The sequence below is a fragment of the Bos javanicus genome, chromosome 6 (genome assembly GCF_032452875.1).
Source record: "Bos javanicus breed banteng chromosome 6, ARS-OSU_banteng_1.0, whole genome shotgun sequence".
NCBI lineage: Eukaryota > Metazoa > Chordata > Mammalia > Artiodactyla > Bovidae > Bos > Bos javanicus.
The window spans coordinates 106,145,329-106,289,507 of NC_083873.1; the positions used below are offsets into that span (position 1 = coordinate 106,145,329).

The window sequence follows — 144,179 nt, forward strand, 5'->3', positions numbered from 1 at the left end:
CTGGAGCCTATTATACAGAGTGAAGTAAGCCAGAAAGAAAAACACCAATACAGTATACTAACGCATATATATGGAATTTAGAAAGATGGTAACAATAACCGTGTATACGAGACAGCAAAAGAGACACTGATGTATAGAACAGTCTTTTGGACTCTGTGGGAGAGGGAGGGGGGGATGATTTGGGAGAATGGCATTAAAACATATATAATATCATATAAGAAACGAATCACCAGTCCAGGTTCAATGCAGGATACAGGAAGCTTGGGGCTGGTGCACTGGGATGACCCAGAGGGATGGTATCGGGAGGGAGGTGGGAGGAGGGTTCAGGATGGGGAACACGTGTACACCCATGGTGGATGCATGTTGATGTATGGCAAAACCAATAAAATATTGTAAAGTAAAATAATAATAATAATAATAAAATTAAAAAAAAATGCAACGGAAGGGATTTCCTGGGTGGTCCAGTGGTTAAGACTCCAGGCTCCCAATGTAGGGGACATGGATTCAACCCCTGGCTGGGGAACTAAGATCGTGCATGCCACATGGCAGAGACAAAATTTTTTTTAAATTAGATAAATAAATAAAATGCAATGGGAGGAAAAGTAGGATGACTTTAGGCTGCTGAACAAGAGATACAATGGGCAGAAATGAGTTAATCAATAGCGAGGTAGGCTAGAACCAGGCACTATAAAACACGCAAAGTGTAAGACATATTGAAGCTTGGCTTATGCTAGTTCATTACTTTGGAGTGATTTAACTAAATAACCCATTAAAAAATCTTAAAACATTTTTAATTAGTTTCAAAAGGCACAGTGAATGCACTCCCATATTCCCCATCCAAATATTAATCCTCACTCATTGTTGTTAAGTCTCAAAATAAATATAGATACTTTAAATCCTGGATTGCTGAAGTTCACATTCTTTCCTAGAAGAAGAAGGAAAAAAAAAACCAACATAAAAATCTCAACACTATTAAATCCTACCTCTAATTAAAATTAGGAGTGGATTTAAATTAGTATCCAGAAATAAGCCACCAGCTCAAAGAAATGAATACAAATGTTAGAAAATGCTTATATTTTCTAGCAAATATCACTAACACTTTCTAAACACCTGTGCTTCAGACTGGAGTAGATGAAGAAAGAAGTGACTTCTATAGTGACTTAGGAAGGAGACTGAAAAAGATATTTGAATTCTTGGGACTTTATTTCAAAATTTCTTTTCCAAGCTCCCCCAAATGAAGATAGATTAAATACTTGACCCCAGAAGTACCCCTGAAATTCCTCTTTATGTATGCAAAAGATCTTTTAAAAAGCATTCAAGATATTCATCAACCTGGCAGGAATCCCAGGGGCAATTTATGCTTTCTGACATTAAGTCCTGCCTCATTTGCAAATTTTGAATCCACAAGATGCCTGGATTGACAAATTGTAATTTGTGACCAAGATGATCTGATACCACCCCTAGGGTAAGACATTTCTTAGTTTTAGTCCTTCCATCTGTAAACTGGAAATAGATTTGTCATGAACATTTCTTGATGTACCATCTATGTTGCACCTTATAAACTGGGGCTCCATCTCTCTTTTGATGACCAGGAGAGAATCTTCATTGGTCCCTCCCAGTTCCCTTGAAAATGAAGTGAAAGTGAAAGTCACCCAGTCATCTCTGACTCTTTGTGACCCCATGGACTATACTGTCCATGGAATTCTCTAGGCCAGAATACTGGAGTGGGTAGCCTAGCCCTTCTCCAGTGGATCTCCCCAACCCAGGAATTGAACCAAGGTCTCCTGCATTGCAGGAGGATTCTTTACCAACTGAGCTACCAGGGAAGCCCCCTAGTTCCCTTGCTGCTGCATCACTTCAGTCGTGGCCGACTCTGTGTGACCCCAGAGATGGCAGCCCACCAGTCTCCCCCATCCCTGGGATTCTCCAGGCAAGAACACTGGAGTGGGTTGCCATTTCCTTCTCCAAGAGTCTCACATTACTTCCTTAAGCTCATCTATTTTTCACTCCCATGCAACTCCACTCTGGGTCCTTCTATACCTCGCTGAACTATTAGCTTCAATAAACATCTTAATACATCCTCAGTTCAGTTCAGTTCAGTTCATTTCAGTTGCTCAGTCGTGTCCGACTCTTTGTGACCCCATGCATCGCAGCACGCCAGGCCTCCCTGTCCATCACCATCTTCTGGAGTTCACTCAAACTCATGTCCATCGAGTCAGTGATGCCATCCAGCCATCTCATCCTCTGTTGTCCCCTTTTCCTCCTGCCCCCAATCCCTCCCAGCATCAGAGTCTTTTCCAATGAATCAACTCTTCACATGAGGTAGCCAAAGTACTGGAGTTTCAGCTTTAGCATCATTCCTTCCAAAGAACACCCAGGGCTGATCTTTAGAATGGACTGGTTGGATCTCCTTGCAGTCCAAGGGACTCTCAAGAGTCTTCTCCAACATCACAGTTCAAAAGCATCAATTCTTCGGTGCTCAGCCTTCTACAGTTCAACTCTCACATCCATACATGACCACAGGAAAAACCATAGCCTTGATTAGATGGACCTTTGTTGGCAAAGTAATGTCTCTGCTTTTGAATATGCTCTCTAGGTTGGTCATAACTTTTCTTCCAAGGAGTAAGCGTCTTTTAATTTTATGGCTGCAGTCACCATCTGCAGTGATTTTGGAGCCCCCCAAAATAAAGTCTGACACTGTTTCCACTGTTTCCCCATCTATTTGCATGAAGTGATGGGACCAGATGCCATGATCTTAGTTTTCTGAATGTTGAGTTTTAAGCCAACTTTTTCACTCTCCTCTTTCACTTTCATCAAGAGGCTATTTAGTTCCTCTTCACTTTCTGCCATAAGGGTGGTGTCATCTGCATATCTGAGGTTATTGATATTTCTCCCAGCAATCTTGATTCCAGCTCGTGCTTCTTCCAGCCCAGCGTTTTTCATGATGTACTCTGCACCCTTGGTCAAAATCCTTCACTGACTCCCTATTGACCAAGAATAAACTTGCATCCTTTAGCTCTGAATCCATGATGGAACATAGCATGTCTCTCCAAAAATGGGTTTCCAGCCACCAAGCCATGCCAGGCTACATCTCTCCTGTGTGCCTTTGGGCAGCCTCACCACCCCCTGGCCTGAGGTTTCATTCTGCTCTTTCTCGCTCACTCAAACAAGCACACAACAAGCAAACACCTCTGCAGAGACACTCCTCAAGATTCTCAGGCAGTTGGGGTCCCCTCTCTTTCCTCCTATCTGTGACACCCCCAACTCACTTTGAAACCCTTGAGAAAGGACCCCTGCTGTAGCATTCTTCATGTTCAGAAGCACACGTAGAGCTGCTGTGAAGTTTTCATTTGGTAAATGATTGCTGGATTGGATTTTCTGCCCAGGCCAGCCATCAGCAGCTCTGAGTTATGTGTTTCTGGCCTCTCCTGGCCCCTCCTGGCAACTCTGAGCAGCTTAACCGAGCTCAGCAAGGGGTGGATCCAGTTAATTTTGCTTCAGAATCTGCAGGCCTGCGATAGGCGATGGCAGGACCACAGCTGTTCAGACTCAGAGTGCCTTGGACTCACAGCAGGAAGCAGAGACACTTAGAGGGGCTGCTCCATGGTCAATGCCACGGCCCTGGGGATTTTCTCCTCAAGAGCTGTGAGTCGCTGTGGCAACCACATTTCCCAAAGCTCCTCTCAAGGCAGAGAGACTATTTGAGGTAAGTAGACATTGGTTATGCTCCAAACATCCCATTCTAAGGGGGAATAATAATCAGAGGCCTTCTCTTTAATGACTTCCACATTCTTCTCTCTCTGCACTCAATCCAGGGCTTCTCCCGCTAAAAAATCTGCAGGGATCAAGGAACGTTGCTTTCTAATTACTGCAGTGCTCTCAATCGCCTGTGGTCTATGGAGTATAGTGAAAACTTCCTCACTTTACACCCAAAGCCGGCTACTTTTTGGCTATGGGTTACATAGCCCTTTTCCCTCCAAGCTAAGTCAAAATTTGCCACAAACTGCGGTGCACATTGGTGACCCTAATATTCTTCCTAGTATCTAGCAATGGCACTATCATAATAAGTGAAGAATGCACAAGCACTATATTAATACACCTTCAGCCAGAAATTGTCTTAAAACATTTTGAATTCTGTAAGGCAGGTTCACTGTAAAAGATTTTATAAATCTTTTGTGGCTCAAAAGATAAGTAACTTGCTCATTTCTCCTGAGTCCATGAATGCACAGGCCAGATTTGAACATGATGGGCTTCCCAGGTAGCTCAGCTAGTAAAGAATCTGCCTGTAATGTGGGAGACCTTGGTTCAATTCCTAGGTTGGGAAGTTCCCCTGGAGAAGGGCTAGGCTACCCACTCCAGTATTCTGGGGCTTCCCTGGTGGCTCAGCTGGTAAAGAATCCACCTGTACTGGGGGAAACCTGGGCTCAATCCCTGGGTTGGGAAGATCCCCTGGAGGGGGGCATGGTAACCCACTCCAGTATTCTTGCTTGGAGAATCCCATGGACAGAGGAGCCTGATGAGCTAGTCCATGGGCTCACACAGAGTAGGACATGAATGAATGACTAAGCACAGCTCTTTTCCCCACCATTTTACAACACCTTTTGTCTTTAAGTGATCCCCATATGTACCTGCTTCAGGAAGAGGCAACCAATTAACAAATGTAAGTCAAAGCCCAGAAAAAAGAATCTGTGGTTAAAAAAAAGCAATTTAAGGCTCGGTGACAAGCTGTTTCTCTGCCATTCCAATTTATCACGCTTTCAGCTTTTCTTGGGTTATTTCTGCTTAGTGAAACATCAATATCTTTATGCTCCACTATTTTATTAAGTATATTAAACAGGGGAATTGAATTCACAAAATGTACTTTGAAAAGTACAAATGCTCTGCAAACAGAGGCAGTATTAGAATTATTATCATTGTTATGAGCTTTTCTCTTGCTGTCGTTTGTGGTTTTGTTGCTTCATCTAATCTGACTGTTTTATTGTGTGCATAGATTTGGTGGGGACTGCTAATTGCTTTCCAATATCCATTTTCCCTTCCTTCCTTATTAATGAAACTTTGTGTGCTTGTTCTGTGGCAATGTTCCCAACTAAAAACTACATTTTCCATTTTCCCTTGTGACTGGGGATGATCCCATGAGATAATTTAGGACAGCTTTTATGTAAGCAGAAATCACTGGATGGACTTTTATGAATGATTCTTAAAAAGTGGACTTGGCTGGCCAGTATCTATTTTTCCACCTTCTGTTACTTATTGCTTATCTGGAATGAAGAGATGATGGTTGAAATTGGAGTACCCTGTGACCTTGGGGACAATAGCAAGATACCTACAGAGACTTTATCCCTAACATCCTTGAGCCAATAAAGCAAAGCCCAAAACACTTACTCTTGAATTTCTTGTTGTGAAAGAAAAAATCAGTCCGCAACTTGAGTCACTATTTTACAAATTATCTGTTGTGTGTTGCTAAGCTAAATCCCTAAGTGACATAGTCAGCAAAAGGAAGCAGAGTGTACTGTGAAAGCCCTCGACCAGAAGTCTAAGATCTCTGAACTGGTCTTTTGGCTGCAATCTTTCCTTGTAAGGTGGCCATGTTTTAGCCTGAGTGGTCTTTCCATCACCTTGCTTAATATCCTTCAACAAATTTTCATTGCCCTGAGGATAAAGTCACAAGTCTTTCTTGCAATTAAAAGTCCCTTTTGGATCTGGCCTCTGCCCACCTCTCCACCCTCATCACTCATCTCATTGCTACTCTCCCATCTCTGCAGACACATTAATCTTCTCACTGCTCCAATGCACCACGTGGTCCTTTGGTTTTACCTTCTCATGTTCTTCCCTCATGGCTCAAGCTGTAAAGAAAATGCCTATGGTGTGGGAGAACTGGGTTTGATCCCTGAGTCAGGAAGATCCCCTGGAGAAGGGAATGACAACCCACTCCAGTATTCTTGCCTGGAGAAGTCCATGGACAGAGGAGTCTGGTGGGCTACAGTCCATGGGATGGCAAAGAGTCAGACACGACTGAGCGACTAACACTTTCACAATTTCACTCGCATGTGCTTACAGCATTTACTTCTCCCGCTTACAACATTCTCCCGCATCGTGACTCCCTCTTTAAAGATAAAAATGAATGAAACATGAATCTCTTCTAGACTGGCTTTTTTCATGCCGCTGTGCTAGAGGGCTCAGTGGGTAAAGAATCCACCAGCAATGCAGGAGACACAGGAGATGCAGGTTCAATCCCTGGGTCAGGAAGATCCCCTGGAGGAGGGCATGGCAACTCACTCCAGTATTGTTGCCTGGAGAGTTCCATGGACAGAGGAACTTGGTGGGCTACAGTCCAAAGAGTCACAAAGAGCTGGACACAGCTGAGCATGAGCATGACACTGTGAACACCGCAGGTGATGACTTGTAATTAGTTTCTCAATATCCTGAACTCTAGACTAGAGATTCAGTGAAAGTTTGTCTCACTTAGAATCACTTCCTGGACACTTGGTCTAGTGATTGGCATAAAGCCGGCTCTCAGCCCACAAAATAAGTGTAAATCTAAGAAAATTATCTATCTTGTCTCAGAATTCGATTTTGGGAGAAACCAAAATGAAGGTTCCAAGTGCAAAGGGTTTATTTAGAAGGTGATCCCAGGAAAAATCTGCGGGAGTAGAAAGGTGAAAGAAAGAAAAAAGGAAGCTAATGAGGGTATTACCAAGTGATTTTTGATTATTACACTGTGAATAATAGCTTATTACACTGAAAAATTCTGAGAAATAGCGTGGACTACTTCTCAGAGTTACCTTGCCAGAGGGGTCGGAGAGCTGAGGCATGAAGCCACTGGCTCCCACTGTCAGTGGCAGTAACTCCCTAGTATTGCTGGCCTGTCTGGCATAGAGGCACAGGGAGCTTGTCTGTTAAAGAAAACCAAGCCTTCAGGGAGAGAGCCTGGATGCTGGCACCTGGAAGTGAGGAGGGGCTCACGGATGGTAAATATTGATGGGTAAGAGGTAAGAGTGGGCACCCGCAGTGTCTGCCACATCTCTGCACCTCTCTCAACCAAGGTCCCTCATGGGTAGAATGGACATGACCACCACCTAGGATATTTCTGCAGAGTAAACTTCCTCTCTCAACCAAGGTCCTTCATGGGTAGAACGGACATGACCACCACCTAGGATATTTCTGCAGAGTAAACCACCTCTCTCAACCAAGGTCTTTCATGGATAGAGTGGGTGTGACCACCACCTAGGATGTTTCTGCAGAGTGAACAGCCTCTCTCAACCAAGGTCCTTCATGGATAGAGTGGATGTGACCACCACCTGGGATGTTTCTGCAGAGTAAACTTCCTCTCTCAACCAAGGTCTTTCATGGATAGAATGGACATGACCACCACCTAGGATGTTTCTGCAGAGTGAACCGCCTCTCTCAACCAAGGTCCTTCATGGATAGAGTGGATGTGACCACCACCTAGGATGTTTCTGCAGAGTGAACTGCCTCTCTCAACCAAGGTCTTTCATGGATAGAATGGACGTGACCACCACCTGGGGTGTTTCTGCAGAGTAAACTTCCCCTCTCAACCAAGGTCCTTCATGGATAGAGTGGATGTGACCACCACCTAGGATGTTTCTGCAGAGTAAACTTCCCCTCTCAACCAAGGTCCTTCATGGATAGAGTGGATGTGACCACCACCTAGGATGTTTCTGCAGAGTAAACTTCCTCTCTCAACCAAGGTCCTTCATGGATAGAGTGGATGTGACCACCACCTGGGATGTTTCTGCAGAGTAAACTTCCCCTCTCAACCAAGGTCCTTCATGGATAGAGTGGATGTGACCACCACCTAGGATGTTTCTGCAGAGTGAATGGATTACTGACTGCATTTGGAGCACTCCTCTTCTGATAGATCATTAATCAAATAATATTGTTCCACATGGTTTTACATGGGAGCATTCATTTCTTCTTAAGTTAAAATTAAAACCTCATTTTTATCATGAACCAAGTAGAGCCCTGCCCAGTCACCTGGGGAGAAGGCCTGATAGAGATGATATGCGTCACTGTGTTTACTAGTTAACAGCTGTAATGAGCGGGGAAGAACTCCAGCCCAAACCTTGTACTGAGAGGTGGTGGCCCCTATAGACAAAGGCGAGGCTTTCTAATCAGGTAGATATAGTGCCTCTTCTTCCCAGATACAGATTTGTGGGAATCTAGGTAAGTAATTGACCCCTTTTCATTTATAAAATAGGGATGATAATTTCTAAGATCCATGTTCATTAATAAGATTTATGTGGCAGGTGGCAAAGATTAGAGGATTAAGAAATGTGAGACAGTATAGAAATAGAGATTTTGAGGTCAGGTCATCTTAGTTCCTATTTTATCTATACTGCATTCAGAACATCTTCTAATCTAAGCTTCGGTTTCCTCTTCTGTTCAATGGGCATAATAATAACGCTTTTTCATTATTTTGCTTTAAGGATGAATGAGGTACCTAAAAAGGCTTCTGGCATTGAGAAAATACTCTTTAAAGGTTAGATGCAATTATTTCATATAGGTTGATTTCAAAGGTTATATACAATTATTTCAGCATATTGGCATTAATATTGCTATTATTTTCAGACAAATATAATATAATATAACATAATACAACATAACATAATGTGACATAGTGTGACATAATATAACATAATTTCTATGTAGCTCTCATTAGCTTTGCCACTTCATTCTTGTGATCATTACCAAGAGTGAACACATCTTTTGATTATAAGCTTTGACTTGCATTTTTTACACCAAATTCTACATGCAGATCACCATTCAGGTATTTCGGGGCTATTAATCATTTGGGAATTTTCAATTTAGAAGGGGTCCTGGGATGCCAAATGATCCATACAGAGATAATGGGTGATAATTTGGTGTTCAGTTATAAAGCTTCTACTTTTCATTCATCCTGGATCTTTTCCTTCCTACTCACCATCACTATCTTGCTGGTGGCTGGATGTAAATGAAGTATCGCCATAAATTAACTGGCTAACCAGGAGTCATCAGTCCTTTCTTGAGGGTCAAGTCACTAAATGGTCAAATTGATAATAGTCCTTTCTGGCCTCACCCAAATCACTTCTCAAACTCCAATAAGTGTTGGTCTAGCACATTTATACATCACCCTGAGATGCCTCTAAGTTGCTTTAGCCTTAAGGTGCAGAGCTGACCTATTAATAAGAATGCCTTTTACATCTAGGCTATCAGAAATCTCCTTTCAACCATGACTTTAATTGCCCATTACAGATGGAAGTCAAGTTTGCAGGAAACAGAATGTTCGTGCATTAGAAGGGCCAAAAGTTCAATGCATTTTCTGTGGGAGGCACAGTGTTACTTTTAAAGATCAAGCTCTGCTCAGATTTGTCATGGCATTTCAGAACTTAAAGGGATTGAAGGAGGCTTCTAGTCATAATTCCTTCTTTTACAGATGAACTACATCAGGCTCAAAGAGGTTAACTAACTGCCCAAGGTCATATACAGCAGCACTTCTCAAACTTTAATAAGAATAAGAATAACCTGGAGGGGTCTTGTTACAATGCAGATTCTGATCTAGTAGGTCTGCAGAGTCTGTATTTCTAACAAGATTCCAAGGGATGCAACTACTCCTGGCCCATAGGTCACTCTCTTAGTAGCAAGGATATTCCAGGACGGAAATAAGAAGTCAGGATTTTTTGATACCCAATTTACTATTTTATTTTACAATACCACCTGGATTATCCCTGGAAATCACAAAGGCTTAGAGTGATGATGATCAGTTGTCACTTGAGGAGGAATGGTATATTTCTTAAATAACTAGAGTTTGAATTTGCAAAATGTTTAAGGAAATTGTCAGCACATAGATTGATTAGCCTTTTTGTCATCAAGATGCCCATATATTGTATTATGGGTACCATGATGTTTCAGACAAAAGCACAACTTCTAAGAAGAAACAATGAAATTCCAGAGTTACAGGAGTAGTACCAACAGACAGTGCTCAGCTTCTAGCTCTCTATAAAATACACTTTTACATATGTCATTTCAACTACTGAATAAGTAAGTCATCATTTTCCTTTCTCTGTACACACTATGAGATTCTGAGACTAAATGACCTTCTCAAGGTCACGGGGCTTGTAAGTGGCAAAGCATGATGTGAACCAACAAGTCCTAACTCAAAACCCCATGCTTTGTCCATTGCCCTCCACACCCTTCTGGGGGTGCAGAAATGACTTCTGGGGTACGGAAGTGATTTCTGCAGAAAGGCGATTTTCAAGGTACCAAATCAGCATAAAGCGTGGAATAAACTCACTTTTCCCAGGCAATGAAGACAACTGAATTACATTCTTTGGACTTGTCTACAGTCAGTGAAAACGGTGCTGTGACATTTACACGACTGTAGTCCCAGAGACGTTCTCACTTACACGTTCTCACCTGGCCCTTTCCAGCAAGCAGCCAACTCCTACACGCAGTTGGAACCTAACACCTGATGCACACACGCAACCAGTGAATCATGACTGCATTTTCTTATCTTTAAACAGAAGGCAGATTTTGGCAAGGGACTGCCTATTCCATCTCCATGTAGCTATGGTTTATGTGCTCTCTTCAAGAGTTGAGTTCTTTTCTGTCACGTTAAAATTCCTTTTGTTCTATCTTAGAGCAGGTGAATCAGGCAGGGGCAATGGATCAGAGATGGACATTCAGCCAGTGAGCAAAGCAATGTGAGCATCCTCCCTGCTAGGTGAGGTCATCTTTCCTGAGAGTTGCATTGCATGTATTAGCTCTCAAAATGCTTAACTTTAGCACATTTACTTGGAGCAAAAATTAAAGATAAGACTCAATACTAGTTTCTCAGGTGGCTCAGTGGTAAATAATCTGCCTACAATGTAGGAGACCCGCGTTCCATCCTGGGTCAGGAAGATCCTCTGGAGAAGGGAATCGCAACCCACTGCACTATTCTTGCCTGGAGAATTCCCTGGACAGAGGAGCCTGGTGGACTACAGTCCTTGGGGTTGCAGAGTTAACCCAAAGAGAACCTTTCTTCAAAAAGTGATAGAAAAGCCAAAAGGCATATACTGACATACACAAAAGATCCTCAGAAAGAATTCACAATTAATTGTTAATAATGGATGCCTCTGGGAAAAATCAGCATAGAACAAGGTCAAAACAACTTTTTTTTTTTTTTTACTGTAGATATTTTTTGAACATGTGAATTCCTTACTTACTGGCAAAATAAGCACTTTGTGGAGCGGCAGTGGGGTGTGGCTATTGAGCCGAAGGAGCTGGGCAAGGATCTCTGGAGGCACTGCTGATATCGTTTCTTGAACTGGATATTGATTAGTCAGAGACATTCACTTTGTAAAAATCCATCGAGCTGTCTACTGGATGCTGTGCGTACTTCTCTCTTTGCAAGTTATATTTTAATAAAATATTCAATATGTTTAAAGAGTTGAGCAAAACAACAAAAAAGCCTATTAGAGTAAATTCGGTAGACTGATTCATTCATTTATGTCTTAATTTAGTTAAAATAAAACAAAAATGTATTTCATGGACTCCTTGATAGTCCAGTGGTTAAGCATCTTCTGCCAATACATAAGAATAAAGGTTTGATTCCTGGTCTGGGAAGATTCCACATGCTGCAGGCCGACTAAACCCACGCACCATGACTACGGAAGCTTGCGCATGCTCTAGAGCCCGTGTGATGCAACTTCTGGGCCCACGTGTTGCAACTGTTGAAGCTGAAGTGCCCTGGAGTCTGTGCTGCCCAGGAAGAGAAGCCATTATGATGAGAAGCTCACACAGGGAAATTAGAGAGTGGCCCTTGCTTGCCTCAACTAGAGAAAGCACGTGTGCAGCAACGAAGACCCAGTGTAGCCATAAGTAAATACGTGATTCCAGTAGTATTAAATTATTTACAATTCAAATATTAAAATGCCAAACAATAAGATATTTCTTGTGTTTACATTGTGACATGAACAGAGACGACAAAAGTGATGAAGGAAAGCTCCCTGTCTGAGAGAAGATTAGCCTTAGGATGGGGAAAGAAACCTGTATTACAATGACACAAGGCTGTGTCTTAGTTTCTCCTTCTGTTGCAACTAATTATCCCACACTGTGTGGCTTGAAACAACACAAGATTATTATGTTACTGCTCTGGAGGGTAGAAATGCAACCTGGTCTCATTGAGTTAAAATTAAAGGATGTTTTTTTGGAGGCTCTGGTGGGGAACCTGCTTCCTTGCCTCGTCCAGTATCCAGAGGCTGCCCTCATTCTCTGGCTCATGTCTCTTCTTCCATCTTCAAAGGACATTATTCCAACCTCCACTTCCATCGTCACTTGACTTTTTCTGATTGTGTGTCATTTTCTTCCTTCTTTTCCTTCTTTCACATGGTGGGTAATTACATTGTATCCTCTGAGAACATCCTCTGTCCATAGAATTCTCCAGGCAAGAATACTGGAGTGGGTAGCCATGACCTTCTCCAGGGATCTTCCCAACCCAGGGTTCAAATCCAGGTCTCCTGCGTTGCAGGCAGACTCTTTACTGTCTGAGCCACCAGGGAAGCCCCTGAGAACATCCAGAATTTTTTGTCTCAAGATCTTTAAAGTAATCACATCTGTATAGCCCTTTTCACCACATGAGATAACAGATTCAAAGGTTCTGGGGATTTGTGTGAGCACATCTTTGGGGGTGTCATTATTCTGTTGTTTTAGGTTGAATATTTGTCCCTCCAAATTCATATGCTGCAACTCATTTCTCCAACATGGGGCTATCTGGAGGTGGGGCCTTTGGGAAGTCATGAGGTCACGAGGATGGAAATCTCATGAATGGGATTCATGTCCTTATATAAGAGACATCACAAAGCTTCTTGCTCCTCCTGCTAAGTGAAGGCACAGGGATGAAGTCTGCAATCCTGGAGGAGGCTCTTACCAGACATTAAATCTTCTAGGGCATTGATCTTGGATTTCCCAGCCTCCAGAACTGTGAGAAATAGATTTCTGTTGTTTGTAAGCCACCTGGTCTATGGTATTTGGTTACAACTGCCTGGACAAACTAAGACATCTGGCTCCCACAGTATATAAGTGACTCAAAGTAATAGAATCAAAGGCAAAGCAGTCAGAATAATCAGTTTGGGGCGTCAGTGGGGTTGAGAGGCAGCAGGTGTCAGGTAACATTCTGGTGCTGAAGGAAGAATAAAAAATCAGAGGGAGACAGGTGTGCATGAAGGCCTTGAGGGATGCTAGAGATGAGAGATTACCTATGCAAGTTCATGAGAGTGCAATGCAGCTGGCTAACCCGGGTCCAACCACCATGAAGGGCTTTCCTGTAAAAGCAGCCTTTTAACCAATGATGAGTAGGAAATAAATGGGAAAGAAGACTGGAAGGACAGCCTTTCAGGCAGAAGAATCAACCTGTGAAAAATTTAGTGGGATAAAGGGGAGGAAGCAGAGTACATGCATGGCAACATGATGGCCAAGCTTAGTAAGAGAGAATTCGAGGGAAAACGTCAGGATGGAGACAAACAATGCCTTTTCCACCACCCGGAAGACCCTGTACTCCCTGATTACTGTTAGATTCATTTGTCTCATCTTTCAAGGGACATGAGAAGGCATAAAGAACTCTAAGCATAGGAGGACATCTCTCAAGGACCAAAGACTCAAGCTTAGGAAGCTAACTTCAAATCTGGGATTTTGGGGATTCCCAGGTGGCTCAGTGGTAAAGAATTCACCTTCCAATGTAGGACACCTGGATTTGATCCCTGGGTAAGCAAGATCCCTGGAGGAGGAAATGGCAACCCAGTCCAGTATTTTTGTCTGAAAAATCCATAGACAGAGGAATTGCAGCTTGCAGTCCATGGGGTTGCAGAGTCGAACAAGGTTGAGCAACTAAGCACAGACGCACTGGGGTTTTGGGTAGCATCTTGCAGGAGGGAGCCATTTCAGGTGAGCAGAGTCCCTTGTAATCTCACCTACTATAGACACGTCCTCATCAGTAGTATCTTCATAGATGCTTCATAACACATCTGCACAGAGTTTTTGGAAGCTTGATAGAAAAACAGTTTAACTTTGCAAAGTGCCTTTCATATTCTAAAAACGACCTTCAAGTTGATATGCTTTGCAGGTTACTTAATATGCGAGAGGGGTTGCAAATTATGAATTATGTCTTTGTCATCGTCTTGATTTCTATGCAATTAGGGCTCTTCATGTCCTTTCTTCTAGGCAGTTTCAGAGTTAGACGACCTGTGACACTATACACAGGGCTATACACAGGGAACTTCAGGTTTAAATACGATACTACCTTTGCTAGTTTTTTTTTTTTTTTTAACCATATTTATTGGGCTGGCATTCATGTTCTTCCCTGGTCATGCCCACTCTGGCTGTCTAAATTATTCTAATGGTATTCTCAGAGTGAACTCTGTATTCCAGACAGATACTTTTATCTTCTGTTTCTCTGAATCAACCTTTACTTCTCCTCCTCCCTGCCTTTCTTCTTGCCAGCATCCTGCCCATCATCCCTGGAATGGAAAACTCATCCTTCAGGGTCTGAAAGCCTGCATCTCTCAGTAAAGCTTTTCCTAGATGCAAAATATTTTCTCTTTCTTAGTTCCTTTGACATCACTGGAGCAGTGATGTGTGGTGGAGGGACATGAACTTTGAAGTTGATAAGTCCAGGCTGGCCATACAATAGCTCAGGGGGAATGATCTCAGCCCTCAGAGTTTCATTTTTTCTACTTTATCACTCAGCTAACAAAAACAAAGCTAAACTCTATTTAAGAGGGAAAATGCTCTTCAACAGCCATCTGCCTACACTTTGTTCTGATCTCTTAGGGATTCAAAAAGCATCTTTAGGGTGAGTTGGCTATATTTGTCAATATGTCTTGATAAATCTAATTGGGTGCAAAATGTGATGACCTTCTCATCCTCAGAGAGATGCCAAGAGCAAAGACAAAATAGTCAAGGTTCTAGAAGAACAAAAAGTAATAGGACATAGAAAAATGGCTCATGCAGTTATTGGGTTTGCAAGTCTGAAATCGTCAGTGAGGCAGCCTGGAAACTGTACCAAGAGTTGATGTTGCAGTCTTGAGTCCAAAGAAAAGTCTGGAGCCATCCTTCCTCATTGGAGGCCATCAAGCTTTTCTCTTTAAGGCTTTCAACTGATTTGTAGAGGCCCACACAAATGGAGGATTATTTATTGAATTAAATGCTGTTGTTATTCAGTCCCTAAGTCTTTGCAACTTCATGGACTGCAGCATATCAGGCCTCCCTGTCCTTCACTACCTCCCAGAGTTTGCTCAAACTTGTGTACATTATGTTGGCGATGCCACCCACCCATCTCATCCTCTGTCACTCTCTTCTCCTCCTGCCTTCACTCTTTCCCAGCATCAGGGTCTTTTCCAATGAGTTGGCTCTTCATATCAAGTGGCCAAAATACTGAAGCTTCAGCTTTAGCATCCTTCTAATGAACACTCAGGGTTGCTCTTCTCTAGGATTGACTGTTGGTCCCCTCTTAAAAACTCTCTTATAGTGTGCTGCTTGACCAAAGAAGTAGGTGCCATAGTCCAGACAAGATGACACACAAAATTAACCATCACAAGTGGTTTTTCCTGCTAAGCAGTTCCTGAAGGCAGTTAAGGAAGCTGGAAGTAGTTGTGGAAATGTTGTATATGGGGCAGAGCTCAAGATATTTGAGATGGTTCTAAGAGAGGGGGCCTTGTGCAGTTTGATAGAAAGTTACCAGGAATGAAAAGAAGGCTATGAGATTTCTCCAATATTTCTCAGGCAAGGAGACTTTCAGTAAAGTATGTACAGATATATAATATATTTTAAAATGTTTATATTTAAATATTATATATATATATATGTATATATTAGGAAACTCATTCTAAGTTGTGTTCAGTTAAATCCTTACTTGTTAATCTCAAAGCTTTAGCAATCTCTGAAAAGCATTTATTTTATGATCACTTTGGAGAACTAAAGAAGGAAGAGGCTGTCTTGATAGTTGATAACAGCTTATTATGAGAATAAATCAACTCTGGGAAATGAGACACAAGTGTGAGCTAGAAGCTAGCAGAGGGAGAAAACGGGAGCATGAATTGAATGGGAAGTGAAGTTTTTGGATCTCTGATGGTAAACAGTGGGTTAACTACTTTATGGGGAGTGAGGTATAAGCCATTTTATACTTGAAATTTCAGGACAAGTGGCCTCAGAACACAAGTGCATTTGGATTTCAACTTTCTGCAGAGGTTCTGGGACAATTAAATTAGGAACATATCTCCAGACTTAGAGCAAGCCCTAGCACATAGTAGGGGCTCAATAAATGACAGTAATTATTGTCATTGCCTTCACAATAGACATTAACATGTAGTAGTTATTTGTGAACATATCTTACCTGTCTTGTCTCTGTGATCACTTTGTCATTCCTTGGCTACAGAGACTGTGTTTTACCAGCCATTTCATGAAGATCCACAGACATCTCTTGGTTGCAAGCACAGTGCTTAACACCTGGGAGACACCACGATGGACTCACTGATCCCCTCTCAAGTGAATTAACAATTTAAAAGGGGAGATAAAATGCATACAGATAATTTCAATGAGTATTACAAAGCAGTATCTCAAACAGTGACACTTGATAATTTTTGTTTGTTGGACCCACACAAAGCTTGAAGATTTTTTTCAAGTTTGGTTCAACATTTCAAAATCTGGATGTTCTATATAAAATTTAGGAATTCATTAAATTTCAAAAAATGGTAAGTGTGCCCTATTGCAATTCTAGTACTAATTGGTGCTCACTAATGTTAAGTGAATTAATGAATGAATTAAGAAGTGAACGACTAAGGGGAGTCACTGGTATATCAAAATTCTCTTTGTTCCAAGAAAGCAGGGACTCTGTCTTGTTTGCCTTTATACACACAATATGTTACAACATGGGCTTCCCCGGTGGCTCAGTGGGTGAAGAATCTGCCTGCCATGTAGGAGTTGCAGGAGACATGAGCTCAATCCCTGGGTCAGAAAGATCCCCGCAAGAGGTCATGGCAACCCACCCCAGCATTCTTGCCTGGAGAATCCCATGGACAGAAGAGCCTGGCAGGCCACAGTCCACAGGATCACAAGGAGTCAGACGCAACTGAAGCAACTGAGCACATATGCATGTTACAGGATAACACTGGCTCAATAACATTCTTTTTTTTTTTGACTGTTCTATACATCAGTGTCTCTTTTGCTGTCTCGTATACAGGGTTATCGTTACCATCTTTCTAAATTCCATATATATGCGTTAGTATACTGTATTGGTGTTTTTCCTTCTGGCTTACTTCACTCTGTATAATAGGCTCCAGTTTCATCCACCTCATTAGAACTGATTCAAATGTATTCTTTTTAATGGCTGAGTAATACTCCATTGTGTATATGTACCACAGCTTTCTTATCCATTCATCTGCTGATGAGCATCTAGGTTGCTTCCATGTCCTGGCTATTATAAACAGTGCTGTGATGAACATTGGGGTACACGTGTCTCTTTCCCTTCTGGTTTCCTCAGTGTGTATGCCCAGCAGTGGGATTGCTGGATCATAAGGCAGTTCTATTTCCAGTTTTTTAAGGAATCTCCACACTGTTCTCCATAGTGGCTGTACTAGTTTGCATTCCCACCAACAGTGTAAGAGGGTTCCCTTTTCTCCACACCCTCTCCAGCATTTATTATTTGTAGACTTTTGGATCGCAGCCATTCTGACTGGCGTGAAATGGTACCTCATAGTGGTTTTGATTTGCATTTCTCTGATAATGAGTGATGTTGAGCATCTTTTCATGTGTTTGTTAGCCATCTGTATGTCTTCTTTGGAGAAATGTCTCTTTAGTTCTTTGGCCCATTTTTTGATTGGGTCATTTATTTTTCTGGAGTTGAGCTGTAGGAGTTGCTTGTATATTTTTGAGATTAGTTGTTTGTCGGTTGCTTCATTTGCTATTATTTTCTTCCATTCTGAAGGCTGTCTTTTCAATAACATTCTTTGAATTAGTGATGAATTAATGATGATTTTCATGAAGAACAGTAGATGATCTGCAGAACCTGTTGACTTGAAAGCTCTGCTAGAGTTCCAAGTTGGGAGTTTACAGGTAACCTCCTGCTCCTTTGATCATAATTTACTAAAAATTGAGGGTCAGTTTCATGCTGTGGGCCAAGAGGAAGGAGTAGAACCAATGAGAAAGGGACCGACTCTGAGCCAAATTCCTAAAGATGCCTCTATGGAAAACAATCTGGAGCAACAGCAATAGTTGCAACAATAACATTTAAAGAGAGCTTGAAGGATACCAACTGTTGAGCTAAACATGTTCCCATGCAACCTGTTTAATCTTTACAACAACTGAGTGGTTTTATGTTTCACTTATTGATGACATGAACAATGCTGCAAAACAAAAAGCTACAAAACCCACAATAAAAGGTTAGTTATTATTGCCCACATGTCTGGGGTCAAATGGGAGAAGACAGTACAGTTCTGCTGATCTTGCCAGTTCGCTGACATCTGTGGGTCAGCTGGTCATCGGCGTTGGTTAAGGTCCATCTGCTCCACATGCTTGTCCTCCAGAGTGCCCTCAGGGTGGCCGGAGAAGAAGAGCACATGCAGATATGTGCTAGTGTTTTTTCAAGCCTCCATTTGGACATTTCACATTTTGTTGGTCAAATCTGGTCACTAGACTCTGTCCAAATTCACAGGGTAGGGGAACAGATTGTACTTCTTTAGTAAGGAACTTCATAGTTGCAGAAGAAATGTATGGCTACTTGAAGGATGAAAAATTATAGCTATCAGTAAAACAAATCTACCACAAGTAGGTTAAATGAATCCAATTCATCTAAGGAAACTGAGGCTTACATAGTCCTGTCCCCACAAAACAGTGGCAGAGCTGCATTTCAATACACTCTCTTTAGTTCTACCTCACATTTATGTCATTATAGCCCTTATTTTGAGGAATATCGATACCCTATGAATGGCAAAAGTATGAGTACCCATGCTCCAAGCCGAAAATCTTGACCCAAGTATTTTCTCTGCAAGAAGTTGAAGAGAGGGTGAAGAAAATGAACCTCTTCAATAAAACACACTGGATGCTATAAATGGAAGTGGAGGGCAAAGGGTGAGGAGCTCAAAAGGAAAGAGACTCATGTGAGCACTGAAAGGAAGGAAGTAGAAAATCTTCTCCAATGATGTGATGTTTGAGTGGACTTGGAACCCGACAGAAAGTCTCAGGGAAGAGAAGAGCAGAGAAGAGCAGAGCAGAGCAGAACAGAGGAGCGGAGGGGAGGGGAGGAGAAGGGGAGGAGAAGGGGAGGGGTCAGGAGGGGAAGGGGCAGGAAGGAAGGGAAGGGAAGAGAAGGGAAAAATGAGGGAAAGGGGCATCTTGATAGAGAAGTCAGTGTGAGCAGATTTATAGAGATGGAAACAGAATGGAGTGTTCAGAATCGAGCTGAACACTCTGTACCCCTAGAGCGTGATTTTCATCCTTTAGTGCAGCAGAGTTACCTAGGATTCATTTAAAAGCATTCAGGGGTTTCCCCTTCAGGGGTTCAGATTTAGCCTGTCTGGCTCAGAGGCCAAGATTCACTTCTTTATCACACAGCTCAGTGATTCTGATGCAAGTGGCACATGAACCCATGGTTTGAGAAACACTCTGCCTGTGAGTTGAGAGTAATAGAAGATGGGAGAGGATGTGGTCAAGTAAAGGGGGGTTGGATTAAGAAAGACCTTCCACACATCTTGAAGATCATATGAGGAATTTGAGCTCACTCTTTATGCAGAGAGAACCATCTGCATTGTTAAGTCAGGAAAAAAAAGCAAAGAGAAACTAAAGAACTTTTTGATGAAGGTGAAACTTAAAAATTAACATTAAAAAAACCTAAGATTATGGCATTGGGTCCCATCACTTCATAGCAAAAGGATGGGGAAAAAGTGAAAATAGTAACAGATTTAATTTTCTTGGGCTCAAAAATCACTTTAGATGGTGACTGTAGCCATGAAATTAAAAGATGCTTGCTCCTTGGAAGAAAAGCTATGACAAACCCAGACAGCATATTAAAAAGTAGAGACATCACTTTGCCGACAAAGGTCCATATAGTCAAAGCCATGCTTTCTCCAGTAGTCAGGTACAGATGTGAGAGTTGAGCCATAAAAGAGCTGAGTACTGAAGAATTGATGCTTTCAAATTGTGGTGTTGGAGAAGACTCTTGAGAGTCCCTTGGACTGCAAGGAGATCCAACCAGTCCATCCTAAAGAAGACCAGTTCTGGGCGTTCATTGGAAGGATTGATGTTGAAGCTGAAGCTCCAATACTTTGGCCACCTGATGTGAAGAGCTGACTTATTGGAAAAGACCCTGATGCTGGGAAAGATTGAGGGCAAAAGAAGTGGGTGACAGAGGATTAGATGGTTGGATGGCATCACCAAATCAGAGGACGTGAGTTTGGGCAAACTCTAGGAGATGGTGAAGGACAGGGAATTCTGGCATGCTGCAATCCATGACGTCACAAAGGGTTGGATGTAACTTAGCTACTGAACAATATTTATCATCTGGCCAAAATGCCCTTGCCTGTGGTTAAATTACAACTGGGAGACATCTGAGCAAAAGACATTATTTAGGAGACGTTTGGAACAGATCAGGAGAGTCACCATCAGGATTCAGGTGATGTTGACACATCTAATTATTGGTTCCTGGCCATAATTGCAATTTGAATACACTCAGTAATTATGTGCTGAATGAATGTTTCAAATGTAAAACATGTGTATTTGAAATTGGGGAGATTAAAGACTTTCACAATATCAGTAGCACTCACAAACAGGAATTGACCATAAAAATGATGGACTCTAATATTTGATGAGTTTGATGTTGATGGTATGTACTCATTCAGAAATGAATTTCCTTTCCTGAATTTAAGCTCCTTACAATACAATCTTCTTGGAGGGAGCATAGCACCTTTATTGAAAGATCGTTAAACATATGCATCTCCTTCCAAGATTAATTAGGTGAGCTTTCTGGGTCCATTCTATTAACCTGTAATTAGACTGTAGAGATACTTACGCTTCATGACACACATTTTAATTGCATCCCGCTGTGTGCTGATGTAACACACAGCTCTGGAAAACAAGGCACAAGCAAGGAGATTGTATGCAGAGAAGGAAGTGACTTTGGCTCCTGGACTGGATTTCTGGGCAAGACGGCTCCAGCTCCCTGTCTCCCTTCGTCCAGTGCCATCTGGAAGACTCTTTTGTGAAAGATAGCAGGAGGCAGGATTCAGGTGTCTGGATATTGCACAAAATAAACTGGTTTAGTTTCATCAGTCTTTTTGTACCTTTCCTAAGTTCCTCCTCTTGCCCTCAGTGTATCTCTGATAAGAACCACTGACTTTGGCTGTGTATGTGCTCAGTTGCTTCAGTGTTGTCCAACTTTTGGTGACTACGGACTGTAGCCTGTCAGGCTCCTGTCTGTCCATGGGATTCAACCCACTGGAGTGGGTTGCCATGCCCTCCTCCAGGGGATCTTCCCAACCCATGGATCAGACCTGAGTCTCTTATGTCTCCCGAATTGGCAGGTGGGTTTTTTACCCACTGAGCTACCTGGGAAGCCCTTGGATACATTCACCACTAATAGTAAAGAACCTTGTGAATAGCAAGACAGGAATTAGTTTCCCATTTTCCGGATACATTAGTTTCCTGTTTGATGGGCTTCCCTGGTGGCTCATCTGGCAAAGAATCTGCCTGCAATGTGAGAGACCTGGGTTCCATTCCTGGGTTGGGAAGATCCCCTGGAGAAGGGAAAGGCTACCCACTACACTATTCTGGTCTGGAGAATTCCTTGGACTGTATAGTCCATGGGGTCCCAAAGAGTCAGACATGACTGAGCAACTTTCACTTACTAAACAGTTATCTCTTGAACACTCCTCACCTGCTCTGACATGGAGTCTCAAAGAGTCAGACACGACTGAGCGACTTTCACTTTCACTTTCTTTTCTGGATGCAAAAACTAGGACTTAGCAATAGGATCAGAATCTGACTCTTTCCGTGCTAGGCCAATTGAATTCTAGAATGGTCTTTTCTGCCTAACTGGGCAAGTGAGTGTAAATCCCAGACCAAGCCCTCAGTAGCCATGTAACAGGATAGGTTATCTTCCCAACTCTCCTGAGCTGTTTTATTTAAAGGGCATTTCCTGAGCACCAGTGAGCCATAGTATTAGAGCTAATGCTTCTAAGAGGCCCAGTTCCTCTTCTATGTGAGTTTACAGTCTAAAAATCAATGAATAAAACATCATCAGTGCTATAATTACAAATGGATTATAAGAATGTCATGAATATTCTCATCCTCTCATCCATCGAAATGGAAATGTTCCCTATCTCAACAGGACTTCCTGTTTCCACTGTTAACGAGCATGCAGAATGGGAATTGGTTGAGGGGAGGCTTGCAGGGAGGTGACAGGCAGCATTTAGTCAGACACTCATTCTCAGGTCATACAAGCACAAGTGTGGCCATTGCAGGGACTCAAGGGTGAGCCAGGCATCTAGTTAGATTGGGTGCATGGAAGGGTCTACACAGGAGGTGTCCCTTTGATTTTACCTTTTGTCATTGACTCCTTTTGCTGTCTGTGTCCATCACGTGATTTTTGGAGAGAAAGGAAAGCCAGTTATAGTCAAATGTTCAACTTCTTTTAAAAGATTATTTTGATGTGGACTATTTCTAAAGTCTTTATTGAATCTGTTACAATGTTGCTTCTATTTTTTATGTTTTGGTGTTTTGATCACGAGGCATGTGGGGTCTTAGCTCCCCCCGCCGCAGGGATCGAACCTGCACTGCCTCCACTGGAAGGTGAGGTCTAACCCCTGGATTGCCAGGGAAGTCCCTGTAGTGTTCCACTTTTAACATGTCACCCTGACTTCAATTCTGAATATAGTTTCTGAGCCAGAAGACATGCTTCTCATTTCAAAGGTGAAAAACCGAGGCACAGAGGGGATAGGTATTCCTTTGTGAAGTTACAGTAAAAACCCAGAGTCTGTGACTCCAGCCCAGCTATCCCAAGTGGCTAAGTTTGGTTGCATTTGTAATTTTACCCAAAGGCTTGGAATTTTTGCTTTCTTTCTGATCACCTGCCCATCTGCCAATCACTCTCTTTGATTTGGAGTGCAAGAGTGAAGGCAAAAGGAGAAAGGGGTGGCAGAGGATGAGATGGTTAAATAGCATCACTAACTCAATGAACAGGAATCTGAGCAAACTCCAGAAGATAGTGGAGGACAGAGGAACCTGGTGTGCTCCAGTCCATGGGGTCTCAAAGAGTCAGAGACGATTTAGTGACTGAACAACAACAACAACAATTCTGCCTCCAGCTGGCTTTCATGTCACAAAGGGGGGAATAACTAAAACAAGCCATTTAATATAAAGAAAGGAAGGAAAAGATAAACATTAAATAGAAGAATAAAAAATAATGAGGGAAGGCCTGGACCCAGCACCCTACATCTTGGTGGGGATCTTCCCTGGGAGTTTCACGCATTACAGGTGGATTCTTTACTGTCTTAGCCACCGGCGAAGCCCACACAGGAACCTGCAACCTCACAATCTGAGTGTGAAATGCCCTTGTTTCTGTATGGATTCTTTTAATCTGAGGCTACTTCTACTTCAGTTGGACCATGGAACTGTCTTCTAGCTCTTTTTCTGTTGGGTTTTGGTGTTTAAAATATCTTCAAAGCAAGCTAGGAAATAACTTTCCATTTTGCCAATGTTTGCTTTTCAGTGTTTTGAATGAATCTTCTTTGCAAACTGCTAAGCTAATTGAACCACCACCATTTCAGCTGAAAAAACACTCTGCCTTGCCAGAGCACATGTGCTTGTGCACTCAACTTCACCACCGGGGAGGGGGCAGAGCTGGGGGAAAGGATTGTTTTTGGCCTAAATGCCAGGTGCGCAGTAAGGAGGGGTTTTTTGGTTTGATTTGTTCTCTTTGGGGAGGATAGGAGCTGGCATTAGAAGGGCCCACTTCACACTCCTGAGAGATACTATTTTTTTTGGTTCAGAAATACAAAGAATTAGTAGCTCAGAGAAGTCCAGTGACTTGCCCAAGGTTATAGATAGAGGAGATGTCATCATGATCCCATCCAGGTAGTTTCATCCAGCAAGGCTGTATCACCTCAGAACTTCAGCGAACTGTTCAGAGGAGAATTTGATTTCTTACCTGATATCCTGGATTCAATTCCATTAAAAAACAAACAAACAAACAAAAAAAACACTGAAATTTAAACTTAGTTGTATATGACTCCTGTGCCCTTATTTGATAGTGTCCTGTGTTCTGAATTTTATTTTTTTTTCTTTTTCCTGGGAGTGGTCTGGCTCCCTGTCTCCTCTACAATGTCACGAACCTCCATCCATAGTTCATCAGGCACTCTGTCTATCAGATCTAGTCCCTTAAATCTATTTCTCACTTCCACTGTATAATCAAAAGGGATTTGATTTAGGCCATACCTGAATGGTCTAGTGGTTTCCCCCATTTCTTCAATTTAAGTCTGAATTTGGCAATAAGGAGTTCATGATCTGAGCCATAGTCAGCTCCCAGTCTTGTTTTTGCTGAGTGTATAAAGTTTCTTCATTTTTGGCTGCAAAGAATATAATCAATCTGATTTCGCTGTTGGCCATCTGGTGATGTCCACGTGTAGAGTCTTCTCTTGTGTTGTTGGAAGAGGGTGTTTGCTATGACCAGTGCATTCTCTTGGCAAAACTCTAGATTGAGGGCAGGAGGAGAAGTGGATAACAGAGGATGAGATGGCTGAATGGCATCACTGACTCAATGGACATGAGTTTGGGTAAACCCAAGAGTTGGGGATGGACAGGGAGGCCTGATGTGCTCCAGTTCATGGAGTTGCAAAGAGCTGGACATGACTGAGTGACTGAACTGAACTGAACTGAACTGTGTTCTGAATATGCCATTTGGTTGCTCATTCATGAGAGGCAATTACAAAAAAACAAACAAACAGATGTTCTGCAAACACTCTCTAAAGGAACTTCTAAACTTTCCATGAATCAGATTTATTTGAGCAATGTATTACCTGCCCTTTAAAAAAATCGAAATTATTCTCTTGGCAGATTTCTAAAACAGATTATTTCATCATAAAACCAGGTACTGTATGTGTGCCATGGTTCTAGAAATGTGCTGGTGTTTAGTCAGATTCTTCTCCCCAAGTTCAAAACTTAACTGAGGGATGTAAAGGGAAAAGTGTCCACTGGAGTCACACTGTAATGGGTCTAAGATGAGGTATAAGTCACCTGTGATTTAAATGAGAAGCAAAACATTGACACTTGCAAACTTAATTAAATCTCTTAAAAAAAAAAAAAGAGGTGATGCTGAATTGGAATTCACTATTTTTTTTAAAAAATGAAAATTGTGCTCAGCTGAAGGCTGAAATTTTTAATGTTTGAAATTTAAATTTACTTAGGTTCTGGCAAAAACCATCTGATATTTTGAAATTAAATGAACTTTTGTATAAATGGATAAGTTTGAAGACATAAGTGACTGAATGACATAGTCAAGAATTATCTATGCTCCCAACCTCCAACACCCAGCTTGGTACTTGGTGTATGGAGTGAAGTTAATCAGTTCAGTTCAGTCACTCAGTCGTGTCTCTTTGCGACCCTATGGACTGCAGCACGCCAGGCCTCCCTGTCCATCACCAACTCCCGGAGTTTACTCAAACTCATGTCCATTGAGTTGCTGATGCCATCCAACCATCTCATCCTCTGTCGTCCCCTTCTCCTCTCACCTTCAATATTTCCCAGCATCAGGGTCTTTTCCAATGAGTCAACTCTTCACATCAGGTGACCAGAGTATTGGAGTTTCAGCTTCAGCATCAGTCCTTCCAATGAACACCCAGGACTGATTTCCTTTAGGATGGACTGGTTGGATCTCCTTGCAGTCCAAGGGACTCTCAAGAGTCTTCTCCAACACCACAGTTCAAAAGCATCAATTCTTCAGCACTCAGCTTTCTTCACATTCCACCTCTCACATCCGTACATGACCACTGGAAAAACCATAGCTTTGACTAGACAGACCTTTGTTGGCAAAGTAATGTCTCTCCTTTTTAATATGCTGTCTAGGTTGGTCATAGCTTTTCTTCCAAGGAGCAAGCATCTTTTAATTTCATGGCTACAGTCACCATCTGCAGTGATTTTGGAGTCCCAAAAATAAAGTCTATGATGGTTTTCATTGTTCCTCCATGTATTTGTCATGAAGTGATGGGACCAGATGCCATGACCTTAGTTTTCTGAAGTTAATAAAATTTATTGAATAAATGTGAGGATATATTTAAGTGGTTAGATACCTTAATACTTTGAGTGTCTTAGTCCTTTCAGGTTGCTGTAATGAAGTATCATAGACTGGGTGGTTTATAAGGTACCTAGTTCCATTCACGATGGCTCCACACTCCTGACCTAAACACCTACCAAGGTTATCACCTCCAAATACTATCCCATTGGGCATTAGATCTTCAACATGTGAGTCTGGGGAGGACACAGACAATAAGACCATAGCGCGGAGTTTTATCTACAATTTCCAAACTCAGAAAACTGTCTTACAAGGAACTACATTTTTATACTGTTTTTCCTCTGAATTAGTGCATGGAAAACCATACCTCAGATAAATAAAATGGTAATATGTTCAACAATCTCATTTATAGACAGAAACTCTGAAGAACATCTGAACATCATGCTTATCTCTATAAAGCCCTTTGGAGTCCAGGTTGGATTAAGAATGAATCATTCTAAGTGTGTAACAGTTAATACTCATATAACAGCTATAATATTCCAGGCACTCTTCTGAGTGTTTCGTGTGATCATGTCTAACACACAGCTCCAGTAGAACTCTATCTGTACCACTTAAAAATCTAAAAACTGAGGCACAGAAAGTTTTAATTTTCCCCAATATCAACAGGAAATGCCAGCTCTGGGCATTAGAACTCACACCATCTGGTTTATAAAGCACTGCTTGTATTGTTTCTCTGAAATCCAGCCCCAGAGTCCCTCTGCCTAACTGCCTTTTAAACAAGTTAAAGCCAATTAATCTCTAAACAGTGGACATTGTTACTTCTATGTTCATTTTTACTGTTGTTAGTTTTATTACTAATTACTCTGTTTCAGGAACTTACCTGAACTCTCTGGAATAATGGTCACCTAATTCTGGGAGATGGTGATGCTAATTCTATTTTATGCGGGACAACACAGAGGCAGTGAAAAGGTACCCAAAATCTCAAAGTGAGTAAGAGGCACAATTTGGATTTAAATCAAGGCAATTTTTTTCCTCCCTCTGGCTACCAAGATGAAGGTTGGATTTTTATTTTTTGGAACTACAAGCTTGCTGATGTTTAACTTATAATTTCTTGCATACCCATCACGTCTCCTAAAACAGGAGGTGACAGCATTCAGAGAAACTGAGCTGCACCCATGGCTCATGGTTGTGGGTCATCCTTCATTTTCGTTCTCAAAAAGGGCATCCTTCACATGCTTCTCTCTCCAGTCCCTTCCAGGGCTGGAGGTCTGTTCAAACTTGATTCTGTGCTGTTCCTTTTATTCTTCCTCCTCTCTTATCTTTGTGTGTCAGTGTCTGTGTGCGCGAGTGGGGGTGGGCTGGGGTGAGTTCCCCCGGGCCCGAGTGTGCAGACACGCACAGTCATTATTTTCACAAGCCCTGCCATTACTTGGGGCACTTGTGGGCTGTTTCCTTGTTTGGCTTTCTTCTTCCCATCGACAGCTAAAGCTGTGCTCTTTTGTTTGTGATTCTGTGTTTAGAGCCCCTGAGAAGGACTATAAAGTTGCCCGTGTGTCAAAGGTACATGGAGTAGAACTGAAGGACTGGAAAGGGGCCTGGGGTGGTAGTGATTCCCGGGGTGACTCGTGGAAGGAGCTTCTGAGGTTAGCCAAGGAGGGGGTGGACCCTGCATCCTCCACAGTTTTGTTCAGAGATGGCTGGTGGGTATGCCTTTCTCACAACTGAGCATCCTTTGATAGACTGAAGTTTCTCTGTTGGCAAAGGAGGAAAACATCCCTGACTGTGCCTCTCTTATGCTCCTTGGGGCATGCTTCACCCTGTCATGACACCCTGGATGTTGGTCCTGGTCCTCTGATCCTTGAGGGCCAGGAAGGGCTGTCAGGACTCTGAAATCCTCCTCCAAGGTGTCTGTAAATTCCCAGGGGGCCCTGCATCTCAAGTCACTTCTAGCTCCAAAAGGCTGCCCATGCCCCGGGCAATGTGTGTGCCTTACTTTTGTTCATTTCAAAAGTGAAACTCAACCCTTTCCTCAAATTGCAAACAAAAAAGCAATCACTGCAGTAATATGAACAACAAACTATTCCTAAGTGAAGACACTTAACAGGAGGAAGGGTATTTTGGAGAAATGGATTTGTACTGCAGAAGGGTATGGAAATTATGTTGTTTTCTTTAAAGTTTATTTATTTTTAATTGGCTTTCCAGGTGACATTAGTGGTAAAGAACCTGTCTGCCAATGCAGGAGACATAAGAGATGCAGGTTCAATCCCTAGGTCGGGAAGATCCCCTGGAGGAGGGTATGACAACCCTCCAGAGCTTATTTCTTAAAATCATCAGTGTCTCTTTACCTGGGTGACCCAAGGGACCATCTAGAAGATTCTATGGCTCAGAGTGAACACATAGGTGGGATTGTGAGACAGGAATTTCATTCTTCCTGTCTTTGCTCCTTACACAGTCAGCAGCTAGCCAGTGTTTCCAGACTGTGGAGGTGTGGTTAACAACAACGAGATGTTCATCTCTACTAGAGAAGGCTTTTCAAGTAACCCCTTATCAGGTAACTTGTTTCAGTGACAATTATACAGAGGGAAAATGTTGCCAATACATTTGGAATTTGATTGTATTTTTGTAGCTTGCATTATGGTTTGTAGAAGGAGGCTGTGCCTGCAGGGTGATGCCAAGTCCATCTGTGTGCTCTCTTTGGTCTTCTTTGTCCTGCTGACTGGGGGGCATGAAGTAGCTCCCCAATCAGCAGGTTCAAATTCCTTTTTGATGACTGGCTGGAGAAAATTCTTTTTTGATGACACCATTTGATATAGAAACCTCCATGAACTCAGTATAATGAGGTAAAATACATGAGGGAGCCAACTGACCAAAAGCTCAAATCAGACCCTTCTGACCTAGGTCGGACTACATATTATTGTCATATTGTCGTAGACCATCTCTGTTGAGTTCTGTGGTCCAAAGTCTATACACAGTGTTTTACTTATTTCATAAGGTAGCTATGAACTTCCATTTTACAGATGAGAACACTGGAGTCAGCAAGGTGAGAAATTTGCCCGGCATCACTGTCTGCTTAAATTTGCCAGAACTAGAACCCTTTCAAAGAATCCCAAAGAAAGGCAATGCCAAAGAATGCTCAAACTACTGCACAGTTGCACTCATCTCACATGCTAGTAAAGTAATGCTCAAAATTCTCCAAGCCAGGTTTTTCAGCAATAGGTGAACCGTGAACTTCCAGATGTTCAAGCTGATTTTAGCAAAGGCAGAGGAACCAGAGATCAAATTGCCAACATCCGCTGGATCATCGAAAAAGCAAGAGAGTTCCAGAAAACATCTATTTCTGCTTTATTTTTTGACTATGCCAAAGCCTTTGACCGTGTGGATCACAATAAACTGTGGAAAATTCTGAAAGAGATGGGAATACCAGACTACCTGACCTGCCTCTTGAGAAACCTATATGCAGGTAAGGAAGCAACAGTTAGAATTGGACATGGAACAACTGACTGGTTCCAAATAGGAAAAGAAGTACATCAAGGCTGTATATTGTCACCCTGCTTATTTAACTTCTATGCAGAGTATATCATGAGAAATGCTGGGCTGGAAGAAGCACAAGCTAGAATAAAGATTGCCAGGAGAAATATCAATAACCTCAGATATGCAGATGACACCACCCTTATGGCAGAAAGTGAAGAGGAACTAAAAAGCCTCTTGATGAAAGTGAAAGAGGAGAGTGAAAAAGTGGGCTTAAACCTCAACATTCAGAAAACTAAGATCATGGTATCTGGTCCCATCACTTCATGGGAAATAGACAGGGAAACAGTGGAAACAGTGTCAGATTTTATTTTTGGGGGCTCCAAAATCACTGCAGATGGTGATTGCAGCCATGAAATTAAAAGACGCTTACTCCTTGGAAGGAAAGTTATAACCAACCTAGATAGCATATTAAAAAGCAGAGACATTACTTTGCCAACAAAGGTCCATCTAGTCAAGGCTATGGTTTTTCCAGTGATCATGTATGGATGTGAGAGTTGGACTATGAAGAAGGCTGAGCACCGAAGAATTGATGCTTTTGAAGTGTGGTGTTGGAGAAGACTCTTGAGAGTCCCTTGGACTGCAAGGAGATCCAACCAGCTGTTCTGAAGGAGACCAGGCCTGGGAAGATCAGCCCTGGGATTTCTTTGGAAGGAATGTTGCTAAAGCTGAAACTCCAGTACTTTGGCCACCTGATGCGAAGAGCTGGCTCACTGGAAAAGACCCTGATGCTGGGAGGGATTGGGGGAAGGAGGAGAAGTGGATGACAGAGGATGAGATGGCTGGATGGCATCACCGACTTGATGGACATGAGTTGGTGATGGACAGGGAGGACTCCAGGAGTTGGTGATGGACAGGGAGGCCTGGCATGCTGGGATTCATGGGGACACAAAGATTCGGACATGACTGACATGACTGAACTGAACTGAGAACACTCTCAGACATTTGATGCTTCAAAGATATCACTCTGTCTCCCTGTAGCTTGGAGCTGTGCTTTATTAACACTAATGATAATGACATCTATTTGCATTGATTTAAAAGTCAATGAGCTGGGGGTGGACCAGTAGCTTTGAGGGCTCCCCTGGTGGCTCAGACAGTAAAGAATCTGCCTGCAATGCAGAAGACCTGGGTTCAGTCTCTGGGTCAAGAAGATCCCCTGGAGAAGGAAATGGCAACTCAAAATTTTGAATTCAAAATTCAAAAATTCTTCCCTGGAGAACCCCATGGGCAGAGGAGCCAGGTGGTCTACAGCACATGGAGTCACAAAGCATTAGATGTAACTTGCACAACTAATACACACAGTGACTGAGCAAATGGCTGGTTGGAGTTGTTTTACTGGAACCGGGTAGTACAAGAAGTGAGTACTCGCTCACTCTGCAGTCTGAGGGTGCATGGTTCTGGTGGTGGGTATGATTCAGATTTGGAAAAAACATGGTTTACTGATATTGGTATAAGTCAGGTGTCAACCCAGATATGGAACCCCGAAGAAAGATATCTACTTTTCTACTGCAAGTACTTAAAATGCAAAACCATCTCAGGCTGAGAGGACCTTTAACAAGACCCTAATGGAGAGTTCCACTCTGGGTCAGTTGAGGGGCCATCGTTGACATTCATCTCCTCAATGGGAATCCCCACCCTTTTGAACTCCGGTGAAAAGAAAATTCACTTCAAGAGTTTCCCCAGGTCAAAATGAAGATGCTGTCTGTGTTCTATGTACTTTGACTCTTCGCAACACCATGAATTGTACCCTGTCAGACTCCTCTGTCCATGGGATTCTCCTGGTAAGAATACTGGAGTGTGGTGCCATTTTCTACTCCAGGGAACATCTGACCCAGGGACTTAACCCATATCTCTTGCATCTCCTGCACTGGCAAGTGGGTTCTTTACCGCTGAGCCACCTAGGAAGTCCAGGGGAGCCGGTGGAAGGTGGCTGAGTCATGTTTAAGGGGGTCCCCTCAGACTAAGACTTGGAAAGTTGGGTAGTAGTGTTTTCCAGAACTGTCCTGTCAGGCACCACCTGGGCATTGTTCTGGAGTCTACAGATGATAAAAGGGAGGAGGCTGAACCTGGATTCACCATCTGCTTTGAGCAAATTACTTAGATTATTTTTTAATTGCATGCAGTTGCAAAATGCCTGATGTGCAGAAAGGCTCAAGGGCTTTTAGCCCAATGTCTTGTTTAGTTTGTGACTCTATCAGCATCAACATTTGGAGAGGAGTGGAGAGGAGTCGCCTCCCAGACCACAACAGAGGAGGTGCTTCCTATTAAAACTCCATCAAGATGGTTGACTGTGGGTGGAGAGGAGGGTTTGCCCATTTCTCTGATGGTCCCCGGGGAGGAGACAAAGAGGAGCAGTGATGTCAGAGCTCCAGTGGAGAGGAAATGAGGACTAAAGCACCAGTGAAGCCTTCACAGCCCACTTTTGGGGACATGAGGAGAGAGGGTGGAGGACAGATGGGGACAGCAGAGGTGAGAGAGGTTGGAAGTAGGCTTTAAGGATAATGAGATCAGTTCAGTTCAGTCACTCAGTAGTGTCTGACTCTTTGCGACCCCATGGACTGCAGGACACCAGGCTTCTCTGTCCATCACCAACTCCCAGAGCTTACTCAAACTCATGTCTATCCAGTCGGTGATGCCATCCAACCATCTCATCCTCTGTTGTCCCCTTCAATATCATTGACTCCAGCCAATATCAGGATTCCAGTCAGGATCTCAGGGCTGAGTTGGTCCCCTCTCCAGCCTTCAAGACAACCTCTTACCTGGGTCAGGCTGCGGGGATCCTTGAATTCTCCCCACCAGCCTGGTGGGGATGAATCCTCCAGAGCCAGGGGGATAGGCCTAGCACTTTCCCTTCCTTCTCGGGGAGGTGTTGTTGTTATTCAGTCATTAAGTCATGTCCTACTTTTTATGACCCCATGGACTGCAGTATGCCAGGCTTCCCTGTCCTTCACTATCTTCTGGAGTTTGATCAAACTCATGTCCATTGAGTTGGTAATGCCATCCTATCATCTCATCCTCCATGACCCGCTTCTCCTCCTGCCTTCACTCTTTCCCAGTATTAGGGTCTTTTCCAGTGAGGGTGGGTCTTCTATTATCTGTGATCCTCAGCACCATACACAGTGCTTTGTACAGTGCAGGCGTTTGAAACATCTTTGTGCAATGAAAGAACCACCACCTTTCTATTGTGTAAATACAGAACCTTAACACTATGAAGATTATTATTATTGTTCAGATATATGAACACCCAAGTGACCTGGTCTATGCAGTCATGATTTTATTTCATTGACCCTCATAGCAAATACTATGAGGTTAAGTAGGGAATGGGGACATGAGTTCTGTGGTGGGTAGAAATGTGACCTTTCCCCCCAAAAAAGATATTCGAGTCATCACCCCTGGGAATCTGTGAATGTGACCGTATTTGAAAATAGGGAATTTACAAATGTAATTGCCTTAAGAGGAGGTCATAGAAGTTGGGTGGGTACTAATTCAGTGAATATTATTCTTATAAGAAGAGGGATGCAAACAGAAACACACAAGGACAGCATCAAATGAAGACAGAGACAGAGAATGGAGTGAGGCACAAGCAAGGCAGTCACCAGAAGCAGGGGGAGAGGCCAGATTCTCCCCTGGCGACAAAGAAGGACGGACCCTGGGGCACCTTGATCTAGGTCCTGAACAGGGAGAGAATAGACATCTGTCTGTCATTTCAAACCACCTGTTTGAAACTTTTACAGCCTCAAGAGATTAGTGAAGGCTCAGAAGGGTTAAAAGGCTTGCTTGTCACAGTGAAGTCAGGGGTCTGGTCAGGATTTACAAAGTGACTATATCCAGTCTCAGTCCTATACACGATTCCTGCCTCCTGGTCTAGTTCTTTTTTATTGCCCAGGATCCTCTTTAATCCTATATGTGAGACAGCAAAAGAGACACAGATGTAAAGAATAGTCTTTTGGACTCTGTGGGAGAAGGCGAGGTGGGATGATTTGAGAGAATAGCATTGAAACATGTATATTATCATATGTGAAACAGATCGCCAGTCCAGGTTTGATGCATGAAACAGGGTGCTTAGAGTTGGTGCACTGGGATGACCCTGAGGGATGGGATGGGGAGGGAGGTGGGAGGGAGCTTCAGGATGGGGAACACATGTACACCCATGGCTGATTCATGTCAATGTATGGCAAAACCACTACAATATTGTAAAGTAATTAGCCTCTAATTAAAATAAATTAATTTAAAAAAAAATGCCCCCAGCAGTGACTTCCTGGAAATCTCTGTGCTGTCCCCTGCAAGAAAGGCTTTCATTCACAAGAGCTGTTTGGCTCATTTTTTTTTTTTTAAATTAGGATAATCTAGATTTTAAAAAAATGTTTCTTTTATATTGGAATATAGAGGATCCTGGGTTTCCCTGGTGGCTCAGATGGTAAAGAATCTGCCTGTAATGCAGGAGACCTGGGTTTGATCCCTGGGTCGGGAAGATTCGTGGAGAAGGGAATGGCAACCCACTGCAGTATTCTTGCCTGGAGAATCCTGTGGACAGGGAGCCTGGCAGGCTACAGTCTATGGGGTTGCAAAAGAGTGGGACACAACTTAGTGAATGAACAACAATAGACAGTTGCCAGTGTTGGCTGAAGCTGGGTTGAAATGCAAAAGATAAATGTTTCTGTTGGAGTGTGAGTGCTTGTGTGTGTCTTCTTTTGTCTTGTTTTTCATCTTCCTTTGAAAGAAGAACTAATACAAAGAACTGAGAATATGCAAAAAAAAAAAAATGTTGAAGGTGGGCCAGAGGTCAAGTCACGTGAGGTTAACACCCTCATTTAGGCTTCCAGGCCTTTTCCTGTATGTTGTACTGATGTGAGAAGAAAATCCACAGTTTAAATATTTAGTTTAAATGTCTAAATGTTCAGTTTTCCCCAGATCCAAAGAATAACGGAGTCCACGGTAGAGAAAGAAAGCTAGGAGTTCTCAGAAATAGGCAGAAAAATTGTAAAATAAATAGGATTTTAAGAGAAGTCAAGAAAGGAAAAAAGGAGTCCAATATATGGCTCATGGACAGAGAAAAGAGACCTTACAAGACCCATCAGGTTTGTTTTAGGAGAGAAGTTGCATTCCTCCCTAATGTCACAAACACGAGAAATAAGAAGACAAGCCGTGGACTGCTACTTGGGGAGTTTTAACCCTCTGTGTTGCGGTTTTCTCATCTGTAGGGTGGGCTGGCGGCTATACCTGCCTCACAGATTTTCATGAGTGTTAAGTGAGGCCATAGATGTGGCGAGCTGACTCCGCCTTACTTACCGTGAGTGCTCAGAGTTAGCTCTTATGGTTATTTGAGGCTGTCTCTTAGGTTTCCTCAAACTTCTGGGAATCCTGGAATATGGACTGAACTTGGTGAGGAACTAGAGGAAGCATGGTCAGTTGGTTGGTGTGGGTTTCCTCCACACGTATTCATTTTCTCTTTCTCTCCAGTAGAGGAAGAGCAGGGACCCTGTGGGGCAGTGAGAGGGAGATGCAGGTGATGGTTTCATGGGATGACCTTGGCAGGCACACTGGCACCGTTTTGATAGACTAGATGACATTGTACTACCCTGCCAGCTAGGCCCGTTCATACCTTTAATTCTTGGGCAGAGCTGCTTTTATTTTTCTCTTCCCCTCCTAAAATCCCTGCCATATACTTGTCTCTTACGAAGGTTAAGACTTTCCAGGGCTCTGCTCTATTTCTCTCTCTACCTGGGAAGGGCTTCAGGGAGGGATCACTTCCCCATTTACAACTTGGATTCATTTACTCATTCACCAAACATGTATTGAATACCCTTGCTGGTCCCAATTCTAGGCACAGCCAATGTAATAGTAAGTGAATTGGTTCTGCCCTCGTAGTAAGGACCAGATAAGCGGAACAAAGGTGCAGGTGGATGTCACCTGCTCCAAGCAAGAAGTAAGGTTTTTGAGCTTCACCTCCAATGAGGACATTTCCTGCGTTCCTTGAAAGGCTGGAGGTGACCAGGTGGGGTTTCTAGGGTGGAAGTGGCAATGCTGAAGTGGTTTCCTCTAATTCTGTGTGCGCTGCAGCGGGTTTCTCAACAGGCTTTGTTTAAGACATTGCTGGACATTGATGGTGCTGGTGGTGCTTTAGTTGCTCAGTTGTGTCCGATTCTTGCAACCCCATAGATTGTAGCCCACCAGGCTCCTCTGTCTGTGGGATTCTCCAGCCAGAATACTGGGGTGAGTTGCCTTTCCCTTCTCCAGGGGATCTTTCTGATCCAGATCGAACCCAGATCTCCTTCATTGCAGGCAGAGTCTTTACCATCTGACCCAACAGGGAAGCCCACGGAGGAGCAAACTATGTGTTAAACATTGTTCCCAGGCATTAAACTGCACTAAACCCTTCCAACAAGGCTTTGATTAAGGCTTCTCATCATCTCCATAGAGATGAGGAAAGTAAGACAGAAAAATGCAGCATCACCTAGCTGGACCAAGCCAGAGCAGAAATGCAAGTTCACTTGACAGTCAGTCTTTACCTTTTCAAATACACCATCCTAGTTACATGTCTTCTGTTTTAGTGCAGAACTGGTTCTGAGTACAGAACAAAAAGATTACAAAGAAAAAATTAAAAATGGACCTAGCCCTGGGAGGAGGAGACAGAGAAGCTGTGAGAAACTTGAACTTGACTTTAGACAGGTGTGAGTTTGCACATGGAGAGCACCCCAGGCAGGGAGGAGATTGGTTTTATATGCCCAGAAGGCATCCGTCAATATCACATCGGCCCTCCCGGCTCCCTTTCCTGGGCAGGATGTGCCATTTTCTGCGTATCCATGTTGATCTAAGCTAACACATGAATGTCAAACTTATTCTCATTAATTTTAATTTTATAACATTTTTATCCATCCTGTATAAAACTTCTCTTTGAATGTTATAATCTGTTCAGCGTGGGTACATTCATAGCGATTATTTAACCTTGGCTAATTTTTTGAATACTTTCCTCCAAAGCTCCCTGCATACCGTTCTGCAGTAACACAGCCTTCCAAGTAGAGTAATCAAGATTTCTTGTGATATGATGTCTTTCTTCATTTGTTCCATGTCTCTTCATTATTTGATCCTTTTTTATTTTAGGAAGTGGGAGCAAAAGATTTAAATTGAACATAAGCAATGAAGAAAAGCTTAAATTCAGACCAGGAACAAATGTATATAGGCCTGAATGTGCTGTAATCCTTGGAGAACAATGGAAAATATCCTGGATTTTAAAAAGTATATGAATGAACAATGATCAAGAAGGGGAAAAAAAAATTGGACCTAGTTGGAAATCTCAGGTATTTTTTAAAACTTCATTTCTTTTTAACTTTTTATTGCTCAGTTGCTCAGTTGTATCTGACTTTGCCACCTCACGGACTGCAGCATGCCAGGCTTCCCTGTCCTTCACCATCTCCCAGAGATTTTCAACCTTGGGAAAGTCATTTATGTTCTCTGAAATAGAGTTTCTCTGTGTTTTTTTTTTCTCACATAGTCTCTCATAACCTACAAAAAGAATACTATATAATTGTATAGTCATTATGAAGATTGTAAAAGTGCAAACAACTCAAGAAAAATCATACACCATAGATCTGGGAAAGCTGGACTTTGGACCCATATTATATCCAGCATCAAAATTATATTCATCCCACAAAATGACAGTCAAGAAGATTACTAGAATGTATAAGGCATCAAGATCAAGGTGAACAGTAGGTCTTAGCCAGGCAAACAGAAATCAGAACAGAAATGCCAATAGGTGCTGATCTCAGGCCACTGTGAGCATGGAAACAGGGAGGATAGGGTTAAGTCAATGTTAGGCCTAGATTCAGGGCATCCTGTACTTGCTAGTCTTCAGTCAGGGAGATTTCCAATTGCATGAGTCAAAGACTTATTCAATGCTTTCATTAAGAATCCATCCATGCATCTACCCATTCATTCACCTGTCCATCCATCCATCCATCCATCTATCTGCCCACCCACCTACTGTCCACTCATTCATCCACCAATCCATCCCTCCATACACCCATCCATCCAACCATCCATCCGTCTACCATCCATCAGTCCAATTACTCATCTGATGTATACAGAGCTCTTTTTAAATGGCAGGTGAGTGATACAGGCAAGTGATACAGATACAATGGCAAGTGATACAATTCTGTGCAAACTGGCTCAATTCCTGTCTGCTTAGAGTTTATAATATGATGAGGTCTCAACAATTATTAACACAGTGTTGTGTTAGTCACTCAGTCATGTCCTACTCTTTGCAAGCCCAGTGACTGTTGCCCATCAGGCTCCTGTGCCCACAGAATTCTCCAGGCAAGAATACTGGGGTGGGCTGCCATTTCCTTCTCCAGGGGATCTTCCTGACCCAGGGATCAAACCTGCTTGTCCTGCTGGGCATGTAGATTCTTTACCTCTGAGCCACCTGGGAAGCCCCCCTGTAAGGTGGACCTCTACTTTTAACTTCCTGTGCACTTAGAATATCTCCCACAAAGAGAGATCTTGGGGTGATCACTCATGCATCCAGAGAGTCTTGGATGAGGGTCTTCAGGAGAACAGGTCAATGATCTAGACTTTCTCTTCTGCCATTTTAATAAGCATAGTTTGCAATTAGCATTTGAACAATACTACTCTCTGACATATTTTAATTGTTAAAAATTATATAATCAAAATCTCCATTAAAATAAGTGGGCATCATTAATGGTGCAATTAGGTTAACATGACAGAGCTTTAGGGAAATTGAGTCTGCTGTTTTCCTCTCCTTCCATCTCTCTCTCTCTTTCTATTCTTTTTTTTTTCTCCTTCCTTCCTCCCTTTTCATTTCTTCTTTCTTTCTGTCTCCTGTATATGTGAATTGTGTGTGTGCGTTTGTGTGTGTGTATGTGAGTTTGAGAAGAATAACAAAAATACAACAGGCACTCAGCATTTTGACTATAGGTCTGATTCTTGGTCAGGTAATAATACTATGCTTTTCTTTTTTGGGGTCTTATTCATGAGAAGCAAAGACTCCCCATTGTTCTTAAATCAATCTCAAGAAATCAGCAAAAGAAACACAGATTGGTCTTGACTACATTTCCTAGATCTGCACTTCATCGCCGCCTTTGTTCTTTCTTTAAATAATCGTTTCACCTTTAATGAGACAGTGGCACACAGTAGAGAGAGTAAAGGCTTTGAAATCAGAGGCTTAATGCAAATCCTGATTCAGGCACTTTCTAGTGGTTTGATTTCTTGTTTCTCTTTCTCCATCTGGCCCTCAAACTCATTCATTTATTTGAACTTTCACAAACACTTACTGAACACCTTCTTATGCACTATTAGGCACTAAGAATAGAGCAGTGGAGAAGATTGTTTCTCGATGCACTTACACTCAAATTTTGCATTTTGTGTATTTTCTGCAATGTCTGAGAACTCTTTTCTCTCAGGTATATGCAATGTATGATGTCATCCAAATCCATAGCCACCACATAGAGATGAATTCCTGATGTTATTGGTAATTCTTCCTGAAAAAACACCCTGTGATTTTACTCTCCCTTGGCCTTTTTCATCTGGTTGTCCACAAAAACACATAAAAACCAATATTGAGTTCATGATCTACCTCCACCAATGAATTTCTTCCCTAGACTTGTTTAGCCATATAGCCTAACAAATATATAGTGATGCTAATAAAAGCATTGAGAACATGTGTGACATTGTCTTATCTTGTTCTTGCTTATGCACCAGCAGCTAGTCAATAAATACAGGTTAAGTAAAGGATGCAATGAATGGATAAGGAGGACCTAGTCTAGGAGGATAGGAAGATATAGGAAAAAACGTCTTCTATGTCATTTCCAACACTTACATCACCTAGTCCAGTCTAGTAGATAAACTCCTTAAGTCCTTAACTGGAAGCATGAACAAAGTACCCTGAGAGGGCATTAATGCAAGCTCTGATCAAGTCAGGAAATTCTTTACTGAGGAGGTAACATGAAACTCGGATCTTCAAAGAATAGTAGGGATTATTTTTTTAAACATAGAGATAACCTGTAGGAAAAAGACAAATAGAATGAAAAGGGAGAAGAGTCATAACTGATCTGCTGAATGAGCTGAATTGAATAGATTGTAGCTTAAAGCACTTGAAAATGTTCCCTTCCTCTGCTATAAAGCCCATTCTGTCATCTCCCCCTTTCCAAAATTGGAGTGATATTTATTTGGGTAAGTACTTTTAAATCACTTTTAGGTATGCATTAGTCAGCTCTTTCTGAGACAATGCTCTGTAACAAACCATTCCAAACTCAGTGGCTTTTAAGAATGAGCAAGTGTTCTCACTCTCTGTGTCTGCAGGGAAACTGTGGTTCAGCTGGCCTAGATTAGGCTTGACTGAGCAGTTGTCTCACCATAGGTCAGCTGGATTTGACTGTGGGTTCTTGGTCTGCTCCCCTGCCTTGTTCTGAGTCCAGTCAAAAGGCTCGGAAACCAGCACTGAGAAAGGGAGGATGCAGACTGCTCATTTATCCCTGATTGTTTTGGTAATCTTTAGAGCTTCTGACCAGAGAAGGCAATGGAACCCTACTTCAGTCCTCTTGCCTGGAAAATCCCATGGACGGGGGAGCCTGGTGGGCTGCAGTCCATGGGGTCGCTGAGGGTCGGACACGACTGAGCAACTTCACTTTCAATTTTCACTTTCATGCTTTGGAGAAGGAAATGGCAACCCACTCCAGTGTTCTTGCCTGGAGAATCCCAGGGATGGGGAGCCTGGTGGGCTGTTGTCTATGGGGTCGCACAGAGTTGGACACGACTGAAATGACTTAGCAGCAGCAGCAGCAGCAGCAGAGCTTCTGACAGACATGCCAGCTCTTTCTCCTCAGAACAGGTGAGACCACACTTGTACTTAAAGTTAGCTGTGGCCATACGACTTCTTTTAGCCAAATAACTGTGTACCTGTTGGGTGGGAGTTATAAGAATCAGTGCAACTAGCAAAGCTCCTGAGATGGACATATAGCATGTATGGGAAAGGAGTTTTTATTTAAGTAAAGGAGGTGTGTGTGTGTGTGTGCACGCACACGTGCGTGCATGTGTCTGATACAGCATAACCTTATCTGTACTGATAATTCTTCTACTCTCCACATCTCTGTTTGTATCTGCTGTTTCGGACTCCTCTGTTGCACATGAGGGTGGAAGAAAGAAAAGAAAGTGGTCCAGTTTTATGTCTCTGGCACAGTTGTAGTTCTCCCGTGAAGGCTCTTTGACATGGCAAATGTCTAAATGCTGAGTGTTCCCTCATGGGGAGTTGGAGGAATTTCTTACAGTGCCATGGCTGTCCCGTTATAGTAATTTACTGAGAAGGATGATGCTTGATTCTACTGATGTCTTTTGACTCCACCCTTGTACCTGCTTCTGGTGAGATTCCTCCAGTCATTTTCTGCTGCTGTCTGCTGTCCCCTGCAGGCAGACCTCTTGAAGAAGGTCTACTTGAGACAAGCCTAATCTAGCTGCTCTCCTTGGCCTCCCCGAGACACACAGGAAGCACGCTCTTGCTGCATTGTTGGGGAGGTGCTGTTCCCACAGCAGCTGTCTGTCCTTTTTCTGCTGCTGGAGCAGCTCCAGCCAGGCTTTTCCATGTGGGCAAGGGTTCAGCACCACCCCTGTGCCCTGCCACTCTTTAAGGCATGACTCCGTTCCTTAGAAAGCCCTCATTGCACTTAGTGGATTCCAGTGTCAAGAGTGGAACTCAGGGCCTCCTCACTCACCTCCCCAGAGAGAAGAGGAAAATCGCCTCTACCCTCCATCTAGACTGATGACTTTCTTGAAAAAAATTCTCCAGTCGAGCTGCTTGCTGACTTTCTGGGCTGTTCTTGTGAACGATTAGGTTGGTAACGAGTTTGGGGTCTCAGGATTTGATTTGTCCATCTCTCAGAAGATCTGGCTGAGATGGGCTTATATCCCCTTAACAGTCACTGTTGCTTAGTCGCTCAGTCGTGTCTGACTCTTTGCGACCCCATGGACTGTAGTCCACCAGGCTCCTCTGTCCATGGGATTTCCCAGGCAAGAATACTGGAGCTGTTGCCATTTCCTTTTTCAGGGGATCTTCCTGACCCAAGGAGCAAACTCGTGTCTCCTGCTTAGCAGGCAGATTCTTTACCACTGAGCTTCCTGGGAAGCCTCCCCCTGCCACCCACCTTGATAGTACATATGGACAATTAACCTCTATTGTCCCAGCTTTGGGATCTCAATAGAAATTACAGAGACACACATATCCATTTACCACTTCACAGAGATTTAAAAGATTACCATATGTCCCAGGAGAGGTAAGAAATTCTGTGTGAACAAAGTCAGTGTTTTTTCGGCTGGAAAAGAGACAGGGTGTGGAGATGAGCAGGCAGCCTGGACCCAGCAGTAAAACATGTATTGTCCTGTTTTCCTTGATGCCTGGTACCCTGACTTCTATTCCATCTTGTTCTGAACTTATGCGGGTTCACAGTTCAACTCAGGTCATACCTCTCTTTTCTCAGTGGAGTTTTTACTACCTGTAGTAGGTTAACTAGTGTTCCCCCATCCTCCAAAATCCACACTTACTCAGGACTTCAGAATGTGACTTTATTTGGAAATAGGGTCTTCGAAAATGTAATTAAATTAATATGAAAGCATACTAGATTAAAGTGGGTTTTAAATCTGGGGGCTGGTATTCTTATAAGACATATCTGGACCCAGGGAAGAGTACCATGTGCAGATGGAGGCAGAGACTGAAGAGATGCTGTTACAAGTCAGCGATCACCAAGGATGTCCAGGAACCAAAAGAAGTTGGAAGAGGCAAAGGGGATTCTCCCATAAGGCCTCTGGACAGACAATAGCCCTGCTGATAGCTTGATTTGAACTTCTGGCCCCTGGAACCATGAGAGAATACATTTCTGTTGTTTGAAGCCGCCCAGTTTGTGGAAGCTTGTTATAGTAACTGCAGGAAACATATATTGCCATGTGTCTATTTTCTATATCCCCTTCCAACTAGAACAAGTCCTTCAGATGGTAGGAGTCTGGTTCCGATTTCTCTTTGGGTTTCCACCAACATAGTACATTGATAAGGAGGTATTTATCATATGTTTGCCACAATAAAAGCATTGATATCCAGTTGATGATTAGCTTTAACTTGAAATCACTTCGCAACAAAATGGAAATTTATAACAGACACAGAAGTGTGAATGAAAAGAATGAATCATTACATGTTATTACCTCCTACTATTGTTCCAGCCTCATGATAGATCCTCTCTCCCATTAATTTCAGATTCTCACTCAATTATCTAGGTCAATTCATATTCTTTAGAAACAGTTTACATCTCTAGTCAACCCATTTATGATTCATCTGAAGGAGTGAATGGATTTAAAAAAAATAGAGTGAAATACAAATTATTTTGAAATTGCAAGTAAACAGGAATTTATTAAAAATAACTTGGATTTAGGAGAGTGTAATTTCATTTCAATTTACTTGCAGAGTGCTAATTATTCAATTATTGGAGACACACAAAAGGAAAGATAACGTGGATCTTCAATAACAAGTGCTTTACATAATTTGTTTCTGTGACTTTCTCAGAGGAAAGTACTATGCCTAAAACCCTTATTTTATTGCATTTTTACGTTAAACATATATTTAAAAACATATATCTTCTACTTAGGCAGAAAGGGTCTTTTTGAGGTAAAATGGCATACAATAAAAAGGAAATTGTGCTTATCATATAAAGTGGTGTCAATTAAAAATGAGAAAAGGAGGATAAAATTACCAAAGCAACAGAAATGTGAGAATTTTCTAAAAAGAACTTAAATACATTCATTTTGCCCACTGTTTGCATTGTAGATATTATCTACATGAACATGTATGAAAACCATGAAAGAAGTGGATGAAAACATACTTGATTTGCACTAGAAACTGTAAGGTCCCAAGTTCAATGTCTTAGGTAGAATATTAATATCACAGATGTCACCTCTGAACTACCACAAACTCCCTGTTTGGGGGCTCAGATTAATGAGGACTGGCTGCACATGTAAAAATGGGAAAATACTACATGGACAGTGTTTCCTTCTTCTTTTCTAATAAGTCATTCCCAGATGGTAAGCCGCACCCCAGAGACTCGAGTTTTCAAGTTGTGTTAATTTTTTTTTTCCATCGTACTTCCTGCTGATCGATAGTGCTACCAAAAGCTGATTTCTGCAATGAATACAATTTAGCTAATGAGGAAGTAGGCAGCACTTCTCTGTGAATTATGGATCGTGTGCTGAGAAGGAGCCTGCTCCATATGTCACTTTCATCTGAGTGAGTGAAGAGAGGATGCATATTATTATTTTGTTTTAGCTGGAATGGCTTACATGCGTAGCTGGCGTAGATTTGGGGCTGGTTATGACGATGGGTAAGTAATCTTTGTAAGTGTATACTTTATGCCCAGAAAATGATACCAGTTAGTGCAAGTCAGGAAATTAAGGTCTTGCTCCAGTTTCTTCCCTTATTTTCTTTCTCTTATTTCCAAGAGTGACCTTGGGCCAGGTGTTTGATCCTTAGATGTGGCAAAAGATTCTCTCCTGAACAAATTTTAGCCAGGCTCTGCTGAGCATTCTTTTTGACTATACTGGACTGTTCCCCCTGTTGCAATGCTATAGTACTGGTTAGAATCTGCTCTTGCCATTTTAACTAGTGTCCAACTTTGCCAGAGGCCACGGCTGTTTTTCGGAAGAGGTGGATAATAACCTAAGTTCCCATCAGCTCTGGTATTTTTTGATTCAATATATTCATTTCCAGGATCAGTTCTGTGTGGAATTTGGCACCTGTGTCCCGAAGTTTCCTCGACTCCCTTAGCAAAGAGAGTTGGCCTTTGTGAATCTGCCTCATCCAAAAGTAAAACCCTGCCATTGTCCTTTGCCAAAAGCTCACTGAATGAAATTCCTTGCATTGCTACAACTTCTCCAAAGTCTTAGGAGGCAGGAAATAGAACCAGTTGGGAAGGTCAAAGATAGCATTAAGCACTAGCTTTAAAAATTTTTTTTATTTATTTTTAATTGGAGGATAATTGCTTTACAGTATTATGTTGGTTACTGACATATATCAACATGAATCAGCCATAGGTAAGCATATGTTCCTTCTCTCTTGAACCTACCTCCTACCTTGCATCCCATCCTACCCCTATAGGTTGTCACATGGATGACTTCTGCTTGGAAAGTAAATATGGGAATAATTCCTCCCACTCATAGGAGAGGCCAGCATACTAGGCGGGCTCACTCAGATTTCACTGGGATAGTAAGAAGCAGGATTGTTGTCCTTTGCCTAGTTTTCCTAGTTGTTCAGTCATTAAGTCATGTATAGCTCTTTGCAACCCCATAGACTGCAGTATGCCACACTTCCCTGTCCTTCACTATTTCCTGGAGCTTGCTCAAATTTATGTCCATTGAGTTGATGATGCCATCCAACCATCGTACCCTCTGTTGTCCCCTTTTCCTCCTGCCTCAATCTTTCCAAGCATCAGAGTCTTTTTCAATCAGTTGGCTCTTCCCACTGAGTGGCCAAAGTATTGGAGCTTCAGTTTCAGCATCTCTTTCCAATGAATATTCCGGGTTGATTTCCTTTGGGATTGACTGCTTGGATCTCCTTGCAGTCCAAGGGACCCTCAAGAGTCTCCTCCTGCACTACAATTCCAAAGCATCAGTTCTTTGGTACTGAGCCTGCTTTATAGTCCAACTCTCACATCCATACATGACTACTGGAAAAACCATAGCTTTGACTAGAGGGACCTTTGTTGGCCAAGTGATGTCTCTGCTTTTTAATATGCTGCCTCGGTTTGTCATAGCTTTTCTTCCAAGAAGCAAGTGTCTTTTAATTTCATGGCTGCAGTCACGATCAATGGTGATTTTGTAGCCCAAGAAAATAAAATCTGTCACTGTGTCCATTGTTTCCCCATCTATTTTCCGTGAAGTGATGGGACCGGATACCATGACCTTAGTTTTTTGATATTGTTTTAAGTCAGCCTTTTCACTCTCCTCTTTCACCTTCATCAAGAGGCTCTTTAGTTCCTCTTCACTTTCTGCCATAACAGTGGTGTCATCTGCATATCTGAGGTTATAGATATTTCTCCCAGCAATCTTGATTCCACCTTGAGCGTCATCCAGCCCTTCATTTCGCATGATGTACTTTGGATATAAGTTAAATAAGCAGGGTGACAATAAACAACCTTGACAGACCCCTTTCCTAATTTTGAACCAGTCCATTTTTCCATGTCCAGTTCTAACTGTTGCTTCCTGACCTGCATACAGGTTTCTCAAGAGGCAGGTCAGGTGCTCTGGTATTCTGATCTCTTTGAGAATTTTCCACAGTTTGTTCTGATCTATGCAGTAAAAAGGCTTTTGTATAGTCAATAAAGCAGAAGTAAAAGAAAGTCATAATTTGCAGATAATGTCTCTATGTCTATAATACTGTGGCTAGTTGTATATGCCAATGCAGCCTCACTAATGATGCTGCATATAAAGCTGCTTAGCAAGTGATTGACACTCCTCCAAGAGAGAGGTGGCATCTATGCTCCCTTTCCTTGAATCTGGGAGGTGATTTGTGACTACCCAGATCAACAGAGTCCAGGAGAAATAGTGCTATGGTTCTCTGTCTCTCAGGACACTTATTTTGGTGCCCAACCACTATATTGGGAGGAAGTCCAAGACACAAGGAGAGACCTCATGTGGATGTTTCAGCTGATAGCCTCAGCTAAGGTCTTAACTAAGAGTCAGCATTAATTGCTGGGAAGTGAATAAGACTTTCAGTTCAATTCAGTTCAGTTCAGTCGCTCAGTCATGTCCGACTCTTTGCAACCCCATGAATCGCAGCACGCCAGGCCTCCTTGTCCATCACCAACTCCCAGAGTTCACTCAAACTCATGTCCATCGAGTTGGTGATGCCATCCAACCATCTCATCCTCTGTTGTCCCCTTCTCTTCCTGCCCCCAATCCCTCCGAGCATCAGGGTCTTTTCAAATGAGTCAACTCTTTGCATGAGGTGGCCGAAGTATTGGAGTTTAAGCTTTAGCGTCAGCCCTTCCAATGAACACCCAGGACTGATCTCCTTTAGGATGGACTGGTTGGATCTCCTTGCAGTCCAAGGGACTCTCAAGAGTCTTCTCCAGAACCATAGTTCAAAAGCATCAATTCTTTGGTGCTCAGCTTTCTTCACAGTCCAACTCTCACATCCATACATGACCACTGGAAAAACCATAGCCTTGACTAGATGGACCTTTGTTGGCAAAGTAATGTCTCTGCTCTTCAATATGCTATCTAGGTTGGTCATAACTTTCCTTCCAAAGAGTAAGCGTCTTTTAATTTCATGGCTGCAATCACCATCTGCAGTGATTTTGGAGCCCAGAAAAATAAAGTCTGCCCCTATTTCCACTGTTTCTCCATCTATTTCCCATGAAGTGATGGGACCCGATGCCATGATCTTCGTTTTCTGAATGTTGAGCTTTAAGCCAACTTTTTCACTCTCCTCTTTCACTTTCATCAAGAGGCTTTTTAGTTCCTCTTCATTTTCTGCCATAAGGGTGGTGTCATCTGCATATCTGAGGTTATTGATTTTTCTCCTGGCAATCTTGATTTCAGCTTGTGCTTCCGCCAGCCCAGTGTTTCTCATGATGTACTCTGTGTATAAGTTAAATAAGCAGGGTGACAATATACAGGCTTGATGCACTCCTTTTCCTATTTGGAACCAGTCTGTTGTTTCATGTCCAGTTCTAACTGTTGCTTCCTTACCTGCATATAGGTTTCTCAAGAGGCAGGTCAGGTGGTCTGGTATTCCCATCTCTTTCAGAATTTTCCACAGTTTATTGTGATCCACACAGTCAAAGGCTTTGGCATAGTCAATAAAGCAGAAATAGATGTTTCCAACTCTTGGTGTCCATCTAGGAACAAGGTGGAGGAGAGACATCTTTCTCTGCTGTACCCCATATGAATTACTGACCCACTGAAAGCATGAACAATAATAAATTATAATTATTGCTTTTGACTGCTAGATTTGGGGGATAATTTATTATGCAGCAATAGATTGCTACAAATATTAAAAGAAACTATAGCTGCGATATTAGAATTAAGAAGAATTTAGCACAGCTGCTGGATACAAAATCTATAAAAAAAATCAATTGTTTTTATATACTAATACAAACTGAAGTCAAATTAAAAAGCTTGCAACAGTATAAAAGCATAATTACCTAACAATAAACACAACAAAAGTCATACCAATCCTTTAAAGAGAAAGTTACAGAACAGTATTCAAATATTCTAAAGATTTGTGTGTTTTAGTCACTCAGTCATATCCTACTCTTTGCGACCCCATGGACTGTAGCCCACCAGGCTCCTCTGTGCATGGGGATTCTCCAGGCAAGAATACTGGAGTGGGTTCCTATGCCCTCCTCCAGGGGATCTTCCTGACTCAGGATCGAACCCAGGTCTCCCACGTCGCAGGCAGATTCTTTGCTGTCTGATCTGACATAGGATGTCTTTGAAGTGGAAATGGAAGTCACTCAACTGTGGCTGACTCTTTTCGACACCATGGACTATAGAGTCCATGGAATTCTCCAGGCCAGAATACTGGAGTGGGTAGCCATTCCCTTCTCCAGGGAATCTTCCCAACCTGGGGATGGCACCCAGTTCTGCAGTATAGGATATCTTTTAGATCTAGGAAAACTTCAAAAACATATATTATGCACAAGGATAAAGAATCTACACTGTGTATATATCTTATGTTATATAAACCAAAATCACAATTATGTTTTAACATAATGAGATGATTCTAGAAAATTATATGGGGATTGCAAAGGCTGTGCCTATTGGTGGTTCTCCAAGGGGAGAATGAAGTGACTACTTGTTGCACCTGATTATAAAACTTAAGGAGTTTAAGGACTTAAGATTCTGGATTACCGATACAAGGACTGTGGATTATAAGTAAACAGACCATGACAGAAAACTTAGACACCCACATAGATTCAGAGGCTTTAAGTATGGCAGACATGGTAGTGTAGATTAATGATGAAAAGACAGATTTTTCACTGAATGTCATAGACACAACATTGGTCAAATCAAACAAAAGATGAAATTAACTCCACCACACAAAAACCAATTCCAGGTGAATCAAAACCTATACATGAAAAAGTAAAAAGTAAAAAGTTGTCCATATGTGCGTGGGTTTATCTCTGGGCTTTCTATTTTATTCCATTGATCAATATTTCTGTCTTTGTGCCAGTACCATACTGTCTTGATAACTGTGGCTTTGTAGTAGAGCCTGAAGTCAGGTAGGTTGATTCCTCCAGTTCCATTCTTTCTCAAGATCGCTTTGGCTATTCGAGGTTTTTTGTATTTCCATACAAATTGTGAAATTATTTGTTCTAGCTCTGTGAAGAATACTGTTGGTAGCTTGATAGGGATTGCGTTGAATCTATAAATTGCTTTGGGTAGTATACTCATTTTCACTATATTGATTCTTCCAATCCATGAACATGGTATATTTCTCCATCTATTAGTGTCCTCTTTGATTTCTTTCACCAGTGTTTTATAGTTTTCATATAGGTCTTTAGTTTCTTTAGGTAGATATATTCCTAAGTATTTTATTCTTTCTGTTGCAATGGTGAATGGAATTGTTTCTTAATTTCTCTTTCTGTTTTCTCATTATTAGTGTATAGGAATGCAAGGGATTTCTGTGTGTTGATTTTATATCCTGCAACTTTACTGTAGTCATTGATTATTTCTAGTAATTTTCTGGTGGACTCTTTAGGGTTTTCTATGTAGAGGATCATGTCGTCTGCAAATAGTGAGAGTTTTACTTCTTCTTTTCCAATTTGGATTCCTTTATTTCTTTTTCTGCTCTGATTGCTGTGGCCAAAACTTCCAAAACTATGTTGAATAGTAATGGTGAAAGTGGGCACCCTTGTCTTGTTCCTGACTTTAGAGGAAATGCTTTCAATTTTTCACCATTGAGGATAATGTTTGCAGTGGGTTTGTCATATATAGCTTTTATTATGTTGAGGTATGTTCCTTCTATTCCTGCTTTCTGGAGAGTTTTTATCATAAATGGATGTTGAATTTTGTCAAAGGCTTTCTCTGCATCTATTGAGATAATCATATGGTTTTTATTTTTCAATTTGTTAATGTGGTGTATTACATTGATTGATTTGCGGATATTGAAGAATCCTTGCATCCCTGGGATAAAGCCCACTTGATCATGGTGTATGATCTTTTTAATGTGTTGTTGGATTCTGATTGCTAGAATTTTGTTAAGGATTTTTGCATCTATGTTCATCAGTGATATTGGCCTGTAGTTTTCTTTTTTTGTGGGATCTTTGTCAGGTTTTGGTATTAGGGTGATGGTGGCCTCATAGAATGAGTTTGGAAGTTTACCTTCCTCTGCAATTTTCTGGAAGAGTTTGAGCAGGATAGGTGTTAGCTCTTCTTAAATTTTTGGTAGAATTCAGCTGTGAAGCCGTCTGACCGGGGCTTTTGTTTACTGGAAGATTTTTGATTACAGTTTCAATTTCCATGCTTGTGATGGGTCTGTTAAGATTTTCTATTTCTTCCTGGTCCAGTTTGGAAAGTTGTACTTTTCTAAGAATTTGTCCATTCGACAAAGGAGGCAAGAATATACAATGGATTAAAGACAATCTCTTTAACAAGTGGTGCTGGGAAATCTGGTCATCCACTTGTAAAAGAATGAAACTGGACCACTTTCTAACACCATACACAAAAATAAACTCAAAATGGATTAAAGATCTAAACGTAAGACCAGAAACTATAAAACTCCTAGAGGAGAACATAGGCAAAACACTCTCCGACATACATCACAGCAGGATCTCATGACCACTCCCAGAATATTGGAAATAAAAGCAAAAATAAACAAATGGGACCTAATTAAACTTAAAAGCTTCTGCACATCAAAGGAAACTATTAGCAAGTGAAAAGACAGCCTTCAGAATGGGAGAAAATAATAGCAAATGAAGCAACCGACAAACTAATCTCAAAAATATACAAGCAACTCCTACAGCTCAACTCCAGAAAATAAACGACCCAATCAAAAATGGGCCAAAGAACTAAATAGGCATTTCTCCAAAAAAGACATACAGATGGCTAACAAACACATGAAAAGATGCTCAGCATCACTCATTATCAGAGAAATGCAAATCAAAACCACTATGAGGTACCATTTCACACCAGTCAGAATGGCTGCGATCAAAAGTCTACAAATAATAAATGCTGGAGAGGGTGTGGAGAAAAGGGAACCCTTACACTGTTGGTGGGAATGCAAACTAGTACAGCCACTATGGAGAACAGTGTGGAGATTCCTTAAAAACTGGAAATAGAACTGCCTTATGATCCAGCAACCCCACTGCTGGGCATACACTGAGGAAACCAGAAGGAAAGAGACACGTGTACCCCAATGTTCATCGCAGCACTGTTTATAATAGCCAAGACATGGAAGCAACCTAGATGTCCATCAGTAGATGAATGGATAAGAAAGCAGTGGTACATATACACAATGGAGTATTACTCAGCCATTAAAAAGAATACTTTTGAATCAGTTCTAATGAGGTGGATGAAACTGGAGCCATTATACAGAGTGAAGTAAGCCAGAAGGAAAAACATAAATACAGTATTCTAACGCATATATATGGAATTTAGAAGATGGTAACAATAACCCGGTGTACGAGACAACAAAGAGACACTGATGTATAGAACAGTCTTATGGACTCTGTGGGAGAGGGAGAGGTGGGAAGATTTGGGAGAATGGCAATGAAACATGTAAAATATCATGTAGGAAACGAGTTGCCAGTCCAGGTTCGATGCATGATGCTGGATGCTTGGGGCTGGTGCACTGGGACGGCCCGGAGGGATGGTGTGGGGAGGGAGGAGGGAGGAGGTTCGGGATGGGGAACACATGTATACCTGTGGCAGATTCATTTTGATATGAGGCAAAACTAATACAATTATGTACAGTTTAAAAATAAAATAAAATTGGAAGATTTAAAAAAAAAAAAAAAAGTAAAAAGTTTAAAAACGTAGAAACAAAATAAAACCTTTTTTTCTTAAGCTTGTAGTAGGAAAGTTTTTATTTTAAAGTCATCTAATAGACTGCACCTTCTCAAATAAGAGTGATTAATGTGATCATTTTAAATTGAGTATCTTTTCATCAAAAATATTTTTATAGATTATAGATGGAGTCATAGAAGCCTTTAAAATAAGTGGGGCCAGAGTAGGAGGAAGGAGGTAATATTTAGCTCAAGTGCAGCCATGAGAAGGTGGGTGCTGTAGCTGGGAAATGTTCATAATAGTAAAAACTGGCAACAGTGCAAATGCCCACAAATAGCAGGGATCCAAAAAGCAAAACAGAAATGAACACCATCACACATGTACACAGCAGGAGGGAGCTAAGATTCAAGAGACCACTGAGAAGTGACTGGAATTAAGGATTTATTCCCTTGGGTATGGTGGTTATTAAACATTTTGATAGACTTGAAAGATGAAGAGAATGATCCGTATAAACTGCTCAAAAGAATTATCTGAATTTTTTTTTTCTTTTTACCTTTTAAGTGATTGTGGTTTATTTGTCTCCCTACAAGAGATCCACAGGTGTCCAGTCTAGGGCTGGGGAAGATGCTGGCTGATGCTGTCAAGGGCTCATAATCTTCTACTCTTGTAGAGCTATCCTAAGCTAGTGGTTCTCCTTATGGTCCCTGGAAAGCTGCTATCCCTCTGGACATCACACTTGAGTTCCAGTAAGGAAGAAGAAAACAGGGCTATGCATGAAAAGCCACACTAGGTGAGTTTCACTTTCTGTAAGGCAATTGAGAGCTTTCTTGGAAGTTGCAACCAGAATTTTTCTGCTTGAATCTCATTGGTTGGAATGATGCTCCATGACCACCTTGGGATGGGAAGAGGGTAGGGAGAGGATGAATAAGATATAGGGTTGGTCATACACCCCCAGAAGAACACCTTCTTTTCAGTCTTTGAAGATGTCAGCTTATGTGTTTTCTAGAATATGTAGCTTACTTAGGGAAAGATTTCTCTTGATAGATTTTAACATGACACCTTGCATATCTCATAGCAGGGCAGGAAAACTCCCTCCTCTGTTGTGGACTCATTCTTTCCTTGTCTTATATATGGTAATTAGAGTGCTGTCTTTGAAGCCAGACCCTGTGGGCCTGTATCTCAGCTCTTCCTCTTATTTTCTGTGTGACTTTGGGCAAGTTACTTGCTCTCAGGGTCTGAATTTCTCCATCTGTAGAAAAAATATTAAAAATGCCTCTCACTTTATCAGAATGTTGTGAGAATTAAATGAGCTGATCCCTGTGAAACAGAGCAGTGATCAACCCACAGCAAGCACTTGATAAGTGTTGGCAATTATTCTTCAAAGTTTAGAAATTTACATGGTGCCAACTCCTATCAACAGGCTTGATTGAAATGCCTTTTATTTCCTACTGACTTATTCAAAGCATCTTATTTTCCATTTGCCCTTTGAGTTTCTTGTTTCTGAAACCCAGAACTGCTCTGTGTGAGCTTCTTTTTTTTTAATGTGTATGTGTGTTTTATTATTTTTTAATATAAATTTATTTATTTTAATTGGAGGCTAATTACAATATTGTATTGGTTTTGCCATATATCAACATGAATCTGCCACGGGTATACACGTGTTCCCCATCCTGAACCCCCTTCCCACTTTCCTCCCCATACCATCCCTCTGGTCATCCCAGTGCACCAGCCCCAAGCATCCTGTTTCATGCATCGAACCTGGACTGGCGATTCGTTTGAGTGACAACAAGGCTATTCTCCCTTAAGCAAGCATTCCTAGCTCTGACAATAAGTTTGTGGTCATGACCTCACATACTTTCTCTTTATTGTTCAGTTGCTCAGTCATGTCCGATTCCTTTGTGACCCCATGAACTGCAGCATGCCAGGCTTCCTAGTCCTTCACCATCTCCTGGAGTCTCCTAAAACTCATGTCCATTGAGTCAGTGATGCCATCCAACCATCTCCTCTTCTGTCATCCCTTCTTCTCCTGCCTTCTATCTTTGCCAGCATCGGGGTCTTTTCCAATGAGTTGGCTCTTCCCATCAGGTGGCTAAAGTATTGGAGCTTCAGCATCGGTCCTTCCAGTGAATATTCAGGGTTGATTTCCTTTATGCTTGACTGGTTAATCTCCTTGTAGTCAAAAGGACTCTCAAGAATCTTCTCCAGAAGCACAGTTCAAATGCATCAACTATTTGGTGCTCAGTCTTCTTTATGGTTCATCTCTCACATCCATACATGACTACTGGAAAAACCATAGCTTTGACTAGACAGACCTTTGTTGGCAAAGTGATGTCTCTGCTTTTTAATACACTTTCTAGGCTATCTTCTCTTAGGCCTGTGAAATCTACTTTCTGGGAAAGGTTATTGCCCAGACCCACATTTGTTAAAGCTGGGACTCAAAACACCCCTGGTGGATTGCTGAAGTGAAGGTGTTGATGTTTCTCAAATGTGTATTTCCTGGAATTCCAAGCGCTCCAATGCCTCTATCCTGTGTTCCTCAAGATACAGTCTTTCTTGATCTTTAAATGCTCCATGCTTAAAGCAGCATTTTTATTTTCTTGATTTTCCCTTTCTGTTTCAGTGCTCCTTCAGGAGGACTCTATGGGGTTTCCTCACCTTGAGCTGTACTCCTTTAGAAGGTCAGTTTCCTGCTCAAGCACTGGTCATTGTATCTGTGAGCCTTCTTTAATTTTCCCACTGCTTTGTGGCCCAGATATTTACATCACTAATATTCTCCTATAGATAATCTCTTTAATGTCCACCATAGTAAGAGACTTGAAATCAATGAGTCTTGGACCCACAAAAAAACAGGAGTCCAGATTTGGATGATCCAAACACAGAGAGACTCAATATCTAGCCCAGACCTGATATTCCTTCATTATTTTCCTGAATGGTTTCTCCTAAATATTCCAATCTAAATCTATTGTGCTTACCTCTAGATCCCTAATTCCATAAATTCATCAATCATATCCTCTCAGGCACAAAGAATACCTCCATTGCCATTTCAATAACTAGGGCCTTGAGACATACTCTGTGATTCTTCATCAAGCTAAAAATTAAAAAAATCACCCTGTCTCACTTTTATTCACTGTGATATGATGCCAGTGTATGAAATATAAGCCCTTTTGTCCAGGAAACATCAATCCCCCAAGTTTCAAAGTTAAATTACTTGGAAAAAAGTCATCATCTTCCTTTCAGGTAAACATGGCAAGAGCTCCTGGGTTGATTATGTGATCTTTTGTATGAAAATGTCATTATAACAATTCTAGTAAATGTTTGATGAGTTGCCAGCCAACCTATGTAATAGAGAATCTATTTAACATATTAAAAAATCAGACTTGATGTAAGAAGGTATGTTCAAATCACTTGTAATAAGTTATAGAGGATATTTTAGTTTAATTTTGTTCAACTTAACACTGAGTTCTGATTAAAATTTTCAGAAGGCTAGCAAACTTATGCATTGACATTTTTTTTCTGTTTCTCAGGAAAAAAAATAATTGCATTTACAAGAAAAAAGATAGGAAAAGGAACACTGATGCCAGTGAATTTCATGGCAAGTTACCAGAATCATATTTACTGTTTGAAACAATCTTGATACCCAATAAACAGAAAATATGTTGCAAGAATTTTATATTCTTTCTATTTTTAGGGGAGGATGTTTACCATGGGAAAAAATGAAATAATCTAGTAAAAGATTAAAAATAATATAATCAAGTAGCATATGACACTTCTTCAAATGCTTATTATTAACATTTCAAAGTACACATAAATTCTCTTGGTATTACAAACCATATATATTCAATTGTCAACAATGTTTTCTATGCATATGTCTTCTCACTGCTAATAGAAAACAATATGCTTAAGGTCAAGTACCAAATTGAATTTGTCTTTTTATTTTTGAAAGTAAAACTCTTTTGACATCTCTCACACAATCAATGTTTTTTCGAAACAACTAAATTGATGAGGTCATGGTTAAAGTTTCTGAAATTCACAATTCCCTTTTAAGAAAAAAATAAAACAGCTCTTGACCCTGTTGATCAATAGAGTGGAGGAGAAAAATGTAGACTAATTATTTACTGCAAAATAAAAAAAAAAACTATGAATGCATAGTATTCTTCTTTGAGCTTGCCAATACTTATATAAAAGAAATATATAATTCATATCTCAATTTTACATGAAAGTAAAATATTATTGGAGTTCTCAGGTGGCGCTAGTGGTAAAGAACCTGTCTGCCAATGCAGGAGACATAAGAGATGCAGGTTCTATCCCTGGATCAGGAAGATCCTCTGGAGGAGGTCATGGCAACCCACTCAAGTATTCTTGTCTGGAGAATACCATGGACAGAGGAGCCTGGTGGGCTACAGTCCGTAGGGTGGCAAAGAGTCAGACATGACTGAAGTGACTGAGCATGCATGCACACAGAATATTATTGCTGATTGAGAAACTAAGACAAATTTCTTTCTTACATACCTTAATCTTATAAAATGTAACACATAAATTCTTTACTGAAAATACCTTATTTTCATAAACCACTTCATCGTATTTTATGTAGTTCTTACTGTTGTTCTTCAATCATTAAATCATGTCTGACTCTTTGTGACCCCATGGACTGCAGCACTCCAGGCTTCCTTATCCTTCACTATCTCCCAGAGTGTGCTTAAACTCGTGTCCAATGAGTCGGTGATGCCATCCAACCATCTCATCCTCTGTCATCCCCTTCTCCTCCTGCCTTTGCTCTTTCCCAGCATCAGAGTCTTTTATAATGAGTCAGCTCTTCAGATCAGGTAGCCAAAGTATGGAGCTTCAGCTTCAGCACTGCACCGAAGAACTGATGCTTTTGAACTATGGTGTTGGAGAAGACTCTTGAGAGTCCCTTGGACTGCAAGGAGATCAACCAGTCAATCATAAAGGAAATCAACACTGAATATTCACTGGAAGGACTGATGCTTAAGCTGAATCTCCAATACTTTGGCCACCTGATGTGAAGAGCTGACTCACTGGAAAAGACATTGATCTGGGAAAGATTGAAAGCAGGAGGAGGGGACGACAGAGGATGAGATGGTTGGATGGCATCACCGACTCAATAGACTTAAATTTGAGTAAGTTCTTGGAGATGATGAAGGTCAGGGAAGCCTGGTGAGCTGCAGTTCATGGGGTCACAGCAGTTCATGGGATCACAGAGTTGGACATGGCTAAGCGACTCAACAACAACAATTTGCCATGAAGTGATGGGACCAAATGACATGCTCTTATTTTTTGAAGGTTGAGTTTTAAGCCACCATTTTTATATCCTCTTTAACCCTCATCAAGAGGTGATTTTTTTTTTTTTGTAGTTACTTCTTTGAAGTACTTATTAGCAACTATAATGTGATTTAACCAAATTCTAAAATTTATTTTTTTTTGTCTCCAAACAAGAAAAGAATTACTTGTATGAAATACTTAAAATAATAGTTTTACTCATATGTTTTTCCATAAAAGACAATTTCCTATCGCTGGTTTAACAAATCACCATATAGCAGCTTCAGACAACACAAAAATGTTGTCTTAGAATTCTAGCTGTAAGAAGTCAGAAATAGCTTTCACTGGCTTAAAATCAGGTGTCAGCAAGGTTGCAGTATGGTTACTCTTTGCAGTTTTTAGTGGTTGCCAACATTCCTTGACTTGCGGCCTCTATCCCTCCAACCTCTGCTTCCATAGTCACATCTCTTTCCCTGACCTTGACGCTCTTTCCTTTCTCTTATAAGGACACCTGTGATTATCCTGGTCCCACCTGTCCAATGCACTAAACTCGCTTCATCTCAAAATCCTCATCTAACCACATCTGTAAAGTCCCTTGCTGCCTTGCTATATAACATGCACACAGGTTTCGGGGATTAGAACACAGAGGCCTTTGGAGGCGGAAGGCATTATTCTGTCAATGACTTTGTGTTTCAGGTGAAATGTGAAGTGAACTGTTGGAAGCTACTTTTGAGTAAGTGAAGCTACGCTGCATTTTCCCCACTTCACTGACCTGGATGTAGCAAAAGTTTGCAGGTACAGACACATGAAGGGTCCAGTAGGCTTTGGTGCCTTAACACATTTAATTTTACCCAGCAGGAATGGTTGTCATTTTAGAGACGAAAAGGATTCCCACAAGCTTATTTAACAACTGAAGGCCTGAGTGTGCCAGCTGGTATGATGCTTACCCACTCTTTTTTCACATATCCTGATTTTTTCTTTTCTTTTTTTTGTTCTTAAAGAGTTTAAATACTCTTGATTTAAAGACAAAAAACTATATCCTGAGAATAACTCCAGAACTCCTTTTTAGAGCAGCTAAAGCATTTTCCGTATCCATCTGTTACCTGAAGTTCATGAACATTTGGTGAAACGAAGCATTAGGTTGTTGGAGGGTAAATGCACAGGGGGAAAACAAGGACCTCAACGTTATAACAAGTGCTCTCATAGCTTACTCCTTTTAAGATGTAGGGTGAACACCCATGGAGCGTGCGACATCCATGTTCATCTTTTGCTCTTGAGTGTGTGTATGTTCTTGTGTGCCTGCTTAGTCACGTTCAACTCTTTGCAGCCACATGGACTGTAACCTGCTAGGCTCCTCTGTCCATGAGATTTGCCAGGCATGAATACTGGAATGGATTACCATTTCATCCTCCATGGGATCTTCTTCCCAACCTAGGGACCTGCCTCTCTTGCATGTCTTGGATTGGCAGGCAGATTCTTTACCACTGGCACCACTCATCTTTTGCTCAATTGATATCAAATATGATTTGGCGTATGATCATGAAGTAGTATAAGATTCTATAATAAAAATATAATATTTTGTAGGCTAAATTGGCCTCCAATGCATAAGCTTCCCAAAGAATTGATGTTCAACTATTAGAGGGAAACCTACATTGAATTATTATATAAACATTGTTTTTTTTCCTAATGCTACTTTTGCTGGCTGGCTCTTAAATAAAATATACATTCATCTCTTTATCTCCTGAATGATATGGACAATAACATTTATTTTCCTTGTCTGGAGGGAAGCTAGTTTTTATGTGACTGTTTTTCTATATGGCTAAACATTTGACAAATGTATATGGCCAAAACTATGACAAACATCGTATTATCTTATTGCTTTATCCTCCCAAGGCATGCTGCTTTCATTTGCAGTGTTGAAACTGGCTCACAAACTCTGTGTCTATGTTCTACCCTTCAAAGGGGAAAAGGGAAGGTGAAACGCAACCTGGTTTGTCTCTGAGGACTTAACTTTAACTTGCATATGTAATTTCAGATGACATTCTATTGGTCAGTGGATTGTCACAAGATTCAGACAATCTGCCAAGGAAGCTGTGAGTTATATTCAGGTGGGTAACCATGAGCACATCCAACCCCTAGGGTGTGGTAGATAGAGAGAGAGACAGAGACAGAGATAGAAACAGAGAGAAACAGAAGGAGAGGGAGATCCTGTAACTACAGTGTTCATGCGTGCTCATTCCATCATGTCTGACTCTTTACAGCCATGGACTGTAGCCCCCCAGGCTCCTCTGTTCATAGAATTTTCCAGGCAGTTATATTGGAGTGGGCTGCCATTTCATTCTCTAGAGGATCTTCCTGACCCAGGGATCGAACTCACATTTCTTGTGTCTTCTGCATTGGCAGGCAGATTCTCTACCACTGTGCCACCTGGGAAGCCATAGCTACAAGACAGTAGGCTTTATATCAAACTAGATGCAAGGGCAAGCTATTTTACTTAGAGATAGAAGTATAAATGGAAACTTCCATTTATATATGGGGGCATATATTTTGAAATGTTCATTCATTTCCCTCCCTCCCTTCCTTGGCTCCTTCCCTCCTCCATTCCTTTCTTAAATAAGCATTACATCAGATACTATTCTAAATATGAGGGCAGGGGTGAGGGATGTTAAGAGATGGGAAAAAAAGAAGAGCCTTGCCATCATGTAGCTAACCATCCAGGTATCATGGTGGTTTTCAGTCTTGACTGATTACTAGAATCACCTGAAGAAAGTTTACAAACTGAAATGCCCAGAGTGTAACCAAATGCATTTCATGGGACTCTGGGTTGAGACCCAGCACCAGGATGTCAGACAGTGCCTCAGGTGATGCCCACACACAGCCAAGCTGAGGATCACTGAATGGAGATGAGATCATCTCTAATGTTGACCCTTCCCATCTCTTGGGAAGCGAAGTCAGCAAAGGAACCTGACAGGGAAGTCAGATGATTGGAGGCTGTGGTCTTCCAGATGGAACCACCCAGTGGACCTTCCAGAGTCATTTACTGTTACTCTTATAGCCTTCTCCCCTGATATCCTGTTGTCTGTTTTCAGGTTCCTCCCATGCTCACTCTTCCTTCAGGCTTTATATAAGCTTCTTTTTTTTTAATTTAATTTTTATTTTATATTGGATTGTAGTCGATTAAAAATGTGTTAGTTTCAGATGTACAGCAAGTGACTCAGTTATAGATACATATATATCCCTTCTTTTTTCAGATTCTTTTCACAAGTAGGTTATTACTGAATACTGAGTAGAGTTCCCTGTGCTATACAATTGGTCCTTATTGATTACCTCAAACTCCTAATTCATCCCCTCCCCCACATTTCCCCTTCAGTAACCATAAGTTTGTTTTCCAGGTCTGTAGGTATGTTTTGGTTTTGTAAGTAAGTTCAGTTACATAGCTTCCTACCATGAGCTCCCACTGTCTTACCACCTACCTACACCCAGGTAACTCCTGCTCTCTCATTGGATGTGGTATCAAATGTCACTTCCTCAGGCAAGGTTTTCTTGGCTACTGCCCAGACTAGGTCAGTTGCCCTATTACAATCTCTCACAGAACCCTGAAGTTTCTTTTCACAGCACTTATGACAGTTTCAGATAGAAATCTATCTGGATAATCATTTCATTTATTTCTAGTCTTGTTGCTGCTGCTAAGTTGTTTCAGTCGTGTCTGACTCTGTGCGACCCCATGGACTGCAGCCTACCAGGCTCCTCCGTCCATGGGATTTTCCAGGCAAGAGTACTGGAGTGGGTTGCCGTTGCCTTCTCCCTCTAGTCTTGTTAATAGACTGTAAAAGCTCTATGGAAGCTGATATCATTTCCATTGCACTCATTTTTAAACCTCAAATACCTAGAAAGATGACTCCTGCTTACTAAGCATTAATTTTATTTATTTCTTGAATGAGTAAAGCAGACAAGAAGCTGATCTCAGAAGGGTTGATAGGGTATTTAACACATTGAAGAACTATCGTGACAACACTGCAATCGACAGAGGCAGGTGCATAAACTGGATTTGTGGTATCAAGCCTGGGTGACTGAACGAATAGTCGTATCATTAACAAAAATTGGTATGCCAATTGCAAAGAGTGATTAAACAATGATTGCTTTTTCTGGCATACCAATTTTTGTTAACGATTTGACTATTCATTCAGTCACCCAGGCTTGATACCACAAATGCAGTTTATATACCTGCTTCTGTCAATTGCAATGTTGTCATGATAAAAAGCAATCACTGTTTAACCAACTAGTAAATGGTTATCTCACTGGAAAATCAGAAGTTGAATTCCCAACCCATTCAAAACAAATCTATAAGACTGGGAAGAGGAGATAAATAAGACCATAAATGAGGGATTCTAACATAAAGTACTATAGCTTCCAGCATTTTCTGGATGTTAGGAATGAGACAGAGACACCAACAGGAGCCTTGGGAAAGTTAAGCCTCTTGGGTTCCCCTATCAGACACACTGTACCACCAGGTTTCTCTTGCCAGGCCTGAGTCTCTTCCAGCCTGAGTCTCCTACATCAGCAGGTAGATTCTTTCCTGATGTACCGCCTGTGAAGTCTCTGTTACAGGGCACCTGTTAGGTATTGTTGTTGTTCAGTCGGTAAGTCGTGTCCAACTCTTTGCAACCCCATGGACTGCAGCAGTCTAGGATCCTCTCTCCTTCACTATCTCCTGGAGTTTGCTCAACTTCACATCCATTGAGCTGGTGGTACTGTCCATCTCATCTTCTGCCTCCCGATTCTTCTTTTGACTTCCAACTTTTCCAGCACCAGGGTCTTTTCCGATGAGTTGGCTCACAAACACCATAAGCTAAGAGACAAGGAAGGAGTCTCCAGAGGGAGCACTGCTCTGCTGACACATTGATTTTGGACTTCACCTAAGGTGGCCAAAAACTGGAGCTTCAACTTCAGCATCAGTCATCCAATGAATATTCAGGGTTGGTTTCTTTTAGGATTGACTGGTTTGATCTCCTTGGAGTCCAAGGGACTCTCAAGGGTCTTCTCCAGCACACAGTTCAAAATCAATTGGAACACAGCCTTGTTGTGGCAAAAGGGCTTGCATAAGCAACTCAGTGAAGTTACAAGCCATGCTGTGCAGGGCTATCCAAGACAGGTCACAGTGAAGAGCTCTGACAAAACATGGTCCACTGGAGAAGGAAATGGCCACCCTCTCCAGTATTCTTGCCTGGAGAACCCCATGACTTTTGAGGTAGCCTTCTTCCAAGTTCTCAGAGAAGTTTGGTGAGAGGCCCTCTACTCCTATCCCGGTTACCTGATTTTCCCACATCATTCAGGCAGAAACCTAGAGTGGGAAATAAGGATGCAGATATTCACCTCTTGCTTTCATCCTTTTTCTGTCATCCATAGTACCTGTGTTAATTTCCTAGGGCTCCGCTAAAAAGTTACCATAGATTGGGTTGCACGAAGCAACAGAGATGAATTGCCTCATAGTTCTGGAGGTCCAAAGTCCAAACCAAGGTGTCATCAGAGCTGTCCTCCTGGGAGACTCCTTCCTTGTCTCTTTTAGCTTTTGCTGCTGGTGAGCAATCATCAGCTTGTAGATAAGCCACATTAGTCTCTGCTTCCACTGTCACGGCGTCCTCCCTGTGTCTGTGTGTCTTCACATGGCGTTCTTCTGTGTTTGTGTCTTCATATGGCTGTTTATTTATAAAGACCCAGTCATATGGGATTATGACATCATCTTAACTGGATTCATCTGTAGAGACTATTTCCACATAAAGTCACATTCACAGGCTATCTCTGGAGGTGAGAACCTCAGCTTATCTTTTGTGGGGACACAATTCCACTGTACACTGTACTCACATCCTTTCTGTTTCTCATGAAATGGCTGGCTTCCCACCCTTGCTGCTAGAGGTGAAAGGATCTCTCTTTGCATTGCTAGAGAACATGATGACAATGGAGCCTATAGACAGTCTTGTTCATAGACCAAAGGAGAAGTAAAGATTTGGAAACTTACTCTCAAGACCCTTGCCTGGCTTGCAGGGCCTTCACTTTAGTGCCCAATCCTGTTTTTGCATGACAAAGCTCACATATCATGTTGCCTTGTTCCTTCTCTTTGCATTCTGTCTGGGACAAGTTCTCATTTTTGCCTCCAAGCAAGTGTATGCTAGTGAGGACAAAGTTCATGCACAAAGGCAAAAGAATAAAAATTCTGTTAATAATGTAATAGTACCTAAACATCTCAGTTCAGTTCAGTCATTCACTCGTGTCCAGTTCTTTTTGACCCTATGGATTGCAGCACACCAGGCCTCCCTGTCCATCACCAACTCCCAGAGTTTACTCAAACGTACATCCATTGAGTCAGTGATACCGGCCAACCATCTCATCCTCTGTCATTCCCTTCTCCTCTCACCTTCAATCTTTTCCAGCATCACGGTCTTTTCCAATGAGTCATCTGTCTGTATCAGGTGGCCAAAGTACTGAAGTTTCAGCTTCAGCATCAGCCCTTCCAATGAATATTCAGAACTGATTTCCTTTAGGATGGACTGGTTGGATCTCCTTGAGAGAGGGATTCTCAAGAGTCTTCTCCAACACCACAGTTCAAAAGCATCAATTCTTTGGTGCTCAGCTTTCTTTATAGTCCAATTCTCATATCCATATATTACCACTGGAAAAACCATAGCTTTGACTAGATGGACCTTTGTAGGCAAAGTAATTGTCTCTACTTTCTACTTTTTAATATGCTGTCTAGGTTGGTCATAGGAGTAAGTATCTTTTCTTCCAAGGAGGAAGTGTCTTTTAATTTCATGGCTGCAGCCACCATCTGCAGTGATTTTGGAGCCCCCCAAAATAAAGTTTGTCACTGTTTCCCCATCTATTTGCCATGAAGTGATGGGACCAGATGCCATGATATTCATTTTCTGAATGTTAAGTTTTAAGCCAACTTTTTCACTCTCCTCTTTCACTTTCATCAAGAGGCTCTTATAGTAAAGAATCCACCTGCAATGTGGGAGACCTGGCTTCAATCCCTAGGTTGGGAAGGTCCCTGGAGGAGGGCATGGCAACCCACTCTAGCTTTCTTGCCTGGAGAATCCCCATGGACAGAGGAGCCTGGTGGGCTACAGTCCATAGTGTTGCAAAGAATCAGACATGACTGAATGACTAAGCACAGCACATTTCTGAATAAGCTCAACTCTATGCTCCTATAGTCTGGTTCAGTTTTTGTTTGCTTGCTTGTTTACTGAAGTATAGTTGATTGATAATATTGTGTTAGTTTTAGACATACAGCAAAAGTGGTTATATATATATATATATACATATACTCTGCTGTGCTAAGTCGCTTCAGTAGTGTCTGACTCTTTGCAACCCTATGGACTATATAATTTCCTATACTATACAAAAGGAGTTTGTTGTTTATCTGTTTTATATATAGTAGTTTGCATCCACTAAACGTAAACACGTAACTTATCTCCCTCCCCCTCCCCCCACCACTATCCCCTTTGATAAGTCTCAGTTTGTTTTCTATGTCCATGAGTATGTTTCTGTGTTGTAAATAAGTTCATTTGTATCATATTTTATTTTGAACATGCAAATGATATCATATGATATTTGTCTTTGTTCTAACTTACTTCACCAAGTATAATATTCTCTAGGTCCACTCATGTTGCTAAAAATGGCAAGATTCCATTCATTTTTTATGACTGAGTAATACTCCATTATACATATGTATGTGTGTATGTATACACACACATGTATATGTATGAGTGAGTAAGTGAAAGTCTTTCAGTCATGTCTGACTCTTTGCAAGTCCTTGGACTGTAGCCTGTCAGGCTCCTCTGTCCATGGAATTCTCCAGGCAAGAATACTGGAGTGGGTAGACATTCCCTTCTCCAGGGGATCTTCCTGACCCAGGGATCAAACCTGGGTCTCTGTATTGCAGGTGGATTCTTTACCATCTGAGTTTCCAGGGAAGCCACATGTAAAAACACGTTTTCTTAAGCCAGTCATCTGTTGATGTGCACTTGGATTGTTTCCATGTCTTCATCATTGTAAATAGTGCTGCTATGGACACTAACTTTTTGAATTATAGTTTTATCTGGATATATGCCCAGAAGTGGGGTATACTAACTTTACAAATTAGAGTTTTTATTTTTTCCAGATTTATACCCAAGAGTGAGGTTGCTGAATCATATGAATGGTTCAGTTTTCAAAGTAACTCAGTATTAGTCTTAGATTTAGGTGCTTCTACAAATGACAGCCTCATTTAATAGAGCTGACTTTGGTCCCAGGTCCTAAGCTGTTTCCATCTGGAAGCCAGAGACTGAGTTCTGGCTTCAGATAAGATAAATAAGGAAGAGCCCTCTTGTCTGATATGGTCTCTCCTCATCCTTCAAAATCTTCTCTTCCCTGCCTGGGATTCTCACTGCCATGTCCACTGAAGACAGGCTCTGTGTCATTAGCTGCTTGTCCTTAGACCACCGGTGCATCTATTGGGTTTGGGAAGACAAATTAAAGCATCTCACCAGCTGCTCACATTGTGTTGCCTCAACAACTAATTGAACGGTCAGAAGAGTTCATTTTTAATTTAGCTGTACTCATCTTGGTAGGAGTAGTCACAGCTCAGACGGAGAAAAGACACTTGAAATAAAAAGACTTGAGAAAAGGACTTGAATTCCAGACAGCCTTTGACCAGGAGGAGATTAGACATTTTTTATTTTGTGAATTCGGTGAACTTTGAGTAGCATTTGCAAGGAACATAGAATATAGAAAATCCTTGTTCAGTTTCATGTCTTTTGTCTTTGAATCAGAAACACAAGGAAAACAGCTTCCATATGGTCTCACTTTCAAAATTGTGGGATAATTAGTACACTTTAAAGAGTCAGTAGCTTTGACTTCTGTATGAGCGTCATATGGTTCATGCAGTAAATTGATAGCTTTCAAGTGTCTCAGGCAAGGCCGGATGTGGGATTGGGGTTCAGGTAGATGGGAGGCTCTGATGATGGGCTATTATTTATTCTTCCTTAATTAGGTGACTGCATTTTGCATGTGCTTTTAGATCATAATAAACAACTCATTATCAGGCTCCTCCCTAAATACTCCAAAATAATTCTCAATAGGAAAAAAATATTTACTGAATTAACTGACAGCCTTGCTCACAAATACAGCCCGACCTCATGTTTGTGTTTTTTATTTTAACTTTTACTTTTTCTAACGCTCCCTGAAATGTCCATTTTTTTTCCTATGGATCAATTTTATTTTAAAGCAACTTCTAAATATTCTTTCTATTACGATTGTTATCACTGACTGTTTGGAACCTTATCTCATGAGCAAAGAAGGCTGTCATAGATGGAAATTGCTAAAGAAATTTTCTTACAGTGAGAAACAAAACAAGAGCCTTTTATTTGCCAGGCTCATTTGTCTTTGTCTATAGGTCTCACTTCATGTTTATCCTGATACTTTTAAACATTTATTTTAGTTCCAGAATGAAGGATCTTTTGTTGTGGTGTACAGTCAAGGCTATGGTTTTCCAGTAGTCATGTATGGATGTGAGAGTTGGACTATGAAGAAAGCTGAGCACCGAAGAATTGATGCTTTTGAACTGTGGTGTTGGAGAAGACTCTTGAGAGTCCCTTGGACTCCAAGAAGATGCAACCAGTCCATTCTAAAGGAGATCAGTCCTGGGTGTTCTTTGGAAGGAATGATGCTAAAGCTGAAACTCCAATACTTTGGCCACCTCATTCGAAGAGTTGACTCATTGGAAAAGACTCTGATGCTGGGAGGGATTGGGGGCAGGAGGGGAAGGGGACGACAGAGGATGAGATGGCTGGATGGCATCACTGACTCAATGGATGTGAGTTTAAGTGAACTCCGGGAGTTGGTGATGGACAGGGAGGCCTGGCGTGCTGCAGTTCATGGGGTCGCAAAGAGTCGAATATGACTGAGCGACTGATCTGAACTGAGCTGACAGTCGTAGTTGCCCCATGGCAGGTGGGATCTCAGTTCTCTGATCAGGGATCAAACCCATGTCCCCTGCACTGGAGTGGGTTGCCATTTTCTCTTCCAGGGGATCTTCCTGATGCAGGGATCAAACTCACCTCTCTTGCATTGCAGGCAGATTCTTTACCACTGAGCCACCTTAGAAGCACTGTAAAGCTGATCAGAATCGTTCATTCATAGGAAAATGTTAGCCTGGAGTTGTTCTTTGCCTGAATTCTTAACCATCAGGGTAGTCACTCTATCCTGATCTTTAGAGAGGGCAGAGCAGGGATCTTTTCCCTGATTACACATGAGAATGTGAAAGCTTAATTCATTTGTTTCTTAATTTTTTTGGTTTGTTTTCTTTTCTTATTTTACTCAACCAGGAAATAAATTGAGACCTTGCCTCTGTCTACGTTAAGCTTACAGTGATAAACCAAGCAAGCATCTAGCATTAGACAGTGTTAGGAATGTGGTGTGATGGCGGGGGCGGGGGGCCCTCTCTTACTCAGGAGATCGAGTAGGCTTACTTGAGGAAGAGAATTGGGAAATGACACTAGGAAGGAAAGAGATGAGTAGGAGAGTTAGGTAGGGGAAGATAGGCCAGAGGAGAAGGAAGAGTATCAAGGGCAGGGGAAGAGCATGTGTAAGTCCTGGGAGGTAAGAAAGAGATGCTTTTTTGAGGAGATGTTTTGGACAAACAACAGCTAGAAATGACTGAGAGAAGGTTGAATGAAGTGTGTTGGGGAGATGAGTGAAATCAGCAATTTAATTCTTTAGAATGAATTAAAGAGATTAATGAATATCCTTACCATGAAATGATGCGTCATCTAGGGATTATCTGATTCTATCAGGTTGTGTACAGATGTGAAAGTTGTACCATATAGATGGTTGAGCATGAAAGAACTGATGCTTTTGAACTGTGCTGGAGAAGACTCCTGAGTGTTCCTTGGCCTGCCAGGAAGTCAAACCAGTCAATCCTAAAGGAAATCAACCATGAATATTCATTGAAAGGACTGATGCTGAAGCTGAAGCTCCAATATTTTGGCCCCCTGATGTGAAGAACTAACTCACTGGAAAAGATCCTGATGCTCGGAAAGATTGAAGGCCAAAGGAAACGATAAGTGGATAAGATGGTTAGATAACATCATCAACAAAATGGACATGAATTTAAGCAAACTCAGGGAGACAGTGAAGGACAGGGAAGCCTGGTGTCCTGTAGTCCATGGGGTGGCAAAGAATTGGACACAACTTAGTGACTGAACAAAGCAAACAAAAAAAATCATGTTGTAATCTTCTGTCTTTGATTAGGTTGCTTTATAATTCTGAAAGTAGAAGGTAGTTTGCAGAAAACTGAGAGCAACACAAATAACTTTACCTAGATAAAAGCTAATTACCTGTGTCCAGTGCAATGAAACGGCAACCCACTCCAGTGTTCTTGCCTGGAGAATGCTAGGGACAGCGGAGCCTGGTGGGCTGCCAGCTATGGGGTCCCACAGAGTCAGACATGACTGAAGCAACTTAGCAGCAGTAGCAGCAGCAGTGCAATGAAGTTGATTATGCCCTATGGAAAACATTTTTTTTTTTTTTGCAAACTCATGTTAATATTTTTTATTCCATGTACATTTGTGGTTCTTTGACTTTTCATCTAAACAGATTATAATTTTTTCCAGTTCCTTCATTAAATAATGTATTAGATAAAGTCTTTGATTCATGCTAATTTTATATATGTGTACCCAATAATCTTAGTTTCCCACAGAAGTTTAGTTCAGGCTTTGGGTAAAAACTGATAGGCTTATATTTGTATTTTCTTTTGTCTTCACAGAGTAGTTCACAGAACACATATACTTTTGTACCTTCAGACACCAGGTAAATGTTTTCCTATAAATGAATGATTTTGATTGACTTTACAGCACTTCCAAGGATGCTCAGTGGAAAAGAATCTGCCTGCAATGCAGGAGATGTGGGTTTGATCAGGAAGACCCCTAGAAGACAAAATTGCAACCCACTCCAGTATTCTTGCCTGGAAAATCCCATGGACAGAGGAGCCTGATGGGCTACAGTCCATGTGGTCACAAAGAGCTGGGCATGACGGAGGAACTCAGCATGCATACACAGTGCTTCTCTGGTCACTTTCTGTTATCCACACTCAGTCAGTTCAGTTAAGTTCAGTTGCTCAGTCGTGTCCAACTCTTTGTGACCCCATGAATCGCAGCACGCCAGGCCTCCCTGTCCATCACCAACTCCCAGAGTTCACTCAGACTCACGTCCATCGAGTCAGTGATGCCATCCAGCCATCTCATCCTCTGTCATCCCCTTCTCCTCCTGACCCCAATCCCTCCCAGCATCAGAGTCTTTTCCAATGAGTCAACTCTTCCCATGAGGTGGCCACAGTATTGGAGTTTCAGCTTTAGCATCATTCTTTCCAAAGAAATCCCAGGGCTGATCTCCTTCAGAATGGACTGGTTGGATCTCCTTGCAGTCCAAGGGACTCTCAAGAGTCTTCTCCAACACCACAGTTCAAAAGCATCAATTCTTCGGTGCTCAGCCTTCTTCACAGTTCAACTCTCACATCCATACATGACCACTGGAAAAACCATAGCCTTGACTAGACGGACCTTTGTTGGCAAAGTGATGTCTCTGCTTTTCAATATTCTATCTAGGTTGGTCATAACTTTCCTTCCAAGGAGTAAGCGTCTTTTAATTTCATGGCTGCAGTCACCATCTGCAGTGATTTTTGGAGTCTATAAAAATAAAGTCTGACACTGTTTCCCCATCTATTTGTCATGAAGTGATGGGACCAGATGCCATGATCTTCATTTTCTGAATGTTGAGCTTTAAGCCAACTTTTTCCATACTAATGAATATTTTTTCTGCCTGTTCTCCTCTATCTTACCACTACACACACACACACACACACACACACACACACACACACAGAGACTGTTCTGCAAAGGGCTAGAGTTCTACGGAGGATCCTAAGGGGCAGTTACAGGCTCTAAAACATTCAGGTGAATAGGCTCCAGGCCTTTAGCTGGACATAGGTGATACAATTAGCAAATGCTATACATGTCTATGGGCTTCCCAGGTGGCACTAGTGGTAAAGAACCTGCCTGCCAATGCAGATGACTTAAGAGATGCAGCTTCAGTCCCTGGATTGGGAAGATCCCCTGGAGCAGGGTATGGCAACCCACTCCAGTATTCTTGCCTGGAGAATCCCACGGACAGAGGAGGCTGGTGGGCTACAGTCCATAGGGTTGCAAAGAGTCAGACACGACTGAAGTGACTTAACAGACACATATGTGTTTATAGAGAAGAATCCTTCCTGAAGGTTGGTGTTGTCAGACAAAGACTTTTGAAGGAGGTAACGCTTGTTCTTGTGCTGGGACGTCAAGGATGAAGAGGATTCCAAAGTGGAAAAGAGATTATGTGGCATAGAAAATTAGAACAAAGGAAGAAACATGTGCTTGGGAGGCAGATCTTTGAGTTGATTTAGCTGGTCACACAGAGGGCTCTGATCAAACTGGAGAAAGAGGCTGAGGGGCCCACTGCATTCCTTTAGTGGGATATTCTGGAACTGCACATGGTAATTCTATTTGCAGCTCACCCTCTCCAGACAAAACTGACAGGGGAAGCTGAAAAATGAGTTTTAGATTAGAACTCATACTTTTAATTGATTTCGATACTGAGCAATAAGTGAAGACGTTGCAAATTAACTATAGTGTCTGCTCTGGTCCAGCCCAAGGAATACTTTGTTATTGCACCTGGTTGTTATGATTATGAAGGGTCCAACTCTCCTTCCTCTGATATTAGAGCTGGCCCTCTCAACGTAACGGGCAGATTATGCTTACAAAAATCACAGCTTTGAGCCAAGGATCTAACACTTAGAGACACTCTCTTGGCCTTTCTGAGCCTGAGTCTTGAAGCTTCTTGTTCCGTATCAGTGAAATGAAGCAGATGTTTTGAAAACATTTCAGCATCTCTTCCAGGTCCCTTGTGATGGTACTTGTCCCTTTTCTTAAACCATAAGATCTTTTACGACAAAGACCACAATGCTCTCCCTCAGGCTTGGTGGGATTTCACATGGAGAGATACTCAGGAAAGCAGTTTCAATACTTTCTGGTTGATTAAAAGTCTAGATGAATGAGTGGATAAATGGGCACGCCATTTATGTTGGCTGTATGTATGTTGGCTACTCTCTCTGTTTTTGTTCCTCGTTTATATAGCGGCAGAATTGAGCTTCTCATTGAGTTTCCTAACAAGCATCCATTTATGCCAAAAGCTCTAATAAGCAAAGTAAGTTCTAAAAGGGTTTATGGGAGTATCAAAGCAGGGAGCTTGCATCACATGCTTGGCAGCCAGTGGCTTCAGAACTCATAAGGGTATTTCTAGTCTTCAAAGTCATTGCTTGGCTGTACCAGGGTGGATTGTACCAGGGTGGTATGTCCCCTGTCCCTACCTTGCTATTGCTCCAAGCAGGTCCAGCTTTTCTTTTACCTCTTTCATTGGCTTCCATCCCCAAACCACCTCCAGAGAAGACGGCAGAACAAAACAGCAAATAAGAACTGCAACTTCCTTCCAACTAAATAAATTAGTTAGTGAATTATCCCTGCAATGTGTTATTTTTCTAAGCAAAATGGAGGGCCAAGTTCACAGAGACACTTTATTTAAAAGGCAGGTGGGGTTATAAACATTTTATTTCTGTTACAGTCTAGTGGATAAAGAGATAAAGATGAGGTAATGGAAAGAAGAGCAAGGATGTAGTTAGCCATTTTTAACAGTTGACATTTACTGACTGAACACTGTACACCAGGCTTAATCATCTAAAATGTATTATTATCCTCCTCCTGTGCATACAAAATACAGTGGTATCAGAGCAGTTTGGACTTGTTCAAGATGATAGATTATATTTGCCATAAAAGGAATTAAGCCCAGAGCCATCTGATTCCAGTGCTTATCCTTTCCTTCCTCAAAATATTGCTTTGCTGCCTTCTGTATGAGTTTATTCCATAATCAGGGCAGCCATCTCTCTGAATGCCTGACTTCCCCAGGTAAAGAAAGGGCACCCAGCAGCAGCTAATTATACCCGAGAAGCTATAGTTGCCACCAAATTACTCACACTGTCTTGGCTTATGCTTCACCAATGATCCCCTACAGGACTCTGTAATCTGATAACAATCAGAAACTCAGCAAAGCGCTTATCAGCTATTTCACAATGACAAATGTTTGCCAGCAGAGCAGATGAAAAGGAAGATCACAGAGGTGGTTCTTCATGTGGGAAAGGTAGAGAAAGCATTCTGTTTAGGGGATGTGGTTCCAACAACTGGGATAACTGTAATCAAGCAAAAGAGAAATATAAGAACTGCTGTGAGTGGAGAGCTTTTCTTCTGTTTTCTCAAAATTATCACAGGCAAAGTTCATCCAGCAGTAGAGAAAGATTAACACAAAAGTCTGTGTGTGTGCATGCTCAGCCATTTCCAACTCTTTACGACCTCAGGAATGTAGCATGCAAAACTCCTATGTCCATGGAATTTTCCAGGCAAGAGTACAGGAGAGGATTGCCATTGCCTCCTCCAGAGGATCTTTCTGACCCAGGGGTTGAACCCAAGTCTCCTGCATTGGCAGGTAGATTCTTTACCACTTCACCACCTAGGAAACTAGACTAGTATTAATGTAGAAGGCTCTTATGGCTACATGGAACTACTTAAGTTCAATTCATGATATTTAGATAAAAAATGTAGATCCTCAGTCACACTAGGCACATTTCAAAGGCTCAGCAGCCATACTACTTGTGATTATTGCTTTAGACAGACAGCTCAGTTATATAATAATCCCATCATTGCAGGAGATTCTATTGGACAAGATCTCCTTGGACTGCAAAGAGATCAAACCAGTCAATCCTAAAGGAAATTATCCTGAATATTTATTGGAAAGACTGATGCTGAACCTGAAGCTCCAGTACTTTGGCCAGGTGATGAGAAGAGCTGACTCATTGGAAAAGACCCTGATGCTGGGAAAGATTGGAGGCAGGAGAAGGGGACGACAGAAGACAAGATGGTTGGATGGCATCACTGACTCAATGGACATGAGTTTGAACAAGCTCCGGTAGGTGGTGAGGAACAGGGCAGCCTGGAGTGCTGCAGTCCATAGGGTCACAAACAGCTGGACGTGACTGAGCGGCTGAACAACAACTACTATTGGGCAACACTTGTCCAAAGCATAAAGCACTGTGGATAAAGGAAACCGCTGATGATGATGCAGAGCTAATTAGCAGAGGGAATGTTTGCTGAGCAGTGAATAGGATTAAAGTCCTGGAATTGCTCTACCTCTCCCATCCTTAAATGGCATTGTCATATCCACCATTTTTTTTTTATTTTGATACAGTGCATATAACATAAAATTTATCATCTTAATCATTTTAAGTATACAGTTCTACATTTTTAAGTTTATTCACAATACTGTGCAACAAAGTCTACAGAATTTTTCTTCATGCAAAATCACAAGTCTATACCCTTTACACAACTCCCCTGGTCCTTCCCCTGCTAGTACCTGACAACCTCCATTCGACTTCATGTTTGTATGAATTTGGCTACTCTAAATTCTTCCTATAATGGAGTCATACCGTACTTGTCCCTTCGTGACTGGCTTATTTCACATAGCATACTGTCTTTGAGATCCATTCATGTCATAGTATGTGTCAGAATTTCATTCCTTTTTAAGGCTAAATCACATTGAATTGTATATGTGTATACCACATTTTAGTTACCCGTTAGTCCTTTAATGGATGCATGGGTGGCTTCTGTCTTTTAGCTATTGTGAATAGTGCGTCTGTGCACGTCGGTATAGCGATATCTCTTTGAGACTCTGTTTTCAGTTCTTTTGGACACATACCCAGAAGAGAAATCTCTGGTTGATATGGTAGTTCTATTTTCAGTTTTTAAGAAGTGCCATATCGTTTTCCATAGTTGCTGTGCCATTTTTACATTCCCATCCACAGTACACAAAGATTTCAATTTATCTACATCCTCACCTCATACATTATTTTCTGTTTTTACTCCTTCCTTTTTGGATAGTAGTCATCTTGATTGGGTGTGGAGAATATCCACCTATTTTTAAAGGCTACTGTATTTTCCATGATGTGAACATTATTTGGCAAAACATTTTTTTTTTTACATTTTTGGTTAAAATAACTGCATATTTATCATAGAAAATTGAGAAAATATGGTGAAGACTTTGGAAGAGAGTGAAAAAAATAGGCATAATTGTACCATTGAAAGGTAAGTGCTACTAATATCTTGATGCACATTAAAAAAATATACATTTGTAGTTTTCCAGATGGGAACTGTATTTTATGTACTGCTGTGTAATTTATTGTTAAAATAATACTTATTGGTATTTTTATGTCATTAAATAATTTTAAATGTTTTATAATAATGTGGTATAGATGTTAACATACTACAGCTTAAAATTGGTTCAGAATGGGGAACACATGTATACCTGTGGCAGATTCATTTCGATATTTGGCAAAACTAATACAATATTGTAAAGTTTAAAAGTAAAATAAAATAAAAAAACCCCATGTTTTTATTTGTTATTTTAAATATATAAATAATGAACATTCTTAAACTTAAATCACTACATAACTGTATGAAAACATTCTAGGACAAAATTCTGGATTTTTCTAGTCACAGGGTTTAGGTTTTTAAAAAACTTTTCTTTTTGAAAAATAGTGTACATGGAGAAAACTAAAAATAATAATTGCCCAATAATCTATTCTAAAGTGAACACATCAACATTACCAGCATCCTTTTGGTCCAACTAGCTTTTTCAACAACAGCTGGCTATTGCCTTCCTACTCAGGCTCGGTTTACCAGAAGGAGATGCCACGAGGAGAAATTGTCTGCAAGTGAATTACTAAGGAAATGCTCCCATGGGAGACAGATGAGGGAAGGGGAGGAAGGGGTCCTCAGAGTGAAAGGCCTTCCTCCCCAGGTCGCTTCAGTCTGAGCCGAGAGGAGGACTCAGGGGTGGGAGAACTCAGGGGTGAGTGGCCTCAGCACTGTCCTTGTGTGTCCTGGGGGCTGAACTAGCCTACTCCCAGTGGCAGCAAAGTCTCTGCAGGAACAGAAAGCGCAGACTCCAGACCCTACTAGCCTCTGTGCTTACTGCCAAAGGCTCCACAAGGACGGCTGGTCTAAGAAGCCCCGCAGGTACTGTCCACTGAAAGGCCTGCAGAGGCACAGGGGAGCTGATTGTACTGAAATGATAAATGGGATCTGAGGGGGCTTAGGGGAGTCCATCACACTGTCCACCACACACGCCAGGGCCCCTCCTGCCAAGGGGAAACTGAGACCAGCTGCAACTTGGGCTCCTCTTGCAGTGCTGCAATGTTTGCGCCTGGACACGCCTCCTTGAGCAACAAAATGCAAGGAAACCGTATGAGACTAAAAAGGAACAGCGTGGGTATACAGCTGGGGCAAATTCTGGATGAAAGATACAAAAACACCAAAACAAAACAAAGAAAAAACCCCTACTGCAACTTCTGAAGAGCCAGGAGCAGAAGCAGGGTACTGAGTAAGCCCCCTGCACTCAGTACCAGCAGAGGGGCGAGCAAATGAACTAAGCCTCTCTCAACCAGACCCCTGGACATATTCCTACTCTCATTCTGTGTAAGAAACAAACTCACCCTGTCTCAGAGAGGGGGCAAGCAAAGGAGCATGTTACTTATTCTCACTCCTCCATACTCCAACCAGGACCCTGATAAAGTCTTGCCTGAATTTCTTGTCTGGGTCTAGTCAATTTCTGCTGACTGGGGAAGACCAAGAACCCAGGTGTGCTGCAGTCCATGGGGTCACAAAGAGTCAGACATGACTTAGCAACTGAGCAATAATGACAAAGAACCCTGGTCAGTACCAAAACCATGACCCTGACTGTTACCGGCATAGATCAGCGAGGCTTGCTGCTGAGCTCTATAATAGAATCACACAGATGGTTCTCCTCTGTGTCAGCCATTCTTTCCCTACTGTGATGTTTAGGAGACCCTGCCAAGAAGTTGCACACAGCAGCGGCATGTGCATTTCCTCATATTGTGGGAGTGTTTACTTATATCACCGTTTATTTATACAGTCTACTCTTCTTGGAAATCTGAGTTGTGTCTGCCTGTGAAATATTATTGAATGATGTTGCCATGAATGTTGTTGACTGCAAGCTCTCCTTTTCATAGAACTTGCTGGATCATAGGGTAGGCAAGATTTAGTTTTAGTAGACATGGCTGGAAACACTTCTCCAAATTGATTACATCAATTACAATGTTTACTAGAAGTTTATATTAATTTCAGTTTACAGCCTCATAGTACCTGGTATGGCCAATTTCTTAAATTTTAGCCATTTTGGTGGGCTGGTTTCTCATTATGATTTAAATCCATATTTTTTAAAAAACAAAAACAAAAAATTCCAGGTTGTCATTGCTTATTGGCCGTTTGGATGTTCTCACATATGAAATCAGATCAGTTCAGTTCACTCAGTCATGTCCGACTCTTTGTGACTCCATGAACCGAAGCACGCCAGGCCTCCCTGTCCATCATCAACTCCCAGAGCTCACCCAAACCCACGTCCATCTAGTCGATGATACCATCCAACCATCTCATCCTCTGTCATCCCCTTCTCCTCCTGCCCTCAAATTTTCCCAGCGTCAGGGTCTTTTCAAATGAGTCAGCTCTTCGCATCAGGTGGCCAAAGTATTGGAGTTTCAGCTTCAGCATCAGTCCTTCCAATGAACACCCAGGGCTGATCTCCTTTAGGATGGACTTGTTGGATCTCCTTGCAGTCCAAGGGACTCTCAAGAGTCTTCTCCAGCACTATAGTTTAAAAGCATCAATTCTTAGGCACTCAGATTTCTTTATAGTCCAACTCTCACATCCATACATGACCACTGGAAAAACTATAACCTTGACTAGACAGACCTTTATTGGCAAAGTAATGTCTCTGCTTTTTAATATGCTGTCTAGGTTGGTCATAACTTTCCTTCCAAGGAGTCTTTTAATTTCATGGCTGCAATCACCATCTGCAGTGATTTTGGAGCCCCCAAAAATAAAGTCAGCCACTGTTTCCACTGTTTCCCCATCTATTAGCCATGAAGTGATGGGGCCAGATGCCATGATCTTCGTTTTCTGAATGTTGAGCTTTAAGCCAACTTTTTCACTCTCCTCTTTCACTTTCATTAGGAGCCTCTTTAGTTCTTCTTCACTTTCTGCCATAAGGGTGGTGTCATCTGCATATCTGAGGTTATTGATATTTCTCCCGGCAATCTTGATTTCAGCTTGTGCTTCTTCCAGCCCAGCATTTCTCATGGTGTACTCTGCATAGAAGTTAAATAAGCAGGGTGACAATATACAGCCTTGACGTACTCCTTTTCCTATTTGGAACCAGTGTGTTGTTCCATGTCCAGTTCTAACTGTTGCTTCCTGACCTGCATACAGGTTTCTCAAGAGGCAGATCAGGTGGCCTGGTCTTCCCATCTCTTTCAGAATTTTCCACAGTTTATTGTGATCCACACAGTCAAAGGCTTTGTCATAGTCAATAAAGCAGAAATAGATGTTTTACTGGAACTCTTTTGCTTTGTCCATGATCCAGCGGATGTTAGCAATTTGATCTCTGATTCCTCTGCCTTTTCTAAAACCAGTTTGAACATCTGGAAGTTCACAGTTCACATATTGCTGAAGCCTGGCTTGGAGAATTTTAAGCATTACTTTATTAATGTGCAATGAGTGCAATTGTGCAGTAGTTTGAGCATTCTTTGGCATTGCCTTTCTTTGGGATTGGAATGAAAACTGACCTTTTCCAGTCCTGTGGCCACTGCTGACTTTCCCAAATTTGCTGGCATTTTGAGTTCAGCACTTTCACAGCATCATCTTTCAGGATTTGAATAGCTCAACTGGTATTCTATCACCTCCATTAGCTTTGTTCATAATGATTCTTCCTAAGGTCCAATTGGCTTCACATTCCAGGATGTCTGGCTCTAGGTGAGTGATCACACCATTGTGATTATCTGGGTCATGAAGATCTTTTTTTTTTTTTTGTACAGTTCTTCTGTGTATTCTTGCCACCTCTTCTTAATATCTTCTGCTTCTGTTTGGTCCATATCATTTCTGTTTTTTATTGAGCCCATATTTGCATGAAATGTTCTCTTGGTATCTCTAATTTTCTTGAAGAGATCTCTAGTCTTTCCCATTCTATTGTTTTCCTCTATTTCTTTGCATTGATCACTGAGGAAGGCTTTCTTATCTCTTCTTGCTATTCTTTGAAACTCTGCATTCAGATGCTTATATCTTTCCTTTTCTCCTTTGCTTTTCACTTCCCTTTTTTTCACAGCTATTTGTAAGGCCTCCTCAGAAAACCATTTTGCTTTTTTGCATTTCTTTTTCTTGGAGATGGTCTTGATCCCTGCCTCCTATACAATGATACACGCTTGGAACTGTTGTCCATCTGAATTTTGGGGTTTCTGACTTTTTCTTTCTGATTATTAGAATATTTTGTTTTGGAGAGATACCATGGGGACATGAAATGTCAGGTGATATTCATGAATAAATCAAACCTGGGGGAAACTGCAGTGTTAAGAAGTGAGGCAAACTCATTACCTGGCTTTTGGCTGGTGTAGTCTCTTCTCATTTCTTTTCATGTGCAGATATGTTAATAAATGGTAGTGTCACATTTTAATGTTTCTGCAGTCCTCTGGGCAGGGTTTGGAGTCTTCTAATCTGGAGAACAATGGAAAAGGGCTACAAAGTGACAATCACATGGACATATGATGAGACCCTTTGATGTCTCAAATCTGTCTTCTCCTTACCACTCCTCTGTCATCTAGGGATTGATGATGTTGTGAGGCTCTATTCTTGAGCTAGTCGATGTTCCGGAAAGCTTTCACTCATATGTAGGAAGCATAAGCTGAGCCTGGCTATCTGGCTTCCTTTTGCTGCCTGACTCCTTCCCCTCTTCAAACTGGAGATTGCTTGTGTGTGTGTGCTGCATTTTGATTCCTATACAAAATGGATCGTTCCAAATTTTTGAGCTCTTAAGAACACTTACACCTTAATTTTTGTTGAACTATGATGGTCCTCTTATATGGTGCTTATAATATGCGTTAAGAGAGAAAACCAGCTCCCCACGTGAAGAAATAAAACTGTTAGCTGCTTAGTTCTGTAGACTTCTTGCAACTCCATGGACTGTAGCCCACTAGGTTCCTCTGCCCGTGGAATCCTCCAGGCAGGAATACTGGAGTGGGCTGCCATTCCCTTCTCTAGGGGATCTTTCTGCCACAGGGATTGAACCCATGTTTCCTGCATTGCAGCAAGATTCTTTACCGTCTGAACCACCAGGGAATGAATTAAGAGAGGAAACCAGCTCCCCATAGATATCCCCCAATAATGGTTTTCCCTTGTTAGATCCTGAACCATGGGAGAAAAAACATGGAAAAATTATTCCCTTGTCAAATAGGTATGAAATATCGCTAGGAAGATGAGGCTTACAAAAGAAAGATGCCGTCCTGCCTGACCTCCCTCACAACATGCTCTGGAGAGGTTTCTGAACATGATTAAGAGCCTACAGAGAAGAGGAGAAACTGGAGAAGACTTTTACAAATACCAAAAATCCACAAGACCAAACCCTCACATACACTAAGTCCCCTACACACAGACCTCCAAGTTGCGAACTTTCAAAGCTGTGAACATGTGTTCAGTCACTTGGTTCTATTTGAGGGATTACAGCTAGTTTTTGAGGTGCAGCACCCAAACAGAAAGCTGTGCACAAAGGTTGCAGCAGTCATTCAGAATGCAAATCAGTGATATCGTGTCATCTATGATGAGAAAAAAAGAGCCACTATCCAGACATCTCTGGCTTGTTTTATTAAGGAGGATAGATAGAACTGAATTCAGCCAAGAACCAGAACCTGTTCCATCAGCAGCAGGCATGAGTGAAATTGCAACCTGCCCTCTGTCTCCTGTTGCTAATGATTCTTCAGCTCTACCGTCTCCCACCTCCTCTCCCTCTACTAGTCGATAGTTCTTCTTGCTTGTTCACTGGATGCCAGCCCCTGGATGCCAGTTATTGTACTGTACTACTCTACTTTTCAAGGCACTGTATTGTGAGGTTTAAAATGCTCCCTTTATAATAGTGTGTTGGCTTCTGCCAACAATGATATGAACTAAGCATCAGATCAGATCAGATCAGTCGCTCAGTCGTGTCCGACTCTTTGCGACCCCATGAATGGCAGCACGCCAGGCCTCCCTGTCCATCACCAACTCCCGGAGTTCACTCAGACTCACGTCCATCGAGTCAGTGATGCCATCCAGCCATCTCATCCTCTGTCGTCCCCTTCTCCTCCTGCCCCCAATCCCTCCCAGCATCAGAAGCATAATTATAACTAAAATGAACATAAATATATATGTCCCCCTCCTCCTCTGGTAGCTCAGTTGGTAAAGAATCCATTTGCAATGTGGGAGATAGGGGTTCTATCCTTGGATCAGGAAGATTCCCTGGAGAAGGAAATAGCAACCCACTCCAGTATTTTTGCCTGGAAAATCCCATCCTTGGCAGGCTATAGTCTATGGGTTTACAAGAGTCGGTCATGACTTAGCCACTAAACCACCACCACCACATATATCCCTCCCTCTTAAGGCTTCCTCCCATACTACCGCCCATCCTTCCTCTCTGGATCGTCAAAGAGTGCTGGACTGAAGTTATTGTGTTATATAACAGTTTCCCACTAGCTATGTTACATATGGTAGTGGATGTATGTAAACGCTACTTTCTTTAAATAAAGGGCATGATGTAATGATAAAGGAGTTGATGATGACTGCAGCCATGAGATTAAAAGACAATTAGAAGAAAAACTATGACAAACCTAGACAGCATATTACAAAGCAAAGACATCACTTTGCTGACAAAAATCCATATAGTCAAACCTATAGTTTTTCTGGTAGTCACATATTGATGTGAGAGCTGGACCATAAAGAAGGCTGAGAGCTGAAGAATTGATGTTTTTGAATTGTGGTGCTGGAGAAGACTTTTGAGAATACCTTGGACAGCAAGGAGATCAAACCAGTCAATCCTAAAGGAAATCAACCCTGAATATTCACTGGAAGGACTGATGCTGAAGCTGATACTCTAATACTTTGACCACCTGATGTGAAGAGCTGACTCATTGGAAAAGATCCTGATGCTGGGAAGGACTGAAGGCAGGAGGAGAAAGGGATGACTGAGGATGAGATGGTTGGATGGTATCACTGACTCAATGGACGTGAGTTTGAGCAAACTCTGGGAGATAGTGAAGGACAGGGAAGCCTGACATGCTGTAGTCCATGGAGTCACAAAGAGTTGGACATGACTTAGCAACTGAACAACAACAACAAAGAGTTTATTCTCAAAAAAACATAAGAAAACTTAATGTGTATATACCTAATGAAAGTTCAAAACACGTGAAGAAATGTTTATTTTTTGTATTTATTCATTTTTTATGTATTATTTGTGTGAAAAGCATTATAAACCTATAGTACAGTACTCCATAGCTTATTGTGTTACTTGGGTGCCCAGGTTAACTTCGTTGGACTTATGAATAAATTGGACGTATGAATGTGATCTCGGAATTGAACTCATTCATGTGTTGGAGACTTACTCTATTTAAAAACTTGGTCCATCTATCACGGCAGGTTAGGAAACTGTCACCACTAAAGAATGCAGGCATTGGAAAAATGAACGTCCAAATAAAGCCTGTGACCTTCATGTGTTTCTCGTGTGCTTAAAACCATACTTGCACCAAGTGCCTACACTTTTGTTTTCCTTTCCAGAGGATGACAGAATCTCCTTTATGAAATTGTCTGTGTCAACATAAGGATAAGCCTTTCAAGCATCATCACTGAAGTCTCTGAGCCCCTAAGAGTGCTCATTCTAGAAACCCTAGCTGGTAGTCTCTCTTCTAACTGTAATAAATGGACTAGAGACTTCTTGCCAGACTGAGTTATTTTACTGAAATGACTTTTTCTATTGCCCAGGCCTTAATCTTTTATTATAACTTTTTACTTTGAAATAGTTTGTCTCTCAAGAAGTTTCAAAAATAATACAGGACTCCTGTGTACTTTCATCCAGCTTTTCCCAATTGTTAATATAATTAAAAAAATCATAGTGCCTTTTCAAAACTACGAAACTGGCATGGGTGCAGTAATAATAACTCAAGTGCAGACCTTATTCAGATTTTGCAAGTTTTTGCATGAAGTCTGTTAAGTTTTATTTTTGGTATATAGTTCTATGAAATTGTACCACATGCATAAATTCATGTAAACATAACCACAATCTGTTCCACCACTACAAAAACTTTTTCACTGTTGACTTAAATTTTTGAAAGCTACTAGTAGAAATAATTCTAGGTAGAATGACTTTGCTTTCATTAATTTATTATAAAGATCCAAAGTGAAAGGAAGAATTAGTAAATTTTAAAAGGTCATACTGTATCAGGAGGCACTTACAAGATACTAGAATGTAAATATGTTTAAGAACTTTCATTCAGTTGTAGATTACAAAATTGTAAGCGGTAGTACTCTAGCTATTTTTGCTGCAGAGTAAATTGCCCCAACTATGGATGGAGGTTCGTGACATTGTACAGGAGACAGGAATCAAGACCATCCCCAAGAAAAAGAAATACAAAAAGGCAAAATGGCTGTCTGAGGAGGTCTTGCAAATAGCTGTGAAAAGAAGGGAAGCAAAAAGTAAAGTGGAAAAGAAAAGATACACCCATCTGAACGCAGAGTTCCAAAGAAGAGCAAGGAGAGATAAGAAAGCCTTCCTCAGTGATCAGTGCAAAGAAATAGAGGAAAACAATAGAATGGGAAAGACTAGAGATCTCTTCAAGAAAATTAGAGATACTAAGGGAACATATCATGCAAAGATGGGCTCAATAAAGGACAGAAATGGTAGGGACCTAACAGAAGCAGAAGATATTAAGAAGAGGTGGCAAGAATACACAGAAGAACTGTACCAAAAAAAAAGATCTTCATGACTAAGATAATCACGATGATGTGATCACTCACCTAGAGCCAGACATCCTGGAATGTGAAGCCATTTGGGCCTTAGAAAGCATCACTATGAACAAAGCTAATGGAGGTGATGGAATACCAGTTGAGCTATTTCAAATCCTGAAAGAGGACGCTGTGAAAGTGCTGAACTCAATATGGCAGCAAATGTGGAAAACTCAGCAGTGGCCACAGGACTGGAAAAGGTCAGTTTTCATTCCAATCCCAAAGAAAGGCAATGCCAAAGAATGCTCAAAGTACTGCACAATTGCACTCATCTCACACACTAGTAAAGTAATGCTCAAAATTCTCCAAGCCACACTTCAGCAATATGTGAACCGTGAACTTCCAGATGTTCAAGCTGGTTTTAGAAAAGGCAGAGGAATCAGAGATCAAATTGCCAACATCCGCTGGATCATGGAAAAAGCAAAAGAGTTCCAGTAAAACATCTATTTCTGCTTTATTGACTATGCCAAAGCCTTTGACTGTATGGATCACAATAAACTGTGGAAAATTCTGAAAGAGATGGGAAGACCAGACCACCTGATCTGCCTCTTGAGAAACCTGTATGCAGGTCAGGAAGCAACAGTTAGAACTGGACATGGAACAACAGACTGGTTCCAAATAGCAAAAGGAGTACGTCAAGGCTGTATATTGTCACCCTGCTTATTTAACTTCTATGCAGAGTACATCATGAGAAACGCTGGGCTGGAAGAAGCACAAGCTGGAATCAAGATTGCTGGGAGAAATATCAATAACCTCAGCTATGCAGATGACACCACCCTTATGGCAGAAAGTAAGGAAGAAATAAAAAGCCTCTTGATGAACGTGAAAGAGGAGAGTGAAAAAGTTGGCTTAAAGCTCAACATTCAGAAAACGAAGGTCATGGCATCCGGTCCCATCACTTCATGGCTAATAGATGGGGAAACAGTGGAAATAGTGGCTGACTTAATATTTCTGGGCTCCAAAATCACAGCAGATGGTGATTGCAGCCATGAAATTAAAAGACGCTTACTCCTTGGAAGGAAAGTTATGACCAACCTAGACAGCTTATTAAAAAGCAGAAACATTACTTTGCCAACAGAGTCTGTCTTGTCAAGGCTGTGGTTTTTCCAGCGGTCATGTATGGATGTGAGAGTTGGACTATAAGGAAAGCTGAGCACTGAAGAATTGATGCTTTTGAACTGTGGTGTTGGAGAAGACTCTTGAGAGTCCCTTGGACTGCAAGGAGATCCAACCAGTCCATCCTAAAGGAAATCAGTCCTGGGTGTTTATTGGAAGGACTGATGTTGAAGCTGAAACTCTAATACTTTGGCCACCTGATGTGAAGAGCTGACTCATTTGAAAAGACCCTGATGCTGGGAAAGATTGAGGGCGGGAGGAGAAGGGATAACAGAGGATGAGATGGTTGGATTGCATCACCGACTCGACGGACATGGGTTTGGGTGGACTCTGGAAATTGGTGATGGACAGGGAGGCCTGGTGTGCTTGGTTCATGGGGTCACAAAGAGTCAGACATGACTGAGCGACTGAACTGACTGAACTGAAATTGTCCCCAAATTAAGTGGATGAAATAACAACCACAATTTATTTTGCGCACAAATTTGTAATTTGGGGAGCAGGGATTGTTCATCTCTTCTCAATGCTGTGTTAGCTGAGGTTGTACAATGTGGATTAGTGAGTCACCTGTCTGTCCATTAGTTTTCTCTCATAAGGTCTCTTCTATGGAGTGGCTTGCTTGTCCTCACTGTCCGTGGCAAGATTTTTGAGAGTAAAAGTAGAGACAGGAAATAGTAGCAATCAGTTTTTGAAGGTCTAGGTACAGAACCTGTATAGCATCATTTCCATGTATTGGTCAAGAAGACACAGAGACTAGATTCAAGGGGAGAGGACATATATCTTACTGTTTGATGGGAGAAGAGTCAACATTTTGGGGACCCTGTTTTTAAACTACCATGTTAGTTTTTGTATAAAGAAATTTGCCACCTTAAAAATGTTTGGAATTTAAAAACGTATTACAAATATGTTGCAATGAAAATGAAGTTCAGAAATAGCTTAACCTTGAGATACATTTGTTTGGAAAAGAGCCCTTTCCCCAAGAAAATTATTAAGATATACAAGTTGAAATATATGAAACATATGTTTGTAAAACATATAAAATGTGATACATTTGAAGCTGAATATTTTCATTATATGTAGCTAATGATTTTTATCAAAAGCAATGGGATAAGAGTAAATGTTTGAAACTAAAAATTAAAAGAATTAAACATTTTTAAAACTAACAATCTTTTTTTTTTTTTTTCTAGTGGTGTTTTAACTTGGCATGATAAAACAAGTCACAGGGCAATGAATTGACAAAACACTTCGTCCTGATGCCAAGAATCTTAACATCTTGCTTAATAGCAAGGATAGTACATCCTCTTTCTTTACAAAAGGCCCTTTTTGAATTCTGTATTTTTCAAAATATTAATTCCAAACTTAAAGATTTAGTATTAAATTCTTTTTAAATATGAAAAGATGATAAAAGTAAATTTAAAAGTGAAATAAAAGTGTTTATTGACTTTTTTTGATTTTACAAAGCTGTATTTTGTGTGTTGTTCTGTAGTATTAAATGAGTTAACAACAGAAGGAAAATCAGAAAAAGGAAAAATCTGTTTTTGGCTCATAGTATATTTGGTTTTACTTAAGAATTTAGATTTCTGCACCAAAACTAAACTAAATAGCTAAAGCTTTATGCAAATGACCTAAAATATGGGACTTCAGTTGAAATAAATTTTTCTGTCCCAGAATCCCATCCAGGATTCCCCTTACTGATTATATTTCCTTAGCCTCCTCTTGAAAAGTGAGATGCTGTCTGTGAAGTCTTGTCCCTTGTTCTAGCATGTGGAATTCCAAATAAATGACATTAAATATGCATTTATTTATTTATCAATTTTGTGACTTATTTATTTATTTTTCTATTTGACAATCATTTATGTATCCAGATCCTCTATACATGCTGAAGTGACAGACCAGCTCCCTATCTCACAGATTTTGTCTACTTTGTCTCAGACAGTGAAGAATTTGCCTGCAATGCAGGAGACCTGGGTTCAATCCCTGAATTGGGAATATACCCTGGAGAAGGGAATGGCTACCCACTCCAGTATTCTTGCCTGGAGAATTCCATGGACAGAGGAGTCTGGCTGGCTACAGTCCAATGGGTCGCAAAGAGTTGGACATGACCAAGTGACTTAACACATACATTTGTTTTTTTCAGCTCTTCAATAAATTATATATATATATATATATATATATATATATATATATATAAGTTTTTACATGAAAAGGCATTTTATTTTAAATACAGCACTGTGTACCTGTCAATTCCAAACTCCCAATGGACTTCCCCAGTGGGTTCAGTGGTAAAAGAATCCACCTGCCCATCAGGAGACGTGGATGGACGCTGGTTCAATCCCTGGTTCAGGAAGATACTCTGGAGGAGGAAATGGCAACCCTCTCCAGTATTCTCACCAGGACAATCCCATGGACAGAGGAGCCTGGTGGGCTACAGTCCATAGAGTTGCAAAGAGTTGGACAGGTCTGATCATGCACACATTCGGTAATCTTTCCCTCCCCACCTTTCTCCCTGACAACCATAAGTTTGTTCTCTATATCTATTTCTGTTTTGTAAATAAATTCTAACAACATTTTTTAAAATTGAGATTTGTTTGAAGTCCCTTATCTCATACAACCAGGAGGATGCTGGAAGCTTTCTTCTGCTTGTTAGTCTTCCAGCTGCTCTTGAGAAACGATGAACTCAATACACTTTTCAATCCACTAGATGAAAAGTACTGCCAAATGTCGGAGTCACCTGTATAGACTTTGGGTCAAGTAGTTGCTGCTTTAATAGTGCTCTGATGCTTCAAATATATATATGTATTTTACAGTGGGAATGTCCATCTGCACAAAACTGGTTTACCTTAACAATAATGGGCAAAGGCATTTAAAAACATTTGCCCTATATTCAGACTAGCTTTCCCAAACATTGTGCCCATTTGCATTCTTGCCAAAACTTTATAACAGTAAATATGTCTCCAAACTTCGATGACAATGTGTATAAGTAGTATTGTTTAATCTTTAAAAAAAAAGAGAATCAGGATTCATTTATTAGTTTATTAAACACATACTTTTGAGTTCTTACTGTGCAGCAGGCATTGTATTTCTTTCCTTTTACTTTGAAAGGAATTTAGACCCTAGAGGAATTTTTCCATCCCTCTCTTCAGCAGTCTTTAAGCTGTAAGAAGAAGTTACATTCTAAGGAAAAAATCATGTTAATAATATTTCTCTGAAAACCTACTTAATATTCACCAACTAAAGAGTAACCGTAAGGTCTTATAATTGAATGAACACCATGTACTCCAACTGATATTCTTTCTGTTTAACTAAACACACACACACACACTCAGAATAGAAGTTCTACTAGCAATCTTTACAAGAAAGTTTCTCTTGCCAAACAAACGAATAAATAGATAAAATAAAATATGTAAGAGAAAGAAGAGGAGACTACTTGAGATCTCCTATATGGTTTGAATTGCTTCATTATGTATACATAGCTTGGTGGTCTATATGATTTGTTTTTAAATAAGGTCATAATAGACATTCTTTTAAGCACTTTAATTAAATAAGGGTATATCAAGATATAGAACATTATGTCTTAATATTCTTTTCTCCACCCTCAACCCATAAATGTTTTATCATGCATCATTTAGACTAACATAAGATAATTTAAAATTATTGATCAACTACTTTTGTGGGCTACACAATGTTCTAAGGGCTTTCATCCACAGCAGCAATGGAACATAATTAAAATAAAAACAGTATTAGTGGCTGCCATATATTTACCGAGCATCACGTGCGAGGCTCACTATAAGTACTCTACAATCATGATCTCAGTTAATCCTCACATCAGCCATCTGAGTTAAATGTTTCTAGTTTTCACATTTTCTACTGATCAGGGAGCTGTTGCTCACTTAGAGGAAATTTGGATATCAACTGAAGCACCAAAACACTTCTGAGAATAATTGATATGAACACAAATACCAAGTTATAGCTAATTTAATTAAACAATAAATACAACTATGTGTTCATTACATGGTAAAATTTATGAGGCATTCAAGCCTTAGAAACTTGGTTTTAATTAGGCAGGGCTAAATAAATGACTAGTTCCAAAGATGGAAGGGATTTGTTCTTCTCAGTATGCCATTCTCTAGAAATTCAATCTTTTTTTTTTTTCTCCATAGTAAATGCTTCTGTTACAAGGACAAGTCCTACTGATCCATTTTTTTACTTAAATATAGCAATGGCATATAGAAAGAGACACCATTTCCACTCTATAACCCCCACTCTACAGCTGGGGATTATAACCCTAATGTTCCACTAATTTATGATCTACTAAAAATGAATTAAGGGACACCTGGGTTCGATCCCTGGGTTGGGAAGATTCCCTGGATGAGGGCATGGCAACCCACTCCAATATTCTTGCCTGGAGAATCCCCACGAACAGAGAAGCCTGGCGGGCTTTGGTCCGTGGGGTCACAAAGAGTTGGACATGACTGAGTGATTAAGCGCAAGAATGAATTAAGAGTATATGCAAGGTAAAAATATAGTGCTTTTTATAAATACCTTTTCACAAAACTATACTGTTTCTTAAAGGAAAAATAATGCTTTTAATAGGCATATCATATCATCCTTGAAAAGAGAATGATCGTGCCCTTTTTACAGGTGAGAAATAAGGCTTAGTGGAGTTAGGTGAGTAGGCAACTCTCTAAATTCGAGAATTTAAAGAAATTTTATCTCAAATAGTATTCGTTCTGGTGCATTTGATGTGCATGTGTGAATTTATAGGGAAGGCATAAAGGAAATAGAAGGAAAAGTCTGCTTTATGTGACTGTTGGAATTCTCATATAGTGAACCTGAGTTCTGATTCCAAAGCTATCAATACAGCCACTGTCTTTTGGACAATTTGAATGCCAGGTCATTATCACTTGGCTATCATTTCTTTGAAAAGAGTTCAAAAGTGTGTTTTAAATGTTTGATTCTCTTGACTACACAGATTTTAAGAAATATAGAAACATTTCCATTATTTTTTATCGTAAGTAGATTAATCAAGTAGGATTCCTGATAGCAAGTCCTTACAATTCCTTTTTCACTCCTTGTTTTTGAATTGCTTTTCTTTGATTGACTTACCTGTGTCTGTATACATAAAATGCAATGCTTTGCCAGAGTATAGCCCTTTCCAGTCAGATACAGCATCATTGCCAGAGTGCTAGGATGGCTATCCCCACACATTTCCTATCTTATTATGGCTCTTGCCCAAATGCTTCAGGAACTCCTCTTATACTAGACAAGATCCAAACGCCTTCTCATGGTGTATCTCCTGCCTTCTCTCTCCAACTTTATATTCTGCTACTCTCTCCCTCAAAACTCATGCTTCAGAAAAGATGGATAACCCGTAGTTTGCAGAATATGCCTTGTGTTGATGTTACACTCTCTGCAATGCTCCTCCCCTTCTTACCACCTTCCTCTTGTTGGTCTTTGTTCAGAGCTACCCTGAAATGTGTGTAGCAACACATTGTAATGGTTTGCATCTCTACGTCCCTTTAAACTTTAAGTTCCCATCCATTCATTTCCTCAATATTCATTCAACACTCATTGGATGTCCAACATTGTTCTTAGGTTTGGAGACAACTGGGGCTCTAGGGTTAAAACAGTTAACTGGAGGCACAGTTCCTGCTCTAAAGCAGCTCCAGTTCTAATGCAGAGAAAAATACTTAATTCTGTATCTTATAAAAGTGCTTTGATATAGATGTCCACTAGTCATTAATGCCCTGTTTCAAATTGATGATCCTTACATTAAAATTTCCTTGTTTGATTACTTGTGTGATTTCTGCCTCCTAACTGGACTTTGAGCAATACAATAGGGGAACCCACGAGCATTGGAAGCACATGTAGGACCTTTAACATAAGACCTGAGGGAGAATGCAGCATTAGGAAAGCTTCTTATTGAAGATACCCTTCAATTACTAGAAGACACAGTGCTCACTAATATGGCCCACTCCAGTATTCTTGCCTGGAGAATCCCAAGGACAGAGGAGCCTGGTGTGCTATAGTCCAAGGGGTCATGAAGAGTCAGACACAACTGAGCGGCTAACACACATATAGTGCTCATAATTGATTAATTGTTCATTGAGTGAATACATAAATAAATGCTTTTAAATGTTCTTTTGCTACTTATGAGTCCTATAAAGTAGGTAGAGGAGCAATCATTATCGTCTAACAAATAAGTATGGTGGAAGCCAAACTGGTCAGGTCAATTTACCAAGGACACTTAATAATCACCTGACAATTCTTTACCATTTGATCCAGCAATCCCACTTCTGGACATTGTCAGGAGGAATTGAAGTCTGGATCTCAAAGAGTTATCTGCACTCCCATGTTCATTACAATGTTAGGAAGAGTAAAGATATGGAAACAACTTAAGTGCCCATTGATAGATGAATGGATAAAGAAAATACAGACTTTGGAATGTTACTAAGACTTCAAAAAAAAAAAAAAAAAGACTATCTTGCCATTGCAACAACATGGCTGGGTCTGCAGGACATTGTACTAAGTGGAATAAGGCAGACCCAGAAAGACAAATTCTGCAAGCTCTCACATGCAGAATCTAGTCAAGTGAGGTAGAAATAGTCACATTCATAGAAGGAGAGAATAACTGCCAGGTGGTTGCCTGGGGCTATGGAGGGTGGGAGAGGAAACTGGGGAGGTGTCAAAGGGTGCAAAGTTTTAGTTATGTAAGATAGGTAAATTCTGGAGATCTACCACACAACATGGCACTTATGGTTAACAATAATTTACTGTACACTTAAAATTTTGCCAAGGTGATAGATCTTCAGTTCAGTTCAGCTGCCAGTCATGTCCAATTTTTGCAACCTCATGGACTGCAGCATGCCAGGCTTCCCTGTCCATCTCCAACTCTTGGAGCTTGCTCAAACTCATGTTCATCAAGTTGGTGATGCCGTCCAAACACCTCATCCTCTTTTGTGTTTTTCCCACAAAAGGAGAGAGAGAAAACAAAAACAATAACAGCAATAGCAATAACAGCCAAAAAAAATTAAGAGGACAGGCACATTTTTGGAGGTAATGGATAAGTTTATGCCCTTGATTGTGATAATGGTTTCACTGCCAGAAAAATCAAGTTGTATACATTAAATATCTGCACCTTTTTGTATGTTAAACAAAAGTCATTGTATGGCAATTCTTGGACCAGAGCACAGTTCTCTTCATGTCTGTGCAAGCGATCTTTCTAATTTTTCAAAAGTGTTGCAAAAAATTACATTTAACCTGCAGGTATTACATGTGGGATGAATTTCTCCTTTCATTTAAGGAAGTATGGGAAAACGTTTTGGCTCTTCAGAAATCTGATTCAAGATCTTTGTTTCACTGGACAACAGTGGGAACGCACCAAGAGTAGAGTGCTAAGCCTGACTTCCTGTCTCCAGACCTGAGTTTAGTCTAGCTCTTTTCTGCTTCATATGGAAGTAGATTCTGTTCCTTGATGGCTACACTTTTTTTTTTTTTTCTGGCTCCCATGCCAGCTGGCTTCCAGCTTGGTTCATCTAATGGGAGGCATTAGATTGTGTCCTTGGGAAAAAGAGAAGACAGGTTAAGTCACCCTTCTGGTCTGCCTCAAGCTGCATCCCCACAGCAGCAGCATTTGCCCTGTGATTCCAGCTTCTGCCCGACAGGCCCATTAATGTCCCAGTGTCTGCAAAGGGACCCTGTTTCTCTGCTGACACTGCCTCTCCCATTTGAACCTGCCATCCCAGGGCTCCATGGTGCTGGCTGCTGCTAACGCTGGGCTCACTCACCATCAGTTAAACCTTTGCCTATGCAAGCCAAATTCTCTCCATTAAAAATAGTTGACCATACCCTTCTCTCTGGTGGGGCTTTGACTGATTCAACCAGGCTAGGGTTACGAAACACCCTTTAAAGTTGAGTTAAATATTCAAATATATTCTTAAGTAGGCAGGTGACAAATGAGTGAAGCAAACCAGGTGTAGAAAAATGCATTCCAAATATAAAAGGACAATAGAGGAAGTGTAATGATAAATGGCACCTGTTGTTTAACATTGAGGTTGGAAGACGACAGAGAGGGGAAGAAAAGAGAGTTATAGTGTGCTCGGGCAGTCCAAGTCTTCCCTACTCCAAACAGGCTCCACTCCACCTGTGTCCATAGTTCAGTTGATAGAAATATCCAAGCTGGGGCCCCATATTGGATCATCTGCGTTTAAACAAGGTGCCCAGGTGACAAAGATGCTCTGAAAACTTGGAGAAATTCCCGGTCCACAGGCTCTTTTGCTAAAAGTGTGCCTCAGTTCCAGATGACTGTTGCCATGTATGAAGGTGTTCTTCACACTGACAAATCTTCCAATATTTTCACGGTAAATTGGAAATTGCCAAAAACATTGTGGGGGTTGGAGGAAGGGATAGGTAGGGATTTGGGGAAGGTCATGTACATACTGCTACATTTAATGGATAACCAACAAAGACCTATTGTATAACACATGGAACTCTGCTCAATGTTATGTGCCCCAGCTTGTATGGGAGGGAGGTTGAAGGGAGAATGGATACATGTATATGTATGGCTGAGTTCCTTCACTATTCACATGAAACTACCACAATATTGTCAATCAGCTATATCCCAATGCAAAATGTTTTTGGTGTTAAAAAATCAAAATTAAACAACAAACAAAAAACATGTGAAATTCTCTGATTTTCAATACTGTACTTATTTTTTAAGGGTGTGCATGTCAGGTAGAATTCTTCTCTGGGTCTCAGAGGACAGCAGGGTCAGTTGGTCCTATGCTAAAGGAAACAAAGGATGGAGCTTAGAAAACATGCCCGCAAGGCATATTGGCATCTTTTATCTTAGTGAAATTTACCTTTATTTCACAAAGTTTTCTCCTTCTGTGGATGGGGAATCACAAAGAACCTGGCTCCCCGAACAGAGAGTGGTTCAAAGGCACACAGTGTGTGAAAAGAGGCTTAGCCAGAACTTCATCAAACTCCAAATGGCCCATTTCTTTCACCGCAAAATTGCTTCCAGAGTTAATGGGTCAGTGCCCTGGTGACCTGTGATCTATCCAAAGGCTAAAATCCTGGGCTTTTATCCCTGTTGAATCTTCAGCAAATAGAACAACGGTTAAGTGCAAAGACTTCCTCACCGTTCACAAAGTAGACATTTAATTACCAGAAGCTTCTGTGTTCCCACAGCAGGATGCATAAAAGGAAGTAAAGCATAATTGTGGCAGTGCGTCTGGTTCGGAAATTAAAACTCAGCAAGGAAGGGCGTGCAGGGAGCCAGATGGTGTGAAGCATAAGGTGGTGTGCAGTGAGCCATTTCCCGCTCAGCAGATCTCATTGGGACCTGATTTGTCTGAGGCTGTGCTGCCTCTGGCCAGGCTCCTGGCTCTCTGTTTGGGGATTATCAGTGCCTGTTTTAACAATCCTTCCTTCTCTGGCAGATTTTTTCCAAAGAGGCTCAGATGTTTTGTCAACAGTTAGGGAGCAAAATTGCCAGATCTTCAGGAACTCCTGGAAGATGGATGGACAGAGAAGTGCTGGGAAATAATAGTTCTGTGTTTCTCATCTTCCTCAAGTGACATATTTAAGACCCCACCTGGGACCTGGAAGGATGTTTAGGGTTTTGGAATTGCTCCACCCTGTGCCCTGTGTTTGTGAATTTAGACTCCTGAAGTGTCTGAACTTGCTTGTTCTATATGAGATTCCTTGCTCTTAACCTCTTGGATGTTACACAAAAGCTTCAAAGGATGGAGGAGAAGATATCACAGCACATAACAACGGCTTTCAACCTCATCAAGCCTGGTTTCCAACCACAATTTCTCTCCAAGAATGTTAAACACACTTCCTCACGGCAACCGTATTGTGTATAATTCAGAGGTGTTCCTGCTCCAAAGTTCATCTCCCAATTCCTTTTTCTACCAACTCCAATTTATTCATATATTTATTCTTTCTTTCAACAAGTATTCAATGAGCAACTATTATATGCCAGACATTATCCTCAATGCTGGGAACAATGTTATGAATGAAATACATAATGAACATAGACACAGCAGTTTTGGAAAATAGGAGATTCTGAGTAGGCATGCATATCTATACATACACACGCATGGACATGCTCACACCTCAGGACCCGGGGACAGAGTGGGGTCATTAATTCAGGTAGGATAGTGAATTGAGGCATCTCTGGGGATGGGACATTTGAGCTGAGGCCACAGTGATGGGGAATCTAGCTATAAAGATGAGACAATGGAAAAAGAGGGAAGAGTTCAATAAAGAGAAAGGACTGAATGAAGGTTTGGATGGAGAGGTGGGAGTGACTTTGAGTGTTCAGGACTTGGGGAGACTTGCTGGTGACTGGAGAGAATGACAGGAGGTGTGATTCAAGAGGGTGACAGAGGCTGTATCATGTAGGACCTTGTAGTCCAAGGCAAGGATTTTAGTGTCCTCTCAGTGAAAAATGTACACAAAGATCTTAATTCCTAATCTAATCTGCGTCTTACAGAGATTGTTCTGGCTGTAGGGTGGATGATGAACTGTAAGAGGGATAAGAGTGGAAAGAGCAGTTAGGAGGTTATTGCAGAACTCTAGGTGTGAAATGACGGTGGCCTGGCTAGGATGAGAGAAGTCAGGAAGGTGAACAGTACTGGGCTTCACTCCAGGAAGCTCCACCTTGGTTATGCCAACCTTATTTTTTGAGTTGCTCAATTCCAGCAGGTGTTAAATAATATGGGTCCTTCCTATTCTGCATGTAGACCTCCCACAATTCAAACAAAATGGCAAAAGTGATTACTTGGTATATTAAAAACATGCACTACTCAAGGCCCAGTGCTGGGTGTTGGGTTCAACTTATCGTGTTTTCTGAGGGAAGCACTATTCAAACCATAAGAAGGACCAATTATCAGAAGTTGAGAGAAGGCAAGCATTCAGAAAGCTTGCACTGATTTATGTGCACAAGCAGAGAAGGGCAGGAGATTGCAGCAGAGAGGAGGTCACACAGCTGGGTGAGCATGGACATCATTAACCTGGAGAGGAAGAGCCTTCAAAATGGAACAGGTGAGCTGACATCAAGTATTTGAAAGATCATCATGTGTGTAGGAAAAGGCAAACTCTTAGGCACCTGAGCAAAAACTACAGGGCTGTATTACTTTTCTAAGGCTGCTCTAATGGTTTCACAAGCTGGGTGGCTCAAACAGCAGAAATTTGTCTCCCAGTTCTTGAAACTAGAAGTCTGAAATCAAGTTGTTGGCAGGGTTGACTCCTTATGAGTCCATGAGGGCATCTGTAGTAGGTCTGTCTCCTGATTTCTGGTAGTTTGTTGGCCATCTTGTTATTCCTTGGCTTCTAGAAATGTCACCCTGCCTTGTATCTTCACATGGAAACTTTCTGTGTGTATCTGGCTCTGAATTTCCCTTTTGATAAGGATGTCTGTCTTGTTGGGTTATGGTCCATTCTTATGATCTTCTCTTCACCTGAGTACATCTGCAATATGCTGGGTGTTGGGCTAAACATATTGTGTTTCTGATGCTGCTGCTGCTGCTAAGTCACTTCAGTCGTGTCCGACTCTGTGCAACCCCATAGACGGCAGCCCACCAGGCTCCTCCATTCCTGTGGGAAGCACAATTCAAACCCTAAGAAGGACTAATTAGTAGAAGTTGAGAGAAGGTGGGATATTTTTCATTGTAAAGATTAAATAGTCAGAATCTTGCAGCTATAGAGAAGATTTGCTTTCTTAATAAGTGAGTTCCTAGTGCCTGGAGATTTTCAAGAAAAAGTTGGAGGATATTCCATCAAGGATATTGAGAGCAGCGATGTCTACACTGCATATCATGATGGGTTGAAATGATCTCTAGGCTTCAAAAGCTAGTTGCCCATAGTTCTATAATATTTACCTTATTAATAATAATAGTTGACATTTACTGATGCCTCACAGAAAGCCAAGCTCTAGATTGAGAGAGGTTTTTTTTTTTTTTTTTTAATTACAAAACCTCATGAGGTTACAACATGGATGAACTTTGAAAACATTATGCTAAGTGAAAGAAATCAGACACAAATGGCAATACATTGTATAATTCCATTTATATAAAATGTCAAGAGTAGAGAAATCCACAGGGAGCGAAAGTAAATTAGTGGTTGCTAGGAACTGGTGAGGGGGGATGGAGAGTGATTGCTTTTGGGTAAAGAGGATCTTTAGGGGGGTGATGAAAATATTCTGAAATTAAATAATGATGATAGACACACAACTTTATACATAAAACCAGTGAATTATATACTTTTAAATGGTGAATATTAAGGCACAAAATCGCATCTCAATAAAAGATGAAAATTTCATGAGATGGGGACTATTGTTCCCATTTTACAGATGAGAAACCTTGGATTTAGAGAGACAAAAGGCTAGGCATGCTCAGATGGGGAATGACAGAGGTAGGTTTTATATTATCTTTATTCTTTTTTATTTACTGGTTGATACTTGATCACTTGCTAGGAGTACCTACTGGTGGTAAATGTATCTTTCCTTGAGGAGTTCTATAATCCAACCTGTCTGGTCCTTTAAGCTATCCCTGGACTTGAAATTATGGATATTAAAGTTTTCTTTCCTTCACGGTCAAAGAGAGACAGAGATAATTTTTTTTTCTTTCATCAAGTGTTATGATTCTCTACCAAAAGAAGGAAATTCTGTGGTGGGATAAGACTTGATGCTAATAAGACACAATTTCTTAAGTATAGTGCATGTGGCTGTATGTGAAAGTGTGTCTGTGTGTGGAAGTTGTGTAAGAAAGAAGAGATCCAGCATTCTGGCTTTGCAGTAGTTTCCTATCTCTGAAGTAAGCGATTACCATTAACTTAGCAGCTTTAAGCAACCAAGTTTATTGTCTCAAGATTTCCTTGGGCCAAGAGTCTGAGCCTGGGTTAGCTGAGTCCTCAATTCAGGGTCTTAGGTTAGGTCTGACTGAAATCCAAGTGCTGATCACAGCTTATATCCTATCTGGGGCTCTATGTCCTCTTCCAAGGGCTTCCCTGGTGGCTCAGTGGTAAAGAATCTTCCTGAAATACATGAAATGTAGGAGACATGGGTTCCGTCCCTGGGCTGGGAAGATCCTCTGGAGAAAGAAATGGCAACCTACTCAGTATTCTTGTCTGGGAAAGTTTCCAAAGTTATCCGAGCTCTTAGAAGAATTCAGTTCCTTGAGTTTGCAAGACTTAGGTTCCTATTTTCTTTCTGTGTTGCTCTCAGCACTTAGAAGCCTACTCACACCCTAATCACGTTGTTCCTTCACAGTGTGGCCACTTTCTCCTTCAAAGCTGGAGAAACTTTCCTTTTGGTCTTCCAAGTCAGATTCATACATAATATAATATTGTGAGAGTGAGTATTTCATCACTGTTACCATATAACATAACCTAATCAAACCATAGTCCCACTCACTCTTGGAGTGCTCAGTCACTCACTCATGTCCAATTCTTTGTGGCCCCATGGCTCCTCTGTCCATGGAATTTTTAAGGCAAGAATACTGGAGTGGGTTGCCATATCCTCCTCCAGGGAATCTTCCTAATCTGGGGATCAAACTCACGTCTCTTGCATCGGAGGTGGATTCTTTACCGCTAACGCCATCTGGGAAGCCCATACTCTCAGAAGGAGGAGATTATACTGGGCATATACACTGGAGTGGAGGAGGGGCCATGGGGGGCCCTCTTGGAATTCCACTTGCCACAGGCACCTACTTGTGTAGATCCAATGAGCTCAGCTTGCTTTGATCCCATTACCAAAACAGTGGCCTTTGAAAAGTCCACTGTTTAGAACATTGCACAGAAAGACCTCACATACAAAGTATATGAAAGGCAGGAGAAAGTAGTGGACATGACTTCTAAAGTGTCTGTTTTGCACTATTGATTCAGAAAACACGAGCATAAGCATCTGTGTCTGACAGTCTCATCTGCAGCTTCAAAAAGGCTCAAGAAATGTCACTTATGGAGCAGGCGCACAAAAGTTATCACCTGATGTTTTCAGGTTGTGACTATAGTGGTGGTGCTGGGGCCACCGTAGCAAATTACCCCAGGCTAGTGGACTTCAAGATAGATTTATGTTTTAATAATTCTAGGAAGCTAGGAATTCAAGATCAAGGCGTCAGCAGGTTTGGTTTCTTCTGAGGTCATGCTCATCTTATGGGTATTTGTCTTCTCTGCGCGTCCTCACATGGTCTTGTGTGTGTCTGTCCTGATTTCCTCTTTTATAAAGACACCAGTCACACCAGATCAGGGTCCACCATAATGATCTCATTTAAACTCATTACTTTGTCAACTTAAAAAAAGTGCACAACATGAAAGTTGCAAATTAAGTTTTATCTGGGGGTAAAATGAAGACCATAGCCTGAGAGAGAGCACTGCAGAGAGCCCTGAGAAACTGTTCCAAAGAGGCACCGGGGAAAGGTCAGTATATATGTGAGTTCACTGAAGGGGGGCATAGATACAATCAAGCACATGCTTTTCTAGAAGATTTCTGCTAGTTTCGTGAAGCTTTCCACTAGTCATGAGAAAGTCATCACCGTGAAGGATTTTAGTGCTTCTCTAGATATGAGGAGATACAAGAACTGGGCTCATAAAATCAGCTTCTGAATATATCTAACTATTTGAAGACCTGTCCTGCCAGTTTTTCCTAGAGCACATAGTAACTCATTTCTGCTCTCCTTCCTGAACTTCTTTCAGGAGGTGCTGAAAATCAGCAGCTGAACCACCAACAGAACATGGTTTAGTCCTTGTAGAGGTCCCTGGTAGCTCATCTGATAAAGAATCTGCCTGCAATGCAGGAGACCCCAGTTCAATTCCTGGGTCAGGAAGATCCCCTGGAGAAGGGATAGGCTACCCACTTCAGTATCTTGGGCTTCCCTGGTGTCTAAGATTGTAAAGAATCCACCTGCAGTTAGGGAGACCTGGGTTTGATCCCTGGGTTGGGAAGATCCCCTTGGGAAGGATACGGCAACCCACTCCAGTATTCTTGCCTTGCAGAATCCCCATGGTCAGAGGAGCCTGGTGGGCTACAGTCCATGGGGTCACAAAGAGTCGGACAGGACTGAGTGACTGAGCACAGCACAGCACAGCACAGCAGAGGTAGATGGCAAATGCCAACGGTAAGTGCCAATTTGTAGCTGACAACTTCTCTAAAGACCCCAACTCCAAATACAGCTACATTCTGAAATACTGTAGGTTAGGACAACAATGTACGAATTTTGGAGGGAACATAATTCACCCATAACACCATCCAAGGCTGAAGCACACAGAAGAGCTGTTGGTATCTTCACTACTAATGAGAAAGTTAGGGCACAGGTAGAAATGGCTCAAGGTCGAATACGTAGTAACGGTCTGTACAGGCGTTCAAGCACAGGGCAGCACGGCTTCAGCTTCTGGGCTCTTTCAAGTGTTCCCAACTGTGTGGCAGGTTGAAATTCACCTCTGAGATATCAGAAGAAAAGCTATTAAGTTAGGAAGCTGCCTATAAGCACAATGAATTAAATCTCAGAACATTGAGTTAACTCTGTAGCTCTTTTTTGGGATGTGAAATTAGCCTTGCTTTCTATGCTGCATGAATACTATTCAAAGACTTTTTGTTTTACCTCATCCTCTTGTTTTATGATGAATTTGTGCGTGAAAAGACTCATTAAGGACATCATTATTCTGCATTTATCAGTAATGAACTGTCTGTGGCACCTATTAGCGGGAAAATGGTCCCAGTCTCTTTTTGTATCTGTCTACATTCTTCTTCATTATTTACTGCTCAGCTCTCATCCATTTCAAATGGATTTGGCTGCATGCAATTTCCCCCCCAATTGTTCTTTTATTTGAGAGACAAATATTAATAGAATTCATAAACCTTGAAGAGTCCAGTATGCAGGTTTGAATGCTAAACTGACTTTTTAATTTTTAATATCAGAAAGGGGCAGGGGAGACTCACCTGAGGAACGGACAATTAAGCAGACCCTTCGCATTCCTCAATGTACTGACTTTTTACAAGAACTCAGAGATGGGTATTATCAATCCCGTTTTATCAAACGGACACTGGAAAAACAGAGTTGCAGACTGCCTTGTTCTGGTCACCCAACAAACAGTTAAAAGTGAAGCTTGAGGCTGGAGATCGTTAAGAAACCCACAGTTAAACTTTCTGCTGCAGGATAAGTTTTCTCTGACTTCTGCAATCATGCTGATTCCAGTGTACCCAGACACAGTCTTAAACCTTGAACTTATTAAAACGTGTGAGCACTTCTGCTGACTGCAAGCCCCACGACACCTTTGGCTCAGCCTAGTTCATTTCTGTAGCGTTTTATGATGCAAATGACTCCTTCTGGTACAGTCTGTCACCTTTTATGTAAAAAACCACATTTTTTTAAAAGAATTTTTTTCACTTCTTTGGTTCCTTTGCAGAGTTTTTCTCTTATCTCCCTTTGCAATGATTAACATTCCTTTTGAGGACACTGGGATAGGAATCACATCTGAGTCCCCATCCTGTGACCTAAAGTGGTAAGGGTTTTTACATAGAGCCTTTCCAGCATCTCCTGCCCTCGGTGGTAATGGCGTGATTTGTCTAGTTGCACTTAGTGTGATTTGCTCAGAATGGAAAAAAAAATGCAATCAATGGTTAATAAAGCAACTCTTAAAAATGATTTTAAAATGCTAACAAATTATTATTTATGTGTTTCTGCCCGGCTAGCCTTCAGAGTATGAGAATTTTTGTGGCCATCTGCTGACATGATGATATCATCTGAGGTCCTGAGTCTTTCTGCGCTAGAACTTCAGCCTTACCCTTTCAAAAACATTTAATTACACATCAATGGATTTCCTTTTTCTTTTGAATCTTGAGATACAGACATCTAATTTGAAGTGGCTTAAACAAAGGAGTCTGTCAAATATTGTGACTACATCTCTCTCAAATTTTGATTTTAAGTACTCCACAGCACCTATATTTTTATGCACAGTAAGATCATAAAAAATATTTAGACTGACCTTCTATATGACATTGATATATTTGTATTTATTTCTGCAAATTGTTATTCAGTGATCTTAACAAAATTCAGCTGAACATTTCTATGACCTCAGGTCACTCAAGGGCCTTTGAAGCACAAATCTGAAGGTTCCAGAATAGCACATGGAAGGGAGGTGGGTACCATTCCCAGGCACCCTGAGCAACACCCCTGCTCATTCTAATTGTGTGACTTTACGAATGTTGTAGCATCTCAGGTATGGGAGGCAAAAAAAAAAAAAAAAACTTTCTAAAGGAAGAGATTTCAATTAATATACAGTCCATGGAATTCTTTAGGCTAGAATACAGGAGTGGGTAGCCTTTCCCTTCTCCAGGGGATCTTCCCAACCCAGGAATCGAACCTGGGTCTCCTGTAATACAGGTTGATTCTTTACCAGATGAGCTACCAGGGAATACCTAATTAACAATATACCTATTTTTAAATGGAAGGTCCAGATAAAGAATTTCTGTTGTTCTAACAAATGTGAAGAAAGAATATATGTATATGTTTTGGAATACATTGGATATGAAGTCATGGAGAAAAGAGATTCAGAGAGGTAGAGGGTGACTAACAAGTTTGAATTTGAGGACACATATGAAATTGTGAGATGTATGCATATTCAATCGATCCAACCATCCTTGCTCAGATTTTGCACTCTCTGATTCACATCCTAATTACTATTCAACTTTTCCTGTAGGTCAGCCCAAAGGTGATAATGGTTGGCCTTATGAATTTAAGCATCTTGAACCTTATGATTAGTGCTTCTTATTCAGTTCAGTTCAGTTCAGTCCAGGCACTCAGTTGTGTCTGAATCTTTGTGACCCTATGAACCATAGCACACTAGGACTCCCTGTCCATCACCAACTCCCGGAGTCCACCCAAACCCATGTCCATCGAGTTGGTGATGCCATCCAACCATCTCATCCTCTGTCCCCTTCTCCTCCTGCCCTCAATCGTTCCCAGCATTAGGGTCTTTTCAAATGAGTCAGTTCCTCGCATCAGGTGGCCAAAGTATTGGAGTTTCAGCTTTAGTATCATTCCTTCCAATGAACACCGAGGACTGATCTCCTTTAGGATGGACTGGTTGGATCTCTTTGCAGTCCAAAGGACTCTCAAGAGTCTTCTCCAACACCACAGTTCAAAAGCATCAATTCTTTGGTGCTCAGCTTTCTTTATAGTCCAACTCTCACATCCATACATGACCACTGAAAAAACCATAGCCTTGACTAGACAGATTTTTGTTGACAAAGTAATGTCTCTGCTTTTTAATAAGCTGTCTAGGTTGGTCATAACTTTCCTTCCAAGGAGTAAGCGTCTTTTAATTTCATGGCTGCAATCACCATCTGCAGTGATTTTGGAGCCCAGAAAAATTAAGTCAGCCACTGTTTCCACTGTTTCCCCATCTCCACTGTTTCCCCATCTATTTGGCATGAAGTGATGGGACTGGATGCCATGATCTTAGTTTTCTGAATGTTGAGCTTTAAGCCTACTTTTTCACTCTCCTCTTTCACTTTCATCAAGAGGCTCTTTAGTTCTTCTTCACTTTCTACTATAATGGTGGTGTCATCTGCATAGCTGAGGTTATTGATATTTCTCCCGGCAATCTTGATTCCAGCTTGTGCTTCATCCAGCCCAGCATTTCTCATGATGTTTTCTGCATATAAGTTAAATAAGCAGGATGATAATATATAGCCTTGATGTACTCCTTTTCCTATTTGGAACCAGTCTGTTGTTCCATGTCCATTTCTAACTGTTGCTTCCTGACCTGCATACAGGTTTCTCAAGAGGCAGGTCAGGTGGTCTTGTATTCCCATCTTTTTCAGAATTTTTCAGTTTATTTAACCTCTCTGCCTATGTGTATTATAACTATGAATGTGGTTAATGTGAGTAATCCACAGAAAGAGGAATTTTCACTCAATGTGTTAACATAAATCAAATTTCTAAATCTCTAGGACTCAGTGTGTGTTAGTCACTCAGTCGTGTCCTACTCTTTGCGAGCCCAAGGGCTGTAGCATGTCAGGCTCCTTTGTCCATGGAATTCTCCTGGTAAGAATACCCGAGTGGAGGACTCAGAGCTCCTTTAAAACAGGGCAACCTGAAGACTGTCGGAATGCCACTTATCCAAGTGTGTCCTTAGACCAGCAGCAACGGCATCACTTGTAGCCTACTAGAATTTCAGGCTCCACTTCAGAACTAATGAGTCAAAATCTGTGTTAAGATCCCTAGGTGATTCACATGACATGATCTTAGAAAAAGCATTCAACCATAAGGACTGCCTGTCCCACCCCAAGCAAATCCACATATTCTCCTGGCTGAGCTTCTGTCTATGGGGTAGAAAGTGGGAGAATGAGAGTTGAGGGTTTTGCTTTTAATGGGGAACGCAGTTGTTGTGGCAATGGATGACTGTTATAGGAAACATCAGCATATGTGAGGAAATAAGGAACCCTGGGGTTCAGTTCAGTTCAGTTCAGTCACTCAGTTGTGTCCAACTCTTTGTGACCCCATGGATAGCATCATGCCAGGCTTCCCTGTCCATCACCAACTTCTGGAGTTTACTCAAACTCATGTCCATCTAGTCGGTGATGCCATCTATCCATGTAATCCTCTGTCATCCACTTCTTCTCCTGTCTTAAATCCTTCCCAGCATCGGGGTCTTTTTACTCAAACTCATGTCCATCTAGTCGGTGATGCCATCTATCCATGTAATCCTCTGTCATCCACTTCTTCTCCTGTCTTAAATCTTTCCCAGCATCAGGGTCTTCTCCAATGAGTCAGTTCTTCACATCAGTTGGCCAAAGTACTGGAGTTTCAGCTTCAGCATCGGTCCTTCCATTGAATATTCAGGACTGATTTCCTTTAGGATGGACTGGTTTGATCTCCTTGCAGTCCAAGGGACTCTCAAGAATCTTCCCCAACACCACTGTTCAAAAACATCAATTCTTTGGCACTCAGCTTTCTTTATAGTCCAACTCTCACATGCATACATGACTACTGGAAAAACCACAGCTTTGACTAGATGGACCTCTGTTGGCAAAGTAATGTCTCTGGTTTTTAATATGTGTTTAGGTTGGTCATAGCTTGTCTTCCATGGAGCAAGTGTCTTTTAATTTCAAGGCTGCAGTCACCATCTGCAGTGATTCTGGACCCTAAAGAAATAAAGCCTGTCACTGTTTCCATTGTTTCCCCATCTATTTGCCAATAAGTGATGGGACCAGATGCCATGATCTTAGTTTTCTGAATGTTGAGTTTTAAGCCTACTTTTTCACTCTCCTCTTTCACTTTCATCAAGAGGTGCTTTAGTTCTTCTTAACTTTTTTCCCATAAGGGTAGTGTCGTCTGCATATCTGAGGTGACTGATATTTCTCCCAGCAATATTGATTCCAGCTTGTGCTTCATCCAGCCTAGCATTTCTCATGATGTACTCTGCATATAAGTTAAATAAGCAGGGTAACATTATACAGCCTTGACATACTCCTTTCCCAATTTGGAACCAGTCCATTTTTCCATGTCCAGTCCTAACCGTTGCTTTTTGACCTGCATACAGATTTCTCAGGAGGCAGGTCAGGTGGTCTGAATGTGAAGAAATAGGAATCCTGGGGTTACAGTTTTGAATGTGTAGTTTGATTGGACATCGATTGCCTTAAGGAATATCACAAGTCATTGGGGGAAGGGGTGCTTTTTATTAAGGCATCAAGGCATCAGTAAGTATAAGAAAGAGATGTACAAGATGTTTTCAGATGACAGGAGTAGACGGAGCTATAGCCCACAGAGGATTTTGTACCTGTTTGTTAGACTAGTTTTACACTGGAGGTGACAGCTTCACTCATCCCAGTATCCCTTACAGTGACAGAGAAGCTCGTATGCAGTTGGTTCTCAATTAGGCTGGTTGCATAAATGAATGATAATGACAGTATCTCTTGAGGGATCTTTGTTTTCAGTGTTTCACATATATTAAAGTGCAATTCTCTTCATAACCCAACGAAGTCCTGTTCCTTCTCTCCATCTCCTCCCCTCTTCTACCTTCCCCTCTTTCTTCCCCCATGCTTCCCCCCCCCCCAATATTGAATAAATAGAAAGTGAAAGTCATTCATTTGTTCCCGGCTCTTTGCGACCCCATGGACTATACAGTCCATGGAATTCTCCAGGCCAGAATACTGGAGTGGGTAACCTTTCCCTTCTCCAGGGGATCTTCCCAATTCAGGTCTCCTACATTGCAGTTGGATTCTTTACCAACTGAGCCATCAGGGAAGCATAAATAGGGGCTAAAGTAAAAAGAGTAACTCGCCTAAAGCCACGTACCATGTGAATCTCAGAGATAAGTTTCAAACCCCTCAGAGAGTCTGACCTTGTATCTTACTCTCTGAGGGAAGAATGAACAAATATGACAGAATGTTTGCATTCAACCACAGATCCAGAGCAAGAAAAGAAAAGAAAGTGAAAGTGAAGTTGCTCAGTCATGTCCAACTCTTTGCGACTCTGTGAACTGTAACCTACCAGGCTCCTCCATCCATGGAATTTTGCAGGCAAGAGTACTGAAATGGGTTGCCATTTCCTTCTCCAGGGGATCTTCCTGACCCAGGGACCAAACCCGGGTCTCCTGCATTGCAGGCAAACTCTTTACCATCTGAGCCACCAGGGAAGCCCCAGAGCAAGGCACCATCTTATTCCTTGGTGACAAGCTATGAGCCCATGTTCACGGTTTCTCATGGTGGTGTGAACTTGTATGTTGAATCAACTTCTTAATGTCCAGGTGGCTTTGACATGAAATCACTTGACTTTTCTCATTGCAACAGCTCACTTAGTAGGAAGTCACAAGCTGAAGTGGAAATTAAGAATGTGAGAATGAGTATACTACCCAAAGCAATGTATAGATTCAATGCAATCCCTATCAAGCTACCAACGTTATTCTTCACAGAGCTAGAACAAATAATTTCACAATTTGTATGGAAATACAGAAAACCCTGAATAGCCAAAGCACTCTTGAGAAAGAAGAATGGAACTGGAGGAATCAACCTGCCTGACTTCAAGCTCTACTACAAAGCCACAGTCATCAAGACAGTATGGTACTGGCACAAAGACAGAAATATAGATCAATGGAACAAAATAGAAAGCCCAGAGATAAATCCACGCACCTATGGACACCTTATCTTTGACAAAGGAGGCAAGAATATACAATGGATTAAAGACAATCTCTTTAACAAGTGGTGCTGGGAAAACTGGTCAACCACTTGTAAAAGAACGGAACTAGAACACTTTCTAACACCATACACAAAAATAAACTCAAATTGGATTAAAGATCTAAACATAAGACCAGAAAGTATAAAACTCCTAGAGGAGAACATAGGCAAAAAACTCTCTGACATACATCACAGCAGGATCCTCTATGACCCACTCCCAGAATATTGGAAATAAAAGCAAAAATAAACAAATGGGACCTAATTAAACTCAAAAGCTTCTGCACAACAAAGGAAACTATAAGCAAGGTGAAAAGACAGCCTTCAGAATGGGAGAAAATAATAACAAATGAAGCAACTGACAAACAGCTAATCTCAAAAATATACAAGCAACTCCTACAGCTCAATTCCAGAAAAATAAATGACCCAATCAAAAAATGGGCCAAAGAACTAAAGAGACATTTCTCCAAAGAAGACATACAGATGGCTAACAAACACATGAAAAGATGCTCAACATCACTCATTATCAGAGAAATGCAAATCAAAACCACCATGAGGTACCATTTCACGCCAGTCAGATTGGCTGCAATCCAGAAGTCTACAAGCAATAAATGCTGGAGAGGGTGTGGAGAAAAGGGAACCCTCTTACACTGTTGGTGGGAATGCAAACTAGTACAGCCACTATGGAGAACAGTGTGGAGATTCCTTAAAAAACTGGAAATAGAACTGCCTTATGATCCAGCAATCCCACTGCTGGGCATACACACTGAGGAAACCAGAAGGGAAAGAGACACGTGTACCCCAATGTTCATCACAGCACTGTTTATAATAGCCAGGACATGGAAGCAACCTAGATGTCCATCAGCAGATGAATGGATAAGAAAGCAGTGGTACATATACACAATGGAGTATTACTCAGCCATTAAAAAGAATACATTTGAATCAGTTCTAATGAGGTGGATGAAACTGGAGCCTATTATACAGAGTGAAGTAAGCCAGAAGGAAAAACACCAATACAGTATACTAACGCATATATATGGAATTTAGAAAGATGGTAACAATAATCCTGTATACGAGACAGCAAAAGAGACACTGATGTATAGAACAGTCTTTTGGACTCTGTGGGAGAGGGAGAGGGTGGGATGATTTGGGAGAATGGCATTGAAACATGTATAATATCACATATGAAACGAGTCGCCAGTCCAGGTTCGATGCATGATACTGGATGCTTGGGGCTGGTGGACTGGGATGACCCAGAGAGATGGTATGGGGAGGGAGGAGGAAGGAGGGTTCAGGATGGGGAACACGTGTATACCTGTGGCAGATTCATGTTGATATATGGCAAAACCAATACAATATTGTAAAGTTAAAAAATAAAATTAAAAAAAAGAAAATTAAAAAAAGAAAAGAATGTGAGATGGCCCTTTCACTAAAACGTGTACATATATCTGTAGAATATATGTTATGAATATAATTAAATATAGATATATAATTTAAAAGTGTTCCCTTACAGCAATAACGGAGAGATGGTTGGCGTTCCATTTTTGTCACATTCTTCGTACTCCAAAGATCATACTGATTAACCTGACATCTTTAAAATGTACATTTTAAAATGAAAATATATAGTAAAGAAGCAAGGAAAATTAATGGAGGAAGAAAGAAAATATGGGAGAATAATTCTACAATATTATAACAAATGAGTATCAATGTCCACACCCATTTTCTAAGTGTAAGGTAACCTCTTAACTAGTAACCTTCAGATCTAATAATGTACTGCACACCCTGTAGTATCTGCTGAGCCTGTGATCACGTCTTCCCTGGCATTCATGGCATCATGTTCCCCACCCCCCCATGGCTGTGTGTGTTCTGAGAGCATAGAAGGGGTTTTTCTCTGCTCTTTGTCCTCAATGCTTACAAGTCCTCCATCTACCCTACTCTGATCTTTTTCAAGCTGTCTTGTATATTTTTTATTCCATTCTGTGTCCTCAACCCACATTTTTCTGATAATGAGCCAGAATACAGAAAAATCTTGGCCTTAGCATTGAGTGATATTGTCCATCTCGGTAATAACTGTCACCCTGCTTCGATGTTATGACACTTTAATGGGCATCCTAAAGCTTCTCTGAGATCTTTGATAGCTCTGAGATGCAATGTTCTCTGCTAGTCATTTTCGGTTTCAGATGAGTGTGTGTGTGTGTAAGAGAGGGAGAGAAAGAAGAGAGAGAGCTTTCTCCCTCCTTATTTTTTCTGATGATGTATAAACAAAATAAATAAAATGAAATAGGATAAGATAAAGAGCAATAATAAAATAAAAAACATTTGAAAGTGTGTGTGTGTGTGTGTGTGTGTGTGTGTAGGAAGCAATTTTGTTCCCTGAAGGAACAAAATTTCCTTTAGACTCCACATTAGTCTCCCCAGCTGTGGTCTTCTGCTGCTTCTTTGACTTAGCTCTGAGCACTTTGCTGAATGATAAAGCAGTGCTTTTAAGGGCAAAATTCCCCCTCAGCTTCAATGATGCTTTTATATTGTTGGTACAGCACCAATGGGAAACACTCTGCTCCTCTCTGTAGATCTCCACATTTGAGTGCCCAGGGCAGGTTCCTGTTTCCTCTCTTAACAATCTATACTTTTTCCCGAATGATTTCATCCACAGCTTTAAATAACATCAACAAGCTGATGACTCCCCACTTTATGCCTTCAGTCTTGAAAACTCCCTTGAGCTCAAGAATAGTTTTCTAACAGCTTACTTGACTGTTGTACTTGGATATCTAAGAGAATTTCAAATCTAACAACATCAAAACAGAAGCTGCTTTCTCTTGTATCCCCGAATGTGTTCCTCTTGTTGATCTCTCTGATTGTGTAACACCAGCACACCTGTTGGCTTAAGGCGGTGAGTGAAGTTATTTTTTATTACTTATCTCGTTAACCTCTTACCTAATCCATCAGCAGATTTTCTTCCAAGATTCATCCTAAGTCTATTCATGTTTCTCCATTTCCACTGACCTACTTCAGCCCATACCAATAGTGTCTCTTTATGATTTACTTCATTTTGTATGAGCTCAGCTGGTAAAGAATCTACCTGCAATGCAGGAGACCCTGGTTCAGTTCCTGGGTCAGGAAGCTCCCTTGCAGAAGGGATAGGCTACCCACTCCCGTATTCTTGGGCTTCTCTGGTGGCTCAGACAGTAAAGAATCTGCCTACAATGCAGGAGGCCAGGGTTCAATCCATGGGTTGGGAAGATCCCCTGGAGGAGGGCATGGCAACCCTCCCTAGTATTCTTGCCTGGAGACTCCCTATGAACAGAGGAGAGCCTGGTGGGCTACAGTCCATGGGCTCACAGAGAGTCAGACAAACTGAGTGACTAAGCACAGCACAGCAGTTTACTTCCATCCATGTCTCTACAAGTGATCCAATTTCATTCCTTTTTGTGGCTGAGGAATATTGATACTATGGATAAAATAGGTAACTAATGAGAATATGCTGTATAGCACAGGAGACTCTATTTAATGCCCTCTGGTGACCTGGATGGGAAGGGAGTCCAAAAGGGAGGGGATGCATGTTTCTGTGTGGCTGATTCATTTTGCAATACAGTAGAAACCAACACAATATTGTAAAATAACTATGTGCCAATAAAAATTAATTTCAAAAGTGTCTCTTGCTTAGGGTAATTATAATAAAACAGCATCATTTTCTCCCCTACAATCTGTAGCTACAGAGATATTTTAAAAGTAGCTACAGATTATATCACCCCTCTTACTGTCTAAAGTTTTTCTGTGGTTTTCCTTTGTACTCAAAATAAATTCTGACCTCTATATCATAATTCTCAAAATATGACAAGACCTCTGCATCCTTTTCCTAAAAAGTCATATGCTCCCTTAGTTTTACCTAGCAGTCTTTCCTTTGCTCTGTATTCCCAGCTTGGTTTGTCTCCCGAGCACTGGACTTGCTGTTTCCTCTCTCTGGCGTGCTCTCATCTGACTAATTACACACAGACCTCAGTGCATGGGATGATCTTTCCAAGTAGGCTTCCATCTCTGAACAACTCGTGGAAAGCCACTTCTCTCTGCTAACAAAAGCTTAGCATTTTGTTCTCTTTTTTATTTTTTCATTTCCTTCATAGTACTTGGAAATGAATGAAATGAAAGGAAGGGCTTCCCAGGTGGCTCAGATGATAAAGAATCTGTCTGCAGTGCAGGGGTCCCAGATTCTATCCCTGGGTTGGGAAGATCCCCTGGAGAAGGGAATAGCAACCCACTCCAGTATTCTTGCCTGGAGAATTCCATGGATGGAGAAGCATGGTGGGCTACAGTCCATGGGGTTGCACAGAGTCTAATACTTTCATTTTCATAGTACTTGACATTGTCAGAGATAATTTACTTTTAGCTTGTTTTGTGTCTCATTCTTTCAGCTGGACTATTCCTTCCCAAGCCCAGGAGTTCTGCTGTTCTTCTGTTTACTTATATCTTAGATGGAACTTGGTATAAAAGAGATGCTCACAAAATATATATTGATAATGAATGACTAACTGAATTCTTACTTTAAGTTTAAGCTTTACTCTTACACAGGTGAACTTTGCTGCTATTGGGAGGGTATATTCAAAATTTTATTAACATCAATACTTCCCTACTCAGTGGGAATTTAGAAGTATTTTGAATTATTTTTGCAAGACTCCAGGTATGAGAAATAAAGATATTTTGTCCAAATTTCAAAGCCTGTTGTATATTCACAAGTGTTCATGGCTATAAGGCAGCAAAATATGGCTTATGCAACACACATGGCTTACATTATAAGGCTAAATGGCAGGAGTGTGATTGAAAACACTAGCTCTCTGGGTTTATTGCTATGGATAGTGGTCCTTGCCTTTATTAATAGATGGTGGCTCATGCATCTAACTTGGCCTTCCCTCTATCCAACATTTACTTGGTCTAATTTTCATCATTTGATTTTTATGTGTTGGCACTGTTTCCAGGCTCACTCCATTGGCTTGGACTTTCCGGCCAAGGTGTCTTATCTTTCAACTCCTGATAGTGATCAATCTTTTGGTTCACTCCTTCACAGCATGTGCTGTCATCAGAGCACTTAATGGTCAAGACCTTTGGTTTTCATCAGTATCTCTACCATGTATCAGTTCAGTTCAGTTGCTCAGTCGTGTGTGTGACCCCATAAGTTGTATAAATTTCGGCAAATTATGTATCCATTCTCAGAAACAGTTTCATTAACTACAAGAAGAGATATTATTGTAATAGTGTCAGTGCTGGACTGATGCCTTTGAAGAAGAGACTTAAAGCAGTTCTGAAAAAAGGGTGTAAGGAGATAGTTGGTTGTCTATTTTAAATATAACAGCATGTATCTGTCAATCCCAAACTCCCAATCTACCCCTCCCTTCCCCTTCTCCCCTGGAAGCTATAAGTTTTTCTTCTAAGTCTGTGAGTCTGTTTCTATTTTGTAAATAAGTTCATTTTGACCTTTTTGTCTTAATTGTGCCTTTAGATATTTCCTAGTATTTGTTATTGCCAAGCCTTGTGTCAAAATAAAAGATATCATCCAAAAGTATAGGTATAGGATGTTCAGTTCAGTTCAGTCCCTCAGTCGTGTCCGACTCTTTGCGACCCCATGGACTGCAGCACACCAGGCTTCCCTGCCCATCACCAACTCCCTGAGCTTGCTCAAACTCATGTCCATTGAGTCGGTGATGCCATCCAACCATCTCATCCTGTCATCCCCTTCTCCTCCTGTCTTCAATCTTTCCCAGCATCAGGGTCTTTCCCAATGAATCAGTTCTTCACATCAGGTAGGCTGACTGGGTGTCAAATTCTTTCCCTGGACAATAAAATTTCACCTTCCAAATTTTCTGGACTGATCTCGGTCTGAGGTCTAGGAATCGGGGCTGGATCAGATGTCATGGGTCATGGAATGGCCAGGGCATGATGAAGCTAGACCATGAATGCATGCACAGTTTCTTTTTTAAAATTTCATCAGGTAATATTTTATTTTGCTTTCTTCTCTCTTTTTTTCAAATAAATAGAAATCTGCTTTTCACAATTGGTTACTTATAAATTCTGGATTATGCATGTCTTATTTATAGTGGAGTGCGGAGGTGAGTGTTGATGAGGCATTATGGGTCATCATATATATGTGGATGAGCTGAGAAAAGAAGAGAAGCTAAAGGCAAAGGAAAGATCTAAGCATCTGAATGCAGAGTTCCAAAGAATAGCAAGAAGAGATAAGAAAGCTTTCCTCGGTGATCAATGCAAAGAAATAGAGGGAAACAATAGAATGGGAAAGACTAGAGATCTCTTCAAGAAAATTAGAGATACCAAGGAACATTTCATGCAAAGATGGGAACGAAAAAGGACAGAAATGATATGGACCTAACAGAAGCAGAAGATAGTAAGAAGAGGTGGCAAGAATACACAGAAGAACTATACAAAAGAAACCTTCATGACCCAGATAATCACAATGGTGCAATCACTAACCTAGAGCCAGATATCCTCGAATGCAAAGTCAAGTGGGCATTAGGAAGAATCACTATGAACAAAGAATGTGGAGGTGATGAAATTACAGCTGAGCTATTATAAATCCTAAAAGATGATGCTGTGAAAGTGCTGCACTCAATATTACAGTAAATTTGGAAAACTCAGCAGTGGCCACAGAACTGGAAAAGTTCAGTTTTCATTCCAATCTCAAAGAAAGGCAGTGCCAAAGAATGTTCAAACTACTGCACCATTGCACTCATCTCACATGCTATCAAAGTAATGCTCAAAATTCTCCAAGCCAGGCTTCAACAGTTCATTTCAGTTCAGTTCAGTCACTCAGTCATGTCCGACTCTTTGCGACCCCATGAATTGCAGCACACCAGGTCTCCCTGTCCATCACCAACTCCCGGAGTTCACTCAGGCTCATGTCCACTGAATTGGTGATGCCATCCAGCCATTTCATCCTCTATCGTCCCCCTTTCCTCCTGCCCCCAATCCCTCCCAGCATCAGAGTCTTTTCCAATGAGTCAACTCTTCGAATGAGTTGGCCAAAGTACTGGAGTTTCAGCTTTAGCATCAGTCCTTCCAAATAACACCCAGGGCTGATCTCGTTTAGAATGGACTGGTTGGATCTCTTTGCAGTCCATGACTGTTAATTTCCAGATATTCAAGCTGGATTTAGAAAAGGCAGAGGAAGCAGAGATCAAATTGCCAACATCTGTTGCATCATCAAAAAAAGCAAGAGAGTTTCAGAAAAACATCTACTTTTGCTTTATTGACTACACCAAGGTCTTTGACTGTGCAGATCAGAACAAACTGTTGGAAATTCTTCAAAAGATGGGAATACAAAACCACCTGACCTGCCTCCTGAGAAATCTGTATGCAGGTCCAAAAGCAACAGTTAGAACTGGACATGGAGTAACAGACTGGTTCCAAACCAGGAAAGGAGTACGTCAAGGCTAAATATTGTTACCCTGCTTATTTAACTTATATGCAGAGTACATCATGTGAAATGCTGGGCTGGATGAAACACAAGCTGGAATCAAGCTTACCAGGAGAAATATCAATCACTTCAGATATGCAGATGATACTACCCTTATAGCAGAAAGTGAAGAAGAACTAAAGAGCCTCTTGATGAAAGTGAAAGGGGAGAGTGAAAAAGTAGGCTTAAAACTCAACATTCAGAAAATTCAGATCATGGCATCTGGTCCCATCACTTCATGGCAAATAGATGTGGAAACAATGGAAACAGTGACAGACTTTATTTTGGGGGGCTCCAAAATCACTGAAGATGGTAACTGCAACCATGAAATTAAAAGACACTTGCTCCTTGGAAGAAAAGATATGACCAACCTAGACAGCATATTAAAAAGCAGAGACGTTTCTGTCAAAGTTTCGTCTAGTCAAAGCTATGGTTTTTCCAGTAGTCATGTATGGATGTGACAGTTGGGCTATAAAGAAAGCTGAGCACCAAAGAATTGATGCTTTTGAACTGTGGTGTTGGAGAAGACTCTTGAGAGTCCCTTGGACTGCAAGGAGATCAAATTAGTCAATCCTAGAAGAAATCAGTCCTGAATGTTCATTATAAAGACTGATGCTCAAGCTGAAATTCCAATACTTTGGCCACCTAATTCGAAGAACTGATTCATTGGAGAAGACCGTGATGCTAGGAAAGACTGAAGGCAGAAAGAGAAGGTGAGGACAGAGGATGAGATGGTTGGATGGCATCAGCGACTTAATGGACAAGAGTTTGAGCAAGCTCTGGGAATTGGAGATGGACAGGGAATCCTGGCATTCAGCAGTCTGTGGGGTCACAAAGAGTTGGACATGACTGAGTGACTGAACTGAACTGAAATGAACTGTTGAAGCCTGGCTTGGAGGTGAGGCAGGCTGGGGAGAAAGTATGGAGGTGAAACACAAGATTAGATGACAAAAGACACTATCATTTTCTTAGAGAGAGAAGCTGGGATCCTTAGTGGGTGTCAGCTACATTAAGGATTGATTGGTGCAGGCACAGAGTCTGGGTGAGGGTAGATTTTAGCTCTGCCTGATAAAACCCTAAGAGTTTGTGAACCAAAGCTGTCTACCCATCCCCCGGCCCCTCAACCTGAACCCTGAACTGAAATCACACTTTATTTTCCATAGTAACTTGGCTTTGCTATTTTATTGTCCTTAGGACACCACCTGACTTTACTGAAATTGTTCTGCCCAAGCAAACAACTGGATTGTTTATGTCAGGAACTTCCTAAAAACTCCATTGACTCTTCAAAGGAAGGCAGCAACAGATAGCTTGCACCCTCAAATTCTGAGTCCTGCACCTCAAAGTCCCTGCTTGCAATCTCCACAAACTGTGGATTGTTTTATCATAATCCTTAGCCAGTCCTTATCCAGTCACTGCATTAAAAGACTTTCTTTCCTTAAGCCAAACTTTCAAGTCTTAATGAATTCTGATCTTACCATCCCTATGCTGAGACACTGCTAAATCTTTGCAAAGATGGTATTCTCCTTTACCTCTGTAAGCAATAAACTCATTCTTGTTTTATCAACAGGTTATGTTGGTGATGTTTGGATAGCTAGGTTTTGACAGGTTCCATGAAGGGTCCAAGAGAGGATAACTGCAGATATCTGAATCCTACCTTAAACAGAGTAGTTTTGCTCATATATATTGTTGCCATGTCACATTTCATTAGAAAATAAAGATGTTGAACATATAAAATAATTGTTTTCAAAATCATTGCTGCATTCAAAAGAAAGATAGCCTTTGAATGGTTCTATCTGAGTCTGGTATATTTCTCCATCATTATCTAAACAGTTTTAAGGAAATTTTGCCCACACAGATCTCCTGTCCCTTTCTCTATGTAATAGAGGTGTTTAACCAGAAATCCTCTAAGGTACCTTCCATCTTTAACATTGTCTGGTTCTAAAATGGCTTTGCATGGATGCCGTCTGTCAAAATGACCTCTTACGGCATAAACTTCTGTTCCCAAAATGCTAATTTTCCTCACAGCATCTCACGGAATGCTAGGCACATACCAGTCGCTCAATAACCAGCTGTTGGTAGTTTGTACAATTGGAGCTGGATCCAATTCAATGTCTGGGCTTTTTTTAATTTTCACTGTCTGATTCTGTAATGTGCCAAGATAATTTTATATCAGAAACAAAGTTGATTGATGGAGGGAGAGAGAGTGCACATTTATTGAATGTCTGACAATAGGAGGCCCAGTGCTGAAGTTTTTATGTGCTGGAGGAATCATCTCACTCTTTTCCAAAAGTTTGAAAACAGAGGCCAAGGCAGTCCAAGGAAATTTCCCATGTTACTAATCTATGGAAGGATCAAAACCATGTGCCTCTAATTCCCAAGCTCTATTGAGCATCGGAACCAACTGAGTCTTTATTAAATGCACAAATCCTTGAGCATGAAGGCTAGGTTTTAGGATTTACAGATGATGGAAGGGACCTGCATTTTTCTTTTTAAGATATTTTTTTGATGTGGACCATTTTGAAGTGTTTATTAAATTTGCTAAAATATGGTTTTGGTTTTATGTTTTTTGGTTTTGGGGCCATGACGCATATAGGATCTTAGCTTCCCAACCAGGGATTGAACCCATACTCTGCATTAGAAGGTGAAGTCTTAACCACTGGATCACCAGGGAAGTCCCAGTGACCTGCATTTTAACAATTTAACAATTTCAACTCAGACAATCGCTGAGAAATGCATTATTAAAGACTTTTCTATGTGCATTTTAGTAGTGAAAGCTTCATAGTTTGTCCTTCTAAAACTGCAAAATGGGCTTAAGTATCTTCATTTTATTAAAAGAAAGGGAACTGAGATGCATAGGTGCCTTGAAAGACACTTGTAGTTTATGGAAGTGTTTCCACTTGAACTCAGCCCCCTCCAGATTCTTAAGTTTAGGATATTTTCTTAAAAAAAAAAAAAAGAAGAAGAAGCAGCTTAAAAAAATTATCAGTTATGCAGGCATTTAGTATAAAAAGTAAAACCATTCTACAAGTACTGTTATGGAAGAGATTGTCCTTAAATGCCTTTCAGTTTCTTTTCTCCTCACTAAGAATAGCCACTTCTGTCATTTATCTCCATGTTTATATAACAAAACTAAATGTCTGCTTATTGCTTTTACAATTTTTAAACTTTATGTAATGTGTTCTTAGGATGGAAAGTGAGGATTTTTTTCTTTCTTTTACATCTCCTTTCCGTGCATCAATCATCAGTTCATTTTGCAGCTTTCCTTCTACCTGTGGTATACATATCATATTTTGATTTTAATCATTATTGAGAATTTAAATGATCACGGTCACATAAATCTATTGATTGCTGGGTCATTTAGTAAGCTATGGGGATTTTAAATTTTCCGCGTGTAATATTTGTCTTGTCAGTAATCATCTATGCGCTTGTTACTAATGTGTTCCCCATGGTTCTCTCAACTATGAAAACTTTGCTGCATTGAAATATATAAGGCTTTGTGCTGCCTTGAGATTTCTGACCTGTTCTTATCTGTGCTGATTGATTTCTGGTTTAGTTGTACAGATGAGATCTAGAAATTTTCTTAACGATTTATCTGGGAGTTTCATTGTCTATTATTTGCATCTTCTGTGCTATGGATCTCACGCCTTCTACATTTTGTTTTGGTTCCTTATTTTTATGGAAACAACTTTCAATAGCTTTCTACGAGAGAGTGCAAAGAAAGTAACACTCAGGTAAGAACGCACTTACCTGAATACTTGTCTTTAGTCTATCTTCACTTGCAGTTAATGTTTGAGGTATAGAATCCAAGGTTAAATATTTTATTTTCAGAATTTCAAAGGCATTTTTAAGTGTCTCATGGCTGTCAGTTTTTCTATTTGCAAATGTAATGTCTTTCTGATTCCTGATCCTTTGAATATGTCCGTTTCTTGTTTTCCTTCCTAGAAGCATTTAGAAGTTCCTCTTTATAAAGTTTAATTTAGGTGAAACTGGTCAGATGTTAACTAAACATTTTAGGTAGAATGTATTGTTTTGGTAAGAGAGACAAAAATTTCAAACTTGAGTAAAAACAGGGTATTTCTTTTTTGGTGAAAGATGGTGCTTACAAAAAATTTCAGACTGAATCAGATGTTCATGAAATGTTTTATGAATGTTAAACTTATTTCCTACAAAGGCACTAAGGCAAATTCAAGGGCAAGAAAAAATTTTAAATAGTGACAGAAAAACATATTTCATATCAGTAATATGAAAATAGATGAACCTCCACCTGTATCTCACTTCATATGGTATTTAAATTCAAGAAAGATCAGAACACAAACTGTAGCTAAAATTATAAAATGTGGGAGTTGGACAAACTTTTCTAGGACACCAAAAGCACTAACTCCAAAAAAATCAAAAATTGAATTTAAAATATTAATATGTCTGATTAAAACAAAAATTTGGGTTAAAAGATAACATTAAGAAAGTTTAAAGTGAAGTCGCTCAGTCGCGTCCGACTCTTTGTGACCTCCATGGACTGTAGCCTACCAGGCTCCTCCGTCCATGGAATTTTCCAGGCAAGAGTACTGGAGTGGGTTGCCATTTCCTTCTCGAGGAGGTCTTTCCAGCCCCGGGATCGAACCTGGGTCTCCCTCACTGCAGGCAGACGCTTTACCTTCTGAGCACCAGGGAAGGCCTAAAAGGACTAAGAGGACTTCCGTGGTGGCTCAGGCAGTAAAGCTTCTGCCTACAATGTGGGAGACCAGGGTTCGATTTCTCTAATTGTGGTGAGCAGGGGCTACTCTCAAGTCGTGGTGCACGGGCTTCTCTTGTTTTGTAGCACACGCTTTAGGTACATGAGCTCAGTAGTTTGGCTCATGGGCTCTAGACTGCAGGCTCACAAGTTGTGGTACAGGGGCTCAGTTGCTCTGCCGCGTGTGGTATCTTCCCAGACCAGGGATCGAACCTGCATCTCCTGCATTGGCAGGCGGCTTCTTATTCACTGCACCACCACAGAAGCCCACAAAGCAACTTTATTTGTAATAGCTCCAAAACAGAAAAAAACTCAGATGCCCGTTTTTAGGGAAAAGAATTAAGAGAGAAAAATAAAAGATGGTATAATTTTACACTGGAATACTACTCAACTGAAAAAAAGGGAATTGCTGATCCATACAATAACACGGATGAATATATATATATATGTTGAGCAAAAGAATCAAGGCCCCAAGAGAATAGCCAATGTATTTATCTGTTCATATGAAATGATGGAAATCAAATCAGAGACTGCTAGGGGGATCACTGGGAAGGAGCATGAGGTACATACCTGAGTGATGGGAAAAATTCTTGATGTGGTGGGAGGTAAGGATGATTTGGTTACACATGTCTGTCTAACTTTATTGAGAAGACTCTTGACAGTCCCTTGGACTGCAAGGAGATCCAACCAGTCCATTCTGAAGGAGATCAGCCCTGGGATTTCTTTGAAAGGAATGATGCTAAAGCTGAAACTCCAGTACTTTGGCCACCTCATGTGAAGAGTTGACTCATTGAAAAAGACTCTGATGCTGGGAGGGATTGGGGGCAGGAGGAGAAGGGGACGACAGAGGATGAGATGGCTGGATGGCATCACTGACTCGATAGATGTGAGTCTGAGTGAACGCTGGGAGTTGGTGATGGACAGGGAGGCCTGGTGTGCTGCGATTCATGGGGTCGCAAAGATTGGGACACGACTGAGCAACTGAACTGAACTGAACTGAACTGAACCTTATTGACCTTTACAACTCAGATGAATGTATATCTTTGTGTGTAAAGTATAACTCAATTGGAATTATTAAAAAATATGAGTTTTCAGGAATGGCATGATCTTTCACTAAAGTTGCTTCAACCTAGAAGCATAAAAATCATGTATTAGCAGCAGCAGCAGCATTAACACAAAAATTCTGTCCACTTACAACATAGTTTTCCTTTATATATATATATATATATATATATATATATATAAAATGGAACTATTGATCCCTTTTCATTAGGATGCTATTAGGGTTAAATGATACTCTGTAGGTGAAAATTTTCTCTTGTGTTTCCAATGGCATTTGAATTATTTCATTTATTTAGTTCTTTTCTCTTCCACTTCTATCCTGAATCTCAAGTTCACATTAGTTTGGACTATCTAGAAGACACATTCAATGTGTCATTCCTTTAACTGACTGCAGTAAAGTCACAGCTCTCTGTTACCTGAGGTCCTGTTCTGTGTTTCTTTGTTTTTTAATTCGCAGCAGTCAAAAATGCCTCTTAAATGAAGGAAACCCTCAGTCCATCTACTCTTCTTAAGAAGAAGAAGAGTAAAGGGCAAAAGAAAGATCATGGACTAGCACTAAATGCCAAGTAGGCTGGCTGCCTCTCTCCCAGGTCACTTCGGGGCCAGGGGCTTTGTCCTTCACCACTGTTGATGACCCAGAGCACAGGCAGCTCGCCCCAGCTGAACTGTTCTGTCTCCTGGGATTGTCACGTGAAAATAGAGAGATACTGGTGCTGAGTCATGTTAATGACACCACCTCGCTGGTTTAGAAGACCACCCAGCCCTGTGCTGGGCTCTAGAGAACCCTTGCCGAGTCTGGGACTTAAAACTCACGTTTTGAGTCTTCCCAGTATCTTCCTCTCGATATATTGAGTTCTGTGATTTGTGACTTACAGAATCAGAAATATGGTAACCATTAAAAGCCGCCTATTCATTAAAAAACAAAAAACTTTCTTCCTTCTATGTCTTCCAGATTCCACATTGTGTTACTTCCCTTCCCTCCCCACCCACTTGTAATACCCAGAAAAGGAGGCAGAAAACACCTACCATACCCCCTGGTCACAGTGGAGCATCTCAACCTTGAAATCCTCCAGAGGGTCTCCTCTTCCCATTACATTATACAAGCACCCTCCCCATCTTCCTGAGGCTATTGAATTGAGAGGAAAACATGGGAGACTCTGGGGCCAAAACCCTATAAATATTTGAAGAATAGCTCTCTTTTCATGTCCTGCTTAAAGAAAAAAATTCTTTTTATGTTTTTTCCTTCCTTCTAATTAGTTTATTTTTTGTGGAGCGCTGGAAAGCAAAGCCATTCTGTTTATCTATCTATCTATCTATCTATATATATATATATATGCACACACTAAAATGTGTCCCTGATGTTTGAAGACTTATTTTCAATAACATCTGTACTTTTCTGTCATGTAGTGTGGTGAAAAAATACAAATAAGGAAGAGTCAAGATAACATCTTTTGGAATTTTAAGTAGATTTTTGGTATATATAAATTTAGATTCAGTAATATTTGTTAGGCACTCCTGTGTGGAGGCTGTTGTATCATGCTGCTGCTGCTCGCTTCAGTCGTGTCTGACTCTGTGAGGCACCATAGGCAGCAGCCCACCAGGCTCCTCTGTCCACGGGATTCTCTACGCAAGAATACTGGAGTGGGTTGCTATTTCCTTCTCCAGTATCACTCTAAAACTAGCTTATAATAACAATAATAATAACTGTTATCATGTAGATGAACTCGGCAGTATACTAATTATATTATTTTATTTAATCCTTACAACAATTCCAAAAGGCACATATTATTCTAATATCCATCTTTTAGGGGAAAATCTGACTTAGATACATAAGTAGAGTGATTTAAGTTCATATGGTTTATGGATGAAACAGGTCTAGTCTTTTCTCCTCACTTTACTGTGATATAATTGATACATAACATTGTGTATGTTTAAGGTATACAACATGTTGATCTGGTACAGTTATATTTTGCAATCTGATTACCATGGTAGAGTTAGCTAACATATTTATCACATCACATAATTACCATTTCTTTTTTGCAGTGATAACAGTTGAGATTTACTCTTTCAGCAACTTCCAACTATATAATGCAGTATTATTAACTATGTTCCTAATGCTATGCATTAAATCCTCAGAACTTATTCATCTTCTAACTGAAAGTCTGCACCATTTGATCAGTATCTCCTCATTTCCATGTTGTTGAAAATGGCAGATTTCCTTCTTTCTGCTGACTGACTAATACTCCAATACGTGTGTGTATATACTCACACACATCTCACTTCTTCTTTACCCATTTATCTACTGATGGACACTTAAGTTGTTTCCGTATCTTGGCTATTGTGAATGATTCTATAATAAATATGAGAATGCAAATATTTCTTCAAATTCTTGTTTTCATTTCCTTTGGATATGTGCCACAAAATGAAATTGCTGGATAATATGATAGTTCAATTTTTAATTTTTAGGATCCTCCTATTGTTTTCCACAGTGGCTGCACCAATTTACGTTCCCACTAATGATGTATGAGAGTTACCTTCTGATCACCACCAATGCTTTTGATCTCTTGGCTTTTAGATGGTAGCGTTTCTAATAGGTATGAAGTGATATGTTATTGTGGTTTGATTTGCATTACTGGTCAACATGGAAATCAGATTGATATATTCCTTGCAGCCAAAGATGGAAAAGCTGTATACAGTCAGCAAAAACAAGACCAGGAGCTGACTGTGGCTCAGATCATGAACTCCTTATTGCCAAATTTAGACTTAAATTGAAGAAAGTAGGCAAAACCACTAGACCATTCAAGTATGACCTAAATCAAATCCCTTATGATTATACAGTGGAAGTGAGAAATAGATTTAAGGGACTAGATCTGATAGATAGAGTGCCTGATGAACTATGGACTGAAGTTCATGACATTGTACAGGAGACAGGGGTCAAGACCATCCCCATGGAAAAGAAATGCAAAAAAGCAAAATGGCTGTCTGGGGAGGCCTTACAAATAGCTGTGAAAAGAAGAGAAGTGAAAAGCAAAGGAGAAAAGGAAAGATATACCCATCTGAATGGAGAATTTCAAAGAATAGCAATAAGAGATAAGAAAGCCTTCCTCAGTGATCAATGCAAAGAAAGAGGAAAACAACAGAATGGGAAAGACTAGAAATCTCTTCAAGAAAATTAGAGATACCAAGGGAACATTTCATGCAAAGATGGGCTCGATAAAGGACAGAAATAACATGGACCTAATAGAAGCAGAAGATATTAAGAAGAGGTGGCAAGCATCTTTTAATTTCATGGACTCAATAAAATCCCTATCATAAACCCAATGGCATTTTTCACAGAAACAGAGAAAAAAAAAAAACTAAAATTTTTATGGAATCACAAGAGTCCAGAAAGTCAAAGCAATCTTGAGAAAAAAAGGACAAAGCTGGAAGCATCACATTTCCTGATGTCAAACTGTACTATAAAGCTATAGTAATTAAAACAGGTGGGACTGGTTTTAAAATAAACAAAAGACCAAAGGAATATAATAGAGAGCCTAGAAATAAACATACACATGTATGATCAACTTATAATTGATAAGGAAAACTAAAGTATGAAGTAGGGAAAGAATAATCTCTTTAGTAAATGGTATTGGGAAAATTGGATAACCACATCAAGAAAATGCAATTGTATCTTTATCTTATACCACTAATAAAAAGTAACTTGAAGTAGATTGTAGACTAGAATATAAGATCTGAAACTGAAAAACTCATAGAAGAAAGCATAAGTAAAAAGTACCTGAACTTTGATATTGGAAACCATTTTTTTTTGATGTGACACCAAGCAACAAAAGCAAAAAATTACAAGTGCAACTACATCAAACTTAAAAGATTTTGCACAGCAAAAGAAACAATCAGTAAAATGAAAATGCAACTTACAGAATGGGAGAAAATATTTACAAACCATTTATCTGATAAGAGGTTAATATCCAAAATATATAAAAAACTCATACAATTTCATAACATAATGCAAACAACCAACCTGATTAAAAAGTGGTCAGAGAAACTGAATAGACTTTTTACCCCAGTGTTCATCGCAGCACTGTTTATAATAGCCAGGACAGGGAAGCAACCTAGATGTTCATCAGCAGATGAATGGATAAGAAAGCTGTGGTACATATACACAATGGAGTATTACTCAGCCATTAAAAAGAATACATTTGAATCAGTTCTAATGAGGTGGATGAAACTGGAGCCAAAGAGTCTAATTTTAATTAATTCTAGTTTTATGTTTACAGGGGCATCCCTGGTAACTCAGCTGGTAAAGAATCCAGCTGGTAAGAATTCAGCCCACAAAGTGAAAGATCCAGTTTGATTCTTGGGTTGGGTAGATCCACTGGAGAAAGGATAGGCTACCCACTCTAGTATTTTGGCCTGGAGAATTCCATGGGCTGTACAGTCAATGGGGTCGCAAAGAGTCGGACACGACTGAGCGACTGAACTGAACTGAACTGAACTGAGCAGCTTGTACTTTATGGCAGAAGCTGTCCTTGCCGCTCTCACAGTCCCTCACCATGAGTGAATGTATGATGAGGCACTTCACTCCTGTCTGACTCTTTACAACCCTATGGACTGTAGCCTGCCTGGCTCTTCTGTCCCCTGATGGATTTCTAGTTGCAAGTTTCTGATTTCTGAAAGCCTGAGTTCACTCTGCCTATGATGTGGCTGAATAGAAATACTGGAGAATTCATGCTGACTCACCAAAAGTCCTCAAGTATGGCAGGAATTTGTATTGAAATATTCCAGCTCACTAATATTGTAAATGGGCTAACTCTTAGAAGCATCATCTTCATTGTTCTAGAATTCTCCAGAGTGATAACAAACCCTTATTCCTTGCTTTCTGTTCCAGGGTTCACTCCTTAGTCCTCTAGTGTTTTGTTTTGTTTGTTTGTTTGTTTTTTTACTTGCACCTGCTTACTTGATACCAAGTCTGCATCTGAGTGAACCCAAACTGAGATAGCTATTGTGCTGAATCCTCATGGAAGAACACCATCCACTTCCAGGAAAATAACCTGGAGCCAACAGAGGTGGGTGAATGCTTCAGTTTTGTAGAGCTCTGATGAGGATACAGTCCAGGAGAGGACTTTAGCTCCTTATGTAGCACCAGGGATGACTTATTCACAGGAAAACACAAGTCAGTATGAACTGAAAGCTAAAATTCAAGTACTGAAAACAGGATAGGAAAATGAGAGAGTACAAAGAGGGGTCAAGGCATATTTTATGGAGAGGAGACACTTGCAATATAATGTGAGGACAAGAAAGAAAACATTACAGAACACAGAGACCTTCTGAGCACAAGCACAAACTGACAGACGTTCATTCACTGATGAATGTGTTTACTAGAATACATTCATTCATTCACACTGAAAGACATCAAGTTTGTAGAATAGACCTCTTATGTGTTTGCCACACAGCTCTGAACATGTCACATAAACCACCAGTCACAGGCCATCCATCAGTATGGGCCACAGCATTTGAATTGTGTCCTCTGATAAATTCTCTAATTTTAGTAGCCCTGTGCTCAGATGCTTAGTCATGTCTGACTCTCATGTCTATAGTCCACTGATCCTGTGGACTATAGCCCTCTAGGCTCCTCTGTCTATGGGAGTCTTTGGGCAAGAATACTGGAGCGGATTGCCATTCCCTTCTCTGGGGGATCTTCCCAATCCAGGAATCCAACCCACAGCTCTTACCTCTCCTGCACTAGCAGGAGAATTATTTTACCACTAGTGCCACCTGGGAAGCCCACTTTAGTAACTCTAGTAGGTATTATTCTACCCTTCAGTTTGGAAAAGTGAAGCTTCTAGAAACAAACCCAGAGGTTATACAGCTGGTCTGTAAAGCTATGTTATTGAACCACAATGGAGAAAACCATTATTTAGAGCTACCTGCCAAGAATTATGGAGAAGGAACTGGCACCCCACTCCAGTACTCTTGCCTGGAAAATCCCATGGACAGAGGAGCCTGGTAGGCTACAGTCCATGGGGTTTCAAAGGGTCGGGCACGACTGAGCGACTTCATTTTCACTTTTCACTTTCATGCATTGGAGAATGAAATGGCAACCCACTCCAGTATTCTTGCCTGGGGAATCCCAGGGACAGAGGAGCCTGGTGGGCTGCTGTCTATGGGGTCGCATAGAGTTGGACATGACTGAAATGACTTAGCAGCAGCAGCAGCAGCTAAGAATTAGGGTGAGCTCTCTGCAGTGTGAATTGTATGCCGTTCAATTCTCCTTGCAATTATCTCTAGGGCATTGTTATTTCTATTTTTCAGGTGAAAAATCAAGGTCAGGATGGTTAAGCTATTTACAGAGCTGATGAGTGATGTATATCTGAGTGTGAGAGAAAGGAAGAGAACTTGGAGTCAGTTTAACTTCCCTGGCCCTTTCATTTTTACAGATCACATGATTTTGTATGTTACTTCTGAATTAAAACAATCTCATCTCTTCTGCCAGGGTAGAGATTCCTGTCTCCTTGACCAAGTGCTTCCTTCAGACTCATCCTGGCCCAAGGAACCTGTGTGGATACTTTGCTGTATAGATCCTGCCAAGCCAGGGCCTTTGGGGCAGGGCCTCTGACCATCTTGGTGGAGAAGATCATCAATCAAAGAACTCTGTTTCTGTTGTCACTCACATTGACTGTCCTGTTATCTCCCTGAGAATTTTGTTTTACAATCACAGGACTCCGGGTTCTGTTTAATACAGTTGGGCCATGGGTCAGTAAGAGACTCTGATCTCTCTTTGTCTGTGAGAGGCTCTAAACTCTGCCAGCACTCAATAAAGGCAGAATATCTACAATGTGCCTGACATTATCAATCAATAGAGAGCTGAATAATATCCTCTCCAAAGATGTCCATGTCCTGATCTCCAGAGCCTGTGATTGTATTACCTTACAAAGTGAAAGAAACTTTGCAGACATAAATAAACTAAGGATCTTGAGATGGGGAGATGATGTTGGATTATCTAGATTGATTATCCAGGTTGGCTTACTTATTCAGGTTGATTCAGTGTAATCATAAGGTCCTGATAAGTAAAAAAGGTGTGATGACAGAAGCAGAGGGGAATGGTAGGCTTTAAAAAGTGGAAGAAGGGGACATGATCCACCCATTTTGTACCTTATGATAAGTGTATATTGGTTTAATCTAACTAGTTTGAGGTGCTTCACTATAGTAGCAACGGAAAGCTAATGCATTAGTTAAAAATGTCACCTGCCAAGTCTCAAGTCAACCATGAATTAGTACCAGGATCAGAAGGGGTGTGTTAAGGGTCAAAATCAGAGTTTAATGGTAAGATGTCTTGAATTTGAATCCTGGCAGGGCCTGTTTGCTAGCTTTATGATCTTGGGCATATTGATTATACTCTATATATCTTAAATTACTACTTTGTAGCTCAGAGAGCATGCTAGCTTTCTTCAAGTTTTATTATGATTGAGAAGTATAATAGATTAATTCATCTTGGGCAGTGGCATCTGCATTCTGCATTAGCTTTATTCTCATTTCTTTTCTTTTCCTTCTGCCATTCAGTAAGAAGCATCTTTTCCCATTTCACACTATCCAGGCACCAGAATTTTTGCTAAAATTCTCAATACTCTCACCCCTCTCTTGTTCGTTTGACAACATTCTTAGTTTAGGATTTCACAAAGACAAGCCATTTGTTGAGAAAATTCATACCTGTATAATAGACTGTTTTTAAAATTTCTGCTGTAATTGTGATTTGACAGATATATATAGCCACCAAACTCTCCTTTCTAGAGCTCTGATGCTCGGCTTCTGTATCATCTCCAACTTCACTGGTCCATCTTGGAAGTGCTGGCTACATTATTTCTGATATCTTAACTGATGAGAGAGTTTTAGAATTCTCTGACTTCTGAGCTACAAGTGCTCAAAGTTCAGCCTTCCTGACCTTGGTGCAGTGGGGTTTCTATGTGGCTTGTGAAATCCCCTTGTAGAAAGTCCCCCATTTCTCCTGTCCTGTCCACTTCCATGCTCTCTGCTTCCTTCTTATGTGAGAATAACTTTATTTGCATCCTCAGTTACAAGACAGAAAGATGACACCTTTTGGGATCAGCCTTATCTTCAGACTGCTCACTTTCCCCGATTCCAGTTTTTTTCCTGCTATAGATTCCTGTCTCTGTTTGCAAAGGTGCTCTGGTAATACTACCCTAGAGCTGAGTTAATTTGGTTTCTGCCTGAGGGTCTCCTGATAAGCCCATACTGTCTCAGAACTGAAAGAAGATCCAGTCTCTGATATTTAGCTTTGATTAATCTGACAAACGTGACTTGACACTTCCCAAACACAAAGCAGTCCTGAGCTGAACACTGAAGGCAGATCCAGGAGCAGGAGGCACGATTACCAAATTCCCAGAAATCCCACCCCTTTCCTTTGCAGGGTGCAGAGCAGAAGAATAAATGTAAGCCCACACACCATATGTCTAAATATTTAAAGTGTATAAATAAAAATAATAAGCTGTTAAAATATGCTGTATTCCTTACCTATTTCTTTTCACATCTCCAGTACCATTAAATAGAACAAAAAGGACTTCTGTTATGACAAAAAACTTTTCTTTATTGTGCAATAATTTAATGTACTCTTGCCATCTGAAGGGAAAGATGTGATAAACTAATAAATCTGTCTTTTCTTGGTACTTCCTCTGCTCAAATCCTCCTTGGATTCGGAAGGAGCAACCACATTGAAAGTCAGCAGTTGGTTTAACCCACATACCTTCAAGTCTCTGGGATGTAGTCATCTCTTATTCAAGGATACAGGAGAAAAGATATGGGAAGAATTTTTCCAGTGGCTGACTAGTGTGTTATGAGAGAGGATGTTTAAGGTTAAGGTTCATACTATATCAGCAGGACAAAGGTCCATGTAATCGAAGTGATGGTTTTTCCAGTAGCCATATAAGGATGTGAGAGTTGAACCATAAAGAAGATTGAGCACCAAAGAACTGATGCTTTCGAATTGTGGTGCTGGAGAAGACTCTTGCATGCATTGGAGAAGGAAATGGCAACCCACTCCAGTGTTCTTGCCTGGAGAATCCCAGGGATGGTGGAGCCTAATGGGCTGCTGTCTGTGGGGTCGCACAGAGTTGGACATGACTGAAACGACTTAGCAGCAGGAGCAGCAGAAGACTCTTGAGAGCCCCTTGGACTGCAAGGAGAGAAAATTAGTCAGTGCTAAAGGAAATGGACCTTGAATATTCATTGGAAGGACTGATGCTGAAGCTGAAGCTCCAATATTTTGGCCACCTGATGTGAAGAACTGACTCATTGGAAAAGATCCTGATGCTGGGAAAGATTGATGGCAGAGGAAGGGAGCAACAGAGGATGAGATGGTTGGATGACATCATCAACTCAATGGACATGAGTTTGAGCAAACTCCAGGAGATAATGAAGGACAGGAAAGTCTGATGTGCTGCAGTCCAGGGGGTTGCAAAAAGTTGGACATGAATGAGTGACTGAACAACAACAATGTACATGAAGGGAAGCACCTGATTCAAAGTAAAAGAGGCATCTCTGTTTCTTTTACTAAATTTGTGTGTGTGAATGTACTTTAAGGGAAATTCTAAAGCATGGGTCCTGGGCAAAGGCCCCACACTAAGCTTTAAGGAATATACTTTTCCAATAAGTTATATTCTAGTTGAACAAATATGAGTTAGGAATATAAAACCATTATGAAGCATCACAAGGCATCACATGATTTAGTTAACAAGTAGTGGCAAGGATGGTCGCTTTTATCCTAGTGTGGAGTTGCAGGCATGGGTCTCAGGAAAGATCAACTTTTGTATGTGGAAAAAAAAAATTGGACTGAATTGGAGCAGAGCATAAACATTACAGTGCACAAAATTCCAATAAAAGCATCCTGCCATATTTTATGTTTTGTTATCACACGGGATGAGAATCCAAACCAGAATTGTGACATTACTCATCATAATAGGGTTTATTAATACACAATCATGAGGTTCTGAGACTGCTGCCAAGTGGAAATGGGAAAGAGGAACCTGGTGGAAAAACAGCATGATGGGTAGCCCAGGAAGATGAGAGATGATGCTGGATCAAGCCCAAAGAGTGAGTAAATCTAACATGGTATTGGGTTAGCATTGAGAAGTGAAGAGAAAATTCAAAAAGCAAGTCAGAGGCAAGCATCCAACATTCAATGCTGAGGTCATAGGAGCCTGAGCTAGGGCAGGAAAATTTAGAAATCATCCACAAAGCTGAATAAATGTCAAGTGGTTCAGATGACAGTATCATGAAAGCAGTTAGACATATTCTGGTCCATCCATAAAAGAATATCACTGTTATCCGAAGAGCTGATATAAGAGAAAAGTTTAAAGATACAAGTATATATGTCAATCCCAATCTCTCAATTTATCCCATGTCCAGAGGGGTGGGATAGGGGTGGGTGGGAGGGAGATTCCAGATGGGAGATATATAGTTGATTCACTTTGTTGTACAGCAGAAACTAACACAACATTATAAAGCAAGTATACCCCAGTGAAAAATAAAAATAAATAAAATAGAGATAAAAGTACCAAGAGTTCATTGTAACCCCTGCGATCTTTGAGTTCTAAACACTAAGAGTGAGAAACAAAGATGTAAAACATACAGAGATCCAGAGGTCTATTTCAATACTGATATGGACTTCCCTAGTTTTTCCTTGTGGCTCCGCTGGTAAAGAATCTGCCTGCAATGCAGGGTCCCTGGGTTGGGAAGATCCCCTGGAGGAGGGAAAGGCCACCCACTCCAGTATTCTAGCCTGGAGAATTCCATGGACTGCGTAGTCCATGGGGCCAAAAAGAGTCAGACTGGACTGAATGACTTTCACTTTCACTTCCTTGGACTTCCCTGAAGTGGCTGGTGGCTCAATGGTAAAGAATCTACCTGCCAGTGAAAGAAACATGGGTTTGAACCCCGATCTGGGAAGAGTCCTTGAAGAAAGAAATGGCAACCTGCTCCTGTATTCTTGACTGGGAAATCCCATGGACAGAGGAGCCTGGTGGGATACAGTCTATGGGGTCACAAAGGATCAGGCATGACTTAAATAAACTGAACAACAGCAACAAAAAATGGAATGGAAGAAAGTGACATAAATATGCAATCAAGTGGGCTTCTGACCTTGATCTTGTTAGACTGATTCATTTACCCTAGCACAGTCAATGCCAAATGCTCCAGCCCTGCCCACGTAGGGGCCACCCCTGTAAGGATTGTGACACAGAGAAGCAGGGTCAGTCCTGTGATCCTAGTGGATGCTTTCCCACCAAGCAAAAGGGTGGACATTTTATGCATTAGTTCTCCTGCAACTGCTGTAACAAACTGGGAGGGTAGTTGCTTAAAACAACAGAAATCTCTTCTCTCACAGATTTAGAGGCCAGAAGTCCAAAAACAAGGGGTCAGCAGAATTATACTCTTGCTGAAGGCTCTAGAGAGATCCTTCTTCCTTCCCTCTTCCAGCTTCTCCAAACGTTCTTGTCTTGTGGCTGCATCATTCTAATCTCTGCATCCATCCTCACGTGGGATGTCACCTTTATTTTCTATCTTTCTGTCAAAACTCCCTCTGCTTTCCTTTCAAAGGATGCTTGCCATTGGGTTTAAATGGCAACCTTAAATCCAGGATGACCTTATCTCAGGATTGGCAGAAATCTCTTTGCTAAGTAAGGTTACATTCATAGGTTTCTTGGATTAAGACTTGGGCATATCTTTTTTTTTTTTTTTTGGTAGGGGGCACTATTCAACCCACTTTGTTGTTGCTCTTCAGTTGAAGTTGTGTCCCCATGAACTGCAGCAAGCCTGGCTTCCCTGTCCTTCACTATCTCCCATAGTTTCTCAAACTCATGTCCATTGACTCAGTGATGCCATCCAACAATCTCATCCTCTGTCGTCCCCTTCTCCTCCTGCCTTCAGTCTTTCCCAGGTCTTTTCCAAGGAGTCAGCTCTTCACATCAGGTGGCTGAAGTATTGGAGCTTCAGCTTCAGCATCAGTCCTTCCAATGAATATTCAGGATTGATTTCCTTTAGGATTGACTGGTTGATCTCCTTGAAATCCAAGTGACTTTCAAGAGTCTTCTCCAGCACCATAGTTCAGAATCATCAATTCTTCAGTGCTCAGCCTTCGTTATGGTCCAACTCTCACATCTGTACGTGACTATTGAAAAAACCATAGCTTTGACCATATGGACTTTTGTTGGCAAAGTGATGTCTCTGCTTTTTAGTATGCTGTTTAGGTTTGTCATAGGTTTTCTTCCAAGGAGCAAACAGCTTTTAATTTCATGGCTGTAGTCACAATCTGCAGTGATTTTGGAGCCCAAGAAAATAAACTCTGCCACTGTTTCTAATTTTTCCCCATCTATTTGTGATGAAGTAATAGTATTGGATGGCATGGTCTTAGTTTTTTGAATGTTGAGCTTCAAGCCAGCTTAAAACCCACTTCCCTGCACATGCTCATTCCTTCTTCCAAATTCCCATGAAAGAAGGTCCATCCTCTGAAGGGTAGCAGGAAGGGAAGCCATGGATTAACCAAAGGGGTCCACCAACAAGAAAGTCCGTATTAGGCATAAGGATGTCTCCTCCTAACAACCTTGGACTAATTAAAACAGCTTAATGCAGCAGAACTATCATAAACCAGCTGTAGATATTAAGTCATTTAATCCTTCCAACAACTCTACTTTTATTATCCCCATTTCAGAGATGAGGAAATTGAAACTCAGCATATTACAGAGCTTGCCAGAGGTTATGCACAAAGCAAATGGTTCAGCCTGAATTAAATGCAGATGGGGTGGTTTCTAAGGGCACTCTGAGCTCCCGTACCTTCTGACCTCTGACCTCTCAGGTCATCTGGGCCACATGCCATCTGTACAGCAATGAGACCCAATCTACAGTATCAACTGTTCTGGAAGAGCTATGACCATTGAAGCACTGATCTAAATATATAACAACAGAACAATGATTGAGTAAATTATTGTCTTTTCATCAGAGAGGATATTATGCAGCAACTTTAAAAGCATGTTTTAGAAGATTTTTAATGATAGTCTAAAATATTCATGAAACAATGTTAAAAGAAAATATCAGAATATATATAATACAAAAGCATCAGATTGCATATCTATGAATAATATATTCATGAAAAATTAAGACAGAAAAATAACATATTTTTGATATTGATTGTCTCTGGGCTGGGGATTTTGTTTCTTCTTTGATTTGCATTTTTCAGATCATGTATAATAAACGCATATTGATTTTAAGATAAGTTAAAATCAAGACTGCTATTGATTTGGGATAAAAAAAATAATTTGAATTGGTCTTGGGGGCTTCTAGGTGGTGCTAGTGGTAAGGAACCAGTCTGCCAATGAAGGTTATGTAAGAGACGTGAGTTCAATCCCTGGGTTGCGAAGATCCCTTGGAGGAGAGCATGGCAATCCACTCCAGTATTCTTTTTGGGAAAATCCCATGGACAGAGGAGCCTGGTGGTCTACAGTCTGAAGTGGTTTAGCACAGGAAATGATAGATAAAAAAGCAAAAACAAAACAATGAAAAGTCCCCACTTATAGGCCTATGAAGGAGCATATGGAGGAGAAACTTTAGGTTCTGAAGGATCTGAGTTAGAAGGAGCCAGAAAGGGGCATTAAGGTGTGGTGGGATTGTAGATGAGGGGATATACCATAAACCACACCAAAGTCTCAGAAGCCTCTCAGCACTGAGACTGTCAAGTGTTTTTCTGGCTAAAACTCAACAGCTTCAGAGAGGCCAGTAAGATGGCTCAGCATTTTGTGTGACAATAGCCCAAGCTTAATCTTGCTCATGAAGGTTTTATATTTTCCGAATGGGAAGATTGAATTGGGCTAGGTAAATATCTCTCTGTGGCTTCCCTGGATGACTCAGCTGATAAAGAACTCACCTGTCAATTCAGGAGATGCAAGAGATGTGGGTTCAATCCTTGGGTTGGGAAGATCTGCTGTTGAAGGAAATGGCAGCCTACTCCAGTATTCTTGCTTGGGAAATCCTATGAACAGAGGAGCCTGATGGGCTACAGTCCATGGGGTTGCGAAGAGTCAGACACAACTGAGTGACTAAGCACAGCACAAAGTTTTTACTTGTCATAAGCAAAAATCTTTGACCAGTTCCTGGACTTTCAGTTTAACTGTTTAACAGTCACAGTGACTTGGACACGACTGAGCACACACGCAGACACGCACACACCTGTCCACCATGCAGCCTCACTGGGGGCTTCGGAAGAGCATGCTTCCTCAAGTCCAGCCCCTAGGAGATCACCTCCAGATCTTACAGCAGTCTCCCTTAAAATTTTAAGGCTAGGTTTAGGGTGGTTTCTACTCCATAGCACATTGCCAGCATTCTCATAAAGAACCTGAACTCTGTCCAGCTTAAGTGAAAAGCAGGTTGTAAAGATGCACATGGACCAGGACAAATCTAGGATTCAGAAGACCAAGGGGCCTTCAGTAACCAAGGCTGTGCCAGGGACCTGCATGGTTTCATTCACTGTCTTGGGGTGACCCCCCACATTCTACATGTGCTCCTGCCTCCTCTTGCTGCCAGCGGGCTTTTCTCACCCTTCATTCATTTCTCTGTTTTATAGATTCATAGCTTTGGTTCTTTCACTGGAGATCCAGCATGCACCCTCTAACCTCTCACTCTGCTGAGGCTTTAAGCAACTGCTTCTTTGCTCAGGCTTCTTTTGTTCAAAATTTCTTTTTGCATTGCAGAGAGGAAGAGCATTTGATTGGCTCAGCCTGACTTTCCACTTAAATGCAAGATAGCCAAGCACTGCTTTGGCCATGGACTGGCTATCTTGGCCAAAACCCACTTCTTCAGGTCCCATGGGTGTCAATTTCCTTTTAAAGGGGCTGTCTGCATGGAAGGAACTCTGATCAAGGTGTCTTCTGCATAGTTTATGCAGGAAAGAATATTTTCTTCAAGAAGTAACATTATACTGAATGAAGAAACTCAGAGAAGCAGAAACATTGTAAGACATCACTTATATGTGGAATTTTAAAAGACATTATAAAATGAACTATTTTGTTCAGGATAAAATGAACAAAACAGATTCACAGACTTATAGAACGAGTTTATGGTTGCCAGGGGGAAGGATGAGGGGAAGGGATAGTTAGGGAGTTTGGAATGGACATGTACACACCGCTATATTTAAATGGATAACCAGTAGGGACCTACTGTATAGCATAGGGAACTCTGTCTAATGTTATGGCAGCCTGGATGGGAAGGGAGTTTGGGAGAACATGGATTCATGTGTATGTATGGCTGAATCCCTCTGCTGTCCACCTGAAACTGTCACAAAGTCGTTAATCAGCTATTGTCGTTGTTCAGTTGCCCAGTCGTATCCAACTCTTTGTGACCCCATGGACTGCAGCACTCCAGGCCTCCCTGTCCCTTACCATCTTCTGGAGTTTGCCCAAGTTCAAGTTCATTGCATCAGTGATGCTGTCCAGCCATCTCATTCTCTGATGCCCTCTTTTCCTTCTGCCCTTGATCTTTCCCAGCATCAGGGACTTTTCCAATGAGTCCTCTGTTTGCATCAGATGACCAAAATACTGGAAGTTCAGCTTCAGAATCAGTCCTTCAGTGAATATTCAGGGTTAATCTCCCTTAAGATTAACTGGTTTGATCTCGTTGCTGCTCAAGGGACTCTCAAGAGTCTCCCTATAATTGGCTATGCTGCTGCTGCTGCTGCTAAGTTGCTTCTGTTGTGTCTGACTCTGTGTGACCCCATAGAGGGCAGCCCACCAGACTCCCCAGTCCCTTGGATTCTCCAGGCAAGAATACTGGAGTCGGTTGCTATTTCCTTCTCCAATGGGTGAAAGTGAAGTCGCTCAGGCGTGTCGGACTCTTAGCAACCCCATGGACTGCAGCCTACCAAGCTCCTCCATCCATGGGATTTTCCAGGCAAGAGTACTGGAGTGGGGTGCCATTGCCTTCTCCAATAATTGGCTATACTCCAATACAAAATAAAAAGTTTAATAAAAATAGAAATAGCATCTACATGTCAGGTGCTTAAAGCTAAGTGGATTCCTTGGTCAGCGATCCAGTAAGGATCTTTTGACTAAAAGGAAAAGAAAAGACAGGAAAGCTCTCATCATCTATGGAGAGTTTATCTCAAAATATGAGAAGAGGGGTCAGACAAGTCAGGGAAACAAAACCTTACGGTGTTTTCTTTAGCTTATAGCATTAAGAGAAATGGCAAGGTTTTTAACACTGATACATCCCTTTCAAGGACTGAATAATTATTTTTCATAATGAATATGAAATATGGATTTTACCCTAGAAAATTATTTTGAAGTGTTGTCTTGGGGGAGCCTCTAAAGAAAATATACCTTGACCTTATGCTAGCTTGGTGACTCTATCTACTGATTACCAAGTTGTGGCTCCAGAAATTTCAGACAGAGCTGGCCTAATTGGGGATACTGCATATGAAAATGAATTGCACAGCTGGGACCCTCAAAACTGCCTGCGCTAATTAGCAGGAAGTAGCTTTGAACTTTTTGCTCTACTGGGTTTCCTGGTAGTTACTAAATCACTGGATCAGGTCCAAAAGCAGCTAGAAAGACCCAAGAGTGAGAGGACATATCTCCCAGGAGTGTGCTTTATGGAGATGGGGAGGATGAAGGCTAATGCTATTCCAGGCATAGAGGACTTTGAATTTTTTTAAAAAAATATAGCTCATATATAAGTCTGGGGGTTGGGTGGGACTATTTAGCTCAGTGAGGATCACACGGATTATATACTCTTGGCTTCAGCTCAAGTCAGTGAAGAAGGATTTGAGAAAAGATTAAGGCTGCTCTGAAGGCCCAACACCTTTTGTTTCCATCTCCTCTATCTCCTGACTTCCTTTTGATTCTAGGGCTAGATATAATCCTGGTTATACCACTTACTGGCTTTCTGCTAACCTCTGTGATTTTCAGCTTTTGTCATATGTTAAATGGGTCCATTCATCCCTACCTTTTCTATTTTGTATGTTGTTGTCGTTTAGTCATAAATCGTGTCCAAGTTTTCTGTGACCCCATGGACTATAGCCCATCAGACTCCTCTGTCCACAGGATTGGCTAGGCAAGAATATTGGAGTGGGTTGTCATTTCCTTTTCCAGGGAAAATTCCTGACCCAGGGATCAAACTCGGGTCTCCTGCAATGGCAGGTGGATTCTTCTACTGCTGAGCCACCAGAGAAACCCTACTCTGCATGACTGTTGTATGTTTCAAACCATGTGCTAAGCTTCTCAACATGTTATTTTTCTAGGTATGCCAGTTATCCACTGTAATGTAATGAAATGTCCCAAAACTTAGTGGTTTACAACAGCAGTGTATTATGATCCTTCATGGCTCTGTGGACCACTGGAATCAGCTGAACTGTTTTGCTTGAATTCTCTCATGGGGTCACAAACAGATGGCAGCTGGGGCTGGAGACTCACAGCTGGACTGAGACACTTGTGGCTGCTCAAGTTTCTCTCCTTCCACATGGCCTCTTGACTTGCCTACCTTAAGCTTCTTCCCGTCGTGGAGGTCTTACATAGTCAGTTTAACATTGTGGCCTGCTTCTCCAGAATGAGTGCTTTGAGAGCTGTGAGATGATGTTGCAACTTTTTTGAGTCATAATCTCAGAAGTCTCACAATGTCACCTCTGCCAAGTTACTTTGACAGCCAAGTCATGACAGCCCACCCAGAATACAGAGGATGGAAACTACTCTGCTTTCAGGCTGTCACAGATGTCTATAATGGGAGGGAGGGATGGGTATTATGGCACTGTCTTCAGAGGCTATCAATCACACCACGTTCCTCCTAATTTCTGCTCCATCCATCCATCCACCCATTCATTTATTAAACAAATATGTAAAGCCTATTATGAGTCTATCTCTCCCTGGGTGCTAGTGATATAATGCCAAAAAGACAGATAACTGCTATCCCTGTATCTCATAAAGATGATAGATTAGTTGGGGGTGGGTCAAGGACATGAGCAAATAATCAAATAATAGGTGGTTTCAGACCATCATAGGTTTAACTGGTCAAAACACACCATGGGACTAGTGGACCTTATCTGGGTGGGTGATAGGTAACAAAAATTCTCTTTGAGAGAAGGGCCACCAAGAATGAGTAGAAGTTGATCAGGAAAGGAGTGAATGCAGAACTTTCTATGCAGGAAGAGCTGTATGAAACAATTTAGCCTTTGTCCAGTGTCCACGCATGCTTAATTACTCAGTCGTGTCTGACTCTTTGCAACCCTTTGGACTATAGCTTGCCAGGCTCCTCGTCCATAGGATTTTTCAGGCCAGAATACTGAAGTGGGTTGCTATTTCCTTCTTCAAGGGATCTTCCCAACCCAGGAACTGAACCTGCATCTCCTGTATCTCCTACATTGCAAGCAGAGTCTTTACCCACTGAGCCATTGGGGAAGCCCCTTTTCCAGATATTACTGCATAAGAGAAGTGTTTCCTTCTCAAATTATAATTCATATTAATTCTTTGTGTGTTCCTTACTCCCTTTCTCTACATGACTTTTCACTGTGGCACTTAACGTACTAGGTACCTTATTTATTTCCAGGCTTATTTATTATCTGTCTCACCCATCAAAACATAAGTTCCATGAAAGTGAAGATATTTTTCTATTTTGCTTCCTGTTTCATCTAAAACAGGGTCTAGTACATAATAAGTATTCAAGATATTTATTGAATAAATGCATGACATCTTTAGTCTCTCTATTCAATTTTTTATTATGCTTCATGGACTATAGGTCACTTTTATACAAATATTCTCTTTGATGTATACCAAAAGCACTGAACAAATATTGAGGAGACCTAGATTCTATTCCCTGTTCTGCTGCTAACTTCCTGTTAGACTTTCAGCAAATTGCTCAGATGTCTTCTGTTGAGTTCCTCATCTCTAGAATAAAGATGGTAGCTTCTGTTGCCTCCTTCTATTGTAAGCATGCTAAGTTGCTTCAATTGTGTCCCAATTATTTGTGACCCCATGCACTATAGCCTACCAGGCTCCTCTGTCCATGGGATTCTCCAGGCAAGGATACTGGAGTAGGTTGCGATGCCCTCCTCCAGGGGACATTCTCAACCCAGGGATGAAACCTATGCCTCTTATGTCTCCTGTTTTGGCAGGCGGGTTGTTTACCACTAATACCACCTGGGAAGCCCTTCTCTTCTATGTGACTGTAATTCTTTGACTTTTATACAATGAAATCATTGCATAGGGACCAAAGACTTAATTGATCTAATTCACAAAAGAGATGGCTGTGGTGGGGGTGAGAGGAGGAACAAAAGATTCTTGGGGGAGGCAGGGTTTATAAGATGTGTTTTCTTCTTAATAAGAAGAGAAAAAGAACTTCTTTCCTGAGACTTGGGTACTAACATCAAAGTAAAAGTGTTAGTCACTCAACCGTGTCTGGCTCTTTGTGACCCTATGGGCTATAGCCCTCCGGGGTCCTCTGTCCATAGGATGATTCTCCAGGCAAGAATACTTCAGTGGGTTGCCATTTTCTTCTCCAGGGGATCTTCCTGGCCCAGGGATTGAACCCAGGTCTCCTGCATTGAAAGCAGATTTTTTACCATCTAAGCCACCAAAGAAACCCCTTGGGAACTAAATTCAGTTCAATTCAGTTCAGTCTCTCAGTTGTGTCTGACTTTATGCACCTACATGGACTGCAGCACACCAGGCCTCCCTGTCCATCAGCAACTCCCACTATTAACTTAGACCCAAGCTGACGGCTGGGAAAGCATGAACTCATTCTTAGATGTAAGCCCAGACATATATTCTAATAACCAGGAAATAGCTTAGGCATTTGCAAGTCCTTCTTTGGGATTGAAGCATTCGAGATGGTTTTTTTTAACATGTTACCTGGGTTCTCTCAGAAGCAGATCCTGAGACAAAGATTCAGGTACAAGTTTTTACTTGGGGTTGATTCCAGGTAAATGAGACAGGAAGGAATTCTCATGTGATATCACAGGGTTAGGACTAAGCAACTGACTACTAAGGCTCAGTTCAGTTCAGTTCAGTCGCTCAGTCGTGTCCGACTCCTTGCAACCCCATGAATCGCAGCACGCCAGGCCTCCCTGTTCAGCACCATCTCCTGGAGTTCACTCAAACTCATGTTCATCGAGTTGGTGATGCCATTCAGCCATCTCATCCTCTGTCGTCCCCTTCTCCTCCTGCCCCCAAACCCTCCCAGCATCAGAGTCTTTTCCAATGAGTCAACTCTTCGCATGAGGTGGCCAAAGTACTGGAGTTTCAGCTTTAGATCGTTCCTTCATAGAACACCCAGGGCTGATCTCCTTTAGGATGGACTTGTTGGATCTCCTTGCAGTCCAAGGGACTCTCAAGAGTCTTCTCCAACACCACAGTTCAAAAGCATCAATTCTTTGGCGCTCAGCCTTCTTCACAGTCCAACTCTCACATCCATACATGACCATTGGAAAAACCATAACTTTTACTAGATGGACCTTTGTTGGCAAAGTAATATATCTGCTTTTCAATATGCTATCTAGGTTTGTCATAACTTTTCTTCCAAGGAGTAAGCATCTTTTAATTTCATGGCTGCAGTCACCATCTGTGGTGATTTTGGAGCCCCAAAATATAAAGTCTGATACTGTTTCCACTGTTTCCCCATCTATTTCCCATGAAGTGATGGGACCAGATGCCATGATCTTCGTTTTCTGAATGTTGAGTTTTAAACCAACTTTTTCACTCTCCTTTTTAACTTTCATCAAGAGGCTTCCTAGTTCCTCTTCAATTTTTGCCATACGGGTGGTGTCATCTGCATATCTGAGGTTATTGATATTTCTCCCAGCAGTCTTGATTCCAGCTTGTGCTTCTTCCAGCCCAGGGTTTCTCATGATGTACTCTGTATATAAGTTAAATAAGCAGGGTGACAATATACAGGCTTGACGTACTCCTTTTCCTATTTGGAACCAGTCTGTTGTTCCATGTCCAGTTTTAACTGTTGCTTCCTGACCTGCATATAGGTTTCTCAAGAGGCATGTCAGGTGGTCTGGTATTCCCATGTCTTGAAGAATTTTCCACAGTTTCTTGTGATCCACACAGTCAAAGGCTTTGTCATAGTCAATAAAGCAGAAATAGATGTTTTTCTGGAACTCTTGCTTTTTCAATGATCCAGCGGATGTTGGCAATTTGATCTCTGATTACTCTGCCTTTCCTAAAACCAGCTTGAACATCTGGAAGTTCACGGTTCACATATTGCTGAAGCCTGGCTTGGAGAATTTTGAGCACTACTTTACTAGCGTGTGAGATGAGTGCAGTTGTGTGGTAGTTTGAGCATTCTTTGGCATTGCCTTTTTTGGGATTGGAATGAAAACTTACCTTTTCCAGTCCTGTGGCCACTGCTGAGTTTTCCAAATTTGCTGGCATATTGAGTACAGCACTTTCACAGCATCCTCTTTCAGGATTTGAAATATCTCAACTGGAATTCCATCACCTCCGCTAGCTTTGTTCATCGTGATGCTTTCTAAGGCCCACTTGACTTCACATTCCAGGATGTCTGGCTCTAGGTGAGTGATCTTGGTCATGAAGATCTTTTTTGTACAGTTCTTCTGTGTATTCTTGCCACCTCTTCTTAATATCTTCTGCTTCTGTTAGGTCCATACCATTTCTGTCCTTTATCGAGCCCATCTTTTCAGGAAATGTTCCCTTGGTATCTCTAATTTTCTTGAAGAGATCTCTAGTCTTCCCCATTCTGTTGTTTTCCTCTATTTCTTTGCATTGATTGCTGAGAAAGGCTTTCTTATCTCTTCTTGCTATTCTTTGAAACTCTGCATTCAGATGCTTATATCTTTCCTTTTCTCCTTTGGTGTTCACTTCTCTTCTTTTCACAGCTATTTGTAAGGCCTCCCCAGACAGCCAATTTGCTTTCTTGCATTTCTTTTCCATGGGGATGGTCTTGATTCCTGTCTCCTGTACAATGTCACAAATCTCTGTCCATAGTTCATCAGGTACTCTATCTATCAGATCTAGTCCCTTAAATCTATTTCTCGCTTCCACTGTATAATCATAAGGGATTTGATTTAGGTCATACCTGAATGGTCTAGTGGTTTTCCCTACTTTCTTCGATTTAAGTCTGGATTTGGCAATAAGGAGCTCATCATCTGAGCCACTGTCAGCTCCTGGTCTTGTTTTTGCTGACTGTATAGAGCTTCTCCATCTTTGGCTGCAAAGAATATAATCAATCTGATTTTGGTGTTGACCATCTAGTAATGTTCATGTGTAGAGTCTTCTCTTGTGTTGTTGGAAGAAGATGTTTGCTATGACCAATGCGTTCTCTTGGCAAAATTCTATTAGCCTTTGCCCTACTTCATTCCATATTCCAAGGCCAAATTTGCCTGTTACTCCAGGTGTTTTTTTACTTCCTACTTTTGCATTCCAGTTCCCTATAAAGAAAAGGACATCTTTTTTGGGTGTTAGTTCTAAAAAGTCTTGTAGGTCTTCATAGAACCATCCAACTTCAGCTTCTTCAGCATTACTGGTTGGGGCATAGACTTGGATTACTGTGATATTGAATGGTTTGCCTTCAAAATGAACAGAGATCATTCTGTCATTTTTGAGATTGCATCCAAGTACTGCATTTCGGACTCTTGTTGACCATGATGGCTACTCCATTTCTTCTAAGGGATTCCTGTCTCCTGCTGCTGCTGCTGCTAAGTCAGTAGTAAATATAATGGTAATCTGAGTTAAATTCACCCACACCAGTCCATTTTAGTTCGCTGATTCCTAGAATGTCGACGTTCAGTCTTGCCATCTGCTGTTTGACCACTTCCAATTTGCTTTGATTCATGGACCTAACATTCCATGTTCCTATGCAATATTGCTCTTTTCAGCATCGGACCTTGCTTCTATCACCAGTCACATCCACAACTGGGTATTGTTTTTGCTTTGGCTCCATCCCTTCACTTTTTCTGGAGTTATTTCTCCACTGATCTCCAGTAGCATATTGGGCACCTACTGACCTGAGGAGTTCCTCTTTCAGTATCCTATCATTTTGCCTTTTCATACTGTTCATGGTGTTCTCAAGGCAAGAATACTTAAGTGGTTTGCCATTCTCTTTTCCAGTGGATCACATTCTGTCAGACCTCTCCACCATGACCCGCCCGTCTTGGGTGGTTCCATGGGCATGGCTTACTTTCATTGAGTTAGACAAGGCTGTGGTCCTAGTGTGATTAGATTGACTAGTTTTCTGTGATTATGGTTTCAGTGTGTCTGCCCTCTGATGCCCTCTTGCAACACCTACCATCTTACTTGGGTTTCTCTTACCTTGGCAGTGGGATATCTCTTCACGGCTGCTCCAGCAAAGCGCAGCCATTGCTCCTTACCTTGGACGAGGGGTATCTCCTCACCACCGCCCCTCCTGACCTTGAACATAGCTCCTCTCAACCCTCCTCACACGTGCAGCACTGCTCCTTGGACTTGGGGTTGCTCCTCTCAGACTCCGCCCCTGGCCTCGAGCGGGGTGTAGCTCCTGTCGGCCGCTGCCCCCTGACCTCAGATGCGCGGTAGCTCCTGAGGCTAACAGAGCTTAAATTTTTCTGGGAAACTCTGGGCATCAGAAGAGAATGTGTGTCTCAGAGCCATCCTAGACAAAGGGAAGGTGCTGTTGGTTCATACCAATTTCATCCAATCGTTTGTTGAGTTTACTTCCAGAGAGAGGGTGGCGCATGCACTGTGGCACTTTTAGATCCTTATATGTACGGATAGAGTGGGTCTGGAGGCCAGAGGAAACCTTAGGTGAAGGCTATGTGGCTGATAATAGCTGGAAATGGTATGAGATTGACTGGAATGGTACAGGCGGATGGTATAAGGGCAGCACATAGTATTCTCCGCTCCATCTGGCTTGGTATTAAATGCCATAGACCAATACCTGCCATTAATAGCTTCTTTCGGATTAACAGAATAACAAAAAATATTTTTATTTTTTTGTCCATCAGGATTATAAGGGGATGACAGATAAGATAGGTAAATGTTGCTGAGGGGAGGAGCTAAGGGAATTACAGCTATACTTCTGTGTCAAGAAAAAGCAATAGTGTAGAAGGGACTTTCCTGGTGGTCCAACAGGTATTGGAAAGACTTCATATTTCCACTACAGGCATGGGTTCACGCCTTAGCTGCATAGTGCAGCCAAAGAAAAAGATAAAAGCATTTTTGAATTAAAAAAAAAAAAAAAACTGAGGGGATTCTCCATCAGCAAACATTTATGGCAATAAATGCCAGAGGATATTTGTATTGGGAGTCCTAGCCAGTACAGCAGGGCAAGAAAAAACAAAGGTGAAAGCCATAAAGATTGAGATAAGAGAAACAAAACTATCTTTTGATGACTTGATGGTATGCTTACAAATTCCAAAGGAAACTATAAAACCCTGAGGCCTCATAAGTGAATTCAGTAAAATCTCAGAATACAAAGTCAGTACACAAAAATCAGGTCTATTTCTTCATATCTGCAAAAAATATCTGGGGAAAAAAATGCTTTTAACTATCTTAAACTTTAATTTATTT

The 144,179-nt window shown here is 41.1% G+C and overlaps 1 long non-coding RNA gene across 7 annotated transcripts; it reads left to right on the forward strand.

The window, feature by feature from the left end:
• Positions 1-20,274: 20,274 nt before the first annotated feature.
• Positions 20,275-85,614, forward strand: LOC133249853 (uncharacterized). Of its 7 annotated transcripts, none has more exons than XR_009737123.1 (8): positions 20,275-20,638; positions 27,121-27,234; positions 36,878-37,074; positions 52,363-52,562; positions 57,746-57,844; positions 59,085-59,157; positions 68,850-68,893; positions 85,389-85,614. It is a non-coding gene; the product is annotated as an uncharacterized LOC133249853 (long non-coding RNA). The 7 variants fall into 7 exon arrangements; XR_009737125.1 differs by lacking the exon at positions 85,389-85,614 and adding an exon at positions 72,870-73,440; XR_009737122.1 differs by lacking the exons at positions 57,746-57,844; positions 59,085-59,157; positions 68,850-68,893; positions 85,389-85,614 and adding exons at positions 28,701-28,799; positions 55,297-55,437.
• The last annotated feature ends 58,565 nt before the right edge of the window (positions 85,615-144,179 follow it).